The sequence below is a fragment of the Lithobates pipiens genome, unplaced genomic scaffold, assembly GCF_037356315.1.
Source record: "Lithobates pipiens isolate NorthernLeopardFrog02 unplaced genomic scaffold, aLitPip1_a1.2 Scaffold_8, whole genome shotgun sequence".
NCBI classification, from domain to species: Eukaryota; Metazoa; Chordata; class Amphibia; order Anura; family Ranidae; genus Lithobates; species Lithobates pipiens.
The window spans coordinates 448,348,513-448,492,691 of record NW_027507903.1 but is presented as its reverse complement, the minus strand read 5'-3'; the positions used below and the strand labels follow the sequence as shown (position 1 = coordinate 448,492,691).

The 144,179-nt window shown below is 46.9% G+C and overlaps 1 protein-coding gene and 1 long non-coding RNA gene across 5 annotated transcripts; one reads left to right on the top strand and one right to left on the bottom strand.

Moving 5' to 3' along the window:
* Positions 1-25,261: 25,261 nt before the first annotated feature.
* Positions 25,262-35,836, top strand: LOC143960083 (uncharacterized). 2 transcript variants are annotated; one of them, XM_077468359.1, is made up of 6 exons: positions 25,268-25,414; positions 26,795-26,925; positions 28,097-28,165; positions 28,423-28,544; positions 32,841-32,888; positions 35,665-35,836. In XM_077468359.1, the coding sequence occupies exons 2-6, from the start codon at positions 26,799-26,801 to the stop codon at positions 35,695-35,697; spliced, it is 399 nt and encodes a 132-aa protein (XP_077324485.1). In that variant the 5' UTR covers positions 25,268-25,414; positions 26,795-26,798; the 3' UTR covers positions 35,698-35,836. The 2 variants fall into 2 exon arrangements, 1 of the variants encoding a protein (XP_077324485.1); XR_013270260.1 differs by lacking the exon at positions 26,795-26,925 and having other exon boundaries at positions 25,262-25,414.
* Positions 35,837-60,189: 24,353 nt separating this feature from the next.
* Positions 60,190-124,285, bottom strand: LOC143960082 (uncharacterized). 3 transcript variants are annotated; one of them, XR_013270257.1, is made up of 6 exons: positions 124,244-124,285; positions 86,721-86,842; positions 79,348-79,609; positions 77,396-77,526; positions 72,259-72,389; positions 60,190-60,947 (listed from the first exon to the last, which is right to left on the bottom strand). It is a non-coding gene; the product is annotated as an uncharacterized LOC143960082 (long non-coding RNA). The 3 variants fall into 3 exon arrangements; XR_013270258.1 differs by having other exon boundaries at positions 79,348-79,527; XR_013270259.1 differs by having other exon boundaries at positions 79,348-79,478.
* Between the last annotated feature and the right edge of the window lie 19,894 nt (positions 124,286-144,179).

Genomic DNA, 144,179 nt, shown 5'->3' with positions numbered 1-144,179 from the left:
CCCATGGCATGCGTGAGCAATATATCATTTAGTGACAACTTTGTGAAAAAAATAAATAAAAAAAAAAAGTTTGTAATTTTCCCGCAACTTGTGGCAAAATATAAAATATTCCATGGACTCAACATGCCTCTCAGCAAATAGCTTGGGGTGTCTACTTTCTAAAATGGGGTCATTTGTGGGGGTTTTGTGCCATCTTGGCATTTTATGGCCTTCAAAACTGTAATAGGTAGTGAGGAGTGAAGTCAAATATTTACGCCCTTAGAAAACCTGAAGGCGGTTCTTGGCTTTCGGGGCCCCGTACGTGGCTAGGCTCCCAAAAAATCCCACACATGTGGTATCCCCGTACTCAGGAGAAGCAGCAGAATTTATTTTGGGGTGTCATTTCACATATGCCCATGGCATGTGTGAGCAATATATCATTTAGTGACAACTTTGTGAAAAAAAAATAAAGAAAAATTAAAGTTTGTAATTTTCCCGCAACTTGTGGCAAAATATAAAATATTCCATGGACTCAACATGCCTCTCAGCAAATAGCTTGGGGTGTCTACTTTCTAAAATGGGGTCATTTGTGGGGGTTTTGTGCCATCTTGGCATTTTATGGCCTTCAAAACTGTAATAGGTAGTGAGAAGTGAAATCAAAAATTTACGCCCTTAGAAAGCCTGAAGGCGGTGCTTGGTTTTCGGGCGCCCCGTACGCGGCTAGGCTCCCAAAAAGTCCCACATATGTGGTATCCCCGTACTCAGGTGAAGCAGCAGAATTTATTTTGGGGTGTCATTTCACATATGCCCATAGCATGTGTGAGCAATATATCATTTAGTGACAACTTTGTGTAAAAAAAAAAAAAATTATTTTTTTTGTCATTATTCAATCGCTTGAGGCAAAAAAATAAAATATTCAATGGGCTCAACATGCCACTTATCAATTTCCTTAGGGGGTCTACTTTCCAAAATGGGGTCATTTGGGGGGGGGGTTTTGTGCTGCCCTGCCATTTTAGCACCTCAAGAAATGAGATAGGCAGTCGTAAACTAAAAGCTGCGTAAATTCCAGAAAACGTACCTTAGTTTGTAGATGTGACAACTTTTGCGCAAACCAATAAATATACAGTTATTGACTTTTTTTTTACCAAAGACATGTGGCTGAATACAGTTTGGTCTAAATGTATGACTAAAATTGAGTTTATTGGATTTTTCTAATAACAAAAAGTAGAAAATATCATTTTTTTTCAAAATTTGCGGTCTTTTTACGTTTATATCGCAAAAAATAAAAATCGCAGAGGCAATCAAATACCATCAAAAGAAAGCTCTATTTGTGGGAAGAAAAGGACGCAAATTTTGTTTGGGTACAACATTGCATGACCGCGCAATTACCAGTTAAAGCAGTGCAGTGCCAAATTGTAAAAAGACCTCTGGTCATTGACCAGCAAAATGGTCCGGTCTGAAAGTGGTTAAGGGGAACCCTGTACCCATATTAAAAAAAGGAAATGCGTGTGGCCCCCAGGCCCTATATACTCAGAACAGCAGTATACAGGCGGTGAAAACAAGACAGGGACTGTGTAGGTTTGTTGTGTTAAGTTGAATCTGTTTGTAATTTTCAACTGGTACATTTTTAAAGTGTAGCTCCAGTCAAAAAAAAAAATGTTAAGCTTTTTGGAAAACATAGGGAAGGGTTATCACCCCTGTATAATTTGTTTTGTCGTCCATATTTTTTCATCTCACTTGCTGTTGTCTCCTTCCGTTTGCAAGTAGGAGATGTCTGTAAATTGGATGTTTGAAAGTAGGGGCCTGCCCTATATGCTCTGCAGAAATGGCGGAACAAGGTGTTGGTTTTGCCACAACATTGTAAGCCCTCAAAGTGACTCTTGGTGGGCGCTGGAGCGCCCTGCTGTGAACGATTATATCAAGAATTGTAATTACATGCCATTGTTGAACAGTGGTAGAAAAATTGACCTTTGGTGGTTGTGGTGCTGGTGCCACAACACTATAAGTCCTCACCGTTACTCTGGGTGGGCACAGGAAGGGGCCCTCCTGTGAAATATTATATCAAGAATTGTAATTACATGTCCCTGTTAAACAGGGGCAGAAAAATTTGGCCTTAGGCACTGGTGCTGGTGCCACCACACTGCAACCTCTGCCATATACTCTAGTTTTATTGCAGGAATTAGCCCTGCTGCAAAGCATTGCATCAAAAATTGTACTTAAACGCCCCTGTTAAACAGGGGCAGAAAAATTGGGCCTTAGGCACTGGTGCTGGTGCCACCACACTGCAACCTCTGCCATATACTCTAGTTTTATTGCAGGAATTAGCCCTGCTGCAAAGCATTGCATCAAAAATTGTAATTAAACGCCCCTGTTAAACAGGGGCAGAAAAATTGGGCCTTAGGCGATTTTTTCGCACCCTGTGATCGGTAACAAAGCCACCAGCAGCACTGAAGGTGCGTTCCGAAAGAACGCTGGATGCAGGACAGGCCAGTAGCTCAATTACATACTGTGCAAGCTCTGGCCAGTGATCCATCCTCAAGACCCAGTAAGCCAGAGGATTTTAGGTGGGAAAGGTGTCCAAGTCTGACCTTGCCCCTAGGTATTCCTGCACCATGTAAATCAGGCGCTGGCGATGGGTGCTGGAACCGATCATACCTTGGGGCTGCGGACTAAAAAATTGTCTGAAAGCATCAGTCAGACGGCCACCTTCTCCACCGCTCCTTCTGACCGATGCCTCAGAAACACGTTGTCCAGGACCAGGAGTTTGTAACCTCCCAGTCTCTGGGAACGCGTTGCACAGACCTTTCTGCAAGGCCTCCCGGAGATGTCTCATCCTCTGCTCCCTCTGCAATGGCAAGATAAGGTCGGCAACCTCACCCTTGTACCGTGGATCAAGGAGAGTGGCCAGCCAGTAATGGTCCCTCTCCTTGATCCGAAGAATACGAGGATCCTTCCGCAGGCTTTGCAGGATCAGGGAGGCCATGCAGCGTAGGTTAGCTGATGCATTCGGTCCGGAGTCCTCTGGGTCACTAAGGACAACATGATCCGCAGCTACCTCCTCCCAGCCACGTACAAGTCCACGTGTTTCTTGGGACTGTAAATCATCCCTACAAGACTGCTGCTGCTGCTGCTGATGCTGAGTGCCAGCCTCCACCTCCATGCTGACACAATCATCCTCCTCCTCCTCCTCCTCTTCCTCCTCCTCATCCTCTTCCTGTGTGATGGGTGGCACAGCAGGAACACTGTCTGGATAAAGGGGGCCTTGAGAGGCAAGGAAGTCCTCCTCTTCCTGCCTCTGTTCTGCCTCAAGTGCCCTGTCCATTATTCCATGCAGCGTATGCTCCAAGAGGTGGACAAGAGGTACAGTGTCACTGATGCATGCACTGTCACTGCTCACCATCCTTGTGGCCTCCTCAAACGGTGACAGGACAGTGCATGCATCCCTGATCATGCCCCACTGGCGTGGTGAGAAAAAACCGAGCTCCCCTGACCCTGTCCTGGTGCCGTAGTCGCACAGGTACTCATTGATGGCCCTCTGCTGCGTGTGCAGCCGCTGCAGCATGGCCAACGTTGAGTTCCATCTGGTGGGCATGTCACATATAAGGCGGTTCTTGGGCAGGTTCAACTCCTTTTGGAGCTCAGCCAGCCGAGCACAGGCATTAACTGATCGGCGGAAATGCACACAGACTTTCCTGGCCTGCTTCAGGACATCCTGTAAGCCGGGGTACCTGCCCAAGAACCGCTGCACCACCAGGTTAAGGACGTGAGCTACACAGGGCACATGGGTCAGTTGTCCCTGTCGGAGGGCGGAGAGGAGGTTGGTGCCATTGTAACAAACCACCATTCCTGGCTTAAGCTGGCGTGGCGTCTACCACCTCTCGGCCTGCCCCTGCAGAGCTGACAAAACATCCGCCCCAGTGTCGCTCCTGTCCCCCAAACAAACCAGGGCAAGAACGGCATGGCATCGTTTTGCCTGCGTACTTGCGTAGCCCCTGGAACGCCTACGAAGCACCGCTGGTTCTGAGGACAGAGCACTGGAAGAGGCCATGGAGGAAGAAGAAGAGGAGGGGGTGGAGGAGAGAGGTGTGTCACAACCAATAGTAGCATTTTGGAGGCGTGGTGGCGGAACAACCTCCAACACTACTGCACCTTGTCCTGCATCCTTCCCAGCTGCCAGAAGAGTGACCCAATGGGCCGTGAAAGACAGGTAACATCCCTGTCCATGCCTGCTGGACCATGAGTTAGCGGTAATATGCACCTTACCACTGACCGCCCTGTCCAGCGAGGCAAGGACATTGCCTTCCACATGCCGGTAGAGAGCCGGAATCGCCTTTCGTGAGAAAAAGTGGCGTTTGGGGACCTGCCACTGAGGAACCGCACATTGTACAAACTCACGGAAGGGGGCCGAGTCTACCAACTGAAAAGGCAGCAGTTGAAGTGCTAGCAATTTAGCCAAGCTAGCATTCAACCGCTGGGCATGTGGATGGCTGGGAGTGAACTTCTTTCGCCGGTCCAGCAGCTGGGGCAGGGACATTTGCCTGCTATAATCGGACGTGGGTGTACCGCTAGCAGAGTTCCCGGAAGCACTTGGCTGTGACACACCTAATTCTACACCTTCATTCCTCTCAGAGCAGGTTTCAGAGAGGACTGAAGGTCTAGTGGGGTTGGAGATGCCAGCTGATGAGGAGCAAGGAGAGGTCCGCTTTGTTCTTTGGTGTGGGTCTTTGAGGTACGCTTGCCAACGAGCTGCATGGCAGGTCAACATATGTCTGGTCAAGCATGTGGTGCCCAAGCGGCTGATGTTTTGGCCACGCGAGATACGCTTGAGACATATGTTGCAAATAGCAGCGGTGCGATCTGATGCACTCGTCTCAAAAAAGAACTTTTAGAATAACGCGCAGAGGCAGCGCCCTGCACAGGCGGAGCTCTGCGGTGTGATTCAGTCGGTGTGCTGCCCCTAAGCTGGCCCCCGGAGGACATCCTGCCTCGTTGGACATGTGCCTTCTCCTCCTCCTCCTCCTCCTCCTCTCTCCTTCCAGGCACCCACGTGGAGTCAGTGCCCTCATCATCCCCTCCCTCTTCATCGCTGTAGCAAACCTGGCAGTATGCTGCAGCTTGTGGAACATGACTGCCAGATTGCTGTCCTTCTTGAGCATCCCCTCTCTCTGCGCTCACGCTACTGCCTTCCTCTAGCTGAGTGTCATCATCAGAGCCTACAAAACACTGGGCATCCTCCTGGAGCATGTACCCAACACTGTGCTCAAAGAGTTCAGGAGACTCCTCAGGAGGACGTGGTGGGTCTAGGGAAGGAGTCACTGATGATGACATTGAGAGGAGGGAAGACGATGCGTTGGCAGCTGCTTTGCTAGTACCCTGAGCCTGGGTGAGAGAGGATGAGGAGGATGAAGAGGGCTTGGTCATCCACTCTACCAAGTCGTTGGCATGTTGCGGCTCAACATCTCCAGCTGCCGAAATAAGGACAAGCGTGTCCCATGGCCACGTGCTGATGACAATGCACCGCGTCCACGACCAGCACTGTTGTCTCTAGACACAGAGCCTGCTTGCCCTCTTTTATCGGCTCGCGCCTGTCTGCCTCTCCTTGCTGGCCTTCCAGACATGGTAATGGCCTGAAGGGAGTTGGGTAAAAAAGCAGTTGGGTAGTGTATATTGTGCTAGAGGCACACAACACCCACTAACTCCTGCAGATGCCTTTATTATAGAACACCAGAGATAAAGGGATATATACAGATGTATACTGTGCTGTGCTGGAGGCACACACAACTTCCAATAACTCCTGCAGATGGCAAGTGGTCTCAAATAGAGAAGAGCTATGTAGGTGGATATAGCGGTATGTACTGGGTACAGAGAACGCAGACAGCACGCACTAGCTCCTAACACTACTGACTGCAAGCTCTATTATAAAAGATAGATCACTAGCTATATAGGTGAGGTGAATATAGCGGTGTATACTGCGGTCAGGGCACGCAGACAACAACCACTACACAACAGCAAGATCGAAAATCGTCCGAAAACAATCGGTGTGTACTGTGTTGAAGGTACACAGAACACCCACTAACTCCTGCAGATGCCTTTATTATAGAACACCAGAGATAAAGGGGTATATACAGATGTATACTGTGCTGTGCTGGAGGCACACACAACTTCCAATAACTCCTGCAGATGGCAAGTGGTCTCAAATAGAGAAGAGCTATGTAGGTGGATATAGCGGTATGTACTGGGTACAGAGCACGCAGACAGCACGCACTAGCTCCTAACACTACTGACTGCAAGCTCTATTATAAAAGATAGATCACTAGCTATATAGGTGAGGTGAATATAGCGGTGTATACTGCGGTCAGGGCACGCAGACAATAACCACTACACAACAGCAAGATCGAAAATCGGCTGAAAACGATCGGTGTGTACTGTGTTGAAGGTACACAGAACACCCACTGCTTCAGACGCCAACACACTACACAAGGCCGCCGTGCTGGCGGCCTTATATAGTGTGGGGCGTGCACTACACAGCCTGAGCTATGATTGGCCACAGGCATCCTGCCTGTGGCCAATCATGGCTCTCCTCGCTGCTGGCGCTGCGATTGGCCAAGCATGCGGGGTCACAGTGCATGCTTGGCCAATCATGAGCCAGCAATGTACTGCGCCATCGCAGTGCATTGTGGGCCGTGAGCGCCACACGAATTTGGCGCGAACGGACCAAAATGTTCGGACTTCGCCGAACGGACAAACAGCCGATGTTCGAGTCGAACGTATGTTCGACTCGAACACGAAGCTCATCCCTAGTGAGGGGTAGTATGAGAAGAGAAGACACAGGATGGTCAGTGTGAGGGGTAGTATGAGAAGAGAAGGCACAGGATGGTCAGTGTGAGGGGTAGTATGAGAAGATAAGGGACAGGATGGTCAGTGTGAGGAGTAGTATGAGAAGAGAAGGCACAGGATGGTCAGTGTGAGGGGAGGTATGAGAAAAGAAGGCACAGGATGGTCAGTGTGGGGGGTAGTATGAGAAGAGAAGGCACAGGATGGTCAGTGTGAGGGGTAGTATGAGAAGAGAAGGCACAGGATGGTCAGTGTGAGGGGTAGTATGAGAAGAGAAGGCACAGGATGGTCAGTGTGAGGGGTAGTATGAGAAGAGAAAGCACAGGATGGTCAGTGTGAGGGGTAGTATGAGAAGAGAAGGCACAGGATGGTCAGTGTGAGGGGTAGTATGAGAAGAGAAGGCACAGGATGGTCAGTGTGAGGGGTAGTATGAGAAGAGAAGGCACAGGATGGTCAGTGTGAGGGGTAGTATGAGAAGAGAAGGCACAGGATGGTCAGTGTGAGGGGTAGTATGAGAAGAGAAGGCACAGGATGGTCAGTGTGAGGGGTAGTATGAGAAGAGAAGGCACAGGATGGTCAGTGTGAGGGGTAGTATGAGAAGAGAAGGCACAGGATGGTCAGTGTGAGGGGTAGTATGAGAAGAGAAGGCACAGGATGGTCAGTGTGAGTGGTAGTATGAAAAGAGAAAGCACAGGATGGTCAGTGTGAGGGGTAGTATGAAATGAGAAGGTAAAGGATGGTCAGTGTGTGAACATTTTTGAGACAAAAAGCTAATGGATGGTGACTATGAATAAAGAGATATAAGAAGAAAGGACACAGGATAGGAAGTATGAAGGGAGATATGAGAAGAGAAGCCAAAGGATGTAAGGGATCCCAAGTGCAGGTATCCAGAGGTAGCAGGGATCGCCAGTTTAGTGTAGCTGTACTTAGCAAACTGGAATCAGACTGAACGCCAATTCAACAGCAACAAACTACAAGCAAATCAAAAGTAAAAAATAAACATGACAGTGATGCAAAACCAAACAACCTAACCATAATATACTACTTACCGTAGAAATGGAGGGAAGCAGACACATATTATTGACCATGACCAGGACTGGAAATGGGAATAAGGGAAGCAGAGATGTGGTAACAGGTTACAGTGTACTAGATACAAAGTACAGGATAAGACGGTGATCAGGATAATCAGCAAATAGGTATATGGTTAAAAGGCAAAACACTGAAGCACTGATGAAAATCAAGGGAAGGGTTATATACCTTTCTCAACATCCCTAATTGCCGTGATCTGCTGGCTGCTGTGAGACACCCGCTGGTGGCCACTGGAACTGCGCTCTTCAGCTCTGGGGAACCACAGTGCCACCAACAGGTGATCCAGGTCCTGACACAGGATGGTAAGGTTGAGGGGATATTTGAGATAAAAAGGTACGGGATGGTAAGTGTGGTTGGCAATATTAAAAGAGATGGCACAGGATGATAAGTGCAGTGAAGATATGAGGGGAAAAGGCAAAGATGATCAGTATAGGTGGAGAAATGAGAAGAGAAAGCACAGGCAGGTCAGACTGAGGTGAGTGAGCAGGTGGACCTCAACCATGGGTTGAAGGAAAGAAAATTGAACAATCCCGGATCGCTAATGTGTTCTGCCGGCAGAGAGTGCGGGGAACCTTCCCCAGCAGCAGAATACAATGATCATTGCCGTTGGCTATAGCCGCTGATGATAACCAGCTTGTGTTTACATCCTGATTTGCTGTGATTGGACACAGCTGATCACGTTGTAAAAGAACTCTGTGATTGGCCCTTTACCTTGAACTGTGATCAGCTGTGTCCTAGTGACACAGCGATCTCAGAGTGAGCCGGCCACACACCTCAATGGGCGCATGGTGGGCTTAATCATATGACACCCTCAAAGAACTGGCCGGTTGCGCTGTAGCCACCATTCAGCTATAGCACGGTCAGGCAAGTGCTTAAAACGCAGTTCCACCCATAAATGGAACTTCCGCTTTAAGAGAGGTGACCCCCTGACATGCCACATTTGCCATGTAATTTTTTTGGGGGGGAGCCAGGACCCTCTTCTCAGAGGGTCCAGCTCCCACTTCCTCCCAATGCACAGCGGCACCAGAAGGGAGACCACCTCTCCCCCCCCTCTCAGCAATCATCTGGGACACGTCACAGGTCCCAGATGATTGCCCGGCCAGTCACGGTGCGTGGTGCGGCTCGCACATGTGCAGTGGGTGTCCGGCTGTGAAGCCACAGCCAGCGCCCACACTTACAATGCCGGCGCCACAGAGAGGAGGGGGAGACGAGCGGGGCTTCGTTCCCCCGCATCGCTGGACCCCGGGACGGGTGAGTGTCAGACTATTAAAAGTCAGCAGCTGCAGTATTTGTAGCTGTTGACTTTTAATTTTTTATTGTTTTAACAGAACTCCACTTTAACAAGCAGAAAGATATTGTCTGCTAACAAGACACTTTTTCAATAGCAATGTAATATGAGCTTCCCGAATGCTCGAGCAGCACTTCCCTTGGAGGAGGTATCCAGATTACTAGGTTGCTTTCAGATCCCCAAAGTCTTTGCAGCTTATCTTGTTAATGGTGGGAGACAGTTCCAAGAAGCTGGCAGAAGAGATACCTTGTAAGGGGAAACCTACTCTTTCCTCCTCAACAGGTACCTCTCCCTAACACTGTAAGTGGGGCTTTATCCTTGACCTAATCCATACTGTGGGCACACCGACTGATGCAGAAACTGCTATTTAAAGCGGAAATATACTCACCTTCAGTCCAGTGATGAGGCATCCTGGAGCTCCCCGCCAGCCACTGATATCTTCAGACAGCCAGGTTCTGGGAATTGATTGCCGCTCGGTTTCCTTGGCATGGGAGTTCAGTCAGCTCTGCACTGTCAAATTTGTACAATGAGTTGTGCGTACACAGCTCACTATACAGTGGTGGACAATCAGGAGTGCTTTATTGGACTTTCAGTACATAACAAAATCCATACAACAAGGTACACAGTTGACATTGTACAATGATCATTTCTTTTTTTTTTTTTCTTTTTTTTTTGGGTTTTATACAGAAGAGGTTACAAAACACAACTGTAAAGTAAATATGCTTACAGATACAAATACCTGTGCAAGGAAAAAGAAATGTTAAACGGCATAAAAGCTACAGGTTTGGGGAGAAATGGACCCAAGAAGGTCCCAGTAGCCTATACGATCTGATTAGACCAGAGAGATGATTAATGCTAATAACCCTAGGGTGAATGACCTCGAGAGTGAGGGAAGGACGGGGTATCTTAAAGTCCTGGTGAAAAGTGCACAGCGTATGAGCTGAAATGTCAAGATGGCCTAAAGGCCGAAGGGTCGCCATGTGAAAGCAGTTTGAGTCTACCCAGAGAGCCAGCAAGGTTGCTTTGGAGACACCAGGCCGTGAAACGAAACGGTTGCATGGCTGCTTGGATGTCAGAGTGAGTCAACGTGGCCTCCATATAGTTGCGCCATCACGTAAAAAAACGGTGGGTAGGTCGAGGGTTTCTTGTGATGGTATTCAGCCTTTCCATGTAGAAGAGCGATTCGATAGCCTTTTGTACTACTGGTAATTCAGGCGGATTCTTGGAGATCCAAGATTGCATAATCGTTCTACGAGCAACAAGAAGGGCTAGCTGTGCCCATTGGGAAACAGAGGTCCGTTTTCCATCGCCTGTTGGGGGCGTTCGAGGTACATATCCAAATACACAGAGCATAACATCCTTCGGGATCTGTTGTATAGATATAGAGCCAACATCTTAAATTGTGTTTCACGCCACGTTTCGGAAAGTGTGAGTTTACGTACTTGTCTGTATCCATCCATAATTTTATCAGGGAGAGTTTCATCCCCAAAGAGGGTCGCCCATTTCTGAAAGGGCGTGAGGTGGTATTTGTCCGATTGGTGCTGGATGAGGTAAGAATATGGGTTGGTAATTGAGTAGTCCCCTGAGTGCAGCACTGTGTCGATAAAGGACTTCTGGAAGGGGTCTGTCTGGGGACCGCATTGCGAGCTTAGGTAATCGGTCAGCTGGTTATAGTAGAAAACGTGGGTTGGCGGTAAGGTAAATTCCTGAGACAAAGCCTCAAAAGACTTAAACTTGCGATGGTCGGCTTGATAAAAGGCTTTTGTAGACGTGAGACCTTTTAGTTTCCATTGTAGGTATATGTCATGCAAGGTGGACGGGAGGAACATAGGGTTCCCTTGGATGGGTAGGTAGCTAGAGATGGTAGTCGGTAGCCCCAGTAATTTGCGTACTTCTCTCCATGCAATGTTCGTGTCTCTAATGAGTAGATTCGATTTCAGATGGGGTGGCAGGGCATTCAGATTGTAGTGAAGGATTGCTGCCAACGTGTACGGGAAGCCATAGCCCCTTCCAGGTGCACGTTACAGTATCTAGAGTTGCCCGAAAGCCAGTCCAGACCCTGTCTTAGTAAACATGCAAGGTAATTAAAACGAATATTGGGTACACCTGCACCACCCTTGGTCTTCGGGAAGGATAATTTAGGCAAAGCAATGCGCGCTCTCTTACATGACCACAAAAAGGTAGACAGTGCCTTGTATAGCTTCTGGATATCTGCGTGTTTCAGCAGGAGGGGTATGGTCTGCATTGGGTATAATAATCTGGCAAAGGATATCATTTTAAATAAATGGCATCTCCCGAAGAGCAAAATAGGCAGAGTTGCCTACATCTCTAATTCCTGCACAATCTTAGACAAAAGTGGGGGGTAGTTAAGCCCATACAATGAGGCTGGTTCACGTCCTATGTGTACCCCTAGGTATGTAATGTTACGTTGGGCTATTTCCCATTTTTGAGCCAGTCTGGGGTTTAAAGGTAAAATCTCACTTTTATCAAAATTTATTCGGAAACCCGAACAGCTTTGAAAGGTTCCAAAAATTTCCCTTAATTTACCAAAGTCGAGATGGGGTCAGTGGTAAACAGCAATATGTCGTCCGCAAACAGTGCAGAGCGCAAGACCTGTGGTCCTATGGGTAAACCACTGATCCCACCCCGTGATATAAGCAGCCTAGAGAGGGGTTCAATCGCCAGGTTAAACAATAGGGGTGATAGTGGGCACCCCGGCCTTGTACCTTTAGTTAGGGGTATCGATTCTGACATAAAATCAGGAGTGACCAAGCGAGCTGTGGGAGACATATACATCTGTTGGAGGAATTGTAGAAAGGGGCCTTGAAAACCAAATTGTGCCAATACTCTAAATAGCCAAGGCAAACTCACATTGTCGAAGGCTTTTTCTGCGTCTAAAGATATTATTGCTATATCTTGGTTGGGGTGTGTTTTGGCATAGTTAAGGGCCAGAAGAACTTTGCGTATATTTAGTGTAGCCGAGCGGCCAGTGACAAAGCCTGACTGGGCGGGGTGAAGTAAGGAGGGGAGTATCATGGCCAATCTGGAAGCAATTATTTTAGATTTTAGAGTCTACATTTAACAAGGAGATGGGGCGATAGGATCCCGGCATAGTAGGGTCCTTTCCTTTCTTTGAGATAAGTTTTATGAAGGCCTGTGTACCCGTGGGCATATACGGCCCTCCCTGCCACATGCCTGCATAAACAAGTTGAAGAGTGTCAGGTATATAATCTATGGTAGATTTATAGAATTTCACAGTATAGCCATCCGGCCCTGGTGCTTTGGCTGTGGATAATGTCGAAATGGTATGTTTAATGTCCTCTAGGGTAATGGGGGCGTTAAGCAGTGCGAGATGGTCTCCATGGAGTTTAGGTAAGCGCACCCTGGATAATAAAGTGTCCGCCTTAGTCTGGTCTGTGGGGTCAGCTTTGTACAAGGCTGTATAGAATTTGGTGAGAATAGCATTGATTCTGTCTTTGGCAGTGGTCACAGATCCATCCGAATCCCTCATGGCAGTAACATGAGTGGGTCGTCTAGGCCCAGCGCATAGTTTCGCTAGTAGTTTGCCCGCTTTGTTTCCGAATCTATGGAAGTATAGCTTAGTATAGGCTAGTTTAGCCGTTTCTTGTTGCTCCACCCAAAGGTCAAATGCCCTCTTGGCTTGTACCCAGCTTTGGATATTCTCCGGGGTACGGTTCACGAGCAGGCGCTCGTGAGCCATACGAAGCGTTTTGCTGGTTTCATTGTAGTGACTCCTATTGTGTTTTTTTAGTTGTGCAGTATAGGAAATAATCCTGCCTCTCAAAAAGGCTTTACCTGTTTCCCAAAATAAGTTAAGGTCAGACATATGTTCACTGTTGGTGGATGCGTAGTCAGTCCAAGCAGTCCGTAGCGTGTTTTGAAAGTCAGATTTGTCCACTAAGTAGGAAGGAAATCTCAACGTCCGCGGTAAGGACGGGGACGTTGGTCACGACAAATGTATTGCTATGGGGCTGTGGTCTGATATTCTGGCATCTAGTATATCCGAGTCTAATAGGGAAGGCACCAAGGAAGGGGAGGCAAAAAAGTAATCTATAAGCGAGAAAGATTGATGTGGGGGAGAGAAAAAAGTGTATTCTTGGTTGGTCGGGTGTTGCAATCGCCACACGTCAGTGAGATGTAAGTAGGACATGGCCTGAGCCAGTTGAGTGGGTTTGGGTGCTGAAGTGTCAGGATGAGTCGCGCAATGAGGACCTGTCTTCGAACGATCTGTTATGGTGGACATAACGGAGTTAAAATCTCCCCCGACCAGGTGACTAGCTTTAGGGGCAGCGAGTATCCATTGGATTACGTCTTGGAAGAAGGGTATACCCGGCGGATTGGGGGCGTATATATTAGTGATAGCCATGGGGTTGGAATCTATCACTACCTGTATAGTCACCTTACGACCCTCAGTGACAGCCCTAACAGCTGTTACTTCATGTTGCAGGTTTTTGTGCAGTAGTATGGCAACTCCAGCCTAGCGCCCAACTGCTGGAGAGCCATATACCGTGCCAACCCACAGTTTACGCAGTCGTTGCAGATCATCCACTGTCAGGTGTGTCTCCTGCAGCAATGCGACATCTGCTCGGAGACATTTTAAGTGTCTTAGGACAGCCATACGTTTACATGGTGATCTAAGCCCCTTGACATTCCAAGAGATAATATTTAAGTTATGCCCACTACCTGAGGAGGCCATGTTAGAATTAGACAAAAGATAATATTAGTGGGTTTTTCGGGAGCTATCCTGCTATGCATCAGGGTCCCTGTACATGAGTGTTTCCCCATAGAGGCCTGCTTCCCCGAGGGTGCTACGGCTAGACATATAGACATTAACTGGTATATGATCGTATAGGCTAAAAAACTCAGCAAAACTACAAAACGCATCGTATAAAACAACATAGCAACAAGTAGAGACTTCTCTTTTTTCCACATGAGGCACAACCTTCAATCACGGTTATCAGCCCTGTCCCGCTCCTCCCCTGATGGCTGATGGAGGGCCAGAGGGGGAGGTAAAGAAGTACATGGCAACGGGTAAAACCCAGTATCACATCCAGGGGATAATATTAGAGCCGGTGGAGGGATGGAGGGTTGTACCCCCTGGCTCAGTAAAGATCCTATGCACGCGTGTAATGCACATGGTGCTAGGAGAATATATAGGGTAGGGGAGCCGAAGTGAAGGCCTTAACCTACAGGGTAATATAACCAAAAACCATAAAGTAAACAAGCAGGGATAAAACCTTCTTAAATAACAGTAGCTACATAGCTTATCTAAATGACAGGCACACTAGCCCAGATCATAACATTAAGGGCTAACCCACCAGCGACCACCAGGGCCCACACTAGGCCAGCTGGCCCCGGAAGGTCTAGAGCAGGGGTGGCCAACCCGCGGCTCTCGAGCCGCATGCGGCTCTTTGATCGGTTTCCTGCGGCTCTTCGGGCTGGTTCGGGCTGTGTCGATCGGTTTCCTTCGGCTCTTCGGGCTGGTTCGGGCTGTGTCGATCGGTTTCCTTCGGCTCTTCGGGCTGGTTCGGGCTGTTTCATTGCGGTGACAGGCAGCCCGAGTCTCTGCACTCCTCCGCTCCTCCCACACATCAACAGCCAATCAGCGTGTAGTGTCCCCAGCCCGCCACATTTGAATACATAGGCGCTGGAGTGAGGCTGAAGGGGGGCAGAGGAAGGAGAAACACGCTGTATCTGAAGCCGATGAGATACAAAAAGGTATGGCCACAAGTGTGCAGGTTACTGATCTGTCCTCCCTTCTCCCTCTGTCTTGCTCTGTACTTTTTTATTTTTTTTAATAACGTTTCACCTGAACACTGATAAGATCTGCTCAGCACATTCTAGGTCTGTTGATAGTGTGACACACTGCTGGCTGTTAACCATTTCAGCTTCTTTTCACTTATTTATCCAGAGCTCTGTGTGTGCTGCATGCTTTCTGTGATGTTTTTTGGAAGAATTTACTGCTAGTTCAGGCTAGAAGACCCATTAACTGTTTGTTATCCTGACCAGTTCACTGTTTGTAAGACAATTTGTATTTTGGAAATTAGATGAGCTGCTGTCTTCTGTCACATGGATGTACTTTCAAAGGAAGATTACTGACCTGTGGTCTTTGTAGTGTTAAAACAGTGTGTGACATTTACAATAAATCCAGCTGAGCAAAAGTATGTGTGTATGAGGAAGGGATGGGGTGATGTTCATGTGTGCCCATGCGTATGATGTGGCTCTTTGCGGTAACTCGGTAAAAAATGTGGCTCTTAGTCTTCGTCTGGTTGGCCACCCCTGGTCTAGAGGGAGAAAGAGGGAGAACAAAAAGAAAACCTCAACACCCAACTCCCTGGTAAACTGCAAAAAGGGTGGTGCACAACAGAGTGTCAGCGGTGTCCTGAGCGGTCATCTTTTGGAGTGACTCTGATGCGCTTATATAGAGGGTTTGTGGGGCTGCGTTGATGTTTAGGAGGCGCAGCATTTTTGTTCACGGACTGCGAAGGTGAGGTGTCCGCAGTGGCAGAGTGGTCCATGTCGGTGCCCATGGAGTTGACATACCTTTCCGCTTCCTCTGGCGTGGTGAAAGTAAGTTGGTCTCCGTCATACGTTTGGAGTGCCGCGTACACACGGTCGGAGAATCCGTCAGGAATGCGTCTTATCGGACTGTGTCGTCAGATAATCCGACTGTGTGTGGTATGCATCGGACTGATTCCATCCGAATCTCCGTTGGACCCAATTTTCCAACATGTTGGAAATATTTCCTGACCAACTGGGCCGGTCGGACGTAATCCGATCATGTGTAGAGAATTTTGATCGGACCAAGTGCCACGCATGCTCAGATCAAATTCCTACATCAAAGCTATTGGCTACTAGCCTGAATCTAGTCCCATCGTAACGAAATTACATCATCACGTTCTGAAAGATCGGATTTTTCGTCAACTTAGTCCGACCGTGTGTATGCAACAGTTTCGGATACAATCCGTCAGACTAAATCTGACGGACAAAATCTGACGGATTTGGTTGTGGAAATCTCCGACCGTGTGTACAGGGGCTTAGCGTGGCCGGATAGGTCAAAGAGAATTTGATTTAATTATTGTGGAGAGCTGTACACACTGGAGAGAAGGCCTTGCGTCTGTTCATCACATCCACGGAGTAATCCGCAAACAGCAGCAGCTTAGCCCCATCTATCATTAGAGAGCGGGACCATGGCGAGGCTTGGCACGTGACTCGGATGGTTGTCCGATACGATGAGCCCGTTCAATCGTGCACGGTATGCGGAGGCCTAGTTGCTCTGGGATCAATTTGGCGCATGTTGTGGGGAGCTGGGCAGAGGTGACCGATTCAGGGAGAGCGATGATGCGCAAATTGTTCCTTCTCGAACGATTTTCCAAATCGTCGAGTTTCTCCCATATCTCCTTGTGTGTGGCAAGCACTCTAGCAATCATTACGGATGAGCCGGCAGCTTCATCCTCTAGCGCGGAGATGCGCTCTTCTGTGTGTTGCAGTCTCTGTGCCTGGGCCTGCACTTCTAGATGAAGCTGCTCCAATCTCCTGTGAACTGCGGCATCCACAGTAGCAGCCAGCGTGGGTCCTAACAGGAGGACCACAGCTTGTGCTATCCCCTCAGGGGATGCAGGGTCAGCCGGAGTAAGCGCTGGTTGAGCCGGAGAACCCTGCTCCTGTGAGAGCGGCGCGGCCGCCATGTTGGCCGCATGTGTCTCTCCCGTGGGAGGGATGCCCGCCGATGTCGCTTTAGCGTACGATCGCTTAACAAAGCGATCCATGGTGCCTCACCCGTCCGCTGGAGTGGCAGGGGATCTCCCCGAGGCCTGAGCCGGTGTTTGTGGCAGGTTTTGCGAGGAGTAGAGCAGGAGCTGATGGCGATCACCTCCTCCTCATGTGGCGCCGGAACCGAAAGTCCATCATTTCAACATCCACAACTGAGCATAATCATGGTCAAGCCTAAAGATTTCCACTTACAGTGATTCATCCCACCAGGGGAAAAGGGGGAGAGAGGAGGAAGGAGAGTGGGGGGGACATAGAGGGAGGGAAAGGGAGGGGGGCAAGAGAAGGGAAAAAGAGGGGGGGAGAAAGGAGCGAGTAAAGCGGAAGGGGGAGGGGGGAGAAAGGAGGACGGGGAGGAGGGAGAAAGGAGCAGCATATCCCTCCCAAAACCACTACCCAGGGGCTAGCATTCCGGACCCCTGCACCCAGTCCAGGGGGACCACGCCTTGTCAAACTTCCAGGGGCATCCCCTGCTTATGTATGTCAATTTGTATAGTGGTAACACAGCATTCACTCTACCTTCCCAAGCAGACACCCTAGGAGGGACCAGGGATGTCCACCTCAGCAGGATCTCCCGCCTAGCGTAGAAAAGAAGTAAAGAAAGTAGTAATTTGCTGTGGCGCGGCCTCTGGGTATCCTCCTGTATTCCCAATAAAGCAATCTCTGGTGACCTAGGGACCGACAAGTCCATGCAAACATTCAGATGATCAAAGATCCCCTCCCAATAAGTCGACAGTGCTGGGCATTCCCAGAACATATGCAGGAATGTACCCAGATGTGTCCGACAACGAGGGCAGTGTGGATCTCTATTGGGGTACATTCTCGACATTCTTATTGGAGTAAAATATACCCTGTGAAGAAACTTGATTTGGATCAGTTTGTCGCCTGCCGCCACTACCGCCCTGGGACCCTGTTCTAAACAATCCTCCCAGTCCTCCCTATTGAGTGTCGGAATGTCCCTTCGCCACTCCTCCCACAGCCTAACCATTCTGTGGAGGTTTCTGGGTAACAAGATGCCGTATAGAGCTGAGAGGGGATTCCGCAAGTCCCTGCATGACAAGAGATATTCCACCGTGTCTAGCTGAAGGAGCGGGGGAACCGGAAACTGGGCTCTAGTCGCATGGCGCAGTTGTATGTAGCGAAAATACATCCACCCTGGGAGGCCATGCTCCCTTGCTAGATGTGCAAATGACAACAATGTACCTGCAGGCATTATATCTCTAAGTGTTTTTATCCCATATCTTGCCCACACCTGGGGATCTGGGACCGTGCGAAAGTGAGGCAGGGCGGGATTACCCCAAAGTGGCTGAACAGTCGACCACCGTTCAGCGTGTGTGAACCTACGCCTAGCCACAACCCACACCCTCAGTGTTGCCCTCGTTGGTATCGGAAGGTCCATGTAGGCCCTCACCCCCTTGTACACCAGATTTTGAAGTGCCTGCATCGAACCCACCCGAGCCGCCTCCACACATGCCGCAGCATTCGTGCGGTTCCTCTCAAACCACCAGTAGGCCATAACCAACATTGCTGCCCAATAGTAAACCCGCATATCAGGAAGAGCAAGCCCCCCTAGATGTGCAGGGAGGCGCATCGTAGATTTTGCCAATCGGGGGGTCGAGCCATTCCACAAAAATGAAATGATGCAACTGTCCACTTCACAAAAAAAAGATGCCGGAACTCACACCGGACTATTCCTAAAGACATAGTTGAATTTGGGAAGCACCATCATCTTAAAGATGCTGATACGACCCAAAAGATTCAACGGCAGTACAGACCAAGTCCGGAACCAGTCCTTAGCCAAACGGAGCAAGGGGAGTATGTTGAGTCGGTAATATTGGGCAGGGTCCCTGGACACCAGTACCCCCAGATATTTAAAGGAAGACACCCATTCCAAAGGGCCAGAGTCGGTCCCGCTGGGGTCCCTGTCATCCAGGGGAAATAAGACAGATTTAGACTAGTTAATGCGGATACCAGAGTGGAATCCAAATTGATCAAATAGCCTCAAGGCAGCCGCCAGTGAGGGCCCAGCGTCACTCAGATAGAGCAGAGCGTCGTCGGCATATAACGAGATCTTTTCCTCCAGTCTGCCCACCGATAGCCCCTGAACCCCCGAAGACTCTCTTACCAGGTTTGCCAGGGGCTCTATAGCCAAGGCAAACAAACTAGGGGACAAGGGACATCCCTGGCGGGTGCCTCTGTGGAGTGGGAATGAGTCCGAAAGCAAGAAGCTCCAAGTGTTGCACATAAAATTCTGTGGGCAGCCCATCCATTCCAGGGGTTTTCCCCACCTGAAGAGCCCCAATCGCAGCCTGCACCTCCTCCAGAGTGATCTCCCCATCCAGCATGTCCCTATCTGCCTCCGACAGCATAGGGAAGGGAATCTGCCCCAAGTAGTCCCGCAAGTCCCCAGGAGTGGACCTAGTTCTAGAGGCATAGACCTCCCAGAAGAAGTTAAAAAACCTAGAGTTAATGTCCTCGGGGGAGGATAATAGTTCCCCACGAGCATCACGGAACTGAGCTATATGTGTGAACCCAGCCTGCCCGTTCGCCAACCAAGCAAGCAACCTCCCATTCCTATTACCATATTCAAATATTCTTTGCCTAGAGTGCAGCATAGATTTTTGTGTCTGCTCCACATTAAACAAAGAAAGCTCCCGCAGTGCTCTCTGCCAAGCCAGGTAGTTGGAGTCACTGGGGTCTAAAATGTAGGCCATCTCACGCCCCCCAGCCTCCCCCTCCTGCTCCCTCAGCAATTGCACAGCTTCCCTCTGGATATTAGAGATATGAGAGATGTATACCCCCCTCATCCAAGCCTTGAAGGCATCCCAGGCAAATGGCATCATGACCAGGTCCCCACTGTTCATTCAATATTGACAGAGGGCTTCAGTCATTGGCTCCTGCAATCTAGCGTCCGTCGCCCAGAAGCCCGACAGGCGCCACAGTCACAGGATACTGTGAGGCTGAGCGGGGCGTGATCAGAAATACCCCTGAGTAAGTGCCTGACCTCCTTTGTCTACGTAAGCGCCCCTGAAGAGGCATATACCAAATCAATTCGGGAAGCCGAGTGGCAAGTGTATTCACGATCGTGTGGGTGATAGTGCCGCCAGACGTCAGTCAGTGCAAATGTGGTCGCCCAATTCTGCAGGTCCGAAGAGGACCTAGATCCCGGGTGCAGTCTATCAAGCTCTTCCGTGGGGGCTAGGTTAAAGTCACCAAACAGAAAAACCTCTTGAGTAGGGTACCCCATCACTATCTGCATTATGTCATAGAGAATCGTTGAGTCAGCCGGGGGGGGGGGGGGGAGATATAAGCCCACTAGAACAAGGTGTCTGTCACAGATTGTCATATGTAGGATCACATAACGCCCCCCCCGGGTCAGTATGGACATCCAGGACCTGGGACGGGAGGGACCTACGGATCAGTATACTGACCCCCCTGGCATAACTCGAGTAGGTAGAATGGTAATGCATACCAACCCATGCCCTCCGAGGACCAAGAATCCTTTGGCACATCAAGTGTGTTTCTTGCAGTATGCAGACGTGGGGGGCGGACCTCTGCAGATATTTAAAAACGAACGATCTTTTAACCGCAGAGTTCAGCCCCCTCATGTTCCACGAGACAATGGAAACACTAGCCATTCTGCATAGAACTAAACCACCAGGACCCGACCCGCCGCCTCCAGCACCTATCCACGGGACCCCAGAGGCCGCACCACATTTCACCATGATGAAGCATCATGTCACTGCCCAGGCACAGATTCGTACCTTTAGGGGGTGGCACTCCCCCCAAAACAATAAAGCAACTCCAAACCAAAACAACAAAAAACAATACCCCATTGTCTGCTTCTGCAGAAACCAAACCCCCCCACCCCGCACCCCCATAAAGTTGGCGATGCATTGGATCCCATACCCAGTTATATGAAATTCAACACTGAATATTTAACTTAAAACTGGAAACTAGAAGATTAAAAAGGGGACGTCAGCTGACAGCAGGAGATACCACTGCACAAGACAGCAGAGATGCTGGTTAGCTGCCGTAGCGAAGATCTCCTGAGCATGCTCAGGGGCACTCATCTTAGTTACAAACATGTTAAACAATGGTCCCCCCCCCCCATGAAGAAAAAAGATTCCCTTGTACATCCATATATCGTGCACACCTCCAATACCTCTTATCAATGATAGTTATAGAGCCGCGTGCCCCCCACGCTGGAGCAAAAGGCACCCAGCAATGGGGGCAGCGCAGCCCCACGGCACATACAGCATTAGAGTAAGGCCCACTTCCACATTCTCAGGACGCTAACCAGTGCCCCACATGGTCCCCCTCCCCCAGGAGTTGACCGGGCAGTGTTCCAAATAATTGAGGTAGCTCCATAAGCAGCGAACTCCAGTTCCTCCAGAAGAGACAAGGGCCCGTGCAAGGACATGTCCACATATCTGATGCGGGAACACCCCCAATCCTCCGGGGGCCCCGCATAGTCCGCCAGGCAGCTGTCCCTATGAGCACATCCCCCACACCCACCACCGATGAGCCAAAAAAGAATCCGTCAGTCGGGCGGAACAATAAACTCAGTCACAGTACCTGTCCCAGCGCTGGTCAATAAACAGCACTGTCCTCCAGGTTGGGCCAGCAGCAGCAAATAAGCAGTACCTTCGCATCCTACACAGGGGGGGGGGGGGGGGGAACACAGATCGTCAACAGGGAAAGTCCAAAAGTCAAAAAAAAAAAAGGCCCCATCACACCCGAGGGGGCAAGGTCTCCAGCCAGGCGGCAGCATCACGAGGCGTAGTAAAGAACTGCACTGTCTCGCCATCCTGGACCCTCAGCTTGGTGGGAAACAGAACGCTGTATTTAATATTTCTCGCCCGCAGACCATCCAGCAAGTAGCTTTAATGCAGAAGAAACATAGCATGTAAATTGTAAATATTGCCATACATTTCCAATTTAAGCACTTTAAGGCAAGTTGGCTGTCCAAATCTCATGGAATTTCAGCATCTATTAGGAGATGCCTGTCTTTCCAAGATGGCTACCTGGACCCTACATTAGGGGGCAAATTCGTTCCCAGCTGATTCCTACCAGCCTGAAGATGTGTCGCAGTTTCACCTTTAGGACAGCAGACAAAATGAGCCCAATTCCTGCCTACACTTCCTTCTTCTTAAAGTGTTTGTTACCCCAGCATTTAATATTCCTGTGACTGCTGTACCATGTCTTTGTATGAGAAAGTATCCTGTTCTCTTTGTATACTTCCTTTCTATGAAAGTCCTGGTGTTCCTGCCAGTCCTTCTGCTTTCCTATTAGAAACGAAACACACTGTGGTTAGTTCTCTATCTGTGCTGGGAACTCAGCCTGCTCTCTTCCAATGATCAGACTTGTTCTGACATGCACAACAGCCTTTCCCTGAAAAGTTCAGTGTGCTAGTGCTTCTCCTTCCCCCAGCTCTTATGCAGCTGAGAACAGAGGGAATGAGATCACTTAGAACAGATGGAAAAAAGGTATTCATAATGTTTTCTTTTCATATCTATACACAAATGTTTTGCCTTTCATTTCAATTTTAAACTGAATGGGTTGTTTTACAAGGTGATCGTTCACTTTAAGGGATGCAGTCCTCCACATAACAAACAACCACACAGAGAAACAGTAATTAAAACCAGTATACATATTAACAACGTTTCACAAAACATAGAATATGTGGCAGGTAACAATACCCTAGTGGTCCTTGCAGGGAAGCAGTACCATCAACCATCTCTGTTCAAAGGTGAAGCATCCACGGCTGCTGAAGTGTGGGAAAGCTGCACATTCTGACCCCCTTTTCAGAAACTGAATCTCAAATGGTGGCAAATACCACTCCAGTGGAGACTCCAGGACTTTTATTCCTGAACCAACAAGGGTCATGGAGGGAGATGGAGCAAATGAGGAGTGAGAAGCCTGGGAGAGATCTGCTCTCATGCACATTGCTGGATTGAGATGGAGCTCAGGTACTTATAAAGTGGGGGGGAGCTGCACCCAGAAGTTTTTTTACCTTAATGCATAGAATGCATTAAAGTAAAAAACCTTCTGCCTTTTGAACCACTTTAACTGAGGAGTTGGTCATAGGATTGAAATGTCTTGGCTTGGGTGTGCCTCTCATGTTGGTAAGATCCAAGCAGTCAATGGCTCCAACCTTCCCCCCTACTTCCCTGCCCCCTCCCCTTTTTTTTCTCTTTAATTTCTACAGCTTTTTACTTACCTGATAGCAGAGCTCAAGTCCTGCTGGAACGCATGGGAACAAGTTCCTGTACTTTTTCCACAACAGGAACTCAGTTCCCGTTAGCAGGTGTGACCTGCAAGACTTTGAAGTATGTGAGCTGTGTGGCAGGTGCTACACCAGCAGCTGCCGACACAGCTCGCAATAGTAAGTGCCGCACACCTGACCATTCAGGCATTGCCAGTAGGGGGCCCCATGACAGCTTCCGCTTCGATCTACTTGTCAATCACCGCTAGCTGACGGGTAGATCAGGTCCCTGCTGCTAAGAGATTGTATTTAGTCAGACCTCTCATGATGCGCTCCTCCCCGTCGGACCCTCCTGATTTTCTGTCTCCTCATCTTCCCTCCCCCAGTCTCCTGCATGCTTGCTCTGTGTGTGCCACTGAATCCTCCCTCCTCTATCTTCAGTGCCATATGATGAGAGAACCCAGAGGAGGAGCACAGCTATTCTGCTCACAGGACATGCAGGGAGAGAGGTGAGCTGAGGGAGGAACATCAGTTTGGGGTGGTAAGCTGAGCACAATACCTGCCAAAGTTTAATGCCAGGAGGGAAGTTTATGTGGAAATATGTGAAGGGTTGAAGGGTTGGAATAGCAGCGAGTGTGTGTTGGAATGTGAAAAATTGACCCTCGCGCCACTAAGTGCTAAACGTGAAATAAATCTAAGTACATAAAAAATAAAAAATAGAAAATGTATCAATATATAATGAAACAACCAGTGGGGTGAAGAAAGTGCAAGTGCTGCTAAATAATACAAAAATGCAGCGGGACAAAAATAGTAAACACAAACTATCGCATCAAATGGATAAAATAAAGAGTCCTGCGCAAATCGTGCCACTGAAAAAATGGATGATAATAATAAATTATATGAAAAACAAGAGTCAATAAAAAATCATATAAGTGGACACACCGATGAGTGAAGGTATATGGTGAAAAACAAGAGAAAGAACGGGACCCAATGTTCCAAAATATATAAATCCAGGCTCTCAGAACTCTCACCTCAAGTGGGTGGTAAGGGGTCTACAATGTATGTTATTACCATGTGATCAACAAGCTCACTATAATAACCTATCACAACGTCTACATAACATAAGTAGATATGCATCTGCAGTGAAGTGTGCAAAAAGCTTTATCCAAGTCTTTATAATTCATATAAATGACCTGAAGAGAAATGTTTATCTTTACTCATACATAACTGGATTGCCACTTTAAATCAATAAGCTAGAAGCTATAATTTGCTGACATCTGAGTAGTGATGCTGTAGGTGTATGCCAAGTTTAATATTTTGTCATCTCAACCCTGAGCCACTCCTTGATCAACCACAAGTTCTGCAGCTCCACAACTTAGGGATTTAACACACATGGGAGTGCATTGACAGATAAGAGCAAATACTTATTTTATAACTTATGTATTTTTTAAATGGTTGGAAGCCTAGCTGTGGAAGAAATATGTAAGCAGAAATCAGCATTTCCAATATGATTCGAGGGTGCCTTCTGGGATCTTCACATATGCTTTAGCTAAATGCCTACAAAAAGACACAAATTGCCCCAAAATTGTCAACAAGCCAGAGAGTGGATCAAGCCTGCCTTTTTGTTATACAAAGCCACAGGTTTTTATTGTGCAACATTACAAACTTGGGCACATTGTGGGTCAGCCACTGGCATCCTTACAGCCAATGATGTCATTGGTTGATAAGGAGGACATCAGGCACCTGCACAGGATCCTTGTTTGCCCCTCTCCTGCCCCTCTCTATCAGCACTGAGGTCACGTTAGCAGAGAGAGGGAGATAAACTAAGGGAGAAGAGAAAACCTAGAATACTAGTCAGTACCAGTGTGCAAAGGTGGAGGACTAAATAACCTCTAATGTTGGGTGGACCACATGTATGGATGATGCTGTGATATGTGAAATTATTTGTTTCTTTTTATTTTTTTTACATTTTATAATGGAGTGCCTCGATGTGCATAACTTTAAAGAGTGCCTTGACTGAATAAAAGCAAAAAAACAAAACACTGATTTAGAAGGACGATTCGTAGATTTAAAAGGGAGCTATTTGTCATTCTAGTATTACTGGTTATGATGGGTGTTGGCTGTTGTACAGCATCAACCCATCCCAGCTTTTATTCTGTACTGCTGAAGTTTTCTGTGAACTAGCTACAAAGAAGACAGACCATCTACAGCCATCACTTTGACAGGTAACTATTACATTTTCCTCCTTATTGTACTGCATGTGATACAGTGTATATTGCTAGAGAGGGACTGTTTTTCTAGTAAGTTTTAAAGTGCATTTAAATGTAAAACTTTTTTCATTTTCATTTTGAATGGATCAGGGAAGGGTTAGACTTTCTGTTTTATTTGCTGATTGTGTTCTGGCAGGGAAAAGTTAAGCAGAAGTCCAGCCTAAAATAACAAGGCAAAATGAAAAGCCTATACATGTTCAAATAAATCAACTTTTGCTGCAATATTCTGTTTCAATTGAGGGATTTCCCCACTGACATTGTCAGTCTGATGGCCAGCACTGTTGAACCCACTTACTCTAAATCCAGGTCATCCTGGACTCACCCCAGCCTGTGACTGAACAGTGAAAGGAGAAGCAGCACAGTGTTGAGCTCAACTCTATATCACTCTATCACAGTGATGAGCTCAGCTCCTTCTATCAGCATGCTTCCTGTCAGCAGATGAACTGATTGGCACCTTCTGAAGATACTTTCAAGCACATTCCAGTTCTGCTTAAGGCTCCATGCACACTGGCTTAAAAAACACTGCTTCTACAGAAGTTTTGTGTCCTGCCTCTAGAAGCAGCTCAATGTTACCCTATGTGTCCAGGTATATTTTGAGCTCAACGTTTAGAGGCAGGAAAAAAAAAAACCTTCTGGTTTATGTTTCTGATTGGAGCTTTCTGGCAGAAAAAACGCTAACTCTCCTAAACTCACCTAAACTGTGTACAAAAACTCTCTACTGTATATGTTTTTTCTGCCAAGGGAACTAGAGTTTTTCTAAGTCCAGTGTGCATGGAGCCTTACAGAGATGGCAAGAGGTTGTCAAATGCAGATAATTATACTGCTTGTATTAAAATAAATAAATATTCAAGATTACAGGCATACCCCACTTTTAAGTACACAATGGGACCAGAGCATGTATGTAAAACGAAAATGTACTTAAAGTGAAGCAATACCTTTTTCCACTTCTAAGTGCATGTACTGCATTGCAGTAGTCATTTACAGGCATAACTGATTACCTATGCAAGCTGGCCGACTCCAAAATTGGATATGTTGTAGTCCTGGGTCCCCTCTCAGTGCTCCCCAAGGTCCTTGTGGAGCACTGGTCCCTTTTCCCCAGGGCAAGTGGGGTGGTCCTGTTCCAAGGGGAGGTGGGGTGGTCTCACTCACCGTGGCCATGGTGCAGGATCAGGTTGATGTAGATTCCGGCCAGCATGAATGAATGAATGAATGAAAATACTTATATAGCGCACAATGCGAACTGAATCGCCTCTAGGCGCTGTGGCGAGCTTTGATCATCTGCTAAAAGAGGAAGGTCTTGAGTTTTTTCCTAAAAGCCAGGTGATTTTCTTCCAGGCGGATGTTGATTGGTAGAGCATTCCATAGCCGAGGCCCTTGGACAGCGAATCTCCGATCCCCCTTGGATTTATACCGGGCTTTGGGCACTAGGAGGAGGTTTTTGTTGGCTGATCGAAGACTGCGGTTTGGTGTGTAATGATTTATTTTCTCCATTAGGTATTGCGGAGCTTCTCTATGCACGCATTTGTGGGTGAGGCAAAGGGTCTTGAACGTGATCCGATTTTTTACGGTTAGCCAATGTAAGCTCCTCAGTGAAGGAGAAATGGATTCCCAGGGTTTTTTTCCTGTTATCAGCCTTGCCGCTGTGTTTTGGATCTGGCTATGGCACTTGTGTCCACCTAGCTGTTGTAGTTCATGAGAAAGCATAGACTGCTATGACCAGCTTCCCTCCCATCACTTGTTTATTGTTGCTTCAGCTTGGGAGGCTGCATCTCCATTCAATGGGCTCTCTGTGGGAGATTTCTATGAAGGGGCAGGGCTGGGGGACAAGCCTGTGGTGTTCTCCATCGTCTGTGAAGCTGGCTCTCATAGACTGCACCAGTGTGCTGGAAATTTGTCCAGCAGAAGTATGCACCAGAAGGCTCTGTGCAAAGGAGTGGGGGTGACTTGAGGGGTCCCAGAACTAGGGAAGAAACTGGACTGAGCAGCAATTTATGGGGCAGGACAGAGAGGCCAGCCCAGGACGTTGGTGGAGAATGTGAGACTGAATAGCGGCTGCCTAATGCTGGTGCCTGCCCTGAGCGGAGCAGTGCGCCTTGCTTGTTAGGACATGTGGGCCTGGTGTCATCCGGGTGTGGGCTGCACCCACATAGTGAAGATTGAGCCTTTCTATGGTGACTTGTCCAAGGGACTGAAAGGGAAGGAAAATCCAAATTTTTAGTTGTCACAAGAACAGAGAGAAAATCTTCCAAAGATCTCCTAGTGACAACTGAACAAGACAATAATCCACTTCTTTTAGTGTCTGCAAGACAGGAAGTAAAGGGAAATCTCCCAAAATGGGACACAAATGCCAAAATATTTGTTTTGAGTTGTCACCCGAAAAGGAATAGAGAGGAAATCTTACAAGGGGGGCAATTGTTTAGAGGACCTCACTTTGGAAATATTTTCTTTGACTTTCTGTTTCTGTTGGGCACAGCTGAAAAAAAAAAAAAAAAACTAGCAGGGGTTTTAACCCCACAATAACTGAAATAAAAAATTAGAAAAGTTTTTCTCTAGATATTGAGGATGGATGCTACCTAATGATCAGACTGACAGAAATACAGTCTGTTGCACTTAAACAATCTGTTTTATTTTTATTAGGAGTAAAACAAAGGATTCATAAATCTGCTGAACCTGTGCACTCCACAAAAATGTCTGGTATTATGAAATGTAAGTATAATTTTCAACATGTATTTGGATTATTCTAAAATTCACTGAAAGACCATATTTATCTTAGAAGCTCCTCATATGTGGTCATTTACAGTCTGTAATATAAAATCACTTACCCATTTTCAGTACCCAATCATGTAACATATGTTATTATATTGATGCTAACTCCACACTTACAATTATTTTTCCTCCTATATGTAATATGTAAAATGTGATCTGTAATGTGATTTTTGATCATCTTCTGTTTAATAATGTAGTTTTTGGGAAGGATGATGATGATAAGGACAAGCATAAGGAAAAAGACAAGGACAAGGAAAAGGACAAAGACGAAAAGCATCACAAAAAGGATAAAAAGGAGAAGAAAAAGAAAGAGAAAAAGGTGAGAATTTCAAACTGGGTTATTTATTGATGTGTTTCAATATGACTTTCATTGTATGATATTTGGTAGATGAAATTAAAATATTATATAATTATCCGTTTTATTTAGTTGCCTAGATTACAGATAAAATGTAGACCAATGTGGATAAGTTATCACAATAAAGAGCACTTCACCCCAGGGTTTTAGAAACAAGTAGAGCAAAAAGGATGGGACTATAACGGTGCAAGAATCAAACTGAGAAATAATATTATGATAAAATCTTCAAAATGTATTAACAAAATGATCTTAAAAAAATAATAAAAAAAAAACGTATAAGCTTAAACCCATGAATGCGGTCCGTGAACTTTTTAGAGCAGCATAGAGCTAAATCCTGACATATTTTGCCCTATGTATTGGGCTTATTCAGGGGATGCTATCCGCTTGGGGTCTCAGCCTTCTAATAAGTCTTCATGGGTTTAAGCTTATATGTTTTTTTAACATGACTTTTTAAGATAATTTTTAAAATACATTTTGAAGATTTTAACATATTATTTCTCGGTTTGATTCTTGCACTGTTATAGTTCCATCCTTTTTGCTCTACTTATTTCTAGATTACAGATAATACATAATGTACATTATAGCTCAACACTGAATATTTGTTTAACTAACAAAAAAAGTCCCTGGATGCTTAAAACAATTATCTGGTTGCAATATACCCTTCGCTGCTGCCCCCCGCAATCCCTCATCAGGATGGAGCCCTCGGCAGTGTGGGCAGGCAGCAACAATTCCTAGAGCTGGTCCAAAAATCCTGGATGGACAGAGGTAGAGCCAGCGTCAGGGGCGTCAGTAGCGATGGGCAAGGCACGCATTCAGAGCATGCTCCTTTTTCAGGCTGTGGGGGAGCCATGTTTGAAGATGGAATTTTAATGCAGCTGAATCCCAAAGCCTGGCTGCTATATCAGTAAGGTGCACTCGGTGGCACTCTGCATAAACACAGAGAAAAACACACCCACTAACTAATATCAATGGATGAGCGTTGGAACATGAATAAATACAAAATTGCTGGCATACTTCCAAACAGACAAATGTTTTCAAATAAGATTAAAAAAAAAGACCTTGTGGGTCCTGTATAAATTAATAAATAACTAATTTATTAGTGACAAGGTAAGTCTGGATTAAAAACAAAAATGTTTTTAAAAATAAAATATAATAATAATAATAATAAATTTAAAAATAATGGGATATATAGCATAAGAGCAAGCACAATGCATCTAAAGCAAGATCAAATCAGAGTTTCAGAACATCACTTAGATTTTTAGAAAGAAATTATTATTACCCTAGAAAGAAACCTTTTGCTGTGTGTGCTCGGGAACAAAGTCATGGATGTGACAGAGAAAAAATTAATAGAGTTAGGCTGGCAGTATGTGAATATGTGTGAAAGCTTCTTTGGCTTGGCATCTCCTATGGATCACAGGAGTGCAAATCGCATTCACACATTTTGCACTACTGTGACCCGTTTTCAGCAGAGAGTGGGCTAAAATCTGCTCTCTGTTGACTAACACCCATCTCAGTGGGCCCACTGAGAGCCTGAGACAGCCGCTCCCCACCCCTCCACAGCCCAGTGCTTCAGTTAATGAGGAGGGAGCAGAGCAGTGAGCTGTGACTGACAGTCTACAGCTCTCTGCTCATGGAGCTCTGAAAACCAAGATCGACGGTGTTTGACTGCTCGGTTTTCAGTGCAGAGGTGCTGGGGGGACAGATGGAGCATGGGACCGATGCTGCATCCACTTAGGTAAGTAAGAATGGGGGAAAAAAAAGAAATCAATACTTCTCTTTTAATATGGGTTATGTGGAGGACCAAAATAGGTATAAAGAATATCAGTACATAGGCTTTGAACTAAATAGGTGAATAGGGATCACAGAACACTATGGATCTCTAAATCTTCATTCATGCCTCCTGGTGACAAAGTGTCTCATGTGTATATACAGTAAGTCTCTTTAGCGCATAAACGCTTGACTCTTTCGGGCTGTGGGCAGACTATGGAGGATAGTTTCCACGACCCATACTGTAAGACCCTTTGTGGATTTGTTGTGAAACTTGGAAAAGTGTCTGGTACGCTGAATTTGTCAATTCCCTCCACGGACCTTCCTTGCTCCTCGAACCTTTTCCCTGAGGGTGCAGATGGTCCGGCCGACATACAGTAAGTTGCATGGACATGACATAAAGTATATGAAATATTCGGAGGCTCATTGGTGAAAATCAGGAATATGGAAGGTTTTTCCTTTTGTTGAAAATGATTTTTTACCGTGTGGAACAAATTTACAGGTGAGGCATCAGGGTTTTCTGTATTGAAACATGCCTCTGATGTTAAAGAACTTCAGCTGAGAGCTGATTTTGCTGGAAGTAGACTTGTATTGGCTAGAAGCAATCCAATTTTTAATGTTCTGGGACTGTCTATATGAGACCTTGCGTTTGGTTGGTATGGAATTATGGAGGTGAGGATCTTCCATCAGTATGGACCAGTACTTCTGCATGGTGCGTTCCATATTTCTAAAATGAGAATGAAATCGAGTGGCGTATCTCAGGGGTTGCGTGGATGGTTCTGGTTGGGACTTGGTACTGTTATGGGGGATCCCAGAGAGGGAGAGCTTGTAAACAATTCAAAATTACTTGATAAAATAGGGAAAATATCAACACTGAAAGTTTAGATGGTTTGCGTTTTACCGACTCAACTTAGTAGGTTGGGGTTCCCAAAGCCAAATAGAATAAGCAAAGAAAAGAAAGCAGGTTTGTAAAGGGGCTTCAATATGGAACTCACAGCGGCATAGATACAAAGTTTATTAATAGAAAAGAGGCACAATTCCAATAATGTATGGCTATTAGCCACAATAATAGTAAAACCTTCACCAACATTAAAAAATCATGATAACGTTGTCACAATAAAAGTGAAAAACATAGTGGCCCGGGCTTACTTGCACACACAGACACTCAACACATTTGCGGAAGAGGGGTGGGTATTATGCCACGTACACACAATCAAATTATCCGGCGGACTTGGACAATCCACCCGTGTGTGGGCTCTGGCAGACTTTTTCTTCCCAAAAGTCCGGCAGACTTAGAAAGAAGTTTTGACTCAATATTGTCCGGTGGACAATCTGCCCGTCTGTGTGCTAGTCCGCCGGACTTTTGAAATGAACGGCCTTGCCCACACACGGAGAAAAGTCCATTCATTTTGAGCGTGGCTCTAGGTAGACGGAACTAGCAAAGGAAGTGAATGTCGTCGCCTCCATCGGCGAGATTGAAACCTCGCTAGCCCCGTCACCTGGTATGGATTTAAAGGGGAAGCCCTACCCCGAAAAAACGGCGCGGGGGTACCCCTAAAGTCCATTTCAGACCCTTATCTGAGCACGCAGCCCCGCCGGTCAGGAAAGGGGATGGGGATGAGCGAACGCACCCCCCTCCTGAGCCGTACCAGGCTGCGTGCCCTCAACATGGTGGGGTGCTTTGGGGAAGGGGGGCCCTGTGGCCCCTTACCCCAAAGCACCTTATCCCCATGTTGATGAGGACAAGGACTTCTTCCCGACAACCCTGGCCATTGGTTGCCGGGGTTTGCGGGTGGGGGGCTTATCAGAATCCGGGAGCCCCCTTTAATAAGGGGGCCCCCAGAATCTGGCCCTTTACCCTATGTGAATTGTACCCCTACCCATTCACCTGGTGAAAAAAGTGTACAGAAAAAAAACACAACACAGTTTTTTAAAATACTTTATTAGACGTCTCCGCTGGTCTTCTGTGAGATCATAAGGGGTGGGGGCACCATGTGCCATCACCTGGTGACCCCGCCCCTTGCCCCTAAAGAAGTCGCCGCACAACGTGTCCCCAGCATTGAGGCCGGAGAGAGCGTTGTGTCAACATCGGAAGAAGGAGAAGCAGAAGATGGCGGCGCCGGCGACAGATACTTGTATAGTGCCAACAGTTTACAAAGTGCTTTACATATTTATAATACATTCACAACAGTCCCTGCTCTAAGCCAACAATCTAAGGTCCCTAACTCACATATACCAGGCCCAATTTGGACAGCAGCCAGTAAACCTATAAGAAACTCGCACAGTCACAGGGGGAACATGCAAGCTCCAGAAAGGTTGTGCCGTGGTTGGGACCTGAACCGGTGACCCTAGTGCTGCTAGGTGGAAGGGCTAACCAATGGAGAGCAGCAAAGGGTAATGTGATAGAACAAGAGCAGTAATCTGAACCCATTTTTTTTCTTCAGTGTTTTTCAGTAATGATGTCGGACTTACGTGTCTTCTTTTTATCCCCAGGAAGGAGATAAATCAGGCAGCAGTTCCAGCTCTGACAGCGACTCTGATGTAAGATTTTACTGTAGATATTGATATGTAATTGATTTGCGCTGTCTGCTCAATGACTGACAGTTACAGTAGATGCATTATGTTCCTAAGGCTTATTTAATGTATACCTAAAATCTTCTCTATTTTAATACTGTAGTATGGGGTGAGTAGTGGGAGATCTTCCCCCTGACTACCCCCCCCCCCCCCCCAATTCTTTGCCTTTCTTGTACCCTGAGACCAAATACTGGGAACCTATGTGGATATTGGATCAATGACTCCATTTTAAGACCTATACTTGTTCACCTGGGTGATTCCTTACATTTTCCATTCTAGTGCCTGATACCTTACATTTGTAGTAAAACCCCATCGTTTACATGTGTTTTTACCACCCCGCCCTAACTGCACCCTCTTTAGCTGTAGTGGCCAGGGGTGTACACATGTCGCACCAAAAGTTATACGCCCTGTCATGATTGGTGGGTGTAGCACCTGCCAAGCATGACCCATATAAGTGAACAACGCCATTCTGCAAGTGCCCTGCAACCTTGTGCCATACAGCAAACAAGGAGTTAAAGCAGGCAGTGTTGTGTTGCTTTATCACCACCTGCTTTAACCCCTTGGCCCCTGCAAAAGCATGGAGCTGTGAGGTGCTTGCAGAGGGGCCCCATTTACTTGAATGGGTCATGTTTGACAGGCAGTAGCTCCCACTAAAAGCAACAGGGGGTAAGTGGAAGTGGAATACAATCACAAGTTCACATAAGCACAACTGGGAGTGCACACCAGGGTCAAATGCCAACAGCAAGAAAGGATTTCTGTCCTAGGATGTGGACAAAAACTGTAAATTACCAATATAAATAAGATAGGAAAGCTTTGCTCTATACACGTCTAGTCTTCCGTAAAGGGTCCAACCTCGTCTCCACGGTGGAATTGGCAAAGTGCCAGGGGAATATAACTGGACCGATGACCCTGAAGTGTAGTGCAACCAAACTGGCCAGGTCTTACCAAAGCCCTCCATTGCACCCCTACAATTTGCCATCACTCCTCTGCATCTATGATCTCATTTACCCTTTTGACCCAGTCTTCTCTACTAGGGGTCCAAGACTGTTTCTAGTAAATTGACACCAACCTCTGGGCTGCATTGGATAGGTGGAGCAACATACATCATTTGTAGTGGTTAATAGGCATGGTAGGAACATGTAGGAGTAAATGGCGTGGTGTGAGAGATATATCGACATCTAGTATGAGTTTAATTTGGTCCTTTAATATACAGCCAAAAAGTGTGAATCTTGGGGCATCCCCACCAAATATGGCAGTATTAGATACCTTTTATTTTTGACTGTACAAAGATAAAGGTTTGAGAGATTTACAATTTTTTATACAAATTCAGTCTCCATGGATGGAGGTCCTCTTTTTGTTAGGTGAGGGTGCACATATTCTTTAAAGTGTAGGGGATGTGGTGCAATTGCCATTTATAGCCATGCATTACTTATTTCATTAGTACCGTAAACAAAAATAAAAGCCCTTATGTACTTGGTGCTGCTCCCAGTCCTTTCCCATAGAGTTAGTTAGCAAACTCTGGATGCAGTACATAATACTTAAAGAAGAGTTATGCTGCCACAGGTTCCCAGAGCTTGTGCCATAAAGTATGCACAGAATACATGCACATTATGAAAGACCCAATTCCCTCCCTCTATTGAAGTAAGGCTCGTGTTCTCCCTCATTGCTCCATTGCCCTTGCTGCCATCTTCTACGTCTGGAATCTTCATTCTTTAGCCAGTCTTCTCTATTGGCTAACTAGGAATAATGTAACTCCCGTGTGTGTACATGGGAGTTACATTTTCCTGGAACAGATGCTGTGGTTATACAATTATAGCAGGCAGGTAAAGAAGTTTTATGGTAGAAGAGACATAAAAGAGGCATAAAATCCTACCTGCTAGCATTTTTTTTAAACTAGAGCTTAGTTCTGCTTTAAAGAGCATGTTTTCCTGTTAGCTGAACTTAAATAAAGAAGATTTGCTGCCATTCTGATTGTGTGCTATTCTTTTTGGGAATTTGGAATTGCTATACTGGCAGAAAATAAGGCGAATTGGCACCTGAGAGATGCATGCAAAGGAGCTGTAGGTGCAGGCCAACATGGAGCAGAGCTGCTCTTATATATTGAATATGAGTATTATGGTAAGGGAGCCAAAAGTGTCCAAATAACCCTCTTTAAAATGCTAAAGTACAGTACTATCTTCTCTAAACAAGAGGTTTTCACTTATTTTCATAAAAAGAACAGCAATGGTAATCATGCCCTCCTGGCTTCATTGTATACACAACTGTTTTCATATAACTAACAGCCTAGTATTTTGGTAATTATAAAAAAAAACTCAAACATTTCAAAACTGTTCAAAAAAACATACAGTAGAAGGCAAAGCTTCTAGTATTTCAAAACATCTTGTGGTGAGGATCACATTTTATATATATATATATATATATATATACATATATATATATACAGTATATATATATATATTTATAAAATGTGATCCTCGCCACAAGATTTTTTGAAAACAAGAACCTAAATATCAAACCTTACTAATATATTATCGTCTATGAAAGAAATTTTAGAGATCTGAGAAATGTCTATAGCTATCAATAGGCATACGGATATACTTCTAATCCACCCCTATTTGCCAGATCTGGAGACAATCTAATGGTCATTTAACAGTCATATTGTTGACCAAAGGAACAAAGGAAATACAAGTATGATTTAATGTGTATCTGTTTTTTCTAAAACCAATTTTTTTTTTATCTATAGTGTGAAAAGAAGAAAAAGAAGGACAAAAAATAGTATCTTGGCACTGGCCCTTACCTCTTTTTGAAACATAACTCATTTTATTGCCTATGTATTTTACCTCTCTTTTATATTGTGCTCTGTATGCAGCTGTTATGAGGTTCTTAATAAAAAATAAATACTTTTATTCTGAGAAGTTTGTTGTCAGTATAATTTTTTGTTGAAGAATAATAATGTAGCTACATGGATAGCTGTAGTTAAATTGGTTCTAAAGTTAAATGTTTTTTTTTACTGATTTCTCTATCGAACTAGCACTGTATCCAGATGCAGCTTGTCTCTCACCTCTTCCTAATCTCACAGCAGACTCAGGCAGCAGTTGGCTCCTGCTGCTGTCAGTCAACTCCTGTGAGGAGGCAGTGGAGTGTGTGGCTGAGCCATGCTCCATGTGTCTATGGACACACAGCCCAGCTCGGGAGCACACCCGCACGCATTCCCTGATAGCACATGGGGTAAGGGACCGCTCTGTGCAATACTATTACACAGAGCAGGTAAATATAAACTTCTTTTTTATTTTAAAGTGATAGTAAACTGCTGGCAATTTTTATTTTTAAACCTGCAAGGCAAAGTTATAATGTGCTAGTATGCATTGCATTCCAGCACAATATGTGAAACTTACCTTAGAACGAGGCCATCCAGTAGCGAGCTGTCACTGCTGACATGGCTTCCATCGCATTAAATGAGAAAGCATCGGGAATAAGCACCATAATAACCCTCCTGGTTCACCTCTGCATGGTGGAATACAGCGTTATGCCTTGGATACCCTTCACCTCTACTGTATAGGCAATCTCTAAAGTATCATATAGTATAATACGGTAAGGGTGGTGCTTTACTATCATGGGGTTGGTGTCTGTTAAGATGGTTTGCTGAGCTTCTGTTTTTAGGGGGACTTATCACCCCATATTCCTTTTAATTACATTTGTAATAAATTCAATCTTTTAACAAATATGTTAAATTGGTATTGGAGCTGGGAGACTCTAATACTCCTTTAAATAGGACAAACAATAAATACCCAAAGAGAAAAATCAATCAAAATAAAAATTTTCAAAAAAGTATAGAAATTTTATTACATACAAGTTATACAACTTTATAAAACGATTGGTTAAAAATAGGTCATAACGGCCCAGTGGTCAAGGTACAAAATTGTCATTGCCTCTACATGTTTCACCACAAACATGGCTTCTTCTGGAGCTTTTGTAAAACCTTGTTATTTGATATTTGCCACCCTTCAAAAATAGGATTTTTGCACTCACCGTAAAATCCTTTTCTCTGAAGTTCATTGACGGACACAGCAGCTCTTCTTGACCTTAGGGTTATATCGCCCCTTTAGGAGAGGACTAGGCAGAAAGTGTTAAAAACAGCAACACTTGCACAGTCCCCCCCGGGGGGGGGGGGGGGCAACGGTGATGTTGAGGGGGTGGCAGCAGTGATACTTGAGGGGGGGTGGCAGCAGTGATTCCAGAGGGAGGGTGGCAGCAGTAGTACTTGAGGGGGAGTGGCAGTGGTGGTACTTGGGGAAGTGGCAGAGGTGGTGCTTGGGGGGGTGGCAGAGGTGGTACTTGAGGGGGGTGGCAGCAGTGGTACTTTGGAGGGTGGCAGGAGTGATACTTGAGGGGGGGTGGCAGAGGTGGTACTTGGGGAAGTGGCAGAGGTGGTGCTTGGGGGAATGGCAGCCGTGGTACTTGCGGAAGTGGCAGAGGTAGTGCTTGGGGGGTGGCAGTGGTGGTACTTGCGGGGGGAGGGGGGGGTGGCAACACACTTCTGCCACTTCCCCAAGTACCACCACTGCCACTCCCCCTCAAATTCCACTGCTGCCACCCTCCCTCAAGAATCACTGCTGCCACCCCCCCTCAAGTACCACCTCCTCTGCCACCCCCCAAGCATCACCTCTGCCACTTCCCCAAGTACCACCGCTGCCACTCCCCCTCTAGAATCACTGCTGCCACCCCCCCCTCAAGTATCACTGCTGCCACCCCCTCAACATCACCGTTGCCACCCCCCCTCAACATCACCGCTGCCACCCCCTCTTAACACCACCCCCCCCAAGTACCACCCTTCGTGATTTCTTGCACCGGGGGCCCTGAAGTTTCTAGTTACGCCTCTGTCAGCAGCTTTAGGGAAGGTTTGAGGCAGATTTTTTTTTCTAACATCTTAAAACATAGGTGAGTGCTTGGTCAGTTATAAGGGGAGGTGAAGACCTGAGATTTTTTTTCTTTTCAACATTTGTGTCACAACTTGTATCTGAAGAAATTAATGCCTGTTTATATTGTGAAAGTAACATTGTTATGTTGAGATCTGATGTGAACCTCTAACTATAGAATTGAAAAAAATAAAGAAATGAAAGCCTGTGTTATGAGACTTGTCATGTGGATGTTAAATAAAATATTCCTTTATGAAGTAGAACCTGCTTTCAGACTTTAAGGCCCCTTTCACACTAACGTCCCGTTCAGGCCCGCCTGTCAGTTTTTCAGGCGGACCTGAACGGGTGCTCCATAGAGCTCTATGGAGCGTCGGATGTCAGCGGTGACATGTCCGCTGACATCCGACCCGCTCCGATCCGAAAAAGTGTGACGGAGGAAAAAGCTATTTTTCCATCCGTCTGCGGATCGGATCGGGTGACGACGGGCACTGCGGTCCGTCGTCATCCGATCTCCCATAGGGGAGAGCGGCGCTGTGACAGGTCCGTCCCTGCGCAGTGTGCGGAGACAGACCTGTCATCTCCCTGCTCAGCGGGGATCGGCGGAGTGATCCCCGCTGAGCAAACGGACATCCACGGGGCGGATCAGAACTGATCCGCCCCGTGTGAAAGGACCCTACTTGGTTCTAGTAATATGTACCTTATTCTTCCACTAGGGTTTTTCTGAACTCTACAAAGCTGTGTTGTCTATTCTCACATTTTCTAAGAGGACTTAGATTGGCCATCCCAGAGCTTCAAGACCTGTCCATACTAAAATAGTTTTTATCATAAGCATTACAACAGCATAAGCCCCCCTTCTTCGTCTCTTCCTTATTTTTAGTGTGTGTTTCTGAGCTTCACTTTTGTGAATCTGAGAACAAGATTCCATGTTTTCTGATGACTTTCTGATGACTACTGCTATGTTTTGATGTAATATCTGCTTTTTGTATGCCACCTGACCTGATCTTACACTTTATTCTGCGGCATTGTTTTTCTACTATCTGCCCAGACCTTTGATGTGACCTCTTACCTCATAACTTGATGCTCTGCTTCAAGTTATGAAGAGGTGGCTTTGCATTCCTTGGACGTGGTCCGGGCTCTGCGGGTGTATCTGTCTGCTACGGCTCCTTTTCGGAGGTCGGACTCACTGTTTGTATCAGTGGCTGGTCCAAAGAAGGGACTGGCGATCTCATCACATTTGTGTCACAACTTGTATCTTAGGCATGTGCTTGGCTGACTATAAAGTGAGGAAGAGGTCAGCTTTTTTTAATATCTGGCATCATAAGTGTGTTTATAGTCAGCCAAGCACATGCCTAAGATACAAGTTGTGACACAAATGTTTAAATACCTGGTCTCTACCTACCCTTATAGCTGACCAAGCACTGACCTATGTTTTAAGATATTAAAAATAATAAAAAAGCCTCAAACCTCTCCTTATAGTTTCTGATGCACACACACCTATGATGCAAGATAATAAAAATCTGACCTCTACCTCAACTTATAGTAAGGCAAGCACACGCCAATGTTGCAAGATATAGAAACAATTGTTAAAAATTGCAAAGCCCCCATAACTGGCTAACGTTAAACCATTTATTATTTTGCTTCCACTTCACAATTATGAACCACTTTGTGTTGGTCTATCACATAAATCCTAATAAAAATACATTTACGTTTTTGGTTGTATCATGACAAAATTTGGAAAATTTCAAGGCACTGTATTGATCTATTTTCTTACTTACTATTCTAAATGCTCTATTTTCTTAACCTCATCTTAGCACTTACATTAACCCTTACACTGAAACCAAAACTTTAATAACACATTGTAATCAATACTATCTCTATCCTAAGGACTCTTTCACATGGCCGGACTTCGCCAGCAGATCCCCCTGCTAAGCAGGGAATCTGTCCGCTGATCCCCACTGATCAGCGGACGGATGAAAGGTCTATGTCAGCTCTGATTTCCTCTATTGGCGGTCAGATGCAAACATGTTGCCTGTCCATTTCTATCCGACCCGTTCTGCCAGGTGGATGGGGAATCGATCCCCATCCATCTGTTTTTAGCAGATAATAGGATTTTTGTACTCACTGTAAAATCCTTTTCTCTGATGTTGATTGACGGACGCAGCACTTTAATCTTGACCTTAGGGTTTTATCGCTACCTTTAGGAGAGGACTAGTCAGAACACATAAAAAAACCAGCACAGTACTGCCCAGGGGGCAGTCCTACTGGCTATAACCCCTCACTCTTCTTCCAGCACCTCAGTTCGTCAAAAAGCAGTACAAACATAAATAGGAGGGGTGGGTGCTGTGTCCGTCAATGAACATCGGAGAAAAGGATTTTACGGTGAGTACAAAAATCCTAGTGTACTGTGGGAACACAGAGAAAATAAACTCCACCCACCGCCAAAAGAACTCTCCATTAAAGGAGTCGCCACCGACGGCCGCCTGCAAAACCTTGCGGCCGAAGCATGCATCTGAAGATGCGTCCACATCGGCCTTGTAAAATTTGGTGAAAGCGTGTACGGACGACCAGGTAGACGCCTTACACCCAGAGAAACAGATGTTTGATGCCAGAAAGCCCAGGAAGAACCAATTGCCCTGGTAGAAAGCGCAGTGACAGAAAAGGGAGGCATCCGCCCCCTTATGGCAAAAGCCTGAACTACAATCTGTCTGAAACCACGAAACAGTGGCTGAAGAGACCGCCAGGCCCTTCCTCAGACCAGCCACCAAGACACACAGGGGGTTTGACCTCCGAAAAGGAGCCGCAGCAGACAGATACACCCGCAGGGCCTGGACCACATTCAAAGAATGTAAACCGACCTCCTCGGGATGCAATGGCCGGGGACATAAGGACAGAAGCACAATATCCTTGTTTAAATGGAAGGTCAAAACAACCTTTGGAAGAGAGAGAGCTGCGGATGCAGCACCGCCTTATCCTCATGTAGATAAAGAGACTTGCATGACACGGCTGCCAACTTGGAAACCCGCCCCGCAGATGTAATAGTCACTAGAAAGACTACTTTCTGAGTGAGCTTCCATAAAGAGATCTCCCTAATGTTTTCAAACGGTGGTTTCTGAAGCACCGAAAGCACCAGGTTCAGGTCCCACAGGGGCAGCGACAGGCGTACTGGAGGGACAACATGCCGAACCCCCTGAACAAACGTACGCATCAATGTGCGAATCGCCAATGGCTGCTGAAAAAAGACAGTCAAAGCTGATATCTACCCCTTAATGGTACTTAATGCAAGCCTCTGATCCATTCCTTGCTGCAGAAAACAGCAGGATCTTGGAAATCAAATAAGAACGCTGATGCCACTCTATCTGCCACCAGTCTGCAGAATCCCGAAGGCGAACCCCCACCCGAGAGCCGTGCGGGGGCGAACATTCATGTGGAAGCCGATTTGTTTGCAGGCTTGTTCAGCTTGCAATACCAGGGGCGCTTTTTTTCCTCAGCGGGCCCTTTGTTGGACTGTAAACGCTTACCTGGCGAATGAAAAAAACACTTCTGATTGGAAAAGTTGGAGCCCTTGCTATGTTGTAGCTCCTTACCTTTTCTGGGTTGTGGGAGCAAAGTACTCTTTCCCCCAGTAATATTTCTAATAATGTCATCCAACGAGGTGCCAAACAGCCTCCCACCTTGAAAGGGCAACTCCGCCAGCGCTTTCTTAGATGTCTGGTCCACAGACCAACACTTGAGCCAAACCAGGTGACGCAGCACTACTGCTGATACCGTGGCTCTAGAAAGCAAAGGGACCATATCCCGGGCCGCATCACAGATATACTTAAGGCCATGCACCAACTGGTCTGCCAGTTTCACACAAACTGGGGAAACCTTTTCCTTCCCCAACTCGTGGTGCAACAACTTATCCCATTCCGTAAGTGTTTGTGACACCAGATCTGTAGCTAATACCAGCCAAATCGCTGACCCCACAACCGTACACATGGCCCGGGCAACCGCCTCAGCCTTTCTGTCAGTAGGGTCTTTGAAAGATGGTAGCCCTTCCACCGGACTCGTGGTCACCTTATTTGACCTAGATACCGAGGCTAGGCATTTTTTCAGGAATCCCTCCTCACAGGAGTAACACACCGGCATTCCCCTCGCTTCCACCCTGGCAACAAATGATTCCAGGACTGCTGACAGAGCGTCCATGGGCACCGCAAGTGCCGGGGAACTGGTTGCTATCATAGGAGTGTCTGAGGAAGAAGTGACCTGAAAAGGCTCGCTGCAGGCGTTCCCACTCATTGTCAATAAACGTATCCAAATAAATTAGGTAGGGAAAAACCTTAGCGGTACGGATCGGCTTGTGGGACCCAAAAGGGACCAACACATCTGCAGATGCCCCAGCCTCTATCCCTCTAGCGCTTTCCTGCGCTAAAAATGGACACAGAGGCTTCCTCCTCACTGTCCCGCGGGTCATGGTCCTTGACTTGTGAAGTGTCAGAACAGGGGCCGCCTGCCACAGCGGGACCCGAGTCTGAATCAGAGCTTTCCCTGGCAGAGGGGGAGGGGGCATTTTTTCCCACCTTGCGCCTGGACGCCGCTTCCACCCTGGCAACAAATGATTCCAGGACCACCTTTAACAAAGCATCCATGGGTACCGTGGGTGTAGTGGAACCAGTTGCTATCATAGGGGTGTATGGGGAAGAAGCGCCAGCATCCGATGCCATGTCTGAACCACTCTCGCCTGTCATCCGGGACCTAAGGCAAGAGACAAAAAAGGCCTACTCTCCTAGCTGCCACATACTGAGGGGCCCCCCTGCAGGACTCACCACCCTGACCCAGGCGTTGCGCTGCTGTCTGTTCTCTCTTCTGCCTGTGTCCAAACCACAAGGTGTTCTGTCTCAGTTTTGCGCTGTTCCTGGCTTAAACAGCTGCCCAGCGCTAGAGAACTAACAGACACTGTCCCTCGTAACCACAAGAACATGGCTGTGGCTACAGGAAAATGGCCTCGGTTCCTGCGGCAAACATTCCCCCTGCACGCGGCAAACTAAGGCAAATGGCAGCGGTTCCCGCGCCGAACGTTCACCCGCATGGCAGCAGACGAAAGCAAAAAACGAAGGGATAAACAAGCGGACCAAACAACCTTAAAAACTAAGGCCTCATGCACACGAGACGCAGATGAAACCTCTGTTAAAAAAAAGCTGAAACGCGCGTTTTGCCGCGTTTATAAAGATAACATCATGTAGACCCTCCCCAAGCTCTCAAAGCATTTTTTTAACTATTTCTGCTATTTTGATCAGAGTGAGCAGCAGCAGCATAGAGAGCAGTTGTACACTTGCATTTGCCGTGTCACTTGCCACGTCACTTGCCACAAGTTGGGGATTGTCCACTTGCCACATCACCTGCCACAAATTGTGGATTGTCCACTTGCCACATCACCTGCCACGAGATGTGGATTGTCCACTTTCCACGTCATCTGCCATGCCACCTGCCACAAGCTGTGGATTGTCCACTTGCTACGTCACCAGCCACAAGTTGTGGATTGTCCACTTGCCATGTGACTTGCCACATCACCTGCCACGTTACTTGCCACATCACCTGCCACAAGTTGTGGATTGTCTACTTGCCGCGTCACTTGCCACATCACCTGCCACGTCACCTGCCACAAGTTGTGGATTGTTCACTTGCCACGTCACCTGCCACAAGTTGTGGATTGTCCACTTGCCACGTCACTTGCCACAAGCTGTGGATTGTCCACTTGCCACGTCACCTGCCACACGTTTTGGATTGTCCACTTGCCACGTCACTTGCCACATCACCTGCCACGTCACCTGCCACAAGTTGTGGATTGTCCACTTGCCACATCACCTGCCACGTCACTTGCCACGAGATGTGGATTGTCCACTTGCCATGTCACTTGCCACGTCACCTGCCACGTCACTTGCCACGTCAGCTGCCACGTCACTTGCCACAAGATGTGGATTGTCCACTTGTCACATCACCTGCCACATCACTTGCCACATCACCTGCCACGTCACCTGCCACAAGTTGTGGATTGTCCACTTGCCACGTCACTTGCCACATCACCTGCCACGTCACTTGCCACAAGATGTGGATTGTCCACTTTCTACGTCACCTGCCATGCCACCTGCCACAAGTTGTGGATTGTCCACTTACCACGTCACCAGCCACATCACCTGCCACAAGTTGTGGATTGTCCACTTGCCACACCACTTTCCACGTCACCTGCCACAAGATGTGGATTGTCCACTTGCCACGTCACCAGCCACAAGTTGTGGATTGTCCACTTGCCACGTCCCCTGCCACGTCACCTGCCACAAGTGGATTGTCCACTTGCCACATCACCTGCCACAAGTTGTGGATTGTCCACTTGCCACGTCACCTGACACAAGTTGTGGATTGTCCACTCGCCACATCCCCTGCCACAAGTGGATTGTCCACTTGCCACGTCCCCTGCCACAAGTGGATTGTCCACTTGCCACGTCACCTGCCACAAGTTATGGATTGTCCACTTGCCACGTCACATGCCAGTCACCTGCCACAAGTTGTTGATTTTCCACTTGCCACGTCACCTGCCAAGTCACCTGCCAGGTCACTTGCCACGTCACCTGCCACAAGTTGTGGATTGTCCACTTTCCACGTCACTTGCCACTTCACCTGCCACGTCACTTGCCACAAGTTGTGGATTGTCCACTTGCCACCTGCCATGTCACTTGCCACAAGTTGCGGATTGTCCACTTGCCACGTCACTTGCCACAAGTTGTGGATTGTCCACTTGCAATTGCAATTGTTTAAAATATTTTTCTAATGGTTTTTCATCATTTGCAATCATTTTTGAGATTTTTAATGTAAAAAAAAAGGTCACCTTTAAAAACGCATATAAACGCAAACGCGGCTAAACGCGGGTGCCGCGTTTAGCGTCTGAAACGTGGAAATTTTTGCTTCTGAACGCATTTTTTTGCTTCTGGAAAAACGAGATTAAACGCAACTGCATAAAAACGGAAAAAAACGAGACTGTGTGCATGGACACATAGGATAACATTGAATGAGTTCAGGGGCAGTTGAAAAAACTGTCCAACTGCATCTGAACGCGCGTTTAACTGCGTCTCGTGTGCATGAGGCCTTAGTGATAAAAATGATTGGAACCACCGAAGTTAAAACGAAGGGATGAACAAGCGGAACAAACTAACGCTCAGCACAACCCTTTGCCAGGACCCGTAGACCACCCGGCGGACCCCCGGGCCAAGTATGTGCTCCGCAACCCCTATGCCCAGCCACACAGTGCCCTCTTAGAGATGCAGGGAAAGAGGCAGGGAGAGTGAACAGCCTAAACAGGTGGAACCATACTTACCCCTCCTGCAGGGACTGCTGGACGCACTCCAAAGACAGACCCATCACCCGAGCAGTACGGGGTGGCTGTCGGCCACGGCACACTGTGACTCAGACAGCAGTAGCCTGGTCATATGTATGCCCCGGAGCATATAGCTGTGGCCTGGTCTGCATGTGCTCGACGGCCAGGCTGGGGAGACTACCAGGATCTATATTACGCAGCCTGTCATCTAGCCCGGCTGTTGATTGTAGATCACAGGAAGCAATAACAGCAAAAAAGAAAAAAATTCAAAGACCACTGGTCCCCACAGGGAGCCAAGTTCTTCTCCTAGACTAGTTTTTTATGTGTTCTGCCTAGTCCTCTCTTAAAGGTGGCGATATAACCCTAAGGTCAAGATTAAAGTGCTGTGTCCATCAATGAACAAAAGAGAAAGGATCGGATATCAGCAGGTGCAAATGGACAGATGTCCGCTTACATTTGCAGACCCATAGAGAGCCATGGATGGTCTGATTAGGTCCATCTACAAAACTGACAGTCAGACCTGATCACTCTCTGCCCATGTGAAAGGGGCCTATACCTCAAAGTTATTTTTCTAATTCCTTAGCCACCAAGAGACACACCAAAAATAAACTCGTAACATTTACCTGAATACTAAAACCTAAAGTTATCCCTCCTCCCAATGTGGAACCTTTCCTGAAACCTCAAACTTAACCTCCCAAACCGTAAATCCAACTGTAACTTAACCTGACCTTCAGTCTTTTTATAAAGTTCCTCCTATTAAAATTCTCATCCCTCATATACTACAATTTGATATTAAAGAGGAGCTGCACAAAAAAAAAAAATATTAAAAGCCAGCAGCTACTAATATTGCAGCTGCTGACTTTTAATAATATCACACTTACCTGTCCCAGGTTCCAGCGATGTCGGCGGCAGATGACGAGCGATCGCTCGTCTCGCTGCAGCCACCGCCGCCATCCTCTGTCAGGGAATCGGGAAGTGAAGCAAGAGGGCTTCACTGCCCGGTTCCCTACTGCGCATGCGCGAGTCGCGCTGGTACCCCGCTGTGTCTCTGGGAACTGTGTGTTTCCCAGAACACAACGGGAGGGGGGGGGGGCGGAGCCATGCGGCGGTGGGCGGAGCCATGCGGCGGTCTGGCCGGAAGTGGGTGCAGTTAGGTGCCGATTGTGGCACCGGAGGGGGGGGAGGGATAATACTAGCGGAACTTCCCCTTTAGGGTGAAGAACCGCTTTAAATGCACTTTTTTTTGTTATTGGTGAATTTCCATCCTTGAGAGGGTTGAGGACAGAGGCGGAGGGGGGCAGAGAGGCGTTTCTTGATGCTCTGCAATGTCATGGCTGTATTGTATTGTGTACAAGTTGAAAAGGGGGGGGGGGTGGTGTTGCGCTCCTATTTGAAATATTTAGTGCAATATTAGCAAAATAATGTAAATTGACTACCTAATATATATCGCAATAATAGGTAAAGTGCAAAACAAATTACATAAATAAATAAATATATAAAAAAACTATAATAGTTATGACACCTGTGCAAAAATAAATGGAGCAATTATTAAGTAATATAAAGAGTCACATTGAGGGTGCAACTATAGGTGATTATATCACTGTGCAAAATGACGCATACGTGAGTCATTCATATGGTGACTAATATAGAGAGATATAAAGCAAATAAAACTAAAAAGCAACAGAAAAAGATATAAAATAATAATTTAAATCATCTCGCTAGACAAAATAGCCAGTGCGGTTTTTGGACTTTAGAGATCCTTAGTCCAAATGTGCAAAAAGTGCAAACGTGCAGAGTGTTGCGCTGGAACACTGTGTATTGCTGTCTTTGACTTCAAAGTGACACTGTGCCTTTAAGTGCAAATACAACAGAGAAAATCTTCAGCGTCACTGACACCCGTGGAAAAAATGAATGGTTACCTTACTGCTGTAAGGTAAACAGCATATAGCAGATAAAGGAGGAGGGGAGCGTTCCCTTCAGCTTGATCCTTTCCTGGATGTCCGTTTCAACTTTTAAGTGCAGACAGGGGAGGTGGGGGAGGGGGGTAAGGGTAATCCTTATCTTCCTCTCTTTCCACTGAGTACTTCAGATGGTGTGGTTCTCAATAAACATTAAAGAGATAAAGGAGGTCCACCATAGTGTAGTATTTTTAAAATGGGAACAAAACCTTTTATTTACATCTATAAAAACACTCACATTTTTCAAGGGGTACAGGAGTTTTGTAAAAACGAGCTCCTGTACCCCTTGAAAAATGTGAGTGTTTTTATAGATGTAAATAAAAGGTTTTGTTCCCATTTTAAAAATACTACACTATGGTGGACCTCCTTTATCTCTTTAATGTTTATTGAGAATCACACCATCTGAAGTACTCAGTGGAAAGAGAGGAAGATAAGGATTACCCTTACCCCCCTCCCCCACCTCCCCTGTCTGCACTTAAAAGTTGAAACGGACATCCAGGAAAGGATCAAGCTGAAGGGAACGCTCCCCTCCTCCTTTTATCTGCTATATGCTGTTTACCTTACAGCAGTAAGGTAACCATTCATTTTTTCCACGGGTGTCAGTGACGCTGAAGATTTTCTCTGTTGTATTTGCACTTAAAGGCACAGTGTCACTTTGAAGTCAAAGACAGCAATACACAGTGTTCCAGCGCAACACTCTGCATGTTTGCACTTTTTGCACATTTGGACTAAGGATCTCTAAAGTCCAAAAACCGCACTGGCTATTTTGTCTAGCGAGATGATTTAAATTATTATTTTATATCTTTTTCTGTTGCTTTTTAGTTTTATTTGCTTTATATCTCTCTATATTAGTCACCATATGAATGACTCACGTATGCGTCATTTTGCACAGTGATATAATCACCTATAGTTGCACCCTCAATGTGACTCTTTATATCACTTAATAATTGCTCCATTTATTTTTGCACAGGTGTCATAACTATTATAGTTTTTTTATATATTTATTTATTTATGTAATTTGTTTTGCACTTTACCTATTATTGCGATATATATTAGGTAGTCAATTTACATTATTTTGCTAATATTGCACTAAATATTTCAAATAGGAGCGCAACACCACCCCCCCCTTTTTTCATTTTCACATTAATTTGGACGTGAGTTTGGTCCATACGGTGTATGCAGCAGTTGTTTCTTTGTTATTTTTATTCACAAATCCATTTTAGCGCAGGAGTACCCACTTTTATACATTGTGTACAAGTTGCTATAGGGGCAGCAGCAAAACTTCCCTGCCATTTCTACAGCAACTTGTAAATAAAGGGTCGATTGTGCTTTGTCTTTAGTGCACAGGCATGTGATTTAGCAGTGCGTCATCAGGTGTAAGCTGCTGCATCTCCCAGAACAGAATGGGCTCTGGCTTCAGGTGCTCTTAGTTAAAATGGGCATTATTAGATAACAGGTCAGTGCTTTACTACTCAGTCTTTGAAACACAGGCCATTTTTGCCACTTGCATGTGCTTTTTTTTTTTTTTGACTGAAGTTCCTCTTTAACCCTTAGCCTCCTTAAGCCCCATACACACTATCAGTTTTTCTGCTGAGTTTTTCCTTCAGATTTACCAAAACCATATAATATGAGGTCAAACCTTAGGAGTTTCAATGTGTATGCAATCAGACAGGCCCTTGCACTACACGGTTTTGGTAAAGCTGAAGGAAAAAACATAGCAGAAAAACTGATAGTGCGTATGGGGCTTTAGGCTAACTTAACCCCAATATTTATCCAATATCCTGATTATTGCTTCAAGACATAAAAGTAGCTCCCAGAGGTAATAGTGCCATTGGGAGAATACCTGTAGCAGAACTAGATTATATTCATCTTAACCACTCATATGACGGAGGGGCGATAAGGCTCTTGTTCTGGGCAGACGTCATATGACGTGAGCCCATTTAAACAGCGTATGCACGCAATCGTGTGCACGCAGCCCTGTACTGTCTGTGGCAGAGTGTCACCGAGACACCCCTAGTGACCGACAGGGGTGAACAGCCACTGGGCGTGGCTGTTTACCACGTGATTGGTCGTGATGAATCACAGGCAATCACATATGGTAACACCCCACTTAACACGGTGCACGTGCGCAATCGTGAGCACGCTTTGCGTGTTTGTCGGTGGCAGGATGTTCCTAGGAACACTGCTTGCCACCGACGATATTAAACAGCCATTGGCCAGGGCTGTGTACCATGTGATCGGCTGTGATCCATTCATAGCCGATCACTAAATGTAAACATAGAGCTGTAACTGTTACCAGCTCTTCTCTCCTCACACACTGTTTCCAGTGTGAGGAGAGAAGAGCCAGGAGCAGTGAGTTACAGATCTATGTTTAGTAGTGTCTGCACCAACACCACACCTGTCCCATCGCCCCCCCCCCCATTGTCATCTGTCACCCAACAGTCATCACAGTCACCTCATAAAAGTGCACCTGTCACATAAAAGACTGCCATCAGTGACCATCAGCGGTGCAACCGTCGCCCATCAGTGACCGTGCCCTGTCACCCATCAGTGACCATCAGCGGTGCACCTGTCACCCATCAGTGACCGTGGCCAGTCATCCATCACCTGCCACCCATCAGTGACTGCCAGTGGGGCACCCGTCGCCCATCAGTGACCGTCGCCTGTCACCCATTTGTGACCATCACCTGTCACCGTCCGTGGCCTGTCACCTGTCAGTGACCATCGCCCGTCAAACCATCATAGCCTCTCAGTGACCATCACCTGCCACCCATCTGTCACCACACAGCTATGTCCAAAAGAGTATATACCAGTGAGGAGGCGTTCCAGATCCTCTCTATGACTGATGAGAGCACTGGGGAGTTCTCATCAGATTCCAATTCCAAAAAGAGCACGACACTCTGGAGACGAGGCACCCGTCAGCAACCAGTATTATATTCCCAGGCCCAGTACCAGCGCTGCCGCCAGCAAAAGGCTCCAGGAACAAAGGCCCAATATCAGTGCTGCCGCCAGCGATAGGCCCCACGAACAAATGCCCAGGCCCAGTACTAGTGCTGCCACATCACGCCTGAGTACCAGCAGAGGAAATTCAACTCTCTCAACTACTGGAGTATCACGTCCCCCAAGAGCCAGGGCTGCTACATACATGTCAGATGGTGCTGCCAACCCAACATGGCTGCCTTCCGACTCGGGATCACCAATTATTCCCCCTTTCACAGCACAGCCAGGTGTGTAGGCCAACACCCAAAATTTCACAGAGATCGATTGCTTTCCTCTGTTTTTGCCCGACACTTCGCGGCAATTCATTGTGGACCAGACTAATTTATATGCCCAGCAGTATATTGCCAACAACCCCCAATCAATTAATGCCCGTCTGTTTGAGTGGAGAGATCTGAATTTGAAGGAGTTCAAATTGTTTTTGGGTCTCACCCTAAACATGGGGCTTACAAAAAAAAAATGAAGAACGTGCCTATTGGTCCACCAACCCCATCCACCATATTCCCATGTATTCGGTCGTAATGCCCAGGTCCCGATATGAAATGATTATGAGATTCCTTCATTTTAACAACAACACTCAGTGCCCTCCCCGCAATCATGCAAATTCCGATAAGCTATATAAAATTCGCCCACTGATCAATTTATTTTCCCAATGTCTTGCAGAACTCTATGTCCCCAAGAAGCATATATGTGTGGATGAGTCCCTGGTACCATTTTCAGGCCGGCTAGGAATAAAACAATATATTCCTAGCAAAAAGGCCAAATACGGAGTAAAATTTTACAAGCTCTGTGAGAGAGTCACAGGATATCTTTATGCGTTCTACATATATGAAGGAAGAGATTCACAGCTCCAGCCCCCTGAGTGCCCGGCCTACATGGGCACAACTGGAGAAATCCTATGGGACCTGGCTTACCCACTTCTGAAAAAAGGATATCATATATACCTTGGCAACTTCTATACTAGCCTGCCCCTTTTCAAACACCTATACATTGAAAAAACCCTGACCTGCAGAACCTCTAGAAAAAATAGGAAGGGCTTTCCACAATCCATAATAAACAAAACGCTGCGAAGGGGGGAAAGAGTAACACTGAGATGCAATGAAGTGCTGGCCTTGAAGTGGAAGGATAACAGGAACGTGCACATGATGTCCACCATTCACGATGACACTACAGTTGTAGTTCAGCGAAGATGAGGTCCCATTGAAAAGCCGACGTGTGTCCAAGATTAAGAAACTAGGCAAAATTGTAACACAATACATAGTATTGTCAGTACCGCCCAGGGGGGCAGACCCTGTGCTAACAACCCTCCCTGCTGCCCCAGCAGCTTCAGTATGTCAACAAGCAGTATAACATAGAGAAAAGGAGGAGTGGGTGCTGTGTCCGTTGGAGTACAAAAAATCCTGTTTTCTCTTATATTCACCGACCGACACAGCTCCTCTCTGTACAAAGAGGGATGTCCCCAAGCAGTGCCAAATGAGGGGTGGGAAAAACAGCATAAAAACTTCATCCACCATGGCAAGTGGGAACTAGTGAAACTAAACCCACAAAAAAACAGCAGTGTGTGAAAAAACACCACCACCACGTAACCGGGTATCCTCAACAGGAGTGATCCCCAAGACCGCAACCATTGCGGAAATAATGCAACATTGCATTAACACAACAGTACTGCGTTTTTATTGAAAAACCAAGAAAAGAAGTTTTGCAACTACACGGCCGCCTGCAAAACTTTGCGGCCAAAACAGGCATCAGCTGATGCACTGACGTCTACCCTGTAGAACTTGGTAAACGTATGGACAGACGACCAGGTCGCCGCCTTACACAACTGAGTGACCAACGCTTGGTGTCGGAAGGCCCAAGACGTTCCGATTGCACATGTAGAGTGGGCCGTGACCAGAAAGGGGGGCACCTGCCCCTTCAAGGCGTAGGCTTGTACTACAATCTGTCTAAACCACCTGGAAATGGTGGCCGACGAGACCGCCATACCCTTCTTTGGGCCAGCCACCGAAACAAACAGTGAGTCTGACTTCCGAAAGGGAGCCATGGCAGACAAATACACCTTCAAAGCCCTAACCACGTCGAGAGCGTGAAGGGCCACCTCTTTGGGGTGCTTCGGCTTAGGACACAACGATGGTAATACAATGTCCTCATTGATATGAAAGGCCGAGACCACCTTCGGTAGAAAGGACGGTTGCAGATGCAACACCACCTTATCCCTGTGGATGACCAGATAAGGCGACTTGCAAGACAAGGCTGCCAATTCCGAGACCCCCCTGTCCGATGTGATGGCCACTAGAAAGACCACTTTCTGTGAAAGAGTCAACAGGGGAATCTCCCTGATGTTTTCAAACGGCGTTTCAAATCTAAGAGCTCTCCCCAGAGAACAGGGCAGGGGCCTTTTTAGCGCACCTTTCCTTCCACGCACCACCTCTATCTTAGCAACAAATGAGTTAAGGACCGCCGTCAGGGTGTCCATGGGCACAGCGCCATCCGCAGGTGACCCAGTTGCAATAGCCTGGATTTCAGGGGAAGAAACACCAGTTTCTGAAGCCATGCTGACCCTACCCTGTCTGCCATCTGAAAAGGGACTTAGGACAGTGAAGGTCCCACCCTCCTGCTGCCGCTGGCTGGGGGGGCTCCTAGTGCCAGACTCACCACCCTGAGGCGTTCTGTGTTGGTTACTAGCCGTGCCTGTAGTCCCCAGGAGGTTACCCAAGTGCAGAGTGAAGAGGCTGTGTGGGCAGCAGCAGTAGAAAAGAGCGCTGAAACGATCTGCAGAGCTTGCACCAGCGCTCAGGGAATGGCCGCTCAGCATCCTGTATACACAGGAAACAGCGTGTGATAGCACATGGCATGCTGTCACTAGAGAGCTGCGGTGAAAAAAAGCAGTCAGGCCTCAACAAAATGGCCGCCAATGATCTGAATAGGAAAAACCCACAGAAAACGGCCACTGAAGCTCACAAGGGGAACCTGCTCTGCCCCCATCCAAAATGGCCGCCGGACAGCGCCATGCGGTGAAAGGTGAAAACCACAGCACAGAACAGTGCTGCCTCTAACACAGCCAAATACCTCCACAGGCACCTTTTTGGGACCCCCCACACCGGAACCAGGACCATTGCTAACCGCACAGACCCCATACAGGTGAGAGACCCAGCAATCCCCTGTACACACACCGTACAGCAGACACATGCAGCCACACCCCCGGGTGGGTGGGGGGGGGGGGAAGATAGGGACATGGGAGAGAAGAGAGGGAGGTGAGGTGGCCCCCAAATCGACCTCCCAGGGAATGCCCAGCTGCTCAACCCCACCGAAGCAGGGAGAGCCGTACTTACCAGTCCTGAAGAGCTGGGAGACATATTCCATCACAGACCCACTCCTGCGCAGTTACAGGGTGGCTGCTGGCCTCGGTATACTATGATCCAGACATCAGTAGCCCGGTCATATGTATACCCTGGAGCATTGAAGCTCACCGACCACCTCTGGAGCTGAGGTATGTTGTGGCCTGCCGAGCCATAGCTGCGACTTGCACACGCTCGATGGCCGGACTGGAGCCTGCCACCCAGCCGGCAGTTGATAGAAGATCACAGGATCATTCATCTTGCGCAAAAGCATAAGTCTTGCATAAAAAAAATGGACCGAAGGGCCCGCAGGGTTCCTAGGCCATTCTCCTTCACTAGGCAAATTAAAACTGAAGCTGCTGGGGCAGCAGGGAGGGTTGTTAGCACAGGGTCCGCTCCCCGGACGGTACTGACAATTCTGTGTATTGTGTTACAATTTTGCCTAGTTTCTCCTAGTGGCAGGCTAACAAACCCACTTTGTACAGGGAGGAGCTGTGTCGGTCAGTGAATATAAGATAAAATAACCGTTCAAAAGACTCATTATGCCTCATAGATTATACGTTGGGGTGTTTGCTTTCCAAAATAGGGTCATTTTGTGGGGAATTCCATTGTCCTGGTGCTCCAGGGCCTTCAAAAATGTAATAGGTGGTTGAGAAATGAGATGTGCAATTTATGCTCGTATATCGCCTGATGGTGCTACTTCAATTTTGGGCCTTTGTATGTGACCAGGCTGTGTAAAAGTCCCACACATGTGGTATCACCATACTCAGGAGGAGTAGCAGAATGTATTTTTGCTATGTGTTGGAAATATCTTAAAAATTGACAACTTTGTGTAAAAAAAAAAAAAATGCGTTTTCATTTTTTTCCCCACATTTTCCAAAAACTTCTGAAAATAAATAACCGTTCAAAAGACTCATTATGCCTCAGATTATACGTTGGGGGGTTTGCTTTCAAAAATGGGTAATTTTTTGGGCGATCCCATTTTCCTGGTGCTCCAGGGCCTTCAAAAGTGTAATAGGTGGTTGAGAAAATAGGATTTTTGTACTCACCGTAAAATCCTTTTCTCTGTAATTCACCGACCGACACAGCTCCTCTCTGTAACTAAATGGGTTGTATAGCCTGCCATTAGGAGAACTAGGCAAAATTGTTACACAATACACAGAACTTTTAATCCCGCCCCAGGGGGCGGACCCTGTGCTATCAACCCTCCTCACTGCTCCCAGCAGCTTCAGTACATCAACAAGCAGTATAACGTAGAAAAAAGGAGGGGTGGGTGCTGTGTCAGTCGGTGAATTACAGAGAAAAGGATTTTACGGTGAGTACAAAAATACTATTTTCTCTTATATTCACTGACCGACACAGCTCTTCTCTGTAACTAAATGGGACGTCCCCAAGCAGTGCCAAACGAGGGGTGGGAAAAAAAACAGCATAAAAACTTCATCCACCATGGCAAGTGGGAACTAGTGAAACTAAACCCACAAAAAAAAACAGCAGCGTGTGGAAAAATTCCAAGACTGCAACATTGTGGAGGTAATGCAACAGTGCATTAACAAAACAGTACTGCGTTTTTATCGAAAACCAGGAAAAAACTCAATTGCAACTACACAAAACTTTGCGGCCAAACCCAGCATCAGCCGATGCACTGACGTCTACCTTGTAGAACTTGGTAAACGTATGGACAGACGACCAGGTCATCGCCTTACACACCTGAGCGACAGACGCTTGGTGTCGGAAGGCCCAAGACGTTCCGATTGCTCTTGCAGAGTGGGCCGTGACTGGAAAGGGGGGCACCTGCCCCTTCAAGGCATAGGCTTGTACTAAAATCTGTCTGATCCACCTGGAAATGGTGGCCGACGAGACCGCCATACCTTTCTTAGGACCAGCCACCGAAACAAACAGTGAGTCTGACTTCCGAAATCGAGAGCGTGAAGGGCCACCTCCTTGGGGTGCTTCGGTTTAGGACACAACAATGGTAATACAATGTCCTCATTGATGTGAAAAGCCGAAACCACCTTCGGTAGAAAGGACGGTTGCGGACGCAACACCACCTTATCCCTGTGGATGACCAGATAAGGCGACTTGCATGACAAGGCAGCCAATTCTGAAACCCTCTTGGTCGATGTGATGGCCACTAGAAAGACCAATTTCTGTGAAAGGGTCAACAAGGGAATCTCCCGGATATTCTCAAACGGCAGCTTCTGAAGCGCTGACAACACCAGGTTCAAATCCCATGGAGGTAACGGAGGACGCATCGGAGGGACTACATGTCCCACCCCCTGAACAAAGGTACTCACTAATGAGTGAGACGCCAGGGGTCGCCGGAAAAAGACAGCCAGAGCTGAAATTTGCCCCTTGATGGTGCTCAACGCCAACTTCTGGTCTACACCCTGCTGAAGAAACAGCAGGATCCTGGATATAGAGAAAGAGCGCGGATGCCACCCTTTATCCTCACACATGGAGATATAGGCCTTCCAAGTACGATGGTATATCTTCATGGAAGAAGATTCCCACTCCCTAAACATAGTTGGAATCACCGAGTCTGACAGACCCCGGTTCCTCAACATCTGGCTTTCAACAGCCATGCCATTAAAGCCAGTGATGGTAAAGCAGGGTGAAAGATTGGACCTTGAGATAGGAGGTCCTCTCGCAATGGCAGTCGCCGGGGAGCGTCTGCCACCAGACGCACCAGGTCTGCGTACCAGGGCCGCTGAGGCCAATCTAGGGCAACCAGGATTACTGGGATCCCCTCGGCTTCCACTCTATGCAGCAGGCGTGGCAACAGTTTTAGTGGAGGAAAGGCGTAGATTAGCCGGTACTGATCCCACTGAGCCACCAGCGCGTCTGCCCACGGTTCTCTGGTCCTGGACACAAATCTTGGTACCTTCCGATTGAGACGGGAAGCCAATAGATCCACATCTGGTGTGCCCCACCTCAGGCACAGCAGCCTGAATATCTCCGGATGCAATGCCCATTCTCCTGGGCCCAGCATCTGTCGACTCAGATAGTCCGCCTGCCAATTTTCCACCCCTGGGATGTAAATGGCTGACAGGGCCGGTACGCTCTGCCCACTGAAGTATGTGAGCAACCTCCCGAGCAGCGGCTGAGCTTCTTGTACCCCCTTGGTGATTTATATACGCCACAGCCTTGGTGTTGTCTGACTGTATCCTGATCGGACGCCCTTGAAGACTCATCGACCATGTGTGGAGGCGATTGATCGGCAACTTGGATTCCTCCGCCGACCAGAGGCCCTGAGCCGACTGAATCCCCATCACTCCACCCCAGCCCGACAGACTGGCGTCCGTAGTGATCACCGTCCATGTCAGAGGAAGGATTTGTCCCACTTCATCAAAATCTCCTTCTGCAGGACTCTGGTGTGGAACTGGGCATAAGGTACCGCCTCGAAGGAGGCTACCATGAGCCCCAGCACTTGCATTCAAAAGCGGAGAGACGACCACTTGCGGCTCATCAGTAGATTGTCCGCCAATCTGAGAGTCATCATTTTGTCTGAGGGGAGAAAAACCCTTGCTTCCCTGGAGTCCAATAGTAACCCCAGGTACTCCAGACACTGAGTCAGTACAACCACCGACTTCTTTAGGTTCAACAGCCACCCAAATACTTGCAGGGTCTCCAAGGTGATCTCCACATCCTCCTCTAATTATGAGGCAACAAATTGGTAGTGGGCTTCCCCAACTGCCAAATGCAGACATTTTTGATGTCGAAGGCATATGGGTATGTGCAGGTACGCATCCTGGATGTCAAAGGACGCCAGGGAGTCCCCTTGATGGAGTGCAGCGACTACTGAGCAAACTGATTCCATTCGAAACCTCTGCACTTTTACAAAGTGATTGAGGGCTTTTAAGTCCAAGATCGGACGTACCCCTTCCTTCTTGGGGACCACAAACAGATTTGAGTAGAACCCCTGGAAGCGTTCCGATTCCGGAACTGGTACAATAACCCCCTGATTCAGCAGGTCCCTTACCGCCCCTAACAGGGCCTCCCGGCGAACCGGGGACACGGGTATGCTGAAGGCGAAGAATCTGTTTGGCGGCCAAGAGAGGAACTCTATCTTGTAGCCTGCGGAAATCAGGTCGTAGACCCATTTGTCGGATAACCGGGAGGTCCACCGGGCTGCAAACTCCCGAAGGCGACCCCCCACCCGAGTTGTGGGTGGGGGCAAACCTTCATGCGGTAGCACTTTTGTTCGCAGGCTTGCGGTTCCAGGGATGCTTCTGACTGTCCGTGGACGTCCTGTCGAGCTGGGAACGTTTTGTCGAAGCACCGGGCAGACGAAAAAGCCGCTTGTGAGCGGAAAAAGAGGGCCCTTGCCTGCGGCGTGACTCCTTAGCCTTCCTGGCCTGTGGGAGTAGTTTACTCTTACCACCCGTGGCATTCTTAATAATGTCACCCAACAAAGCTCCAAAGAGTCGGTCGCCAAGGAAGGGAAGATCCGTCAGGGCTTTCTTGGATGCCTGGTCAGCAGACCAGCATTTCAACCAAATCAGGCGCCTCAGCAACCCCAGATGACACTGAAGCCCTGGATAACAGAGAGGGAGTATCCAGGGCCACGTCACAAATGTACTTAAGGCCTTGCACTAGTTGGTGTGCTAGTTCCACGCAGACAGGGAAGGCCTGTTGCCCTCCCAATTCGCGGTGCAAAAGTTTTGTCCAGTCAGTCAGTGTCTGCGACACCAGTGCGGATGCCAGTACAGGTCGCATGGCTGACCCCACAACCGTAAACAAGGAACAAGCCACCGCCTCAGCCTTCCTGTCCATGGGATCCTTGAATGCAGGAGTCCCCTCAACCAGGATCATGGTTACGCTATTTAACCTGGAGCCGACCACTTTTTGAGAAGGCTTTCCTCAAAGGGGTAACACACCGCCATGTTTTTGGGGGCCGAAAAGGTCCTTTGCGGCTGACCCCATTCCCTGTAGATGAACCTGTCAAAACAAGTAAAATACGGGAACACCTTAGGTGAACGTGCTGGCTTGCGGGACCCAAAAGGAACCGGTACATCAGGGATCCGCTGGCTCCTGGATCTTCAGGGTATCACGCACAGCTGTGATAAGTGCTCCAACAAGTGGTTTGTCACACCTGGACCTGGACGGGGAATCATCCTCGCCGTCCGAATGGTCCTGGTCAGAGCAGGGGTCACCAGCCGCAGCAGGGCCCGAGTCTGCATCAGAGCTCTCCCCAGAGGACGGGGGGCAGGGGCCTTATACGTGCACCTTTCCTTTCACGCACCGCCTTTATTTTCGCAACAAAAGAGTTGAAGACCGCCTTCAGGGTGTCCATGGGCACTGCGCTATCCGCAGGTGAGCCGGTTGCAATAGCCTGGATTTCGGGTGAAGAAACACCAGTTTCTGAAGGCATGCTGACCCTACCCTGCCTGGCACCTGAACTTAGGGAACTTAGGACAGTGAAAGTCCCACCCTCCTGCTGCTGCCACCTGGGGGGGGGGGGGGGGGGGGTTCCTAGCGCCGGACTCACCACCCTGGGGCGTTCTGTGATGGTTACTAGCCATGCCTGTAGTCCCCAGGAGGTTACCCAGTTGCAGAGTGAAGAAACTGTGTCGGCAGCAGCTGCAGAAAAGAGCAGTGAAACTATCTGCAGAGCTTGCACCAGTGTTCAGGGAATGGCCATCCAGCATTCTGTATACACAGTGGACACAGGAAACAGCATGTGATAGCACATGGCATGCTATCACAAGAGAACTGTGGTGAAAAGAGCGCTCGGGCTTCAAAAAAACGGCCGCCGATGCAACTAATAGGAAAATCCCATAGAAAATGGACACTGAGGCTCACAAGGGGAATCTGCTCTGCCCTCAGCCAAAATGGCCACCGGACAGCACCATACGGTGACAGGAAAAATCCTAAAACAGCGATGCCTTCAACCAGCAAAAGTACCTCCACAGACATCTTTTGGGACCCCCCACACTGGGACCAGGACCATCGCTAGCCGCACAGACCCCATACAGGTGAGAGACCCAGCGATCCCCATACACACACCGTCTACATCACATGCAGCGCCCCCCCCGGGGGGGGGGGGCAAGGAGGGAAGATAGGGACGTGGGAGAGAAGAGAAGGAGGTGAGGTGGCCTCCGAATCGACCTCCCAGGGAATGCCCAGCTGCTCAACCCCCAGAGGAAGGGAGAGCCGTACTTACCAGTCCTGAAGAGCTGGGAGACATTCCATCACAGACCCACTCCTGTGCAGTTACAGGGTGGCTGCTGATCCGGTATACTGTGATCCAGATATCAGTAGCCCAGTCATATGTATATACCGGAGCATTGAAGCTCACGACCACCTCTGGAGCTGGGGTATGTCGTGGCCTGCCGAGCCTTAGCTGCGACCTGCACACGCTTGATGGCCGGATTGGGGAGACTACAAGGATAACTTAACCAGCCTGTCACCCAGCCGGCAGTTGATAGAAGATCCCAGGATCTTTCATCTTGAGCCAAAGTATAAATCCTGCATCAAAAATATGGACTAAAGGGCCCGCAGGGTTCCTAGGTCATTCTCCTTCACTAGGCAAAATAAAACTGAGTCTGCTGGGGCAGCAGGGAGGGTTGTTAGCACAGGGTCCACCCCTTGGGAGGTACTGAAAGTTCTGTGTATTGTGTTACAATTTTGCCTAGTTCTCCTAGTGGCAAGCTAACAAACCCATTTAGTTACAGAGAGGAGCTGTGTCAGTCGGTGAATATAAGAGAAAGGCAATTTTTCACAACATTTATGGTCTTTTTTTTATTTATAGCACAAAAAATTAAATACCCATTAGTGATTAAATACCACCAAAAGAAAACTCTATTTGTGTGGAAAAAAGCACTCAAATTTCATTTGGGTACAGTGTTGAAAGACTAATTGTCATTAAAGAGTCATTGTCATTCAAAGTGTGAGAGCACTGAAAGCTGAAAATTGTTCTGGGAAGGAAGGGGGTTAAATGCCCTATATTGAGTTGGATAAAGACATTTATAAAGACATTTATTGTATGAAGCCTCAGGGTGAATCAGAAATCAAGAATCAACTCATAGCTAAAGTTGATTATGGGTACAGAGAAACATTAACAACATATATATATGTACACATACATACATACACACACATATATATTTTTCACTTAAATACATTTTTTAAAAACTCTTGGAAGGACAGGGGGTGAATATTAGTCTGTCAGTGTGGAATGTACATTTGTGAACATGACAGCTTTAGGCGCTCCAACATATGAAATCTACTTTGTGGCTTTCTAGAAGTCGAGTCTGTCCTTGTAGGATTCGTGTGGTGTGGATTTTGTGTTGAATTAAACTTCCAAGAGTGAATGAAATACAAGATCTTCCGAATGATGGTCCAAGCCAAAAACTGACAAAGCTGAGGTCTGGCAGCAGATGGACAATTCTAAGGTTGCAATAGGAAACAGCACAATACAGAAGGAATACCAGTCCACAAATGCACTGTACAGATAGCTTCCCTATGAAGATCTGCCAAGAAAAGAGAGATAAGATTTGTGACCTGTATCATGATACACAGAATATCATAGCAGACAGCAACTACAATACAGGAAGTATTATACAAGTACAACATAGCTGTCAGATATCTCTGATTTTGAAGTAGAATAATGACGCATCGAACCAGGCAGGACACCAGTGATGCAGGTTTATTAACAACAGCTGGGAACATACAGGTTTATGTTCAAAGTATTACAAGATGCAGGTCTAAAGTATACAGTTTCTTACAATGCAAGCATATTAGGTACAACATGATTGGTTGCTAAGATCTACGTTAATGTAACTAACCATAAATCTGACACCTGCCATACAATCAGACACACTTACTCATTCCCAGAATTCATATATGTTTATTAAAATTATTTATAACTGGTTTTGTCTATGGTTTTACCCATTAAAATACTTGGCACCCAGTCATATTAAATCAAACCCTCCTTGTCCTGATACGACTTCACCAACACAAGGATAACAGATTTATTACTTTGGGAAAATGAACTTGCAACAACCCTACCTTTATGTGTTATATGTCTTTAGTTTTTCACTATACAATCCTATATGTAAGTATTCATATATTGGTTTCACAAAAAGGTACTGTATTATTTACAATATTATATATATATATACACACACAAAGCTAATTGCTTTATTCAATATTGTCTTATTAGTATATATTGTCAGAACATTTGAGGTTATATATATATATATATATATATATATATATATATATATATATATATATATATATATCTTGTATCTCTTTTTAAAGTTGAAATTAAGTTCATAGCTAAACAAATAGGCATTGTTGCAAAAGTTGTTTTATGTCTTACAAAGAGTCTGTAAGTCTGGTTGTGCCATCTCCCAGGTTATAATTCAAAGGTTTGACCACTTAGTAAAATAAACCAGACAAGGGGAGATTCCATAGATGTGTATAGTTTAGGGAAACGTATTTCAAATGAGTTTACAAACCTAAATAGTATTTTCAGAATAAGCAACAGAAACCAGAGGGCTTATTCACAATTCCTATTGTATTACGTATTCTAAATGATGTTTTCTTTTATAATATGTTTACAGTGTATCTGTATTAACCACTTTCAGACCGGACCATTTTGCTGGTAAATGACCAGAGGTCTTTTTACACTTTGGCACTGCTCTGCTTTAACTGGTAATTGCGCGGTCATGCAATGTTGTACCCAAACAAAATTTGCGTCCTTTTCTTCCCACAAATAGAGCTTTCTTTTGATGGTATTTGATTGCCTCTGCGATTTTTATTTTTTGCGATATAAACGTAAAAAGACCGCAAATTTTGAAAAAAAATGATATTTTCTACTTTTTGTTATTAGAAAAATCCAATAAACTCAATTTTAGTCATACATTTAGGCCAAAATGTATTCAGCCACATGTCTTTGGTAAAAAAAAAGTCAATAATTGTATATTTATTGGTTTGCGCAAAAGTTGTCACATCTACAAACTAAGGTACGTTTTCTGGAATTTACGCAGCTTTTAGTTTACGACTGCCTATCTCATTTCTTGAGGTGCTAAAATGGCAGGGCAGTACAAAACCCCCCCAAATGACCCCATTTTGGAAAGTAGACCCCCTAAGGAAATTGATAAGAGGCATGTTGAGCCCATTGAATATTTTATTTTTTTGCCTCAAGCGATTGAATAATGACAAAAAAAAAAATTTTTTTTTTTTTTTACACAAAGTTGTCACTAAATGATATATTGCTCACACATGCTATAGGCGTATGTGAAATGACACCCCAAAATAAATTCTGCTGCTTCTCCTGAGTACGGGGATACCACATATGTGGGACTTTTTGGGAGCCTAGCCGCGTACGGGGCCCCGAAAACCAAGCACCGCCTTCAGGCTTTCTAAGGGCGTAAATTTTTGAGTTCACTTCTCACTACCTATTACAGTTTTGAAGGCCATAAAATGCCAAGATGGCACAAAACCCCCACAAATGACCCCATTTTAGAAAGTAGACACCCCAAGCTATTTGCTGAGAGGCATGTTGAGTTCATGGAATATTTTATATTTTGCCACAAGTTGCGGGAAAATTACAAACTTTTTTTTTTTTTTTTCACAAAGTTGTCACTAAATGATATATTGCTCACGCATGCCATGGGCATATGTGAAATGACACCCCAAAATAAATTCTGCTGCTTCTCCTGAGTACGGGGATACCACATATGTGGGACTTTTTGGGAGCCTAGCCACGTACGGGGCCCCGAAAACCAAGCACCGCCTTCAGGCTTTCTAAGGGCGTTACAGTTTTGAAGGCCATAAAATGCCAAGATGGCACAAACCCCCCCCAAATGACCCCATTTTGGAAAGTAGACACCCCTAAATTTAGGGGTACACTAGTGAGACTAGGTAATAAATGGCGGGTGCCCTGAAACTATAAAAAAATAACTAACCAACCAGCGTCACCTGTAACAGTTATATGGTGATCACTGGTGAAAGGGTTAACTAGGGGGCAATCGGGGGGCTTTATGCGGTAGTATATGGGGGTCCCTGGCGCTATAAAAAGCTGCAGCGAACCTAAATACCTACCTGCCTAACTAGCGTCACCTGTGACACTAATACAGCGATCAGAAAAACGATCGCTTATTAGGCTGGGTTCACACTGGAGCGATGCGGGAACGCCACGAATGCGCGGCGGGTTCCCGCATCGCATGCCTCCCGGCGGCAGTTCACACTGCCCTATGCGAACTGCTGGGAGTGTCAGTGAAATGTTACTGACACCCCCAGATCAGTTCGCATATCGCAGTGCGATCTGCAAACTCGGATCGCATGGTGTGAACACCCATGCGATCCGATTCTGCTGCGGGCCAAAAAAAGGGTCCCGTGCGAATTTGCGGCGGGTGCGGCGAATGGCTGAACTCGAATCGCACAGAGATCGGATGTGATTTGCACTGCAGTGCGGTGCGAATCACATCCGTTCTCATAAACCGCTGCAATGTGAACCCAGCCTTAGTGACACTGGCGACGGGGGGTGATCACGGGGTTAAACCTTTATTGGGGGGGTTAGGGGGGTACCTTAGAACTAAAGGGGGCTAACCCTAACTGCCCTAACAGTTATTAGTCACAAATGACACCCGCCGGGTGATCAGGGGGTTAAACCTTTATTAGGTAATAAATGGCGGGTGCCCTGAAACTATAAAAAAATAACTAACCAACCAGCGTCACCTGTAACAGTTATATGGTGATCACTGGTGAAAGGGTTAACTAGGGGGCAATCAGGGGGCTTTATGCGGTAGTATATGGGGGTCCCTGGCGCTATAAAAAGCTGCGGCGAACCTAAATACCTACCTGCCTAACTAGCATCACCTGTGACACTAATACGGCGATCAGAAAAATGATCGCTTATTAGGCTGGGTTCACACTGGAGCGATGCGGAAACGCCGCGAATCCGCGGCGGGTTCCCGCATCGCATGCCTCCCGGCGGCAGTTCACACTGCCCTATGCGAACTGCTGGGAGTGTCAGTGAAATGTTACTGACACCCCCAGATCAGTTCGCATATCGCAGTGCGATCTGCAAACTCGGATCGCATGGTGTGAACACCCATGCGATCCGATTCTGCTGCGGGCCAAAAAAAGGGTCCCGTGCGAATTTGCGGCGGGTGCGGCGAATGGCTGAACTCGAATCGCACAGAGATCGGATGTGATTTGCACTGCAGTGCGGTGCGAATCACATTCGTTCTCATAAACCGCTGCAATGTGAACCCAGCCTTAGTGACACTGGCGACGGGGGGTGATCACGGGGTTAAACCTTTATTGGGGGGGTTAGGGGGGTACATTAGAACTAAAGGGGGCTAACTCTAACTGCCCTAACGGTTATTACAGTCACAAATGACACCAATGCAAAAAAAAAAAAAAAAATGACATTGGTGTCACTGTGACTGGGGGGCAGGGGTAATTGGGGGGGTGATCGGGGGGTAAAGGGGGGGTGTGAGTGTGCCTGGCATGTTCTACTTTGTGTGTAGAGTGTTGGTGCAACTCACCGATCCGCTCTCCTCCGTGTCGGAACGAAAAATACCGACACGGAGGAGAGAATACATCACTTCCTCTCCTGTGTTTACATTACAGGAGAGGAAGTGATGTCACGGGGGATTTCTATTCGTCGGGAGCGATCGCGAGGGGGTGGCCATGAATGAATGGCCGCCCCCTCTTCCCGGATCGCTCCCGGACGAAAACCGACCGCCGCAGGCACCGGGCGGGGGCCCGATCGGGCCCCCGACCCGCGGGAGGCAAGGGACGTACATGTAAGCCCTTATGCCTGCCCGTGCCATTCTGCCGACGTACATCGGCGTGCGGCGGTCGGCAACTGGTTAAACACATATAAACCCATTTAATACACACACACATATATATATATATAATTATGTTAATAGTTACAAATGTGAGATCCTAATTGTATTGGCATGAAAGTATTAGAAGCTGTACTTGTGAGGTTGTAATTCAAAGTATGACTTCATTTTCATATTTACAACTCAACTAATGATGTGGGGTAACTTTCTCAACCCATATATTTAAGCTAACGCCAGGGTGTCTGGGAATATTGACACTTGATTGTCAAGCATTAGACAATTAATGGTGTTTTGCGTCAACTTCAGAAGGTTATGTCAATCACATTAAAAGTAATTTCTGATCCAACACTGCCCCTAAGAGGCTGAAATTGGTAATTATTCAAAATGGCGTTGGTCGGGGTTGTCAAGGTAACATATCAACTACATCGTCATATGACATCATTCATTACATAATAATGAGACATACATCCACTTTTGGGGTGGGATAAAAAGGTGTTACTCATAGCAGAGAGGGGTCTGAGGTCTGATGGGGAAGAAGAAGAAAGGCTGGGAGAATGTGATCGGGCGGAGATCTGAAAATGAGAAGGAAGAGATAACGGAGAAATGTGGATGTTGGGAGAAGTCCTTTGGGACTCATCATCATCACCTCACAAAATCTTTTCAAACAGACAGAACTCTTAAATCCTGGTAAAGTATTAACCTTTCCATATTATACCTTTTTGATAACTGAATTGTTTAGAATATACATTACTAAGACCATTTAAATATATGGCAAAGCAAATTGGAGTTGTATTATTTTTAACTGCAGTATGAAATAATTATATTCCGAATAATAATTTTGGTTGTCTTTAACTGCTTGCCGACCGCCAGCTGTCAAATCATGGGCAGGCGGTGCGGCTCTTGTGGCGGGATGCCGTCATATGACGGCCTCCCATTTAAACAGGGAATGTGCGCGATCGTGCGCGCACATCCCTGTTCCTTCGGTGGCAGCTGTTTACTACGTGATCGGCCGTGATGAAGTCACAGCCGATCACAGATGGTTACACCCCCACTGTGAACGGCGCATGCACGCGATCGCGCTGCACGTGCACGACGTTTGCGGCGTGTTCCCGGGAACACTGCTTGTCACCGACGCTGGTAAACAGCCATTGGCTGGCTGTTTACCCACGTGATCGGCTATGATCGTTTCACAGCCGATCACTAAATGTAAACAAACCGCAGTAATGAGATGTTACCGGGTTATCCTCCTCCCACACAGATTGCGGTAACATCTTGTTACTGCTTACCGTGTACACACAAATCACATTGATTGCCCCTCCCCCCCCCCAATAAAGAGGACCTGTCACCACCCATCATAGTTCCTGTCACTCACAGTCCATCAGAGTACCTGTCACAGCCCATCAGAGTACCCAAGTACCTATCACAGCAAATCAGAGTACCCGAGTACCTGTCACAGCCCATCAGAGTACCCGTCACAGCCCATCCGAGTATCTGTCACAGTCCATCTGAGTACCCAAGAACACAGCATGTCAGAGTACCCGAGTACCTGTCATAGCCCATCAGAGTACCCGAGTACCTGTCACAGCCCATCAGAGTACCCGAGTACCTGTCACAGCCCATCAGAGTACCCGAGTACCTGTCACAGCCCATCAGAGTACCCGAGTACCTGTCACAGCCCATCAGAGTACCCGAGTACCTGTCACAGCCCATCAGAGTACCTGTCACAGCTCATCAGAGTACCCATCACATTCCATCAGAGTACCCGAGTACCTGTCACAGCCCATCAGAGTACCTGAGTACCTGTCCCAGTCCATCTGAGTACCTGTCAAAGTCCATATAAGTACCTGAATACCTGTCCCAGTCTGAGTACCTGAGCACCTGCAGGCCATCTGAGTACCTGTCACAATCTATATGAGTACCTGTCAGAGTTCATCTGAGTACCCGAGTACCTGTCACAGTCCATATGAGTACCTATCACCACCCTTCAAAGTACCCGAATACCAGTCACTAGGCCATCAGAGAACCTGTCACCAGGCAATCAGAGTACCCGAGTACCTGTCACCAGGCCATCAGAGTACCAGAGTACCTGCCACCAGGCCATCAGAGTACCAGAGTACCTGCCACCAGGCCATCAGAGTACCCGAGTACCTGTCAACAGGCCATCAGAGTACCCGAGTACCTGTCAACAGGCCATCAGAGTACCCGAGTACCTGTCAACAGGCCATCAGAGTACCCGAGTACCTGTCAACAGGCCATCAGAGTACCCGAGTACCTGTCAACAGGCCATCAGAGTACCCGAGTACCTGTCACCAGGCCATCAGAGTACTCAAGTACCTGTTACCAGCCCATCAGAGTACCCGTGTACCTATCTGCAGCCCATCAGAGTACCCGAGCACCTATTTGCAGCCCATGCCTCATAGAATATACGTTGGGGTGTTTGCTTTCCAAAATTGGGTCATTTTGTGGGTAATTCCATTGTCCTGGTGCTCCTGCACCTTCAAAAGTGTGATGGGTAGGAATGAAATGAGATGTGTCATTTATGCTCCTAGAACGCCTGAAGGTACTACTTCAATGTTTGGCCTCTCTATGTGACCAGGCTGTGTAAAAGTCCTACACATGTGGTATAGCCATACTCGGAAGGAGTAGCAGAATGTGTTTGGGGTGTAATTTTTGCTATATATATGCTATGTGTTAGAAATATCTTATAAATTGACAACTTTGTGTAAAAAAAAAAAAAAGCGTTTTCATTTTATTCCACATTTTCCAAAAACTTCTGGAAAAAAATGAACCATTCAAAAGACTCATTATGCCTCATAGATTATACATTGGGGTGTTAGCTTTCCAAAATTGGGTCATTTTGTGGGCAATTTCATTGTCCTGATGCTCCAGGGCCTTCAAAAGTATAATAGGTGGTTGTGAATGAGATGTGTCATTTTTGCTTTCAGAACGCCTGAAGGTGCCACTTCAATGTTGGTGCTCTGTATGTGGCCAGGCTGTGTAAAAGTCTCACACATGTGGTATCACCATACTCGGGAAGAGTAGCAGAATGTATTTTGGGGTGTAATTTGTTGTATGCATATGCTGTGTGTGAGAAATAACCCGATAATATGACAATTTTGTAAAGAAAAATAAAATATAAAAAAAATCTTCATTTTGCAAAGAATTTGGGTAAAAAAATACAACTTAAAAAAACTCACCATGCTACCTACTTAATACCTTGGGAATGTCTACTTTCTAAAAAGGGGTAATTTGGGGGGTATTTGTACTTTCCTGACTTGTTAGTGTCTCAAGAAATGACATAGGCCTTCAGTACTGAAGGCCTGATCAGATGTGATCAATTTTCAGTGATTGGCACCATAGTCTGTAGACTCTATAACTTTCACAAAGACCAAATAATATACACTAATTTAGGTTATTTTTACCAAAGATATGTAGCAGTATAAAATTTGGCCAAAATGTATGAAGAAAAATTACTAATTAGCAAAATTTTATGACAGAAACAAAGGGCATTTTTTTCACAAAATTTACGTATATTTATTTATTTATAACACAAAAAATTAAAAAAAGAAAGCTCTATTTGTGTGGAAAAAAAGGACACAAGTTTCATATGGGTACAGTGTTGCATGACTGAGTAATTGTCATTCAAACTGTGAGAGCGCTGAAAGCTGAAAATTGGTCTGGTCAGGAAGGGGGTGTAAGTGCACTGTATTGAGGTGGTTAAAAAGCTAAAGCCAATATTGGTACAATGGTTTTATTATCAAGATATGTGTAAAATAAATTCACTGTAAATTTAACAATAAGTCTTGATTAAATTACCAAGCTGTGCACAATATAACAATTTTTGTTTGTGCACATTTAAGAGTGTAAGTTAGGAGATCTGTTTGTTTTGAGAAGAGATAACTTCATGTTGAGGTAAACAAAATTATTTACACTAGCCCGTGAAGACACGTGAAGCTATTCACAAAGAGTTACCAAGTCTTAATGTATACAAGTATCATTTAAGTATTGAAATGTGATATTTTGTATTAAGAAATGTGAATATTATTTGAAACATCATTTACTGTATCTCTGATATGTAGAAGCACTGTGTATCCATGTATTTGTTTTATCACAAAATATACCTGATATTATTTCGCACTGTATTTTTAGTTAATAAATATATATTTTTAAGCAATATCATTTGTATTTCTTGTCTTTGTCAGGGCTGGCTTAGCCCTTTCTTCTCTGGGCTGGCTGCTCAGCTCTCATCTCTCTCCACAGTTACCAGCTGTTCCTTATCCAGCTCGTCTGACCTGCCTACTTAAAGCTGTCCAGCTCACTTCATATCTGCCTTCGCCTTGGTCATATCACAAAAAAACATCTCCTGCGGTTCTGTTTAAAGACTGGATTGCTGACATCCCTTCTGGCTCCTTATCCTGCTTGCTGTTCCTCCACTCGGATCCCTGACTTCTGGCCTGACTGATTACCCGATCTGGTTTTTGAACTCTGGACTGGCTGACTACTTGATCCGGTTAATGGACTCTGGCTATGCTTTGACTACGCTTCCTCTATTTACCTTTTTATTTTTATTAATAAACAAGTGTGATTTAATTATAATTCTGTCTCGGTTTGGTTCATGGTTTCTGACAGTAGGCCAAAGCCATGAATTCAGACGATACAGTCAATCCACTTGTTGGTAATATTTTTTCCAGATTGGATGAGCAAGATCACTGCATGGATCAGTTTGCCTTGGCGTTACAAACACTCCAGAGTCGCACGGCTCACCTGGAATCCCCCACTGTGGCTGCTCCGGTACAACCTGAGTCGCAGGCCATCCCTGTGGCGGTGTGAGTCTCCGTGCAGGCACCTGCCTCGAGTATTAGCTCTATAAGACGTATGTCTGGTTCCGCTCCACTTCCGCAGCGATTTGGGGGCAATCCAGCTCAATGCAGAGGGTTTCTCAATCAGGTTGAGATATACTTCGAGATGCTGCCCCAGGCGTTTCCCACGGACAGAAGCAAAGTAGGTTTCGTGATATCTTTGCCTTCTGAGAGAGCCTTGGCCTGGGCTAACCTTCTATGGGAGACGCAAAAACCTGTTGTCTTGAGTTACCCTGAGTTTGTGGCCTCCTTTAAAAGGGCATTTGACGTTCCCGCACGCTCCGCTTCTGCTGCCAAGTGCCTCATGTCAATCCAACGGAGTACGAGAACTGTTGCCGACTACGCCATTGAATTCCGTACTCTGGCAGCAGAGGTTGCTTGGAACTATGAGGCCCTCGTGGCTGCTTTTTCTCATGGTCTCTCGGATTCAATCAAGGATGAGATAGCAGCCCGAGATATACCCACTGAGCTGAGAGCTTGATCTCATTTGCCCTCCTCATTGACTCCAGACTCAGAGAAAGACTTTCTCTTAAGGAGCGCTTGCGGAAGCCTACTGTATGTTTGCCTCCAAGCTTTGTAGTCCCACCCATGCCTCCCTTACCTCCCATGCCTCCTGGTACCGAGTCGGTCAGGGAAGGTGAACCCATGCACCTGGGCTTCACGCGTCTCTCTGCGGATGAGAGCCTTTAGGAGGAGGGAGAGATTGTGCCTTTATTGTTGCCAGGCAGGTCACTTTTTGAAGTCTTGTCCTACCTGTCCAGGGAACGCCTGAACCTTGAGGTCCTGTCATGGACAGACCTTAGGTGGCGTTGTTTTGTCCCCAGTTATCCAGAAGGATAAACTCCTGGATTCGGTCACCCTTTCTTGGGCTGAGTCGTCCATCGAGATACAGGCTCTAATCGACTCTGGGGCTGCAGGCCTGTTCATTGATGCTGCATTTGTTTCGCAGCACTCTATTCCGCTGCAGCTGCGTGACACTCCATTTGCCATTGAGGCTCTTGACAGGAGACCTTTACAGGCTGCCCATGTGACTCATGAGACGGTTCCGTTGTCCATGGTCGTAGGAGCCCTTCACCATCAGATAATCCAATTCCAAGTTATTTCCTCACCCAGGTTTCTGCTGGTTATTGGTTATCCTTGGTTACAGAGGCACAACCCCTCTTTTGATTGGGCCCGTACTGAGGTTCTCTCCTGGTCACCGCAATGCAGTGAGACATGCTTCCTGAAGGTATCCAAGGTACTGTGCACCTCTTCACTCCCCTCCCCGCTGGAGGAGTACAGTGATTTTAGCGATGTCTTTGATAAAGGTCAAGCCGGTAGTTTGCCTCCACACCGGTCTTATGATTGCACAATTGACCTTCAACCTGGTGCCATACCTCCTCGTGGCCGGGTTTACCCTTTGTCGGTCTTTGAGGATAAGGCCATGGAGGAGTATGATGCTGACCGCAGACGCCTGCCTGCGCCTTCCTACCAGGTTGGGGACAGGGTCTGGCTGTCATCTCGCAAACCTCCAGCTTTGTGTTCCCTCACTGAAGTTTGCACCTCAGTTTATTGGGCCTTTCCATATCCTTTGCAGGATTAATGCAGTGGCTTAAGCGTTGGACCTTCCTCCTAGTATGTGCATCTCAAATGTGTTTCATGTCTCCTTACTGAAACCATTGGTCTGTAACCGATTTACCACCTCGGTGCCACATCCTCATCCTATTCAGGTTGAGAACCATGAGGAGTATGAGGTACAATCCATTGTTGACTCCTGTAGGTTCCGTGGGCGCATACAGTACCTGGTGCATTGGAAGGGGTACGGTCCGGAGGAACGCTCCTGGGTTTCCTTCTTGGACGTACATGCCCCTGTCCTCCTCCGCAAATTCCCTAGATGTTTTCCCCTCAAGCCTGGTGGCCCTCCGAGGGAGAGGGGTCATTGAGGAGGGGTTACTGTCAGGGCTGGCTTAGCCCTTCCTTCTTTGGGCTGGCTGCTCCTCCTCTCTGTAACTGTAACAGAATACGTACGTGAGCTGGTCGGGAACCGGTTAAAGGAGCTCTCTGGTAACAGATAAACTCCTACTCATACATATACAAACAGCGCTGACATAGGTAGCAGGACTAACATGACCTACCTTTGGGGCAGCATAAGCGAGGGTCCCTGCAATGTCCTCTTAAAGCTTGTTGTCCATTGCTTGCCCAAAATCAGCATTTCTATTGTGGCCATCTTTGCAGAATTGTTAGATTGCTGTAGATAGTTGGAACACTGTAAAATCGACATAAAACAGAATGCAATGATTTGCAAATCTCATAAACCCATATTTTATTCACAATAGAAAACAAATCAAATGTTTAAACTGAGAAAATGTACAATTTTTAAGAAAAGTAAAAGGTCATCCCTAGTTATTGATACAGAAGATTTGTTGTCTTGGAACTTTAGATGTGTTAAATCTATTACAAAGCCCACTTTTTCTAAATGTCACAGTTAGAAAAAGTTCTTTAACCACCTCAATACCGGGCACTTACACCCCCCCCCCCCCTTCCTGCTAAGGCCATTTTTCAGTTTTTACCGCTGTCACACTTTGAATGACAATTGCGCAGTCATGCTACACGGTGACCATATGAAATCTTTATCATTTTCTTCACACAAATAGAGATTTCTTTTGGTGGTATTTAATCACTTGTGGGTTTTTTTCATTTCTTCCTTCTTAAAAAAAAAAAAAAAAAAAAAAAAAAAAAGGGCAGAAAATTTGGAAAAAGAAAAGCATTTTTCTTATTTACAAAATTTACTGACAGAAACTACCGTAAGTAATTTTTATACTTCACTGGTGGGCGCTGATGCGGCGTGAATATGCTGCACTTATGGCCACTGATAGGTGGCACAAATAGGCTTCACTGGTGGGCAGTCATGGGCAGAACTTATAGCCAGTACTGACTGGCATCACTAATGGCCACCGATTGCTGGCATCACTAATGACAACTGATTGCTGGCACTTGTAGGCACTCATTGCTGGCACTGGTGGGGCTTTATTGTAACCAGTGCCCTGATTACACACCTAGATGTCCTCGGCGAGGAGATGCCGTTGATCGGCTCTCCTCTCCTCACACTCTGTCAGTGTGAGGCGAGGATCGCTGATTACTGGCATCTCCGTGTTTACATGTGACCGGCTGTGATTGGACACAGCCGATCACATGGTCAAAGAGCAGCAGATCGGGGTCGAGTCATGTCCTAGCATCACGGTGCGGCCGTAATCGCAGCACCTCCCACGAGAGCAGTCGTTCTGGGAAGCCGTCATATAACGTCCACCCAGAACGCAAGCCACACCGCCCAGCAGTCATTTTTTGTTAAAAATTTAAATTTAACCAGCTTTAGATTAAAAAAAAGAAAAAAAAAGAAAATATTGATTTTATTGCTTGGCAGTAGGAAGCCAGAAAAACTGAAAATTGCAGCTTTCTTACTAGAGCATCTGAGCTACCAGCGTGCTGGTCCACATGATTAACCACTTTCAGACCGGACCATTTTGCTGGTAAATGACCAGAGGTCTTTTTACACTTTGGCACTGCGCTGCTTTAACTGGTAATTGCGCGGTCATGCAATGTTGTACCCAAACAAAATTTGCGTCCTTTTCTTCCCACAAATAGAGCTTTCTTTTGATGGTATTTGATTGCCTCTGCGATTTTTATTTTTTGCGATATAAACGTAAAAAGACCGCAAATTTTGAAAAAAAATGATATTTTCTACTTTTTGTTATTAGAAAAATCCAATAAACTCAATTTTAGTCATACATTTAGGCCAAAATGTATTCAGCCACATGTCTTTGGTAAAAAAAAAGTCAATAATTGTATATTTATTGGTTTGCGCAAAAGTTGTCACATCTACAAACTAAGGTACGTTTTCTGGAATTTACGCAGCTTTTAGTTTACGACTGCCTATCTCATTTCTTGAGGTGCTAAAATGGCAGGGCAGTACAAAACCCCCCCAAATGACCCCATTTTGGAAAGTAGACCCCCTAAGGAAATTGATAAGAGGCATGTTGAGCCCATTGAATATTTTATTTTTTTGCCTCAAGCGATTGAATAATGACAAAAAAAAAATTTTTTTTTTTTTTTTACACAAAGTTGTCACTAAATGATATATTGCTCACACATGCTATGGGCGTATGTGAAATGACACCCCAAAATAAATTCTGCTGCTTCTCCTGAGTACGGGGATACCACATATGTGGGACTTTTTGGGAGCCTAGCCGCGTACGGGGCCCCGAAAACCAAGCACCGCCTTCAGGCTTTCTAAGGGCGTAAATTTTTGAGTTCACTTCTCACTACCTATTACAGTTTTGAAGGCCATAAAATGCCAAGATGGCACAAAACCCCCACAAATGACCCCATTTTAGAAAGTAGACACCCCAAGCTATTTGCTGAGAGGCATGTTGAGTTCATGGAATATTTTATATTTTGCCACAAGTTGCGGGAAAATTACAAACTTTTTTTTTTTTTTTTTTTTTTTCACAAAGTTGTCACTAAATGATATATTGCTCACACATGCCATGGGCATATGTGAAATGACACCCCAAAATAAATTCTGCTGCTTCTCCTGAGTACGGGGATACCACATATGTGGGACTTTTTGGGAGCCTAGCCGCGTACGGGGCCCCGAAAACCAAGCACCGCCTTCAGGCTTTCTAAGGGCGTAAATATTTGACTTCACTCCTCACTACCTATTACAGTTTTGAAGGCCAATAAAATGCCAAGATGGCACAAAACCCCCACAAATGACCCCATTTTAGAAAGTAGACACCCCAAGCTATTTGCTGAGAGGCATGTTGAGTCCATGGAATATTTTATATTTTGCCACAAGTTGCGGGAAAATTACAAACTTTTTTTTTTTTTTTTTTTTTTTCACAAAGTTGTCACTAAATGATATATTGCTCACGCATGCCATGGGCATATGTGAAATGACACCCCAAAATAAATTCTGCTGCTTCTCCTGAGTACGGGGATACCACATATGTGGGACTTTTTGGGAGCCTAGCCGCGTACGGGGCCCCGAAAACCAAGCACCGCCTTCAGGCTTTCTAAGGGCGTTACAGTTTTGAAGGCCATAAAATGCCAAGATGGCACAAACCCCCCCCAAATGACCCCATTTTGGAAAGTAGACACCCCTAAATTTAGGGGTACACTAGTGAGACTAGGTAATAAATGGCGGGTGCCCTGAAACTATAAAAAAATAACTAACCAACCAGCGTCACCTGTAACAGTTATATGGTGATCACTGGTGAAAGGGTTAACTAGGGGGCAATCAGGGGGCTTTATGCGGTAGTATATGGGGGTCCCTGGCGCTATAAAAAGCTGCGGCGAACCTAAATACCTACTTGCCTAACTAGCGTCACCTGTGACACTAATACAGCGATCAGAAAAACGATCGCTTATTAGGCTGGGTTCACACTGGAGCGATGCGGGAACGCCACGAATGCGCGGCGGGTTCCCGCATCGCATGCCTCCCGGCGGCAGTTCACACTGCCCTATGCGAACTGCTGGGAGTGTCAGTGAAATGTTACTGACACCCCCAGATCAGTTCGCATATCGCAGTGCGATCTGCAAACTCGGATCGCATGGTGTGAACACCCATGCGATCCGATTCTGCTGCGGGCCAAAAAAAGGGTCCCGTGCGAATTTGCGGCGGGTGCGGCGGGTGTGGCGGGTGCGGCGAATGGCTGAACTCGAATCGCACAGAGATCGGATGTGATTTGCACTGCAGTGCGAATCACATCCGTTCTCAAACCGCTGCAATCTGAACCCAGCCTTAGTGACACTGGCGACGGGGGGTGATCACGGGGTTAAACCTTTATTGGGGGGGTTAGGGGGGTACCTTAGAACTAAAGGGGGCTAACCCTAACTGCCCTAACAGTTATTAGTCACAAATGACACCCGCCGGGTGATCAGGGGGTTAAACCTTTATTAGGTAATAAATGGCGGGTGCCCTGAAACTATAAAAAAATAACTAACCAACCAGCGTCACCTGTAACAGTTATATGGTGATCACTGGTGAAAGGGTTAACTAGGGGGCAATCAGGGGGCTTTATGCGGTAGTATATGGGGGTCCCTGGCGCTATAAAAAGCTGCGGCGAACCTAAATACCTACCTGCCTAACTAGCGTCACCTGGGACACTAATACGGCGATCAGAAAAATGATCGCTTATTAGGCTGGGTTCACACTGGAGCGATGCGGAAACGCCGCGAATCCGCGGCGGGTTCCCGCATCGCATGCCTCCCGGCGGCAGTTCACACTGCCCTATGCGAACTGCTGGGAGTGTCAGTGAAATGTTACTGACACCCCCAGATCAGTTCGCATATCGCAGTGCGATCTGCAAACTCGGATCGCATGGTGTGAACACCCATGCGATCCGATTCTGCTGCGGGCCAAAAAAAGGGTCCCGTGCGAATTTGCGGCGGGTGCGGCGGGTGTGGCGGGTGCGGCGGGTGCGGCGAATGGCTGAACTCGAATCGCACAGAGATCGGATGTGATTTGCACTGCAGTGCGGTGCGAATCACATTCGTTCTCATAAACCGCTGCAATGTGAACCCAGCCTTAGTGACACTGGCGACGGGGGGTGATCACGGGGTTAAACCTTTATTGGGGGGGTTAGGGGGGTACATTAGAACTAAAGGGGGCTAACTCTAACTGCCCTAACAGTTATTACAGTCACAAATGACACCAATGCAAAAAAAAAAAAAAAAAAAAAAAAAAATGACATTGGTGTCACTGTGACTGGGGGGCAGGGGTAATTGGGGGGGTGATCGGGGGGTAAAGGGGGGGTGTGAGTGTGCCTGGCATGTTCTACTGTGTGTGGGATGTGTTGGTGCAACTCACTGATCCGCTCTCCTCCGTGTCGGAACGAAAAATACCGACACGGAGGAGAGAATACATCACTTCCTCTCCTGTGTTTACATTACAGGAGAGGAAGTGATGTCACCGGGGATTTCTATTCGTCGGGAGCGATCGCGAGGGGGTGGCCATGAATGAATGGCCGTCCCCTCGTCCGGGATCGCTCCCGAACGAAAACCGACCGCCGCAGGCACCGGGCGGGGGCCCGATCGGGCCCCCGACCCGCGGGAGGCAAATCACGTACATGTACGTGCTTATGCCTGCCCGTGCCATTCTGCCGACGTACATCGGCGTTAGGCGGTCGGCAAGTGGTTAAAGGAGCTCTCTGGTAACAGATGATGCACTTCTACTCATACATATACAAACAGCGCAAGATTAACATGACTTACCTCTGAGGCAACATAACCGAGGGTCCCTGCAATGTCCTTTCAAAGCTTGTTGTCCATTGCTTGCCCAAAGTCAGCAATTCTATTGTGACCATCTTTGCAGAATCTTGTAGATAGTTGGGACACTGTAAAATCTACATGAAACAGAATGCAATGATTTGCAAATCTCATAAACCCATATTTTATTCACAATAGAAAATAGAAAGCAAATCAAATGTTTAAACTGAGAAAATATAAAATTTTTAGGAAAAAAGTAACGTAATCTTGAAACGGATGGCAGCAACATGTCTCAAAAAAGTTGGGACAGAGCACCAAAAGGAAGAGCTGGAAGAACATTTTGCAACCAATTAGGTTCATTGGCAAGAGGTCAGTAACATGATTGGCTATAAAACGAGTATCTTAGGCCGCGTACACACGGGCAGATTGTCTGCCCAACTAAGTTCGTCAGACAATCCGACAGACAGTCCGTTCAAAATTTGAATGAACGGACTTGACCACACACGATGAGCAGACAGTCTGCTGAAAGCGTGCGTGATGACGTGTACAGCACGTACGACAGGACTAGAAAAACGACGTCCTATACACTGCAATGCAACCTTCGGCCGTGTAAATCCTTTCTGAGCATGCGCCATACTTAGTCCGTCCAACTTGCCTACACACGAGCGGACTGTCCGCTGAAACCAAGTTTGGACGGACAAAACCAAGTTTGAACGGACAAAATTACGGAAATTCCGTAAGACTTTGTTCGTCAGACAGTCCGCTGAAAAAGTCCGCTGAAGCCCACACACGAGTGTGAAGGGATACAGAAGATTTGTTGTCTTGGAACTTTAGATGTGTTAAATCTATTACAAAGCCCACTTTTTCTAAATGTCACAGTTAGAAAAAGTTATTTAACCACCTCAATACCGGGCACTTACACCCCCCCCCCCCCTCCTGCCAAGGCCATTTTTCAGTTTTTAGCGCTGTCACACTTTGAATGACAATTGCGCGGTCATGCTACACGGTGACCATATGAAATCTTTATCATTTTCTTCACACAAATAGAGCTTTCTTTTGGTGGTATTTAATCACTTCTGTTTTTTAAATTTTTTCCTTCTTAAAAAAAAAAGGGCAGAAAATTTTGAAAAAGAAAAACATTTTTCCTATTTACAAAATTTACTGACAGAAACTACCGTAAGTAATTTTTATCCTTCACTGGTTGGCGCTGATGAGGCGGCACTGATAGGCTGTGTGAATATGCTGCACTTATGGCCACTGATAGGTGACACAGATAGGCGGCACTGGTGGGCAGTGATGGGAGGAACTTATAGCCAGTACTGACTGGCATCACTAATGGCCACTGATTGCTGGCACTTTTAGGCACTCATTGCTGGCACTGGTGGGGCTTTATTGTAATCAGTGCCCTGATTACACACCTAGATGTCCTCGGTGAGGAGATGCCGATGATCGGCTCTCCTCTCCTCACACTCTGTCAGTGTGAGGCGAGGAGCACTGATTACCGGCATCTCCGTGTTTACATGTGCGTGGCTGTGATTGGACACAGCCGATCACATGGTCAAAGAGCAGCAGATCGGGGTCGCATCATGTCCTAGCAACACGGCGTGGCCGTTATCGCAGCACCTAGCGCGAGAGCAGCCGTTCTGGGAAGCCGTCATATAACATCCACCCAGAACGAAAGCCACACTGTCCAGCAGTAATTTTTTGTTAAAAATGTAAATTGAACAAGCTTTAGAATAAAAAAAAAAAAAAAAAAAAAAAAAAAAGAAAAAATAGATTTTATTGCTTGGCAGTAAGAAGCCAGAAAAACAGAAAATTGCAGCTTTCTTACAAGAGCATCTGAGCTACCAGCGTGCTGGTCCACATGATTAAAGGAGCTCTCTGGTAACAGATGATGCACTTCTACTCATACATATATAAACAGCGCTGACGTAGGTAGCAAGACTAACATGACTTACCTCTGAGACAGCATAACCGAGGGTCCCTAAAATGTCCTTTCAAAGCTTGTTGTCCATTGCTTGCCCAAAGTCAGCAATTCTATTGTGGCCATCTTTGCAGAATCTTGTAGATAGTTGGGACACTGTTGAAACTGATGGCAGCAACATGTCTCAAAAAACTTGGGACAGGGCATCAAAAAGCTGGCAAAGCAAGTGGTATTAACAAGGAAGAGCTGGAAGAACATTTTGCAATGAATTGGCCAGAGATCAGTAACGTGACTGGCTATAAAAAAAGAGCATCTTAGAGAGTCAGAGCGTCTTGGAAATAAAGACAGACAGAGGTTCAACAATCTGTGAAATGCTGTGTCTAAAAAATGTTAAACACATTCAGAATATTGTTCCTCAATGGAAATTGCAAAGACTTTAAATATAACATCATCTACTTTACATATTATTATCAAAAAATTACAAGAATCTAGAGAAATCTCTGTGTGCAAGAGAATCGTTTTGGAATTGGGGTTGTATTGGAGCACATTCACTCCAAAGCAGTCCTATTTTATTTTTTTAACAAAAGCAGTATTTTTGAGTCTCATTTTACCACAATGTATGGAAGAGCATTCCCCCTCATTGTGATGCAATGCAATGCATTCGTATAGGAGGAGCACTGCCTTGAAAAATTGACTGGTAATGCACTAATGTGTGTATGTTGCTTTGCAATGAATTTCATGATCAATACACAGACCTCCATTCATAGATGATCAAAGAATTTCTTGCCCTGCAGCTGCATTTAAAAAAAATAGGATTTTGTACTCCTGTAAATCCTTTTCTCTGAAGTTCATTGACGGACGCAGTTCCATTAATCTTGACCGTAGGGTTATTACGCCACCTTCAGGAGAGGACTAGGCAGAACATGTAATACATATGAAAAAACAACAGAACTGTACAGTTCCGGCCCAGGGGGCAGTCCCTCTGGTAATAACCCCTCAGCATGCTTCCTACAGCTCAGTACGTCAACAAGCAGTATAACGCAAACCAATAGGAGGGGAGGGTGCTGTGTCCGTTAATGAACTTCAGAGAAAAGGAAAAGGTGAGTATAAAAATCTTATTTTCTCTTTTGTTCATTGATGGACACAGCTCCATTAATCTTGACCGTAGGGATGTCCCCAAGCAGTGTCATAACGAGGGCTGGGAACAGCAACATAACTACACCCACAACCAGAGGTGCTTTGCAACGGAAGAATCACCACCTGAACCAACTGCATCAGAACTTGCGGTCAACATATGCATCAGAATGCATTGACAGTTAAATGTAACTTTCTGTAACAAGAAGAAAGAGTGTAAATTGCAACATTACACGGCCGCCTGCAAAACTTTGCGGCCAAAGCAAGCATCAGAAGATGCTCTTACATCAACTTTGTAGAACTTTGTGAAAGTGTAAACGGAAGACCAAGTCGCCGCCTTACAGACCTGAGAGACTGACGCTTCATGTCAGAAGGTCCAAGAGGTCCCAATTGCCCTGGTAGAATGGGCCGTGATAGGAAAGGGGGCACATGTCCCTTCAAGGCATAAGCCTGGACCACAATCTGTCTGATCCACCTGGAAATTGTGGTCAACGAGATCCCCAGCCCTTTTTTCAGATCAGCCACCGAAACGAACAGAGAATCCGAATTCTGGAAGGGAGCCGTGGCAGACAGATATACCCTTAGAGCCCAGACCACATCCAGGGAATGGAGGGCCACCTTCTTAGGATGTGTCAGCTTAGGACACAGAGATGGTAACACAATGTCTTCATTGAAATGGAAGGCCGAAACCACCTTCGGCAGAAAATAATGTTGCGGATGCGAACACCACCTTATCCTAGTTTATAACCAGATAGGGTGACTTGCAAGACAAGGCCGCCAGTTCAGAAACCCTCCTGGCAGATGTAATAGCCACTAGAAAGACCACTTTCTGAGAAAGAGTCAACAAGGGAATTTCCTTGATGTTCTCAAACGGCGGTTTCTGAAGCGCCAATAGCACCAGGTTCAGATGCCACGGAGGTAGGGGTGGACGCATCGGAGGGACTACATGCCTGACCCCTTGCACAAAGGTGCTCACCAATGAGTGAGACGCCAGGGGTCATTGGAAAAAAATAGCCAAGGCTGATATCTATCCTTTGATGGTGCTCAAGGCCAACTTCAGGTCCCCTCCATGCTGTAAGAACAGCAGAATCCTGGACACCGAATAGGTGCATGGATGTCTCCTCCCACATGGAGATATAAGCTTTCCACGTACGATGGTATATCTTCTGAGAAGAAGATTTGCATGCCCTTGGCATAGTGGAAATTACCGAGTCCGAAAGACCTTGGTTCCTTAGCACCTGGCTTTCAACAGCCATACCGTTAAAACGAGCGATGGTAAAGCAGGATGGAGTATCGGACCTTGTGACAGCAGGTCTCCTCGCATCGGCATCCACCAAGGAGCATCCGCCACCAGGCGTACCAAGGACGCCAAGGTCAATCTGGGGCAACCAGTGTTACTGGAATCCCCTCGGCCTTCACTCTGCGGAGCAGACGTGGTAACAGTTTGACCACTAACGCGTCTGACGCGGCCGCCCAAGCATCTCTTGTCCTGGACACGAACCTCCTCACCTTTCGATTGAGCCAAAAGGCCAGAAGATCACATCTGGTGTGCCCCACTGCAGGCAAAGAAGCCTGAACACCTGCTGATGCAGTGACCATTCTCCTGGGTCCAGCATCTGGTGACTTAGATAATCTGCCTGCCAGTTTTCTACTCCGGGGATGTAAATGGCCGACAGGGCCAGTACGTGTCGCTCTGCTCACCGAAGGATGTGAGCAACCTCCCATGCTGCAGCCGAGCTTCTTGTTCCTCCTTGATGGTTGACATATGCCACTGCCGTGGCATTATCTGACTGGATTCTGATCGGACAACCGCGTAGTCTCATCGATAATGTGGAGAGGCATAGCCTGATCGCTCGAAGCTCAAGCACATTGATCGGCAGCTGGGATTCTTCCCTCGACCAGAGACCCTGGGTCGATTGTACTCCCAGTAGTCCACCCCAGCCGGTCAGGCTGGCGTTTGTTGTGATCACCGTCCAATGAAGAGGCAGGAACGATTTCCCGGACCGAAGGGCCGGAGATCTCAGCCACCAGAGAAGAGAGTCCCTGACTAACTGGCTCACCCGAATCTGCCAATCCAGGGATAACGGAGGTTTGTCCCATTTTGACAATATCTCCTTCTGCAAGACTGGTGTGAAATTGGGCATACGGTACCGCCTCGAAGGAGGCAACTATGAGGCCCAGAACTCGCATTCAGAAACACGACGACCACCTGCGGTACATCAACCGCTTCACCGCGGCTCTGAGAGTCTGCATCTTGTCTGAAGGGAGAAAAACTCTCGCTTCCACGGAGTCCAGCAGTAGGCCTAGGTACTCCAGACGCTGGGTCGGCACGAATACCGACTCTTTGAAGTTCAACACCCACCCAAATTCCTGTAGGGTTTGCATGGTGATCGCCACATCCTCCCTTAATTCTGAGGCAGAAGGAGATCGTCAAGGTAATCCACGATTGCGATCCTATGTTGCCGCAACAACGCCAAAATTGGAGCCAATACCTTGGTAAAGACTCGGGGTGCTGAAGCCAGGCCACAGGGGAGAGACACAAACTGGTAGTGGTCTTCCCCCTACTGCAGATCTCAGAAACCTCTGATGCCTAAGGAATATAGGTATGTGCAAGTACGCGTCCTGGATGTGCAAAGACGCCAGGGAGTCCCCCTGATGGAGTGCAGCGACTACGGAGCAAACTAATTCCATTCTGAACCTCTGTACTTTCACAAAGCAATTGAGGGCATTCAGGTCCAAGATTGGACGTACCCCTTCATTTTTGGTGACAACAGATTGGAATAGAACCCCTGAAACCTTTCCATTTCTGGAACAGGCTCTAACACCCCGCGGCTTAGCAGGTCCCTTACTGCCAACAACAGGACCTCCCGCCAAGCCGGGAGTAAGGGTTTGCTGGAGGGAAAAATCAGTTTGGTGGCCAAGAGAGGAACTCTATCTTGTAGCCCCATGAAATCAGTTTGCAGACCCATTGGTTGGACAGCCGAGAGACCCACCGGGCTGCAAACTCCCAAAGGCAACCCCCCACCCGAGTGACGAGCGGGGGCAAGCCTTCATGCGGTAGCACCTTTGTCGCAGGCTTGCGAGTCCAGGGACACTTCTGTCCCTTAGTAGTCACCCTGTTGGACTGGGAGCGTTTTGCTGAAGTCCTGGGTGGGCAAAAAAGCCTCTTTTGAGCGGAAAATGAGGGCTCTTGCCTGCTCCTTACTCTTCCTGGACTGTGCTCTTCCCACCTGTGACATTCTTAATAATGTCATCCAGTGAGGCTCCAAATAGCCACTCACCAAGGAAGGGTAAATCCGTCAAGGCTTTTTTAGATGCCTGGTCCGCAGACCAGCATTTCAGCCAAATCAGGCGCCCCAGCACCACTGATGAAACTGACGCTCTGGAGAGCAAGGGCCGCGTCACAGACTTACTTAAGGCTGTGCACTAACTGGTCTGCTAGTTCCACGCAGACAGGAGAGGCCAGCTGCTTCTTCAATTCACAGTGCAATAGTTTTGCCCACTCAGTACGTGTCTGCAACACTACTGCTGTGGCCAGTACTGGTCGTATTGCTGACCCCGCCCCCATAAACAGGGAACGGGCCACTGCCTCTGCCTTACTGTCGGTAGGGTCCTTAAATGCAGGAGTCCCTTTTACCAGGATTGTGGTTACTTTGTTTAACCTGGATACCGGGGGTTCCACGACTGGGGAAGCCGACCATTTCTTAAGAAGTCTCCCCTCAAAGGGGTAACACACCGCCATTCTTTTTGGGACCAAAAAGGTCTGATACGGGCTTCCCCATTCCTTGTATATGAACTTATCGAAATAAGTCAGATACGGAAACACCTTAGGTGTACGGGCTGGCTTACAGGACCCAAAAGGGACCGCTACTTCAGCAGACGATCCTGCTGTAATAAGTGCTCCAACTAGCGCTTTGTCTTGCGTGGACCTGGACAGGGAATCATCCTCACTGTCCAATCAGTCCTAGTCAGCGTCCTCTGACACATCAGAGCAGGGGCCGCCAGTCACTGCAGGGCTAGAGTCTGAGTCAGAACCCTCCCCGGAGGATGGGGGGGCAGGGGCCGTTTTTTACCACCTTTGCGCCCGCACACTGCCTCCACCCTGGCAACGAACGTTTTAAGGACCGCCGACAAAGCGTCCAAAGGCACTGCACTGTTTGTAGACGAGCCGGTTGCAATTGCAGGGAGATCTGGGGAAGAAACACCAGTTTTTGATGCTATGTTGACCCACCCTGTCTGCCACCCTTGGGGACTTAGGACAAGGTGCTCAATCCCACCTTTCTAGCTGCTGCAGACTGAGATCCCCCACCACAGGACTCACCACCCCGACAAGTGCTGCGCTGTGCTGTTACAGGTGCCTGCGTCCAGTGTCAACTCCCAGGTGTCCAGAGCAAAAAAACAGCGCTGTTCTGAGGTACAGGAAACAGTGCTGAGGAGAAAAATCACGGGGGCACAGCCAGCACAGCCCCCAATCCAGGATCAAAGCCCCCCGGAGGACCCCTGGCTCAGGTACACACACCGCTCAGCAGCCCAGTTTTGTAGCATCCCCCACAGAGGGGGGTGGTAAAGTAGGGACAGGGAGAGAAGAGAGGGAGGAGAGGGACCACCTAATCAACCTCCCAGGGAATGCCCAGCTGCTCAATCCCACCGAGGCAGGAAGAGCTGTACTTACTATCCGGACGAGCTGGGGACATCCCATCACAGACCCACACCATGGCACACTGTGACAAAGACATCGGTAGTCCGGTCATGTATGCCCCCGGAGGATTGCGCTCACCGGCCACCCCTGGAGCCTGAGGGGCATGTCGTGGCCGACCCAGGGCGTAGCTAGGGTCTGCACACGCTTGATGGCCAGGCTGGGGAGACTATAAGGATCTATATTATCCAGCCGGCTGTTGATAGCAAATCACAGGATCTTAAAAAGGCAAAAATCCCCAGGACCGATGGTCCTGGCAGGAAGCCTAGGTCCTTCTTCACTAGGCAGAAAAAAACTGAGCTGCAGGAAGCAGGCTAAAGGGTTATTACCAGAGCGACCGCTCCCTGGGCGGAACTGTAAAGTTCTGTTGTTTTTACAAGTATTAGATGTTCGGCCTAGTCCTCTCCTGAAGGTGGCGTAATAACCCCTGCGGTCAAGATTACTGCAACTGTGTCCGTCAATGAACGAAAGAGAAATAGGGGATATATTTATGGCCTTTTTATTTACTTGTAATGTCGATGATCAGTGATTTTTAGCTGGACTGCAACATTGCGGTGGACAGATCGGACACCTAACACTTTTTTGGGGAACCAGTGATATTACAGTGATCAGTGCTAAAAATATGCACAGACACTGTATAAATGACACTGGCAAGGAGGGGGTTAACATCAGGGGCAATCAAAGGCTTAAGCCTATTCCCTATTCGTACTTTCTTACTGTGGGCGGGATGGGCTCACTGCATTAAGATCCTTTCACACTTTTCAGGAGCTGCAGCGCTAAAAATAGTGCCTGCAAAGCGCCCTGAAAGAGCTGCATCTGTGTCTCCCGAGGGCTTTCACACTGGAGAAGTGCGCTGGCAGGACGCTAAAAAAAGTCCCGCTAGCAGCATCTTTGGAGCAGTGAAGAAGCGGTGGAGGGGGGGGGAGTAAAAGCACCCCGCTAGCGGCTGAATAGCGACAACGCACCCATCGCCCCAGTGTGAAAGAGGCCTTACACTGTGATCCGTGTTCCTGATTAGCAGAAACACTAGATCGACGGTCTGCTTGTTTACATCAATACATTCTGTCTCTGTGGGGTGCAATCGTGGGTGGCTGGCGAACATCGTGTCCACCGGATCTGCTGATTGGCTTCCCCTGTAGCCAATTAGTACGTGATTGCGCCTCTGGCGGCGCACGCACGCACGCCCCTCAGTGGCTATTGACAGTGCAATAGAGCCGCCTTGCCGCAGTATATGTACGGCAGGCAGTCGGGAACTGGTTAAAGAAGCTCTCTGGTAACAGATGATGAACCCCTACTCATACATATACATACAGCGCTGACATGGGGGTATTTACGAAGGCAAATCCACTTTGCACTGCAAGTGCACTTGGAAGTGCAGTCGCTCTAAATCTAAGGGGTAGACCTGAAATGAGTGGAAGCGTTGCTGATTTTATAATCCAATCATGTGCAAGCTAAAATGCTGCTTTTTATTTTCCTTGCATGTCCCCCTACAGCGACTCCACTTCCAAGTGCACTTGCAGTGCAAAGTGGAGTTTCCTTTAGTAAATAACCCTCATAATTAGCAAAACGTGACTTACCAGCATAACCGAGGGTCCCTGCAATGTCCTTTCAAAGCTTGTTGTCCATTGCTTGCCCAAAGTCGGCAATTCTATTGTGGCCATCTTGCAGAATCTTGTAGATAGTTGGGACACTGTATAATCTACATGAAACAGAATTTAATGATTTTCAAATTTCAAAAACCCATATTTTATTCACAAAAGAAAATAGAAAACATATCAAATGTTTAAACTAAGAAAATGTACCATTTTAAGGAAAAAAAGTCATCTCGAAACTGATGGCAGCAACAGTTCCCTGCATCAGAGGGGGCGGGGTTCACTGGGTGGCCCCGCCCTCCGTTATATAAGACCCGTCAGAAGAAGAGAGGCGTCAAACAGTGGGAGCCTCCCATTGCGCGGTGCAGCCCGAGAACAAAGAAGAGACGCTGTGGAGGAAGATACCGACAAAAACACCGAAGCAAGAAGAAGAGGATCAGAGGAAGGAGAAGATGGAGGAAGAAACCGAAGGATGAAGAAACCGAAGGATGAAGAGAAGAAGAGCAGAAGAAAAGATGAAAGAAGACTTTAATAAAGGAATTGTCAAAAACTGCCTCTTGTCATTTTTAACACTTTTGTCACTTTTTTGGTGAAATGGTAGGGGTAAAGTACCCCCTTACCATTTCACACAGGGAGGGAAGCTGGGATCTGGGGGTCCCCTTGTTAAAGGGGGCTTCCAGATTCCGATAAGCCCCCGCAGACCCCCACAACCACCGGCCAGGGTTGTGGGGATGAGGCCCTTGTCCTCATCAACATGGGGACAAGGTACTAGGTACTTTGGGGGGGGGACCCCAAAGCATCCTCCCTATGTTGAGGGCATGTAGCCTGGTACGGTTCAGGAGGGAGGGGGCGCGCTCTCGCCCCCCCTTTTTTCCTGAGGCCTGCCAGGTTGCGTGCTCAGATTAGGGTCTGGTATGGATTTTGAGGGGGACCCCTACGCCATTTTTTTGGGGGAGCGGGGTTCCCCTTAATATCCATACCAGACTTGAAGGGCCTGGTATGGAATTTTGGGGGACCCCCACACATTTTTTTTAATGCTAACATGACCTGTGTGCAAATAGCCTTAAAAAAAACATAGAAGTAAACCAGCGCAAAAAAAAAAAAAGTCAAGTTGAGAGGTGCGCCTGTTCAATTTATGCAAATGAATCTACGTGGCTTGACATTTACTAAGATTTTGCCGGCGCAGTGAACCAGAGCACTTGAATGGGCGCAAATGCCGCTTGGGCATGCGCAGTGCATAAATTGACCTAGCGCAGTTCCAAGTGTATTTGCAGGAGCAGCAAGCTTGCTCAGAGAAAGTTACTTTTCCGTTCTATTTTGGGCATAATTGTTAGTTGGACAGTCATATCTATACTTCCTCACATCACCCCCATAATATTGGCACTTCCAGCTTCTTTTAATTCTGAGTTGAAGCTGCCGTGCGCCAGGTCTATAGCGGCGCACAGATCGCAGCCGCCCGTGCACCGGCATGCTATTAGTAAATGTGTTACAGGCGCAAATGTTTTGTGAATACGAAAACGCCTGTTGCGCATCATGGTGCAAACCTTTTGTAAATCAGCCCCAGAGTGTCTCAGAAATAAAAATGGGCAGAGGTTCACCAATCTGTGAAAATCTGTCTAAAAATTGTCAAAAATGCCAGATTATTAGTGAATGAAAAAAACAAAAACGTCCAGTGCAAATAAGCAAATCCAAAAGATTGTGATTTTGCAGCTTTGCTTATTTGCACTAGACATTTTTTCACTATTGCAACTTAAAGAGGAAGTAAACCCTGATGAGTTTACTTCCTCTTTTTTTCCCTGCAAAGGTAAAGCATAATGGACTACTATGCATCGCATAGTAGCCCATTATGTGTCACTTACCTGACACAGGAGCCAGCGAAGTCGCCGCTGTCCCCTGTAGTCCGCCGCATCCATCTTGCTGGTGGCGTCTCGCAGCTCCGCCGCTGTCATTCGGCGAAGCCGCGATGACGTCACTCCCGCACGGGAGTCGACAAATGCGGCAGCTCCATTCTTGGAACTGCCGCGCTCAGTGCGCCTGCGCGCCGCTGTCTACGGCGCATGCGCCGTAGACAGCGGTGCCCATTTTCGGGCAAATATCTCCTAAACCATATAGGTTTAGGAGATATTGCTTGGACCTACAGGTAAGCCTTAATCTAGGCTTACTTGTAGGTCAAAGTGGTTTGTAAGGGTTTACAACCACTTTAAGGAGGTTTATGCAGTAGACTTTGGAGTTTTACTGCCATCTTGTGTTCATTTTTGAGTACTTCACTGTTGCACTTTAGAAATGACATAAGGTTTATATTAGAGTTGGATTTTAATTTTGGGTTTCATTTCAACTTACGTTACTACATTCTTTGTATTACTTTAACAGCGCAGCACCATTCACTAATATTGTTTATGCTTGGTTCTGGAGTCACCCAACGGTGCTTGCAGCAGTTAAAGTTTTAATTTACTCATCTATATTTTATTATATATATATATATATATTTATGGCCCAGAGCCCTCTGACCGATACGGATAAGGATGACAAACAAGGTTAACACAAACTCGCTTACTTGAACCGGACCTGAAAGTGTGCCCTGGCCTAACGTAGGGTATACCAAAATAAGGGGGCATACCCTTGATAGAGAAATGAGTAATAAATGAAATGAAAATGAAATGAAGTGAAATGAGTACTCGCTCGAGGAGTAAAATGCTTGAGAAATGCCCTTGACAGGGGATGGGTGGGTGGGTATCGCGCACCGGAACCGACGAGGGAGCCAGGCGAACGGGCTGGTTATATACACCACCGGGCTCCACCCATAATTCCAGGCCACCATACTGGCCTTTCCATTTATGGCCCAGAGCCCTCTGACCGATACGGATAAGGATGACAAACAAGGTTAACACAAACTCGCTTACTTGAACCGGACCTGAAAGTGTGCCCTGGCCTAATGTAGGGTATACCAAAATAAGGGGGCAAAAACACACAGGTAGGGAAATGCCTTTATTGATTCAAGTTTGTTACTGGGTGAGCTTGACAAAGGCCTGGGCCATCTCTACTTGCGGATTGGGTATGTAACGGGCGAAACAGGTGGACTTCCACCTACCCAACTTTTTGATAACGTGGACCGGGACCCCTTGGCGGGAGGCAGTTGAAGCCGCTCCGATCCGAAATGAATGTCCGGAGTAGTGAGCCGGATTGAGGTGAAGGATGCCCAGGAGTATCCTGACATGCTCCATGAACTGGGCTGCGTTCAGTGGCTTACCGTGGAATGGCAGAAGCGGGCCAGTTCCTGGTTGATCGGCCAGAAGGGTCAACAAGCGGGTGAGCATGGCGACCGGGCACCAGCGGTTGTTAGTTTTATAAAAATGTATGTCCGTCCCTGGGCCGAGCTGCTGCGTCTTGGATACTGCTATATGTAGGATGAAATGGTCTCCGTGCCTGACCAGGTGGTGCTTGCATAGCGTGCGAGCTGAGGGGCTGCTGGAGGTAAACTCGCCTGGCCGCAAGAAGCCGTAGAAGGCCAGGTGTATGGCTGCTTGTATAATGGTACTGGTGTGGAGTCCGAAAGGTGCAGTGGCCAGAATATCGGACATGTTTCTGAAAACGTCTCCTGTGATAGGCAGGCGTTTGAGGGAAGCCGCAGGCTGGCGTTTCTGGATGCCACGCATGACGGCCCGAATGGCGTGAAAAGTGAACAAGGAGGGTTCAGCAGGGTCCCGGAGGGACGTAAAATGTTGTACCCCGGCCAGATATAGTCGGATCGTGTTGAAGGATAACGCCAAGTCCGAGTGGCAATGGGCAATGAAGGCCAGAACTTGCTTGACCCGGGAGGTCTCTGTGGAGCGAGACGTTAAGAAACGGTTAAAGGCCCTCCAGGCTGTTTGGTAGGCCTTGCGGGTATTGTCTGCGAGGGAGTGATTGATGAGTTGCGTCGCGGCTACTAGGTGAGGGGTTAATCCAGGGTCAGTTGAGACCAGTCCGGGATAACTGCTGACGTTGGTCCGGCTCCGGGCACCTGATCGAAAAAGGAAACTAAGTTAAAGCGGGAGAGGGCGTCCGCTGCCCGATTACATTTACCGGGGATAAAGGCACAATGAACATTAAATTGAAACAATAACGAGAGCTGGACCAGCCGCCGCAGGAAGGACATAATCTCCAGAGACTTGGACCTGCCTTTGTTAATGATTTCCGCAGTGGCGAGATTGTCCGTTGAAAAGGTCACTGTTTGACCGGACCAACTGCGGCCCCACGTATGGGCAGCGGCTACGATGGGGTACAACTCGAATAGGGAGGACGTCTCGGTGAAGCCCGGAATAGCCAGTATCTGAGGAGGCCAAGGGGCTGCGAGCCAGAGGTGGCCAAAAATTGCCGCAAAACCTGTAGAGGCCGCTGCGTCGGTCACGACCTGCGGTGACGAGGAGGACACGGAGGGAATGAATAGGGACACACCATTCCAGGACGTCAGGAATTCCTCCCACATGGCAAGATCAGCTATAGCTGCGGGGTCCAGGCTGAGGATATGCTCCGGGTCTTGTGAATGAGACAGTAGGACTAACAGGCGTGATATAAAAGCGCGACCTTGAGGGATGATGCGCATGGCAAAATTAAGCATACCGAGAAGGGACTGTAACTGCCTCTTGGTACAAGTTCTGGTGTGGGTGAAGTCCCTCATGACCGACCTGATGCGGCTTAGTTTATCCGGGGGGAGGCTGGCCTGCATAGTGCTGGTATTTAAGCTGACCCCGAGGAAGGTGATTGCCTGCGCAGGGCCCTCCACCTTGTGCTCAGCAATCGGGACGTCAAGGTTATTGAAGACCACCCTTAGTTTATCCAAATCCCCTGGAAGGGAGCCAGGTGACTCGACCAGCAGGAAGTCATCCAAATAGTGTATGACTCCCTGGCACTGGGCTACGTGCAGCAAGATCCATTCGAGAGCCTGCGCAAACGAGTCGAAGAGCCAGGGGCTACTCTTGGACCCGAAGGTTAGCTTAGTGGCAAAATAGTAGAGCTCCCTCCATTTGATGCCATGCCAGCACCAGAGAGATGGGTGGATAGGAAGGAGCTTGAAGGCGTCCGAGATGTCGGCCTTGGAGAGCCATGTTCCTGTGCCTGACTTGAGAATGGCCTGGATGGCCATGTCTACGGACGCGTACTTAAGGGAGAACTCCTCAGAGGGGATAAGAGAGTTGAGACTGGGGACAGAGGAAGAATAAGGCGCTGACAAATCGTAGACCAACCTAAGTTTATTGGAGAACTTGCCCTTGACAAGCCCAATAGGGCTGACTCGCCAGGTGTTAAATGGGGGCTTCGTGAAAGGGCCTATGATGAAATCCCGGTCTAGCTCTGCCTGTAATAGCTGGTCGATGGCTTGCACGTCCGTGGCTGCTGACCGCAGGTTCTGGCACTCGTGTGTAAGGTGAGGGAGGGAAATAAGTCCTGTATGAAAGCCCTGAGTAAAGCCCTGGACTAGGTAGGTGGCAAGTGAGGGGGTGGGATGATTGGCGAGGTAGACGCTGAGCCACGACACGTTGACCCGGCTTAGTCAAGATTTTCTAGCCTGCTTGACCTCGCACATGAGCCTGGGATGCGCTCTATTACATCGTGAGCATACGTGGAGCAGCCTGCACTGGCTGAAATTGCACGACCCACTGTTGTAGTTGTTGCAGATGGCTGCGCCCCCCAAGGTCTTGACCGGGCGCCCCAGTTTATCCGTCTGCGGCAGGCGTACCAGCGCCGGTAGGGCCTGGGCAGTGCCTGAGGTCGATGGACCGTCTACGGTTGGGGTTGCCACTGAGCTGGCACACCAAGTCGCGGTGTGAGTAGCCGACTGGCAAATGGCACAAAGAGGAGACCGCAGCCCTGCGAAGTGTCGACAGAACAACTCGGTGTCCAAGACACTCCAATCCGTAGGTGTCTGAAATTGGGAGAGCCTGGCGGCCGCCTTAGCGGAGAAGGAGCGGTGATAGTCATAAAATGCAAAACCGCCGTATTTGTACCCCAGGTCAACTACTACGTGGAGGTAACGATCCAGTTCCTCCCTCCTGCCGGGGGAGGCCGAGCAGATGACATCCCTCAGCATGCCGAAGGCCAAGGTGAACTCGGTGACTGAAAGCTTCCTGTCCAGCCTGGGGTCTTTGGCTTTGAGGACCACCGACACGTCCCCCCAAGTGTAAGCTTTATTTTCTGCCAGCTCATGAATGGATATCAGGAGTGAAGCCAGATTGACGTCCTTTCCCTCTAGGATGTCCTTCCTGATGTTGGCTGATATTAAATGAGAAGGGTACACTACTGGTGTACACCCGGGGGTACCTGCGCTGGTGTTCTCCACTGCTTGTAAAGCTGGTGTAGGAGGAGAAACAACTGGGCGGGTCTCGAGGAGGGCCACCCGACTCTGAACCTCTGACATTGAGGTCGTCAGGGATGACACCAGCGTGTGAAGCTGCGTGATGGAAGCAGCGATAGAGCCCAGGGAGGCCTGCTGGACGCTATATCCTCGACCGCGGCTGGGGGAGGAAAAAGGAGCCTGAAGAGCTCGGCCTTTCTGGCTGTAGCTGGGAAGGGTACACCCCTACGCCTCAACTCGGCTGTCAGCCTTGGAATGGTCCATGATCTGAAGGACCTTTGGCTGCCGCTCTCTGAGACGAGAGACGGGGACAACGGAGCCGTGAAGTCCTCGCTGCCAGCCTGGGACATGGTGGCAAAATCCAGGCTTGGTGAGCCTATTAATCCTAGGGTCCGGGTTTTTCTCCTATACGGAACCTAAGGAGGCACCGTCCGACCCGGTGCAGGTTGGACCTACTGAAAACTCGACTGATCTGAGGAGATGAAGGTGAGTTTGTATGAGACTCCTATACCTGCAGAGAGATGTCTAGCTAAATAGTGGAGGTAAGACTTGAAATGTGATGGAAGACATAACTGAAACAAGCTACATAAAAACGAGCAGACAACTGAATTTAGAATAACGTGCATATGGCGACAGAGACGTGACTTGGTTGCGCCGCAGATGCAAAATTTCCTTTCCTTCCCTTTCCCCATTTTTTATTCCTTTTTGTTTCTAACGCAACTTGCACATAGAACGTGGGGCTCAAGCGAAGGTGGACCCTGCCACGTGGAGCTCAGGCAGGGGGGTGAACCCCGCCACGTGGAGCTCAGGCAGGGGGGGGGGGGGGCCTGCCGCGTGGAGCTCAGGCGGAGGTGGAGCCCGCCACGTGGAGCTCAGGCAGAGAGGGGGGGGGCCTGCCGCGTGGAGCTCAGGCGGAGGAGGAGCCCGCCACGTGGAGCTCAGGCAGAGGGGGGGGCCTGCCGCGTGGAGCTCAGGCGGAGGTGGAGCCCGCCACGTGGAGCTCAGGCAGGGGGGGGGGGTCTGCCGCGTGGAGCTCAGGCGGGGGGTGGCCCCGTCACGTGGAGCTCAGGCAGGGGGGGGGGGGAACCCCGCCACGTGGAGCTCAGGCGGGGGTGAACCCCGCCGCGTGGAGCTCAGGCAGGGGGGGGGGGGGAAGGGGACCTCGCCGCGTGGAGCTCAGGCAGGGGGGGAGCCTGCCACGTGGAGCTCAGGCAAGGGGGGGGGTACTGGAATGAGGTGTAGCAGCTGGGCGCACCAGAACGAATCGATGCATAAGGAATGCGGTGGGATTCGAGTTGGAGCGTAATAAGTGACAGAAATGATATGCCATGACAAAGACTAGAATCAAGGACCATGCTTGAACCTGCGAGTGACTCAGTCTCTGGAGCATGTACAGAAATGAGGGCGAACCTTGGGGCACTTCGAAGCGAATCGGTGCGTTGGAGATGCGACGGGATTCGAATCGGAGTGTGGTAAGTGACAGAAATGATAACATGGTTAGAAGTGGCAGAAAATGAAATGATTCGACATAACCGACTGGCAAGATTGAAATGACTGCAATGATTGACATGGAAAGAAATGACCTGACGGACATAGTACAAACGGTATGAAAAATGATTTTTTTTTTTTTTTTTTTTTTTTTGAACAACCTGAGATTGACATTGCCCGGACTGCTCAATTTAGCGTGACAAGCAGACAGCTGTGCTTTCGAAACGGTTCGATCGATTCGAACACGACGAAATGAGTCGTTCGGTTTAGCAATGACGTGCTACGAAACGAAGTGCCTGTCGGCACGAACGACAAGTACCGAAAAGGTGACAACGACTTCTTCGAAGAAGGGGTAGTGACATGAGGTATCGAATATAAGTTAAGACGTTCGTGTAACCTAAGTGAGTGGTTCGTGAGTTCAAGAATCTAGTTTACGTGACTAAATAACACATGAACGAAAAGGGTGCCGAAGCCCTACCTGCGACAGCCGGCCCAGACGTGTTGTACGACAACGGAAAATTCGATTTAGAGTATAGCGACTCAGACGGCAACCAGGCGGACGCTGACGAACGACAAGGCTTTGTCGACACGAGGCGGACGAAAACGTGGAACTCACGAACCCGGCTCACTGTAAAGTCTTGTGGATAGTCGGCCCTTGATTTCTGACGTATCAGAGATCGCGCACCGGAACCGACGAGGGAGCCAGGCGAACGGGCTGGTTATATACACCACCGGGCTCCACCCATAATTCCAGGCCACCATACTGGCCTTTCCATATATATATATATATATATATATATATATATATATATATATATATATTACACTTTCACCTGTAGTGATAGCACAGGAGTAATTTTTATCATTTTCTTCCCACAAATAGAGATAACATCTCTCCCCGCCCACCCCCGCATCACCTTCTCTTGCGCCCGCATAGCGCGGGCCTCTTCAATGACTGAGGTGCGGCGGGCAGAGAGACGTCATTTCTCACCGCCCACACCGCATCACCCCTCTCCTGCCCTCACTTAGAACCAACCATTGTACAGAGGCCTGCCTCTGTGGTGAATGGACCATTGCTGCTATCAATGCGGTGGCACATCTGGTGGCACTGGCAGGCAACGTTGCAAGTGACATCCTCATCTGCTGACAGGCAGCATGGCAAGTGACATCCTCATCTGGTAGCAAGCAGCATGGCAAGTGACAAACTGCATCTAGTGGCAGGTAGCGTGGCAAGCGTCATCCTCATCTGGTGGCAGGCAGCATGGCAAGTGACATCCTCATCTGGTGGCAGGCAGCATGGCAAGTGACAAACTGCATCTTGTGGCAGGCAGCGTGGCAAGTGTCATCCTCATCTGGTGGCAGGCGACGTGGCAAGTGACAATCTGCATCTGGTGGCAGGCAGCATGGCAAGTGACACGTTCAGGGCTCCCACTGATTCTGCATTATGGTAAACTATTTCATTTTATATTACAATGTAATAATAGAAATAATGTGCTTCAATCATCCTGACACCATAACAACCATGGTGTCAGAATGATTGAAGCGCCAGCACCAACCACTGTCTCGACAAATTACCTCTGAAAAATCGCTTAACCCCCCCGGGCCTTGCCACACTTTTCTTCCACGCAGCCGGTCCCCGGTGCCAAAAAAGGTTGCAATAAAGCATAAGCTACGATCCACCGAGATATTTCTTATTTGAATTCTGTAAGCTAGTGTGTAAGTGAAAAAACTTCCAACATGATTTTCCCTTTTGGGCACACCCTCACCTTTTAAGAATAGAATGACCCGCACAACAAAGGTCACAGGAGCGCTTTTTAATCAAATCCAGGATCCTCGGATCACTCTCAGAAATCTCTCCTCTACAATAAAAACCAAGCGTGTGTGGAATGAATAGATCTCTTTCAAAATTACACTGCCATAGTGCTTACTTACTGTGTCACATTTTATTATAACAATAATAAGAGATACACTCACATATGTAAATAGGATATCACATTAAAACCACATACACAATGCTTGCCGGTGCGAGTGGCTGTCTCCAATATCACTATAAACAGCTCAGCCAGCCTGCTGTCAGCTCTCTCTCCAGGAAAACTGTCCCCCGTAGAAGCCAGACCCTGCACATTTTATTGTGCTGACGTATTCGGGGGCTCACAGCTTGGCAGTGCAGAGAGAGCTCTTTATACTAAAGCATCCCGAGGAATGTGCCTCCTCTCACATTTGGATGTGCTAGCTGGGATTACAGGTAAACAGATTGCAAAGTAAATCACAGGGGGACAAAGAGCCACAGCATCCATGTGGATGTGCAAAGTTACAGAAGAGGTCTAACACTAGAATTATTGTTCTTGCTCTAACGTTCGTGGCAATACCTCACATGTGTAGTGCGCTGCACACTGTTTACATATGCGTGCATGACTTCTGTATGCGTTTTCTTCTGCATGCGAGCACGGAGGGATGGAGGCGCTTTCAATTTTTTTTTATCATTTTATTTTTACACTGTCCCTTTCATTTTTCTTTTTGATCACATTTATTCATATTACAAGGAATGAAAGCATCCCTTGTAATAGAAATAGTGGATGACAGGTTCTGTTTTTGGAGATATCTGGGGTCAATAAGACCCCAAATCTCTCCTCTACATTTAAAGATAAAAAAAGTGATCTTTTGTTTTTTTAAAAAAATGGTTTACTTCCACCCTGGACTGGAAGTGATGTCATGAGGCAATCAGAGATGGTCTGATCACGGGTAACCTTTACCAGCAATGAGTTGGATCGCTTCTCAGGCGCAACCCCTCCTCCTAATTTGCCACTCTGACCACTTTCATGAGAAAGCCAGTCACTGGTTAAAAATAAAAATACTGGGTTAATGGCCAATAGCTTCAGCTATAACCCCAGTAAAGTCCAGAGTCTGGATACTGGGGCGAACGTAACCCCAACCATGGCAACTGGAGGTGTGCCATGGGCGCCGCTGAGAGTATGCTTCAAAGAGGGCATACCCCGACTGTAAATAAATAAAATGGGGGACTGGGTGGACGGGAACCCAGAAATACGCGCCGACGAGAGCGCAGGGAAAAAGGGGGGGGGAATATAAGGCCCCACACTCCTACAAATACAGGTGAGCCAATGGCCAGCCTTCTAACTTGTAGTCAGAGTCTGGATGCTGGAGCGAACATAACCCCAACCATGGCGACCTGAGGTGTGCCATGGCCGCCCATGAGAGTATGCTTAAAAGAGGGCAAAGAGACCCCAACTAGGTACAGAAAGTGAATTTGAAAGAAAACAACACAATAAATAATCCAACAAATTGGCAAAAGCACATTTGAACTCCACGTGGGGATCCGGAATGTACCGACTGTAACAAGATGATTGCCAGCTTCCCATGTACTTGATGACATGAGAAGGTACCCCAATGCTTGGAAACCGTGGATGCTGCCCCAATCCTGAAAGAGTGACCCGAGAACTGTTTCGGGTTAAACCCCAATCAAAATCCTGACGTGAAATGAACTGACCGGGCGAGAGGCCCTGCGTAGGCCTGGGAGAGGCTGTCGTAGGTGGATGAATGAACATGGAAATCCCATTCCACTCACTCAAGAACTGATCCCACATCAGTAGATCAGCCCTGGCGTTGGCCTGCAACTGCAACACCGATTCAGCATCTTGGGAGAGCGAAAGGGGAGCCAGGAGCCTGGGCACAAATGACCTGGCCTGAGGCATGATCCTCATGGCAAAGTTAACATGCCTAAGAGAAACTATAACTCTTTCTTAGAGCACACTGGGGACCTGACCAAACTGTAAATGATCGCGCGGATCCTGACCAGCTTGTCCTGCGGAAAAATACAGATCATGCAGACAGTGTCCAAGGTTATCCCTAGAAAGGTGATCACGGTGGAAGGCCCATCGATCTTGTGGGTAGCCAAGGGGTCATTCAGATCCCTAAACAACTCAATGAGAGTAGCGAGATCTTTGGGAGGCTGTGCCGGGCTTTCAAGTAGCAAGAAGTCATCCAAGTAGTGAATGACCTTGCCCACCCCAACTGTGAAGACAAAACCCAACTGCACCCAGTGCAGACACAAACGTATAGAAAAGCCAAGGGCTGCTCTTGGATCTGAAGGTCAATTTGGTGGCAAAGTAAAACTGCTCCCGCCATTTGAAACCATGGCACTGCCAGAGAGATGGTATGATGGGGAGGAGTTTGAAGGCATCCTAGATGTCAGCCTTTGACAACCAGGTGCCCCAGCCTTATTGTAAGATATGCTGGATGGCTGAGTCAACTGATGAGTATTGCAAGGAGAACACCTCAGATGGTATAACAGAAATTAAACTAGGAACGGGTGATGAATGAGGAGCCGACAGATCGTAAATTAACCAATATTTATTAGAAAATTTACCTTTGACGACACCAATGGGGTTCACCCTCCACATGCTAAATGGCAGATGCAAAAAAGGCCCAATGACAAACACCTTAGTCAACTCATCTACTAACCCAGCATTGGAGGCAGCAGACAACAAATTGGCACATTCATATGATTGTAAAGGAAGGGTGATCAGGCTAGGGCTGGGGAAAAAAATCTATTTAAATCTTGAATCGAACTGAGAGGTCAAATTGATTCAAAATTTAAGCAAATCAATTTTTTTAGATTTTTTTTTCACCACCACGCCGGTCCTGAGGTGCTGCGGGCAGGAGTTTTTAGGCGAGGCCACGGTTACAGCCTAGTCGCTTAAAAACTCCTGCCTGCAGCTCTCCAGGTCCAGCGCCAACACCGCGCCAGTCCTGAGGAGCTGTGAGCAGGAGATTTTAGGCAAGGCTTCGGCCTAGTCTGCCGTGGACTAGGCCGAAGCTGTGGCCTCGCCTAAAAACTCCTCGGGACCAGCACATTGTTCATAAAAAAATAAAAAAAATAAAAATCGCAGATTTGTTTTTGAAAATTGCCCAGCTCTAGACCAGGCCCATATGGAATCCCTCAGAAAACCCATCGACCAGGAACCGCCTAAGAGCCGGGGACAGGTGGTGACCCACCCAGAACTCCAACCTGGGGACATTGATCCGGCTCAGTCAGGAGGAACTGGATGCCTTGATAGGACAGGCAGTTTTGGGATGAGCCCTGAAACGACTGGCACAAACATGAAGCAGCCTGCACTGGTAGTAATTGCAGACGGTGTAGTTGAAGTTGTTGCAAAGCTGAGCCTTACCCTAGCAAATAAATGGGTCTGCCGAGTTTCTCAAACTGTCCGGAAGGCCCTGAGGAAGATCCGCTGTACCCTGTCCTGTTGGACCCTGAAGCCCCCAGGTGATCTAGGTTGGGACACCAGTTGGTGGTGTGGGAAGCCGACCAACAGTTGGCACATGTTGGAGATTTTTGACTGGCAAAATGTCTGCAAAATAACTCTGTGTCAATGTTGCTCCAACTGGTGACCAACTGGAACTGGGCCCACATGGCAGCAACTTTTATTGCGAAAGACCTGTGAAAGTCGTAAAAGGCGGAACTATCATACTTGTGGGCCAGATCTACCACCTTGTGAAGATAGTTATCCAGCTCCTCCCTCCTGCCAGGACTGACTGCACAAATTACATTCCTGTAGATACTAGGATCAAAAAACTCACGGATCGGATCGTTCCTTGGATCAGAGTCACGGATCGGATCATTTTTCGGATCAGCAAATAATAATTGAATTTGCAAAAACCTGTGAAAATTCCACCACCATATAGTCCCCACTGTAATATCCACAATCTCCCCCACTGTAATATTGGCTGAGCATGGCTGAGTATCGCAGAGTATTACAGAGTATGGCTGGGTATCGCAGAGTATTGCTGGGTATCGCAGAGTATGGCTGGGTATCGCAGAGTATGGCTGGGTATCGCAGAGTATGGCTGGGTATCGCAGAGTATGGCTGGGTATCGCAGAGTATGGCTGGGTATCGCAGAGTATGGCTGGGTATCGCAGAGTATGGTTGGGTATCGCAGAGTATGGTTGGGTATCACAGAGTATGGCTGGGTATCGCACAGTATTACAGAGTATGGCTGGGTATCGCAGAATATTACAGAATATGGCTGGGTATGGCTGGGTATCCCAGAGTATGGCTGGGTATGGCAGAGTATGGCTGGGTATGGCAGAGTATGGCTGGGTATGGCAGAGTATGGCTGGGTATGGCAGAGTATGGCTGGGTATGGCTGGTTATGGCAGAATATTGGTGGGTTATGGCAGAGTATTGGCGGGGTTTGGCTGGGTACTGCAGAGTATTGGCTGGGTACTGCAGAGTATTGGCAGGGTATTGCAGAGTATTGGCAGGGTATGGCAGAGTATTGGCAGTGTATAGGTAGGGTATTGGCAGAGTACTGCAGAGTATTAGCAGGGTATTGGCAGGGTACTGCAGAGTATTGGCAGGGTATCGAGGAATGGCTGTGACTGTTGTCACAAAGCAGCGCTGTGGGCACTACAGATGCAGCCCACAGCGCTGCTTCCATCCGATCTCTCCCCTCCACTGTATAGATCTGTACACGGAGGGGAGAGAGGAACCGGCGTCGTCATGTCTACAAGTGATCGCTCTGTCATTTGACGGAGCGATCACATTGGGTGTAGAAAGATGGCCGCTGCTTCGGATTTAGGCCGAAGCCGCGGCCTTTCCTAAGGCCGAGACCACGGAGCACTGTGTGGAGCGCGGCATGTGCCGATACAAGTGGGGTGACCCGTTCAGATCACGGGTCAGTGATGATCCGTTGCACCCCTAGTAGATACCAAAGGCATGGACAAATTCGGCAATGCTCAGCTTGCGGTTAAGTCTGGGAACACGGGTTCTGAGGACCACCAAGACTCCCCCGCAAGCCTTGTTCTCAACTATGTCCTGAGACGTAATGAGCAGGGATGCCAGATTCACGTCCTTCCCCTCCAAAATGTCCTTCTTGAGATTGGCCGGAATGAAATGGGCAGGGGAGACAGATGGTAACGTGGTTAAAGGAGAAGGAATCGCCAAAGGTAAAGGCACACTGGGGTTACCTGTGGAGGATCCGGATGACCCAGGACTTGGGCTGGCTGTACAGGCCTCCATCACATCCATTCTGTCCTGCAACAGCTGAACAGAAGTGGAGAGGGTGTTCAACACTGTGTGGAACTGCATCAGTGAGGTGATCAGAGATGCATGCTCTTACACTCTGGTGGAAGGTTGTGGCTGGGATGGGACTGAGAAGAAGAGTCTGAACAACTCCGCGGTCCTGGCTGTAGCCGGGAATGGAATGCCCCTGCAACAGAGCTCGGCAACGAGCTTAGGTATCGTCCAGCTCCTCAAGAATGGAGTGCTGCCATGCTCCGAGCCCCTAGCTGGAGTAGGAGGGATGAAAGCAAACTTGTCACTTTCGGACGCGTGAGACGATGATCCAATCTGTGGAAACAAACCAACCGATAAGTAAACTCCACCCCCAACCCGAACAACCCTACCTTCACTATACGAAATGGTGAGTGGTGCTGTAAAGAAATAAACATAGCGCATGAGATACTAATGACCCTTGCTTGAGTGTGGCACGATCCGAGCAACCTGTGGCGCGGGGACAGGTAATTAAAAAGAACACTCAGGGCTTGGTACCTACAGACTGTTGTAGGCAGAAATAGGAATGTATGTGAGGCGCAACGTATGACGTATGAAGTATGGGCGAGAAGACTGCAGATAATCATTAAAAATGAAAACTCAGCCCATACAGATTTGAAGACGTGACAGATCCTGGTATGTACAGCAACTAACTACGCTCCTGAACGAAAGACACACAGACCCACCTTGCCAATCCTGAACGTAACACGTGGAATCCACCTGAAACAATACCATGATGAATGCCCTGAATGAGTGATGGAACGTACCAACTGACACTATGAAACCTAAAAACCGATGCAACGATCGAACAAACCACCTGACTAGAGTGAAATGTGAGCTCTGTGGTGGGAGAGTGAACCAAGATAACCCTGGGGTGGAAAATAACAACGTAGGGACTGTGCCCCCAGCACCTGCACCCACGGGAAGGCGGTGAGATGAACCAGGCTGAGTGTGCCCCGCCCATCCTGTGCCCTGGGAACCAAGAAACCTGAGATGATGTGCAGCAGACCCTGAAAAAGAAAATGCCAGACCCCTACACGGAACAGTGACCCCCTGAACCGTGATCCTCTGGTGTGGGATGAGTGGCAGCCCGGGTGAAGGGCTGGACGTGACCACCCAGCTGAGGAACCACCAAACTCAGCAAGACACATAGTGGCACCAGTGAACCTGATGCTGTGCTAGAGAGAACTGAGCCCTGGAAGCCATGTACTGGCTCAGTGATGCTGCGTGCGTGAAGACAGTGACCTGGTGACCCCCCCAGTGAAAATGCAGCAGCCTGGATAAAGCACCTGCAGTGCCTTGTGGACCACAGAGCCCGTGACCCCCAGATGGTATGCAACCATATGACCCTTTTTTTTTGAGTTGCTGGAGTCCAATGATGACTTCATCAGCGTAAAATCTATTGAGAGAAATTGTTTTGTAGTCTTCCAATTTAGGCCTCATGCATACGGAGCTTAAAAAAAGAAAAGCCACTTTTACAGGCACTGAGTTTTTTTTTCAGTCTATAAATACCCATCTATAGACATAAGTCTATGTGTCCATGTACACAGACATCTAAAGGCATATTAGAAGAGGAGCGTTTACAGACGGAAGAAAAACACCAAATTTTTGAGAGGAATTGAGGAGCAGCAAAAATGCATTAGTGCATTCCAATGGTCAGAATAGATAATATCCTGGCCAGAATAATGCATTTATGCTCAAATGCTCAGCAAAAGAGGTAAAAGGCAAAATCTGCTGCCAAGACAACCCATGGATCTAAAATGATTCTGGGGGAAGTACAGCGTTTCTTGCCGAATCTCAGAGGATCGGCACCATGATGCCACACAGTCCCTCTCGAGAAACCACTTGCTTCTAGAAAGTTTAACAATCAGCAGACAAAGATATTCCAAACACCTGGTGTTAGCACTTCAATCATCCCGACACCATGGTTGCACATTATTTCTATTATAACATTGTAATATAAAATGAAATCATTCAACTCACCATAATGCAGAATAAGTGGGAGCCCTGAACGTGTCACTAGCCACGTCGCCTGCCACCAGATGCCATCAGGTGTCCCCAGCAGAGTCCCTCCTTACATGCAGCCTGTGTCACCACCAAATTGCAGCAGCATGTGTCACCATCAATTGCAGCAGCATGTGTCCCACCAAATTGCAGCAGCATGTCACACCAATTGCAGCAGCATGCGTCACCATCAAATTGCAGCAGCATGCGTCACCCCCAAATTGCAGCAGCATGCGTCACCGCCAAATTGCAGCAGCATGTGTCCCACCAAATTGCAGAAGCATGTGTCCAAAAGTTAAATATAGTTGATAAGCGCGGGGGGGGGGGGACGGGACTTCCTTTGAGTGACGTCGGAACTAGAACAGAAAGCGTGCCCATGTCCTAGGTAAAAGTGAAACCCACCCGGTCAGTTCCTCGCGCTGGAAGCTGTGGCGCGAACGACTGTGCCACAGAGCGAGTTTTTGCCAGCAAATGAAGCACCTCAATCATGAGATTGCAGACGTGGTGCTTCCCATATTGCACTGCGCCCGGCGCCAGGACACAGTGTACACAAGGACCTTTATTTATTTATTTTTTTCTTAAAGGGACATGTTTAAATAATTTTTTTTAACATTATGTTTTTGACTGCCGCGGGGGGAGGGGTGGCGCTTCGCTGATCCAAAGCATACCTCCTCATCAGTGAAGCATGGTGGTGGTAGTATCATAGCGTGGGCATGTATGGCTGCCAATGGAACTGGTTCTCTTGTATTTATTGATTATGTGACTGCTGACAAAAGCAGCAGTATAAATTCTGAAGCTTTTCGGGCAATATTATCTGCTCATATTCAGCAAAATGCTTCAGAACTAATTGGACGGTGCTTCACAGTGCAGATGGACAATGACCCGAAGCATACTGTGAAAGCAACCAAAGGGTCCTTTCACACGGGGCGGATCAGTGCTGATCCGCCCCGTGGATATCCGTTTGCTCAGCGGGGATCACTCAGTCGATCCCCGCCGAGCAGGGAGATGACAGGTCCGTCTCTGCACACTGTGGGAGATCGGATGACGACGGGCTGCAGTGTCCGTCGTCACCCGATCCGATCCGCAGACGGATGGAAAGATAGCTTTTTCCTCCGTCACACTTTTTCGGATCGGAGCGGGTCGGATGTCAGCGGACATGTCACCGCTGACATCCGACGCTCCATAGAGGTCTATGGAGCATCCTTTAAGGTCCGCCTGAAAAACTGACAGGCGGGCCTGAACGGATCGTCAGTGTGAAAGGGGCCAAAGAGTTTTTTAATGGAAAGAAGTGGAAAATGCCCCAAGAACAAGCAGGAACTGATGACAGTTGCAGTAGAGGCCTGGCAGAGCATCACCAGGGAAGAAACCCAGCGTCTGGTGATGTCTATGCGTTCCAGACTTCAGGCTGTAATTGACTGCAAATGATTTGCAACCAAATATTAAAAAGAGAAAGTTTGATGGATGATTGTTAATTTGTCCCATTACTTTTGGTCCCTTAAAAAGTGGGAGGCACATATACAAACTGTTGTAATTCCTACACCGTTCACCTGATTTGGATGTAAATACCCTCAAATTAAAGCCGACAGTCTGTAGTTAAAGTATATCTTGTTTGTTTCATTTCAAATCTATTGTGGTGGTATATAGAGCCAAAATGACTACAATTGTGTTGATGTCCCAATATTTATGGACCTGACTGTAAATTCTTTTTGATTTAAATAGATTTTTTTGAGTTTTATCAAATTTATTTTAATAAAATGCTTTTGGAGTAAAAATCGATCTAAAGATAGTTTTCTATTTAACCACTTCCCACCTGGCTTATAGCAAAATGATGTCCAGCAGGAGAAGCCGCAATCACACGCCCATGGGGGCATGCAGCACGCGATTGGTCTGACACACCGCATCACCGGCGGCTCTCCCGACGGGGGGTGGGGAGGTGTCTGTGCTGATTGTTTATCAGTGCAGCCCCCCTGTGGATGTCTGCCCAGGACCACCAAGGATGCCCATAAAGGAACACCATCAGGTATGCCACCCTAGACCAACAGTGATATGCTAATCAGTGCGCAGGCGGCTGGCAATCAGTGCCCATTAATAATGGCTACCAGTGCCATCAGTGATGCCCATCAGTGTCAGCCATCGGTTCCCAGCAGTGCCGCCTATCAGTGCCCAGCAGTGCTGCCTATCAGTGTCCAGCAGTCCCGCCTATCAATGCCCCCAATAAGTACCCAGTGTCACCTATCAGTGCCCACCAGTACCACCTATGAGTGCCGTCTATAAATGCCCATCAGTGCTGCATATCAGTGCCACCTCATCGATGCCCGTCAGTGCAGCTTATCAGAGCCCATCAGTGCAGGAGAATAAAGAAAAACGTTTTTTTCCTCAAAATTTTTGGTCTTTTTTTATTTGTTTAGCCAAAGAAAAAAAAACGCAGAGGTAGAACCAAAAGAAAGCTCTATTTGTGGGAACAAAATTAAAAAATTTTTGTTTGGATACAGTGTATCATGACTAGAGGTCGACCGATATATCGGCCGATATTTGGCATTTTTTAATTAATCGGCATCAGCCGATTGTGCTGATAAAAAAGCAGTGTGACTTGCAAAAGACTTCTGTAATAGAAGTCAATGTAAGTTGCCTGAAGACTTCAGTGAAGGACTTTCCTCCTCTCTGGGCAGGCTGCCAAGAAAAGATCAAAGAGATTCAATGTTTCTTCTTCAATGGACTGAACTCCCTGTGTAGAAGTTTTCTGACACTTGTTGCTTACAAGTAAAAATCCTGTATTTTCTGCTAGAAAATCACTCAGAACCCCCCAAAATTATATATATTTTTTTAGCAGAGACCCTAGGGAATAAAATAGCGGTTGTTGCAATATTTTATGTGACGCGGTATTTGCGTAGAGGTCTTTCAAACACAATTATTTTGGAAAAAATACAGATTAAAAAAAATAAAAATAAAACAGTAAAGTTAGCCCTTTTCTTTTTTTTTCTTCCAAAAGTTTTGAGTACCTGTTTTTGTGTATTTAATATATCGTTTTTTTTTTTTATCTAAATTATACATACAAGTGAACTGATTGGAGGTTTGTTTTGTTTAATAGATGTGTAAGAAATTTTCTGCATCACTTATTAACCACTTACCGACCAGCGCACGAGCGTATTTTTGAAGAGGGATATCTCGGTAACGGCAGCAGCTGCTGCCACAACCCGAGATGTCCATCTCTTCAGGCACCAGTCGGCTGTACAATAACGGTGGTCTCCGCGGCGGATTCGCCGCGAGATCACCGCTATCGGTGGCGGGAGAGGTGCCACCCCCCTCCCGCACCTTCCGCCGCTTACCGGAGCCGTCGGTAGCGGCGGAGGCGATCGGGTCCTTTCACTAGCTGGGTATGGAGACGAGTGAGGCTAAGATGGCCCCCACTCATCTCTATACCATAGAAGGGCGGAAGCGACGTCAAAACGTCACTTCCGCTCATACCTCTTAAAGGTATATTTTTTTTAAATGTCATTTTTTCTTTTTTGTTGCATTTTAGTCCAAATATGAGATCTGAGGACTTTTTGACCCCAGATCTCATATTTAAGAGGACCTGTCATGCTTTTTTCTATTACAAGGGATGTTTACATTCCTTGTAATAGGAATAAAAGTGATCCATTTTTTTTTTTAAAACGGTGTAAAAATAAATAAAATCAATTAAAATAAATAATAAAAAAAAAAGGTTTTTAAAAATACCCCGTCACGACGAGCTTGCGCACAGAAGCGAGCGCATAAGTGAGTAGCGCCTGCATATGAAAAAACGGTGGTCAAACCACACATGTGAGGTATCGCTGCGATCGGTAGAGCGAGAGCAATAATTCTAGCCCTAGACCTTCTCTGTAACGCAAAAAATGCAACCTGTAGAATTTTTTAAATGTCGCTTATGGAGATTTTTGAGGCTAAAAGTTTGACGCCATTCCACGAGCGGGCGCAATTTTGAAGCGTGACATGTTGGGTATCAATTTACTTGGCGTACCATTATCTTTCACAATATAAAAAAAATTGGGCTAATTTTACTGTTGTCTTATTTTTTTATTCAAAAAAGTGAATTTTTTCCAAAAAAAGGGCGCTTGTAAAACCGCTGCGCAAATACGGTGTGAAAAAAAGTATTTCAATGACCGCCATTTTATTCTCTAGGGTGTTAGAAAAAAAAACAATATAAAATGTTTGGGGGTTCTAAGTAATTTTCTAGCAAAAAAAAACAGTTTTAAACATGTAAACACCAAATCTGAAAAAGAGGCCTGGTCCTTAAGTGGTTAAGTGCCCAGCCGTGGGTCGGGAGCGCACCGCCACCGGCGCGCTCCCGACCCGGTCCTGAGCTCCATGGCCACGGGACCAGTGGACCCGATCGCCACTGGTGTCCCGCGATTGTGTCACAGAGCTGAAGAACGAGGAGAGTTCTGTGTAAACAAATCTCTTCCCGTACTTCCTACTGTGGCTCTCACCGATCGTCTGTTCCCTTTTATAGGGAAGGACGATCAGTGACACCACATGCCAGGCTACGCCCCCCTACAATAAAAAAAAAAAACACATAACGTCATACATAACCCCTACACTGCCCCCTAGTGGTCTCGCGGCGATACCTCACATGTGTGGTTTTACCACCGTTTTTATATGCGGGCGGTACTCACGTATGCGCTCGCTTCTGTGCGCAAGCTCGTCGTGACGGGGTGTTTTTAAATTTTTTTTTTTCTTATTTATTTTAATTGATTTTATTTATTTTTACACTGTTTTAAAATAAAAATGGATCACTTTTATTCCTATTACAAGGAATGTAAACATCCCTTGTAATAGAAAAAAGCATGACAGGTCCTCTTAAATATGAGATCTGGGGTCAAAAAGTCCTCAGATCTCATATTTGGGCTAAAATGCAAAAAAAAAAAAAAAAAAAAAAAAAATCTGACATTTAAAAAAAATATACCTTTAAGAGGTATGGGCGGAAGTGACGTTTTGACGTCGCTTCCGCCCTCCTATGGTATAGAGACGAGTGGGGGCCATCTTAGCCTCACTTGTCTCTATGCCCAGCAGATGAAAGGACCCAATCGACTCCGCCGCTACCGACGGCTCCGGTAAGTGGCGGAAAGGTGCGGGAGGGGGGTGGCACCTCTCCCGCCGCCGATAGCGGTGATCTTGCGGCGAATCCGCCACAAAGACCACCGTTATCGTACACCCGACCGCCGCCTGGAGATGGATATCTCGGTTGTGGCAGCAGCTGCTGCCGTTACCGAGATATCCCTCTTCAAAAATAGGACATACATCGTCGTGCGGCGGTCAGCAAGTGGTTAAAGAGCCACCTACAGGTACGTGATTGTGCCCAGCCATGCCATTCTGCCATCAGTGTGAGGCTTTAAGTGGTTAAAGAGGGCTTATAATAGGGTTACAAAGAAAAGAAAGAAGTTCACTTATTTTTTTTCTACTAGACAACAAAAGGAGTCTGAAACTGTCAGAATAATTACACGATACTCCTCCGAACACCATGAAATTAGAAGAATTTTTGATAAATTTTGGCCACTGCTGTCATCTGATCTCATCATAAAAAAAATATGTTAGGGACTATCCTGAAATTATGTATAAATGAGCACTATACCTTAAAGATCGTCCTGTCCACAGTCATTTTGAGACTTATAACCCTGTTGAATCCGCTAGTCTGGGTACCTTTGCATGTGGGCATTGTGATATTTGTCCTTTTCTTATTAACAGTACCAATTTTGTTCTTCCTGATGGATGCATCCATTCTCTGAAATATAGGATTACTTGGCAAAATCCTGGAGTGGTTTATCTAGTTAGTTGCCTCTATGGAGGCTTTTATATAGGGAAAACCAAGCGTCCTTTTTTCAAACATGTTCGTGATCAAATTAAACCTATACTCAAATGCAGTATGGAGACAGCTGTTAGTCAACATGTACTTTTCACAATTTTAAACCCAACATGATTAAGTTCATGGCCTTGGAACACATACCCATATATGTGAGAGGGGGCAGTGTTGATAAAACATTATTACAACTTGAGGCCCATCGCATTTATAATTTGAAAGCCATCGAATACCCAGGTTTTAATGAAACGCTAATTTTCAAACCATTTCTATAGTTCCAACATATTCTCATACCCTCCCTCTTTACCTGCCCTCGGGTGGTTTCTTTTTTTAAAGTTCCAAATATTCTGTACAGCTCTAACCTGTGTAATTATTTTTTTTGTTATTTCCTGTTCTCTTGTCTATCTGCCCTCAATATCAACATAAAATGTGTATTTTTTTGTATATATTTTGTTTTTCTCTTTATATTTTAGTGTATTTACATGTGTATTTTTGTATATTATAAGCCTTTTTGCCTTATTCACATAATCTGCGGGTTATTGCTTTGTGGTTACTGTTCCTGCAGTGCTTCGCAGATTGACTCCACTCGTGGCCCTCACACATGGGGGGTCCCACTCTGTGGGCTGCCTTGGTTCTGTGGGTGCAATCCTTGAGGCCATATGGACGCCCGTGGTGCTGAGGGGACATCCACCCCAGTCAGTGCGCGCCCTCGCATTGCTTCTGTCCCCTCCCATTGGATGGTTTCATCATGTGGTGTCCATCAGGACTTCTATACACAGGCCTTGCCTGTGTTGTTGGTTCTTTCTTTACTTCTTGAGTGAGGTTCCGCTGTGAGTAACGTGAGGGATAGGTGGCGATCCAGAGTGATGATTGGTGCGATTCATCTTTCCTGCTCACTCCGTTGATCTTGCTCCCCTTTCTTTGCATCTGCCGCTCGGCCTTCTGGTCAATGTAGTTTTGTAAGCGGTCCTGGGTTCGGGCGAATGCACAGTGGCGAAATCACATCCGCATTTGGCCGGTGACGTCAGACGCAGCCGAATGGTGAGCACACTTAAACTGGCTTCTCTGGCATTACAGCAGCCAGAGATTGGGGGCAACCTGTTAGTTATACTTTTCTGTTTCTGAAGTGTTGTCTTCTGTTCGCTCTCTTGTCATGGATGTATGTACTGGGTAGTGATTTTTTGGTGGGCCTAAAAATGCATTTGCTTTTTAATTTTTTTTCTACATACATCTTTCGTACACTGCTTAGTGGGTAGGTCTGAGATCTATATCCTAAATCTCCACTTTCTATTTGAATCGCTGTCTTGTTTGGTTTTTCTTTATACCCGTTTTTTTGTTTTATTTTTCATTTGCTCTATTAGCTTATTATGGTGTAATGAGACCCTGGTCTGATGTGCCCATTGGCACAGAGTTATTATTTTGAATTAATTGGTAAATACATTAATAACATCTATTTTCACCATCAAAGGTGGTGAGGTGGTGAGTTTTATTCTGTCAATTGGTGAACTTTGGCAAAATTGCTTTTGTTTTTTCTTAAATATCTTATTTCTGTTTTTTTGTCTTTGTATAGCTTCATCGCCAATCTATGGTTGATGTGTATATCGCCTGATGAAGCCGTGAGGTGAAACATGTTGGGATAACATAGCGCCATTCAATCTATGTTTAACCACCATGATTGAGACACTATGAAATCCAATGACTACCGTAATTGTATTATTTTGTATATATTTGATTGGTTTCCATTATTATTTGTATAAGCACTGCTATAGCCCCCTCCCAAATCCTCTCTTTTTTTTGCATGAGATAAAACAAAGCTTAGTAATATGCCTTTATCCCATTGTTTTGCAAATCTATGTACACTGCAAACTGCATGATTGAATCGGTTCAAATATCGCTGTTTTAATAACCTGACAACTTATTCTAAATAGAAAATCTTAATTTTGTTTGTAAATATTAAAGATTCTGACTACCAGCAAGAATAAGTCCTTACATTTAAAGGGCATCTGTCATTTCGGATCCACCATGGCAGCACTTGTTAGCGGTCATCCACTCACCTGCAGCCGCCACGTCCCTCACCTTGTTGTCACTGCTGCATCATCAGCCGTCTCATTAAAGTGAATGAGACTATCGGGGAGTCAAGAGTTGAGCCACTGCGGGACAGAGATGGCAGTTGCCCTTTAAAAATTATGATTTAAATCAAGTTGATTTAACCCCCGAGGGCTTTCACACTGGAGCGGTGTGCTGGCAGGATGCTAAAAAGGTCCTGCAAGCAGCAACTTTGAGGTGCTTTAGGAGCGGTGTATACATCGCTCCTAAAGCGCCCCTGCCCATTGAAATCAATAGGCAGCCCCACCAAAGCGCTGCTGCAGCGGCACTTTGTGGGAGCTTTTAACCTTTTTTCGGTCGCTAGTGGGGGTTAAAAGCGCTGGCTCCTGACAAGCACAGCCAGCGAGCCAATTAGGAGAGAGTGGGGCCACACTGTGTGAATGCTCCCATAGCAAGAGGCTTGCTATTGGGGAAACACGGCAGGGGGGCGGTCTGCCAGCACAGGAAATTCCAATGCAAGTCTACGGGTGACGTCACTCCCCATTTATTTCACAGTATTTGCCAGCTGTGTCCTCTGCAAAGCTTCCAGCGCTGGAGACTGGATCCACTTCAAAAAAAGGTATGTATACGGATTTCTTCTTTATAGAGCTAGATAGGTTGGGCTTATATTGTTAATGTCTGTAGCGATTTTAGTGTTAGAGTGGACTTCCCTTTTAACACCTGTAGTGTGGGTCCACTGCAAAGGAGAATTTTTAGGTGTCTTGGAGATGGGCTTTAACCACTTCAGTACTCGACTTTTTTACCCCCTTCCTGTCTAGGCCAATTTTCAGCTTTAAGGCCTGGTTCACCCTCATATGCAGGTTGCAGTTTGCATATTACAGGTCCATTTTTTAATACATGCTTTTCATCCATGGAAGTCTATGGAACCAAAAACCAGAAAAACGTCCTTAGACCTTTCCATAAAATGCACAGATGTGAACTAAATCTGTAGGAAACCATGTTAAATGGACTGTAGTGTGTTTCTGAAAACGCACTGAAATTGCATAGATGAGAACCAGGCCTCAGCGCGGTCACAATTTGAATAATTGCACGGCCATGCAACACTGTACCCATATGCAATTGTTAGATTTTTCTTTCTTCAGGTGGTATTTAACCACTGGGCACTTAAAGCGGGGGTTTCACCCTAAAGTGGAACTTCCGCTGATCGGAACCCTCCCCCCCTCCGGTGTCACAATTGGCACCTTACAGGGGGGAGGGGGGTGGAGATACCTGTCAAAGACAGGTATTTACATCCACTTCCGGGCATAGACTCCCGTGGGAGTCTATGTCATTTCCTGTCCTGCCGCGCTGTCTGCTGGGACACACACGGGTCCCAGTGACAGCGCGGACAATTCCTATTGCGCTGCGCGACACGCGCAGTAGGAAACCGGGAAGTGAAGCCGATTCGCTTCACTTCCTGATTCCCTCACCTAGAATGGTGACGGCAGCAGCCGAGAGCCGAGCGATTGATCGGCCTCGGCATCGCTGTAACCCGGGACAGGTGAGTGTCCATTTAGTAAAAGTCAGCAGCTGTAGTATTTATAGCTGCTGGCTTTTAATATTTTTTTTTTTTTTGTTTTTAGGTGAAATTTAACCACTTTCAGACCGGACCATTTTGCTGGTAAATGACCAGAGGTCTTTTTACACTTTGGCACTGCGCTGCTTTAACTGGTAATTGCGCGGTCATGCAATGTTGTACCCAAACAAAATTTGCGTCCTTTTCTTCCCACAAATAGAGCTTTCTTTTGATGGTATTTGATTGCCTCTGCGATTTTTATTTTTTGCGATATAAACGTAAAAAGACCGCAAATTTTGAAAAAAAATGATATTTTCTACTTTTTGTTATTAGAAAAATCCAATAAACTCAATTTTAGTCATACATTTAGGCCAAAATGTATTCAGCCACATGTCTTTGGTAAAAAAAAAGTCAATAATTGTATATTTATTGGTTTGCGCAAAAGTTGTCACATCTACAAACTAAGGTACGTTTTCTGGAATTTACGCAGCTTTTAGTTTACGACTGTCTATCTCATTTCTTGAGGTGCTAAAATGACAGGGCAGTACAAAACCCCCCCAAATGACCCCATTTTGGAAAGTAGACCCCCTAAGGAAATTGATAAGAGGCATGTTGAGCCCATTGAATATTTTATTTTTTTGCCTCAAGCGATTGAATAATGACAAAAAAAAAATTTTTTTTTTTTTTTTACACAAAGTTGTCACTAAATGATATATTGCTCACACATGCTATGGGCGTATGTGAAATGACACCCCAAAATAAATTCTGCTGCTTCTCCTGAGTACGGGGATACCACATATGTGGGACTTTTTGGGAGCCTAGCCGCGTACAGGGCCCCGAAAACCAAGCACCGCCTTCAGGCTTTCTAAGGGCGTAAATTTTTGATTTCACGCCTCACTACCTATTACAGTTTTGAAGGCCATAAAATGCCAAGATGGCACAAAACCCCCACAAATGACCCCATTTTAGAAAGTAGACACCCCAAGCTATTTGCTGAGAGGCATGTTGAGTCCATGGAATATTTTATATTTTGCCACAAGTTGCGGGAAAATTACAAACTTTTTTTTTTTTTTTTTTTTTTTCACAAAGTTGTCACTAAATGATATATTGCTCATGCATGCCATGGGCATATGTGAAATGACACCCCAAAATAAATTCTGCTGCTTCTCCTGAGTACGGGGATACCACATATGTGGGACTTTTTGGGAGCCTAGCCGCGTACGGGGCCCCGAAAACCAAGCACCGCCTTCAGGCTTTCTAAGGGCGTAATTTTTTGAGTTCACTTCTCACTACCTATTACAGTTTTGAAGGCCATAAAATGCCAAGATGGCACAAACCCCCCCCCCAAATGACCCCATTTTAGAAAGTAGACACCCCTAAATTTAGGGGTACACTAGTGAGACTAGGTAATAAATGGCGGGTGCCCTGAAACTATAAAAAAATAACTAACCAACCAGCGTCACCTGTAACAGTTATATGGTGATCACTGGTGAAAGGGTTAACTAGGGGGCAATCAGGGGGCTTTATGCGGTAGTATATGGGGGTCCCTGGCGCTATAAAAAGCTGCGGCGAACCTAAATACCTACCTGCCTAACTAGCGTCACCTGTGACACTAATACAGCGATCAGAAAAACGATCGCTTATTAGGCTGGGTTCACACTGGAGCGATGCGGGAACGCCACGAATGCGCGGCGGGTTCCCGCATCGCATGCCTCCCGGCGGCAGTTCACACTGCCCTATGCGAACTGCTGGGAGTGTCAGTGAAATGTTAATGACACCCCCAGATCAGTTCGCATATCGCAGTGCGATCTGCAAACTTGGATCGCATGGTGTGAACACCCATGCGATCCGATTCTGCTGCGGACCAAAAAAAGGGTCCCGTGCGAGTTTGCGGCGGGTGCGGCGGGTGCGACACGAATTCAGCCATACTATCTGTATAGCTGAACTCGAATCGCACAGAGATCGGATGTGATTTGCACTGCAGTGCGGTGCGAATCACATCCGTTCTCATAAACCGCTGCAATGTGAACCCAGCCTTAGTGACACTGGCGACGGGGGGTGATCACGGGGTTAAACCTTTATTGGGGGGGTTAGGGGGGTACCTTAGAACTAAAGGGGGCTAACCCTAACTGCCCTAACAGTTATTAGTCACAAATGACACCTGCCGGGTGATCAGGGGGTTAAACCTTTATTAGGTAATAAATGGCGGGTGCCCTGAAACTATAAAAAAATAACTAACCAACCAGCGTCACCTGTAACAGTTATATGGTGATCACTGGTGAAAGGGTTAACTAGGGGGCAATCAGGGGGCTTTATGCGGTAGTATATGGGGGTCCCTAGCGCTATAAAAAGCTGCGGCGAACCTAAATACCTACCTGCCTAACTAGCGTCACCTGTGACACTAATACGGCGATCAGAAAAATGATCGCTTATTAGGCTGGGTTCACACTGGAGCGATGCGGAAACGCCGCGAATCCGCGGCGGGTTCCCGCATCGCATGCCTCCCGGCGGCAGTTCACACTGCCCTATGCGAACTGCTGGGAGTGTCAGTGAAATGTTACTGACACCCCCAGATCAGTTCGCATATCGCAGTGCGATCTGCAAACTCGGATCGCATGGTGTGAACACCCATGCGATCCGATTCTGCTGCGGGCCAAAAAAAGGGTCCCGTGCGAATTTGCGGCGGGTGCGGCGGGTGTGGCGGGTGCGGCGGGTGCGGCGAATGGCTGAACTCGAATCGCACAGAGATCGGATGTGATTTGCACTGCAGTGCGGTGCGAATCACATTCGTTCTCATAAACCGCTGCAATGTGAACCCAGCCTTAGTGACACTGGCGACGGGGGGTGATCACGGGGTTAAACCTTTATTGGGGGGGTTAGGGGGGTACATTAGAACTAAAGGGGGCTAACCCTAACTGCCCTAACAGTTATTACAGTCACAAATGACACCAATGCAAAAAAAAAAAAAAAAAAAAAAAAATGACATTGGTGTCACTGTGACTGGGGGGCAGGGGTAATTGGGGGGGTGATCGGGGGGTAAAGGGGGGGTGTGAGTGTGCCTGGCATGTTCTACTGTGTGTGGGATGTGTTGGTGCAACTCACTGATCCGCTCTCCTCCGTGTCGGAACGAAAAATACCGACACGGAGGAGAGAATACATCACTTCCTCTCCTGTGTTTACATTACAGGAGAGGAAGTGATGTCACCGGGGATTTCCATTCGTCGGGAGCGATCGCGAGGGGGTGGCCATGAATGAATGGCCGTCCCCTCGTCCGGGATCGCTCCCGAACGAAAACCGACCGCCGCAGGCACCGGGCGGGGGCCCGATCGGGCCCCCGACCCGCGGGAGGCAAAGCACGTACATGTACGTGCTTATGCCTGCCCGTGCCATTCTGCCGACGTACATCGGCGTGAGGCGGTCGGCAAGTGGTTAAACACCCTTAATAACCAGACCAATTTTCAGCTTTCGGTGCTCTCACATTTTGAATGACAATTACTCAGTCATGCAACACTGGACCTATATGAAATTTTTGTCCTTTTTTTCACACAAATGGAGATTTCTTTTGGTGGTATTTAATCACCGCTCGGTTTTTTATTTTTTGTTATATAAAAGAAAAATTACAGATAATTCTGTAAAAAAATGAATTTTTCTTTGTTTCTGTTATAAAATTTAGCAGATTAGTAATTTTTTCTTCATAAATTTTGGCCAAAATTTATACCACTACATATCTTTGGTAAAAATCAGTACAAATTGGTGGATATTATTTGGTCTTTGTGAAAGTTATAGAGTCCACAAGCTATGGTGCCAATATCTGAAAATTGATCACACCTGAAGCACTGACGGTCTATTTCAATTCTTGAGACCCTAACATGCCAGAAAAGTACAAATACCCCCCAAATGACCCCTTTTTTGAAAGAAGACATTCCAAGGTATTTAGTAAGAGGCATGATGAGTTTTTTGAAGTTGTCATTTTTTCCCACAATTCTTTGCAAAATCAAGATTATTTTTACTTTTTTTATTTTTTCACAAAATTGTCATATTATCAGTTTATTTCTCACACACAGCATATGCATACCACAAATTACACCCCAAAACACATTCTGCTATTACTCCCGAGTACGGCGATACCACATGTGTGAGACTTTTACACAGTGTGGCCACATACAGAAGCCCAACATGCATGGAGAGCCATCAGGCGTTCTGGAGCACCCAGGACAATTCTGACATTTCTCTCCTACATGTAAAAATCATCATTTATTTGCTAGAAAATTACATAGAATCCCAAAACATTATATATATTTTTTTAGCAAAAACCCTGGAGAATACAATGGTGGTCGTTGCAACTTTTTATCTCGCACGGTATTTGCGCAGCAATACTTCGAATGCTTTTTTTGGGAAAAAAAAAGTTTTGTGCTTAAAAAAAAAAAACACAGTAAAGTTAGCCCAATTTTTGCATAATGTGAAAGATGAAGTTATGCTGAGTAAATAGATACCTAACATGTCACTCTTCAAAATTGCACACGCTCGTGGAATGGCGCCAAACGTCGCTACTTAAAAATCCCCATAGGCGACGATTTAATTTTTTTTTACTGGTTATATGTTTTGAGTTACAGAGGAGGTCTAGGGCTAGAATTATTGCTCTCACTCTAACGTTCGCAGCGATACCTCACATGTGTGGTTTGGACACCGTTTTCATATGTGTGCGGGACTTACGTATGCGTTCGCTTCTGCATGCGAGCACATGGGGACAGGGGCGCTTTAAAAAAAAAAAAAAAATGTTATTGTTCATTTTACTTTATTTATTTTACTTTGACTTTTTTTTCCCCCAAAAATAAATTTTTTGATCACTTTTATTCCTAGTACAAGGAATGTAAACATCCCTTGTAATAGGAATATGGCATGACAGGTCCTCTTTACAGTGAGATATGGGGTCAATAAGACCCCACATCTCACCTCTAAGCTGGGAAGCCTGAAAAAACAAAAACATTCTGGCTTTGATCGTATTGGCGAGTCGGTAGAAGCACCGGAGGGCGGCGGGAGGGGGGGGGGGTGTCTATGGCTGGGTATTGCAGGGTATCACCGACTATGGCTGGGTATCTCAGAGTATGGTGTTGCAGAGTATTGTGTTGCAGAGCATTGCAGGATATTGGCAGGTGTTGCAGAGCATTGCAGAGTGTTGCAGGGTATTGGCGGGTGTTGCAGAGCATTGCAGGGTATTGTTGGGTGTTGCAGAGCATTGCACAGTGTTGCAGGGTATTGGCGAGTGTTGCAGAGCTTGGCAGAGTGTTGCAGGGTATTGGCGAGTGTTGCAGAGCATTGCAGAATGTTGCAGGGTATTGCAGAGTGTTGCAGGGTATTGCAGAGTAATGCAGAGTATTGCACAGTAATGCAGAGTATTGGCAGGGAATTGAGGGGTTAATTTTCGGTGAGCAGCGATGTGGGCACTGCAGATGCAGCCCACATCACTGCTGACACTGATCTCTTCCCCCTCCGCTGTTCCGATCGGTACAGAGAGGGGGAGGGAGGAACCGGCGTCATAACATGACGCCGGTTTGTTTACAAGTGATCACTCCGTCATTTGACGGAGCGATCATGTGGTAAACGACCGCGATGAGCGGCTGTTTACCGTGATGCGCCGGGTCCTGTGGACCCGGCGGTCACGGATGCTCTCGAGTGCGCGCCCCAGGGGGCGCGCGAGAGCGGAATTCTGGGAGGCCGTCATATGACGGCCTCCCAGAGTTAACCACTTGCCGACCGCCGCACGCCGATGTACGTCGGCAGAATGGCACGGGCAGGCATAAGGGCTTACATGTACGTCCTTGCCTGCCCGCCGGTCGTGGGCCCGATCGGGCCCCCGCCCGGTGCCTGCGGCGGTCGGTATTCGTTCGGGAGCGATCCCGGACGAGGGGACGGCCATTCATTCATGGCCACCCCCTCGCGATCGCTCCCGGCGAATGAAAATGTCCGGTGACATCACTTCCTCTCCTGTAATGTAAACACAGGAGAGGAAGTGATGTATTCTCTCCTCCGTGTCGGTAGTTTTCGTTCCGGCACCGAGGAGAGAGGTTCGGTGAGTTGCACCAACACACCCCACATACAGTAGAACATGCCAGGCACACTCACACCCCCCCTTTACCCCCCGATCACCCCCCAATTACCCCTGCCCCCCCAGTCACAGTGACACCAATTGCTTTTTTTTTTTTTTGCATTGGTGTCATTTGTGACTGTAGTAACTGTTAGGGCAGTTAGGGTTAGCCCCCTTTAGTTCTAATGTGCCCCCCTAACCCCCCCAATAAAGGTTTAACCCCGTGATCACCCCCCGTCGCCAGTGTCACTAAGGCTGGGTTCACATTGCAGCGGTTTATGAGAACGGATGTGATTCGCACCGCACTGCAGTGCAAATCACATCCGATCTCTGTGCGATTCGAGTTCAGCCATACAGATAGTATGGCTGAATTCGTGTCGCACCCGCCGCAAACTCGCATGGGACCCTTTTTTTGGTCCGCAGCAGAATCGGATCGCATGGGTGTTCACACCATGCGATCCGAGTTTGCAGATCGCACTGCGATATGCGAACTGATCTGGGGGTGTCATTAACATTTCACTGACACTCCCAGCAGTTCGCATAGGGCAGTGTGAACTGCCGCCGGGAGGCATGCGATGCGGGAACCCGCCGCGAATTCGTGGCGTTCCCGCATCGCTCCAGTGTGAACCCAGCCTAATAAGCGATCGTTTTTCTGATCACTGTATTAGTGTCACAGGTGACGCTAGTTAGGCAGGTAGGTATTTAGGTTCGCCGCAGATTTTTATAGCGCCAGGGACCCCCATATACTACCGCATAAAGCCCCCTGATTGCCCCCTAGTTAACCCTTTCACCAGTGATCACCATATAACTGTTACAGGTGACGCTGGTTGGTTAGTTATTTTTTTTATAGTTTCAGGGCACCCGCCATTTATTACCTAGTCTCACTAGTGTACCCCTAAATTTAGGGGTGTCTACTTTCCAAAATGGGGTCATTTGGGGGGGGTTTGTGCCATCTTGGCATTTTATGGCCTTCAAAACTGTAACGCCCTTAGAAAGCCTGAAGGCGGTGCTTGGTTTTCGGGGCCCCGTACGCGGCTAGGCTCCCAAAAAGTCCCACATATGTGGTATCCTCGTACTCAGGAGAAGCAGCAGAATTTATTTTGGGGTGTCATTTCACATATGCCCATGGCATGCGTGAGCAATATATCATTTAGTGACAACTTTGTGAAAAAAAAATAAAAAAAAATTAAAGTTTGTAATTTTCCCGCAACTTGTGGCAAAATATAAAATATTCCATGGACTCAAAATGCCTCTCAGCAAATAGCTTGGGGTGTCTACTTTCTAAAATGGGGTCATTTGTGGGGGTTTTGTGCCATCTTGGCATTTTATGGCCTTCAAAACTGTAATAGGTAGTGAGAAGTGAAATCAAAAATTTACGCCCTTAGAAAGCCTGAAGGCGGTGCTTGGTTTTCGGGGCCCCGTACACGGCTAGGCTCCCAAAAAGTCCCACATATGTGGTATCCCCGTACTCAGGAGAAGCAGCAGAATTTATTTTGGGATGTCATTTCACATATGCCCATAGCATGTGTGAGCAATATATCATTTAGTGACAACTTTGTGTAAAAAAAAAAAAAAAAAAATTTTTTTTGTCATTATTCAATCGCTTGAGGCAAAAAAATAAAATATTCAATGGGCTCAACATGCCACTTATCAATTTCCTTAGGGTGTCTACTTTCCAAAATGGGGTCATTTGGGGGGGTTTTGTACTGCCCTGCCATTTTAGCACCTCAAGAAATGAGATAGGCAGTCGTAAACTAAAAGCTGCGTAAATTCCAGAAAACGTACCTTAGTTTGTAGATGTGACAACTTTTGCGCAAACCAATAAATATACAGTTATTGACTTTTTTTTACCAAAGACATGTGGCTGAATACATTTTGGCCTAAATGTATGACTAAAATTGAGTTTATTGGATTTTTCTAATAACAAAAAGTAGAAAATATCATTTTTTTTCAAAATTTGCGGTCTTTTTACGTTTATATCGCAAAAAATAAAAATCGCACAGGCAATCAAATACCATCAAAAGAAAGCTCTATTTGTGGGAAGAAAAGGACGCAAATTTTGTTTGGGTACAACATTGCATGACCGCGCAATTACCAGTTAAAGCAGCGCAGTGCCAAATTGTAAAAAGACCTCTGGTCATTTACCAGCAAAATGGTCCGGTCTGAAGGTGGTTAAACAACCGCCCTGTAGCTGTCATTCGGCTATGGGCCGGTTGTTAAATGGTTAATAATCACAGGTTTTTTCTTTAAAAAGACAGACAATTTTGAAAAAAAATTGTTTTTCTTTGGTTCTGTGATAACATTTTGCAAATAATATTTTTACTTTAGGCCAAAATTTATTCTGCGGTATTTCTTTGGTGAAAATAACCCAAATTCAGTGTATATAGTTTATTCTGTAGGAGACTTACTGAGTTCACAAACTATGGTATTTATATTTGAAAATTGATCAGTCCTCATTTCTTGAGGCCCTTAACCACTTCAGCCCCGGAAGAATTTACCCCTTTACTGAGCACTTTTTGCACTTTGTTGCGTTAACTGACAATTGTGCGGTCGTGCGACGTTGTACCCAAACAAAATTGACGTCCTTTTTTCCCCACAAATAGAGCTTTCTTTTGGTGGTATTTGATCACTTCTGCGTTTTTTCATTTTTTTTTCATTTTTGCGTTATAAACAAAAAAAAGCGACAATTTTTAAACAAATTATTTTTTACTTTATGCTATAATAAATATCCCCCAAAAATATATAAAAAAATAGTTTTTCCTCAGTTGAGGCCAATATGTATTTCTCTAAATATTTTTGGTAAACAAAAAAAAAAATCGTAATAAGCGTTTATTGATTGGTTTACGCAAAATTTATAGTGTCTACAAAATAGGGGATAGATACATTTTTGGAACCATTGGCATTAATACAGTGATCAGTAGGTAGAGAAACACTGCATTCTCGTATGAACATGACACATAGAAAACAGTTTTCTGTTTGTCATTGCAGTTTCCATAAGGAAAAATGCAGGTAGCTGCACATAGTGCGATTGGGCCTTCATTGCTCCATGAATGCAGAGAGAATCGTACGTGCGCTGGTGATGTAGTCAGTTGCAGCCAATGACCATATCTATTAAACGGCGCAAGTTCCAGCCATTTCGCAGGCACTTATGGGTAAGACTTTTTATAAGTTTACCTACCTGGAGGGCAATGTGAAACGTTTGACACTGTAACCACATGCCAAATGCATAACTTAGTTACCTAAGTCCGGCACTTTTAAACATAGCACAAGCCGATCAGCAGGTGCTGGCCAATGGATGTCCACCACCACCACCTGATGATCGGCGAGGAGAGACAAAGAGTAGAGCGCTGCCTATGTAAACTCAGCCAAATCCAGTTGTCCTGAGACCTCTGGCATTTGTCTCATGCCAGGATCTCCCCGAAGGGAGCTTGTATGGAACTGCGCAAATGGAATCATTTTAAAAAGGTAGAAACTCTCAGACCCAACACCCACACGCTGGTCCGCAGAGCCTGCCAGACAGAAATATAAAAAACGCAGCATGCAACTTCTGGAGTTTGTCCAAGAGAAGAAAACAAGCTGGCCAGAGCTAAAGCTTTTTTTTTGGGGGGGGGGGGGGGGGGACACAAAATGCACTCTAGACCCTCCCAGTCTTCAAGGACATTATTCTCAAAATAAGAGGGAAACTGCTTATGAGGTATCAGCTCTCCAACGCAGCCACCGCTGCATCCTCTGCATCTTGAAAGGTTCCTGCACAGGTGTAATAAGTGCGATAACCAGTGCTTTTTCGTGCCCTACTGCAGTCATCCTCACTCCCTGACAAGATGGGCCCCGTCCTCAGAGCCACATAGGAAACAGAGGTGGGGATGGGAGGGCATGGGTGCTATATACTAGGGCTATACGCCTAAGTGCTACCCCAAAAAACAGGGGGAGGGGCCAACTGGAACCCCCCGCCTGAGGTCCACAAATGGGATGTCGACCGAGGCCCCGAGCGTGCGGCCCACGGCGGGACCCGACCAGACAGCTGGTCAGTAGGCCTAAATTTTCGGGCATCGGCCATGAGTGCGGTGGCCCGCAAAGCCGCGGCCTAAGTTTTCGGCCGTGAGATTGGCCCCCAAGCTGGTAGGCCGCAAAGCCGCAGACTAAATAGCGGCAACTACTCACCTCCCAGGCCCAACTCTAGATGACCCCCCCCCCCCAGTAACCACCTGAAAGTGGAAAAGGAGAACCCTGCCTCAAAGCCCCTAGGCCGGGAGACTCATCCGGGATGGGGGGGGAAGGTTGTGGAGGAGAACTCAGAATACCTAGAGCAGGGAGGGGGTTATATACTGACAGAGGACAGTCCATGGGCGTAGCCAGGGGTTGTTTTTTTGTTCTGCCTAGTCCTACTCCTGCAGAGATGATATAACCCTACCGTTCTGAATAAAGAAGGCTGTGTCTGTCAATGAAACAAATGAGAAAAAGGCCTGGTCATGAAGGGGGGTAAATCTTCCAGAAGTCAAGTGGTTAATAAATGGTAGCTACAATGAAATCGAAGGCATCACTATGAGGCTACTTTCACACCGGGGCGGGGAGGGCATTAGCGGCTTTTAATTCCCGCTAGCAGCTGAGGTAAGGGTTGAAATTGCAGCTGCCGAAGCACTTTACAGGCACTTTGGCAGCACTGCCCATTGATTTCAATGGCAGGAGCTCCAGCACCGCCCCAAAGATGCTGCTTGCTGGACTTTTTTTTCCCGCAAGTGTAAAAGCACTTTTACACTGCAGAGGCATGAGAGGCGCTTTTCACGCATTATTATTAGCCCTAAACCGCCTGAAAAGTGTGAAAGGGGTTTAAGGGAACAGGGGTGTAACTGACAAAACAATCATACAGTATATAGGATGTAGATATAACCTATGCAGGTATACTACAATATCATTCTGACTCACATTCCAGTGACAAAATGCAACTATCCCATGTGCTCTGTCTGCTGGGAACATCTTACTGTAAGCTAACATTGAAAATCATACAGCTTGTTCTCTGATCACACTGGGATTGTTTTACTTGTCAAAGGAACATAGACTAGGTCATTTTATTCTACCTACAGAATAATATCTCCTACCTGCAATGAAACAGAAGCCATGTGTTCATCTGAGGGAATAAGTGTGCAACTGGCAGGAAGTTCCCACCAGAAACAGGGAACTAGGTTCCCCTTTCCACTTACTGTGCACCAAGAAATGTGCCCTCTCCATAAAAACAGAGCTTTAGTTGCAGGGTGTTATTACTAAAAATATAATAGGGTTTTATCTTTTTTTTTTGGGGGGGTGTAAATTTTTTACATACTTTGCACTCTCCCCCACAAAATGTAATGCCATCCTCCTCATAAATGGATATAGTATGGTACAACATAATTTGCTTTCCTTGTTTTGAAAAAGAGACATAGGGCTTCCAGCTGAAGGGAGCTGAGACTCGGACCGCCCCTCCGCCCGAGCACAGCCGAGCCGAGGGGAGCTGAGACTGCCCCCCGCCCGAGCCGAGCCGAGGGGAGCTGAGACTGCTCTCTGCCCGAGCCGAGCCAAGGGGAGCTGAGACTGCCTCCCAACCCAAGCACAGCCGAGCCGAGGGGAGCTGAGACTGCCCCCCGCCCGAGCCGAGGGGAGCTGAGACTGCCCCCCGCCTGAGCACAGCCGAGGAGAGCTGAGACTGCCCCCCGCCTGAGCACAGCCGAGGAGAGCTGAGACTGCCCCCCCCCACCTGAGATGAAGTCACGTGGTTGACGTAACGCGTAGGGAGTGGCCGGAAGTGGCCGGAAGTGGATGTAGATCGTAATACCGGAAGTGACGTAAGATTGGCGGAAAAATGCAAGAGTGTAAGAGTCCATTTTGCCTTCTATTAATACATTATATTAGTGGTTTAAATATACTACACTATTGGGGGCATCCTTTTCCTCTTTTTTCTTCTTTGTGAATTTCACATATTGAAAGTGGTTGTAAACCCTTACAAACCACTTTGATCCAAGTCCAAGAAATATCTCCTAAACCTACACGGTTTAGGAGATATTTACTAAACGACAGTCACCACTGTCTATGGCACATGCGCCGTAGACAGCGGCGTGCAGGCACACTATCGCCGTTAGCAGCATGCCGCTGCTAACGGCGATATGTCGTTAGTGGCGGCTCCCATGCGCATGCGCGGGAGTGACGTCATCGCTGCTCTGGCGCTGTGAGTGGCCAGAGCAGCGATACCAGGAAGAAGATGGACGCTCCGGACTACAGGGGACAGTGGTGACATCGCTGGCTCCTGTGTCAGGTAAGTGACACATAATGGGCTACTATGCTATGCATGGTAGCCCATTATGCTTTACCTTTGCAGGGAGACAAAGAAGAAGTAAACCCATTAGGGTTTACTTCCTCTTGAAGGGTGTAGATGTGGATGCGGAGGCTTTGTGCAGGTTAATCCAGCTACAGGTACGGAGGGCCCCCTGGTGGCAGATATCGGAATAGGCGAAGAGGCTATCCATTACAACTCTATGCTGACATAACAAGGAGTGGAGGTGAGAGTTCTTTGCTGATTGCTGAATCAGACTTCTATATTCGCCCATTTAATTAACATCTGCGGGATATATATATATGGGAGCAACTTATAAAAGAACACCACTCTAGAGACTTTTTAAAGACGTTTTATTATCACCTTATGGACATACTTATTCTTTTCACTCACGGATATATTAAGTGTCCTTTAAACAATTTCCTATCTTATTTTTACTTTCACTCATTTTTAAATATTTTTTATAATTATCTTAACACATTATTTTAAGTTTATGCTCTATACACCGTTGCGCAGGATCACTTTTTATTTATTCACAGTTTGGAAATGTGGTCACCCTACTAGTCAAAGCTCCTGTCACTAAATAAAATGGTTAGCTTACAGTTCTGTTTACACCTTGCTTTGGCTTTGCTTCAAAAATTATACCCCATGCAGCTTCAGTGGTGCTTCAAAGTGTCTTCAAAGCCTCCATATAAGTCTATTACAAAGCTCGCTTGTAACCGCACTGAAGCCTCACCGAAGCCCCACTGAAGCCTCATCGAATCTCCACCAAAGCCTCATCGAAGCACCAAGCAAAAGCAAGGTGTAAACAGGACTGTAAGCTAACCATTTTATTTAGTGACAGGAGCTTTGACTGGCATTCAGAGAGCTTTACCAAAGCGTGTCCAAAGCCATGTTTTGAAGCAAGTGTAAACTAGCCCTTGCAGATGCGTTTTTGCACGCACGTTTTTGAGGCGTTCTGATGCCTTTTCCCCCCTCTTTTTTCTTTATCTCAGTTCAGGACTTATGCATTCCGATGTGTTTTTGATTGTAAGCTCTAACGAGCAGGGCCTTCTGATTCCCCCTGTCTTGAATTGTATTGTATTGTAATGTCTACCCTAATGTTGTAAAGCGCTGCGTAAGCTGTCGGCGCTATATAAATCCTGTATAATAATAGTAATAACGTTATACCTTTGTTGACTGCACTGAAACGCATTGCACTGGTGTATACAGGGCTATTGGAATACACGGAAAACACTGCGCATCATCACAGTTTGGCAGATCACACCATTTTCCATTTTTGTTTCAACAAACTTTATTGAGGTTATATAGTTCAATTGCCAGCCATGCAGTGCAAGGCAGTGGATTGCCTCACACTGAGCTGTGCTGAAAAACAGTACTGCATGCCTGTACACAATGTAGTGGTGTGAACCAGGCACATAGGAAATAGGGCATTTTTCTTTGTCCATGTGGTGTGACTGTGCTGGAATAGCCACCCAGAGCAGCCCCACTGCATCTGGTGTGAACCAGCCCTCACAGAGGTTTTTCAATCAGATTGTAATGTGTTCGGCCAGAGTCAGTGACAGCCTCCATATTTTGGTAATGGTTTCCTTTAATACAGTCCCTATTTATAGTATGTATTTGGGAAGGAATTATTAAGCCCCGTACACGCTAACTAGTTTTTTTTTGTTCAACCCGCTGAGCTCAGGTCAGAGCTGCTGTACCAGACATCCCAACCTGCAAAAACTAATTTCAGGGAGCTTTCAAACTAATTTCAGGGAGATGAAGGTTTTGTGCCGGCATTCTCCCCCCCCCCCCCCCCCCCCCAATTAAATGCAGCCTTTCCAGTGCCAATTAAATGCAGCCTGATCACACAGCTTCTGGGGTTGTGCTGCTGGTCCTGGGGTCTGGCTGCTGTTGCAGGGCTGCTGGTCCTGGAGTCTTGCTGCTGGAGCTAGGCTGCTGGGGCTTGGGGTCTGGCTGCTGGGGCCAAGGGTCAGACTGCTGGTCCTGCGGTCTGGCTGCTGGGGCCAGGGGTCCGGCTGCTGGTCCTGGGGCCAAGGGTCTGGCTGCTGGAGCTAAGCTGCTGGTCCTAGAGCCTGGGGTCTGGCTGCAATGGGGCTGGTGAGCCATCCCAGTCAGTTAATTCCCCAGAAGGAAGGGGGGTGGGCAGAGGCAGAGAGAAGACTGGGCGCTCATGATCTGCAGGCTTTAGCAATTAGAAAAAAAAAAAAAACCTTTCCCCAGTAAGCGGACTCTTTCTCCACTTTCGGGTGCCACTGTGCAGTGACCTCCTGTGTGACAAGCACATGACAATCCTGGTCTGCCTAGCGGATTGATATAGAAGAGACCAGGCCTGTCATGTACTTGTCGCACAGGGGGTCACTGCGCAGCGGCACCCGAAAGTGGAGAAAGAGTCCGATTGACTGGGGAAAGTTTTTCTTTTAATTGCTACTGGCTGCAGATCACGGGCGGTGGACAGTCTTCTCTATGCCTCCACCCCACCCTTCCCTTCTCTTCCCAATTGGCCGGACCGACCCGACCTTAAAAAAAAAAAAAAAATTACCCATGCAGCAGCCAAAGCAGGCTGGGGACAGCAGTATGGGCTGTCCCCCCTCTGACCCAGCTTGCAGCACCTTACATCCGCCTGTCACTCAGCCACAGACAGTGTGGCTGTACTACATTCGGCCACTCGGGCTGCTCTGTCCATCTCAAGCTGAGTAACAGACCCAGCTGGGACGCCGCAGCCAAATGCGGAAGACTCCTGCGGCTTAAGGGAGACTTGGGATGTCTGCTGTACTAACAATCCAATGTTAGTACAGCAATCTACCCTGCTGTGCTTTTATGTTGTGACGGGGGACAGCCCCAGCCAGAACACTCCGGTCAGCACTCTTAATGGCTGGTCGGGAATTGGTCGACAGACCCTTTTCAATCACGAGCCTTCGACAGAAGGCCGGCTTCTGCTACACCAGTAGCCATACACATGGGCCTAATGTTGGCCAGTTTCTATTGAACCGGCTGATGCTGGTCGACATTCGCCCTATGTGTACTAGGCTTAAGGGCTCATTGAGATGGATGATTAATCCTGCCTCCATGCAGAGCCGCTGGCAGATATGTGTATGTCCAGCTTGTGTGTGCAGGCAGCCTATAGAAGTGAATACACACAGTGGCCGCGCAGACAAAATCGCATGTCAAAATTTGACACGCAGGCAGGAGCAGGTGTATGGATCTGAAAGCAGACATTTTGCCCCAGCTTTCCCCCTTATATCAATGTTCCCCCTTACCTCAGAGTCCCCACTCCCCATTACATCAGTATTCCCCCTTAAATCAGTGTCCCCACTCCTTCCCTTATTGAAAATTTAAAACCATGTGCTGCGCTAATCACTGAAGAGCTGGGTCATGCCTGAATCGCACAGGAATGCAGTCTATGTTCTTGTGCGACTCCTGCGTGAATCATTTAAATTGGTTAAATCGCACTGGATCGCACCAAAAGCATTGCATGCACTACTTTCACAAAAAAGCACTGCGATCCGGTGCAGACAAGCGCACTGCATTTGCAATCTGCATTTGGGGTGTCGTTAGGAATATTTTGAAACCCTATAGCAGGTTTTACACCCAGTGAGTTTGAATACAGTGTGGGAAACGTTCATGGAACGTGGATTTCCCGAACTGCGTTCTGGTGTGAATGAGCCCTAAAGGAGTGTTATTTTACAAACACAACTAGAAACAATAAGTGCTTACAAAACCATTACCAAGTCCAAAAAAAAAATAAACACAATTAATTTGAAAAAAAAAAAATCAGGAACAAGGGCACACACAGTATAAACTGTGAAATGACCCTGTGTGGTGAAAAGCATGTTCCTTGTTGGATACTCCAGATACACCGATTTCTTGCACTAGTAATGTTACACTGAACTGGTTTTAGTGCATTTATCATCACATTTGAAAAATTGATAGTGCATGGGCAATTGTTCAGGTTTAGGGTAATTATTTACGTTTTTTGCATATTGGATTTTTGCACGTTGAATGTAACACTATATTGTAAATTGTTCTTTATTGTCACATACTGTATGATCATTTCACTGTTTATCCGCTTTACCTCCCTTCATGACCAGGTCATTTTTTGCTATACGGCACATTATTACTTTAAATGACAATTGTGTGGTCATACAATGCTGTACATAAATTAAATTTGTTTCCTTTTTCCCCACAAATAGAGCTTTCTTTTGGTGGTATTTGATCACCACAGGAGCTTTTCCTTTTTGAGCTGTAAACAAAAAAATCTGACAATTTTGAAAAAATAAAACAATATTTCTGCTATTATAAAACATACCCAATAATCATAAAACATACCCAATATAGCATCTACAAACTATGGGATATATACTGGAATTTTTATTTTTATACTAGTAATGACGGCGATCAGCAACTTATAGCAGGACTGCGATATGGTGGGGAACAATCTGACACTAACTTACACTTTTGACACTGTGGGAATCAGTGACACTAATACAGTGATCAATGCTAAAAATATGCAGTGTCACTGTGCTAATGACACTGGCTGGGAAGGGGTTAAACATCTAGGGTGATTAAAGAGTAAAATGTGTGCCTAACCAGTGTTTAGGTGTACATTGTGTACTGCTTTCACAAAGCGATGTGATGGATTTTCTTTCCCTGCTTAGTAGGAAAAGAAAATCTATCACATCCCCTCTGTCAGGAGGGAGCTCTACGTTGTTTACATAGGCAGAGCTCCGACCAGCCTCTCTCCTCGACGATCGGCGGGTCCAGTGGACATCCATGGGCCAGCACTGACTGATCGGCTTCTGCTGTGACTTATAACAGCAGAAGTGGCATGCCAGCTGAAGCAGCGCGCCGGCAGTGCTCCCTCTACCCAGAAGTGCAGGAGAACCAATCTGAGTTATGCGGTCGGCAAGTGCTTATAGTGTGGGTAAACATTCACGATTTATACAATTTTCATGCAATTTTTCATGTTACTATTTGCATTCTTGCAGTGTGAGTGTTACACAGTATTGACAATAGTTTACTTTTTATAGCTTTAGGTCATTTCACTGTTTATAGTGTGTATGCCATCGTTCATGATTTATGCAAATTTTTACGATTTATGCAATTATTTATCGCTTTTTGCATTCGCACCCCCCTACATAAGTGTCCCCAATTATATCAGGGTTCCTACACCCCACTTACATCAGTATCCCCAGTCCTCCTTATATCAGTGTCCAGGCTTACATTGGTGTTAACTCCTTACATCAGTGCCCCCACTCTCCCCTTACATAAGTTTCCCCACTTACATCAGAGCCCCCCTAACATCAGAGTCTGCAAAATTCTCCATTAAATCAGAGTTCCCACCTTACATAATTATTACCCGTTATATCAGTATACCCAAGCCCACCTTAGTTGGCTCCCTTTACAGTGTCTCCCCCTAACAATAGTGTCCCCACTCCCCCTACAACACAGCCCCACTCACATTGACGTCCCCTGTAAAATCAGAGCCCCTCTTCCATTAGAGTTCCCTTTAAAGGGTTTTTTCACCTTTAATGACTTTTTCCACAAACCTCCTTATGCATTACAGTACCCTCAATACAATAATATGCTGTGCTCTGTTTTGTAAAAAAAAAAAAAAGAAAAGAAAAAATGCTTACTTTTTCACATATTCATTCAATTGCCCTTCCCTCTCAGTCCTGCAGATGGCACTATGTCTATTGCTTGCTGCAAATAAACAGGGCACTCAGAAGTTCAGGCTTCAATTTATGTATGTTTTTTCATAGCAGGGACCCAAAACTAAGCATAATAACAAATAAATACACGCATACATACACGCACACATGCATTGGGAGCACCTGTGTACGAAACAGCAATTGTATTACACATTTTACGTAATGTCACACAGGACAGAGTAAGAGCTGTACTTCCATGGCCATCATTCATGGTTAATTCTAAATTGATGACTTGTAAAGGCTTTTAAAGTGTCACCTATAGACAATTTTGGGTACTGAAATTTGTTGCCGTTTCAGGGGTGTGCGCACTTTTAAGGCTTGACGTGTTTGGTATCTATTTACTCAATGCAAACTCATTATATACTATTATATTTTACTAAAAAAGGGTAAATTATTCTGCTTGTGTGCACCAAAATTAACTTTTCTGTATTTAAAAAAAAAAAATGCATTTGATAAACTTGTGCGTTAATATAATGTAAAAAATTGCAACTGCCGCCATTATCAGGGCCCCTGCTTTCAGAAAATATATAATGTGTGGGGGAGTTCGTCGTTTTTCAGGCTTAGCATTTTACTGTGTATAAAAAAAAGTAAAAATGGCTCTGGCAGCCAAAAGAGTTAAGCTAGTTAAACTAAACAGTGACTGTTTCTTACTGTGATGCAGTCTGGATTCTTTAATATTAAAGGTTGTGTCAGTCTTTTTTAATTTTGTTAGATTACTAGTGTGCTGCAGTCCCTGCTAAAATTCCCTCTGCCTTCAACCAGTATCGGGGCAAGGTCACCCAGATCCAGGGTGAAGATGGTAAACTTTACAACTTCTACCTCCTAACCTGCAGGGGTGTTTGAGATGAAAGGTAGGTTCTGTGACCTTGATGGGGGGATGCATTGCACGGAGGCAGTGTAATGAAATAGGGTGGGGTATGAGAAAAGATCTAAAGGGGGTAATAGGTGAGAAGAATGGAAGTGGTATGAGGAGGAGGGGTGTGAGTTCGGAGGTTCTGTGATGTGGGAGGTAAGGTAGTTGGCAGAGAGACACAATGACCAGGAGTGAGGGTGGGCGGTGCTGTAACTGTATGGTGGGGGTGATTTAAAGTGTTATTGAGTCGCTGTGACTAGGAGAGGAGGTGGACCGTTGTAAGGGGGTGTTGTGACCAGGGGTCCTTGCCAATGTTGCCATTAACTTCAAGCACTCTGCTCACCAGACTCCTGGCAGCTTACAGAGAATGCCACTACTCTCTCCTGTAGTAATCAATGCCACTGGTCAGCCTGGAGAAGCTGTGGATATGCCTGTTGTCCTACCTACCATGCAACATGCTGAAAATGTAGGATAGCAGTTCAGGGTATTTGCAGCCATTTTGTTTCTGGAGCTGGTTAACCAGGGCTGCAAGGTACCTGAACTGAGGTGTACTGGTGTACTGACACAATTACAGAGGAGCATGCTAGCTGTACACTCCTGCTGCCAGCAGTAGGCAGCCTGCTGCAGGATGGGGTGGGCTCTGTTGTTTGTCTAGGCACTGACTAAAATTGTAAGAGGGTGGTGGACCTACTAGTATCCTTTGCAAGACACAGGATTAACAACATTGGTTCAGGAGCAGGAAGCATTGGTACCAACACCTGGTGTTGTTGATAAAATACAGTAATATAATAAGGGCACAGCTCCCCAAAGTGCCCCCCCCCCCCACATGGAAACATTGTGTGTGGGGCATGTGCACCTGTGACCATGCCTGATGAAGGGGTCCTGCATGGCTCTAAAATATGCTAGGATCATTCAATAAAGCGTGGACCCTTTTATGGAGTTCCCAGGTGTGCTGGCGACATATCCCTTTCTTTGTGTTGAGCGGTGGTCCATATCTCCAGCATGTTGTAGGCAGAGGAGATTATAGCAAACTCTTTCATGGCCTCACAAAAGTATGCCAATCAATTTTCTGCATCTAAATTGAGTGAGATTCTCTGTCAATATGTAGCACCCTCCTAGTCAGAGCCTATGCATACCTCCCAACCATCCCAGATATCACGGGACTGTCCCACGATTTGAAGTAGGTCCGGTGGTCCCGCAGATCTGGGCTAGAGTCACGGAACCCAGGGCTCCACTCAGTAGTGGGGTCCTCAATGGGTTAAATGTGTTCTATCACACACAGCACCAAGTGAGGATTCCTGGGAGAAGATCTGGCTGGGAATCTCTGCCCCCCCCCCCTCAATGCAGTCATCAGTTGTTAGGAGTGCTGGCATCCTAGCAACCGATTACATTATTTGCAAGCTACCTCTCAGCTCCACTCCTGCCTTCGGCTATAGATCCTGGCTCTCAGCGGCCTGTTCCTGCCTGTCAGCGGCACCGTTCCTGCCTGTCAATGGCCCCAATCCTCCTGTCAGCAGCTCTGTTCCTGCCTGTCAGCACCCTGATCTTCTTGTCAGCGTCTCCGTTCCTGTCTGTCAGCAGATTGTGTTTGCGCCAGGCACCCGGGGGGACATGACCCTCATTTTTCGGTGGGTGCCGTGGGTCCCAGGGCCAAAACTGCCGCCATTGCTGTTTAATTGGGGATGCTGGAGATGTATGTTTTCTCTACCTGCCAAGACTGTAGCATGAAGCCGGTGAAGTGCTGTGAAACTCCTCCTCAGCTCCATGCTACAGTCCTGACACTTGGAGCTGTCAGCAGCACAGTGCTTAAAAAAGCACGGTGATAAATATTTATCTGCATTTGTCAGAGAGCTGGAGGGAGGGGGCATTAGTAAGAGAGGAGGGGGAACTTGTAAAAAGAGCTGGGGGGCATTAGTAAGAGAGGAGGGGGGATTTTTGAGAGAGCTGGGGGCATTAGTAAGATAAGGGGGGATTGGTGAGAGACCTGGGGAGGGGACATTAGTAAGAGAGGGGGGCATCAGTAATAGAAGAGGGGGGATTGGTGAGAGAGTTGGGGGCATTAGTAATAGAGGAGGGGAGGATTGGTGAGAGAACTGGGAGGGGACAATAGTAAGAGAGGAGGGGGTATTGGTGAGAGAGCTGGAGGGCATTAGTAAGAGAGGAGAAGAGTATTGGTGAGAGAGCTGGGGTGGGGATTAGTAAGAGAGGAGGGGGGGCATGGGGTAGAGAGCTGGGGGGGCATTGGTGAGAGAAGTGGAGGAGGGCATTGCTCAGAGAGCTGGGGGGCATTGATGAGAAAGCTGGGGGGGTATTGGTGAGAGCTGGGGAGCATTGGGGAGAGAGCTGGGCGGGCATTGGCTAAAGAGCTGGGGGAGGCATTGTTGAGAGAGTTGGGAGGGGGGGCATTTGTGAGAGGTAAGAGAGCTGGGGGGCATTGGTGAGAGAGCTGAGTTTTGTTTAACAGCAACCCTTAAATCCGTCCCACCATTAAGACTTTGGCCACAGCCACATTTTGCTGCTACATGCGCTGCAGCTCACTTACTCCCTCAATTGTCTCTGATTCTGAAGTTCAAAAGTTGGGAGGTATGCCTATGGAGTGAGAATTCAGATAATCAGCCTTAATATTTAGGCCTGACCAATGCCTGGGGAGGTGTGCACAGACAGGGGCTGGGCTGCTGTTAAATAGTCTGGAGCCCTGAGAAGACTCCCCCCCCCCCCCCACTGTGAGGATGGATCTGTGAGCTGAGAAGGAACTGATATGCAAGCTCCAGTGGGTTGACTGCCCTTCAAGCAACTCTGGACTGCCTGCTGGACTACTCGCCTATGGACAGAGCCCATAGACTTGTTCTTTACCCCCAGAATCTGTGAGTAGAGTCTAATTCTTGTGCTGTAGTTTATCCATGGTCTCCAGATGTGGATGTTTGAACTGTTCCAGCCTGCCTATTTGTGCTGTAAACTGTCTTGTGGTCCCCAGCTGCAAGAATTTCGACTTTTCTAGTCTACAACTGTTCATGCTATACTTTCCTGCATAGTCTTCAGTAAGGATGAGCTCAGGCGTGTTCGCAACTAACACGTGCAGAGCCCGCCAGGAAGTCGGCGCTGCACAGTGCTAATCACAGGCAGTGAGACATTCATGGATCTCTGCAGCTGCGCATCGGGTAAATGTCTCACTGCCTGTGATTAGCTCTGTACAGTGCCGACTTCCTGGCGGGCTCTGCACATGCTAGTTGCGAACACGCCTAAGCTCACCCTTAGTCTTCAGCTGTGCACCTACAGACTGTACTAGTCAAACTGTCCTCGTGTTACTGCCAGTAACAGAGAAGTATCCTATGCAAGTACATGGTGTTTTGGAGTATCACCCCTCTACCCTTTCGTTTTAGAGGTTTCTTTAACAATAAAATTACACAAAGACATCCTTTAGCCAGAGTGAAATGCCGTGTGCCTGGCTGACTCTGCACTGTTTTGGAAAAAACCTGTTGAAATCAGCGGTTACCCTAGGCGGATAGCACTACAAATATTTTTGCTGTGGTTTGTGTCTCTACATTTGCTAGTTTTTAGGAAAATTTTGTTGGCTCCCCTGTAGGCAGAGGTACAGGGGTTAATTGTGTTGGGAGCTGTGCAGTGACTCACCGATTGCTGTCTGCTGGTTTCCTCTGTCTTCTGGACAGTGGGGGGGAAAAGCATAGTTGCCAACTGTCCCGGGCCATTCCCGGGATTAGGACATTTGTCCCGATTTAATTTTGTCCCGGGAAATTTGGTTTGTCCTCGTTTTTCGCCACCGGCAGCTAGAGGTCCGCGGCTGGCGGAGACAATGTCCACCGGCTGCCATTTTAAAGAAGACCAGAAGCTGGTCTTCAATAGAGATGCTGGGCGGTGCCGCAGTTCAAAGTCTTTCCGCGCGGCAACAACGGCGTGCCGCGTCTGGAGGGGACCAGTCTGTGGATGTCGGGGGCCAGTCTGTGGATGTCGGGGCCAGTCTGTGGATGTCGGGGCAAGCAGCCTGAATATTTATAAGTCTCCAGCCCATCCCTGCGGAGGTATGTCCAGAAGGTGGAGAAAAGCCCATAAATACTCTAAAGCCTGGCAGTCTGAGAGCAGAGTCCAAGGTCCAGCCCTCTGGAGGTGACCCCTGTGCTGGAAACTCTGCCCCTGGGGCAGAGAGGAGAAGAGGAAGGAGGAAGCCTCAGGAATCGAGTCCAGCTTTAATGTCTCAGCGAGTCTTAGCTGAGGACTCACCAGAGCAGGAGTCAGCCTGAGCTCACGTGGAGGAGAGAGACAGAAGAGTACATAATCCAGCCATCTGTACAAGAGGAATGACTGTGGAGTGCAATACATCACTAGTCAGGACCAGGTGCAGCCGAGAGTTATGCAAGTTGACCAGCGGCACACCACTTATCAGTGACTGAACTTAGTGGAGTCAGTACCATGCACAATTCCACAATTACAAATTCTAGAGATCAATTCAAGAGATGGCTGCACCAACATGATTTATTATAATACCTCTTGAAATTAAGTACTATACTGTATATAGAGTTTAATTTATGAATAGCTAAAATTGGACTAGGAGTAAACTCTTTGGCTACTTTCACACTGGGGCGTTGGGGGGCATTGGTGGTAAAGCGCCGCTATTTTTAGCAGTGTTTTACCACCTGCTCAGTTTATAGCATCAGGCTGGTCTCTGAGTGCGCAGACTCAGAGACCAACCTGACACACCACTGGCCAATGAAGAGGCCTGAAGGTCAGCACCCAGAAGAAGATGCTTGCGCAGAATCATTGCACAGGTAAGTTCTAAACCTTTGGCTCCGCTTTAAATAGAGAGTAGGGCCAACCCAAAGGAAATGACCTAACTAGGGAGTGTCCAAAAATGTAAGAGGTACACCAGATAATCTCCTGCCTATGAACTGTTTACTCTAAGGTCCCTGCAGAGGACATACAGTCACAAATTGAAGTTAGAAGAAAGGAGGTTTACCTTAACCACTTGGACTCCAGAAGGCTTTACCCCTTTATGACCAGGGCATTTTTTGCTATTCAGCATTGTGTTATTTTAACTGCCAATTGCTCACTCATACAACAGTGTATGCAAATTACATTTACCTTATATACTCGAGTATAAGCCGAGATTTTCAGCCTCTTTTTTGAGGCTGAAAGTGCCCCCCTCGGCTTATACTCGAGTCATCGCTGTCTGTCTGCCCGATCAGCGTGTCGAGCAGACAGACAGCGGCCATTCTAGGATTCAAAGGCCGCGCCTCCGTCTCCGCCTTCGCCTGTGATAGGCGGAACACTGAATTTCCCAGCAGTCTGTGTTCCGCCTATCACGGACGTCCTCTCATCCTCGTCCGTAGTATGAGGATGAGCGGACGTCCATGATAGGCGGACCACTGACTGCTGGGAAATTGAGTGTTCCGCCTATCACGGACATCCGATAGGCGGAACACTCAATTTCCCAGCAGTCAGTGGGAAATTGAGTGTTCCGCCTATCACCGACGGAGGCGCGGCTTTTGAATCCTAGAATGGCCACCGACGAAGAGCTGCGGGACGGGCCGGGACGCAGGCCGGGACGGGCCGGGACGCAGGCCGGGACGGGACGCAGGCCGGGACGCAGGCCGGGACGCAGGCCGGGACGGGACGCAGGCCGGGACGGGACGCAGGCCGGGACGGGACGCAGGCCGGGACGGACACAGGCTGGACGGACACAGGCTGGACGGACACAGGCTGGACGGACACAGGCAGGCTGGACACAGGTAGGCTGCACGGACACACACACACACACACACACACACACACACACACACACACACACGGATGCATGCACACACAGGGATGGATGGACACACACGGATGCATGGACACACACACACACACACACACACACACACACACGGATGCATGCACACACACAGGGATGGATGGACACACACACACACGGATGCATGGACATACACACACACACACGGATGCATGGACACACACACACACACACGGATGCATGGACACACACACACACGGATGCATGGACACACACAGGGATGGACGACACACAGGGATGGACAGGCATGTCTCACCCTCGGCTTATACACGAGTCAATAATTTTTTCCAGTTTTTTGGGGGTAAATTGGGGACCTCGGCTTATATTCGGGTCGGCCTATACTCGAGTATATACGGTATATCTTTTTTTATCACACAAATAGAGCTTTCTTCTGGTGGTATTTATTCCCCACTGACTTTTTTTTGCTATATAAACAAAAATATACCAAGCATAATAATAATAATATTTATTTTCTTAGTTTCTGTTATAGAATTTTGCAAAGAAATAATCTTTCTTCATAAATGTAGGCCAAAATATATTCTGCTACCTAGCTTTGGTAAAATTTAACCCAAATCTATGTATATTATTTAGTCTACGTGAAACTTACAGAGTCTGCAAACTACGGTATATACTGTATGTATTTGAAAATTGATCAATTTTGTTGTACTGATTGCTGATTCATTTCTTGAGGCGCTAAAACTCCAGAACAGTACATATACTCCTCAAATGACCCCTTTATGGAAAGTAGACAATCCACAGTATTAAGTAAGAGACACAGTGAGTTTTTTGAAGTTTTTTTGTCACAATTTTTTGTAAAATTAAGAAATTAAATAAAATGTGTTATTTTTTTCACACCAGTCACCAGTGCAGTACAGTGTCATATGAGTAATGTGGTGGTAATCAGAGATACTGATCGGTGACACACTATGTTAAAAATTTGTTCAATTTGTAAACATTTTTTTCTTTTTACAATTTTTTTAAACATACTTTCATCAGAGTGCAGGTTTACCACCAGAAATGAGGAATATAACTCAATGTAAAGGCTTTGCCCTTTTCAGTTGAGCCAATAATTTGCAGAGAATAATTTAAAAAAAGCCCTCAAAATATAAAAGAGTAGGCTCTCAGCAGCCATATTGTCAGTGTGTGCTAGAGCTGACAGTACTGTTTAGGAAGGATATTGCTGTATTTATTTGAATTTGTATTTTTCAAATACGTACATGTCCCTCATGGAGTGCCCAGTCTTTTGTCTGATAACAGCTTACCTATTAGCCCTACAATTGGTCAGAATTGAATAACAAATTCCCCCCCCATAATCTTCAACCAAGTTTGTAAATTTCAAGCAAGGTTTGAAAAACTGTTTGCGAACAGAGCCAAGGAAGATTTGCTCTCCCCTATTCAGGAAACCTGAAACCTTTTCTCTTGGTTTATGCTATGTAAAGTTAGGATGCAGCTCTGTCTATTCCAGCAATAGTTTTTACTAAATGTATGACAACATAAGGGGTTAGATACAGGGGTCGTAGGGGCTGCAATGGCGACCCCACCCCTGCTCCAGGGTGCCCACGTGGCCCCCTTGTCACATTATTCCTTTTCACCCGGGGGGGGGGGGGGGGAATGGGGTGGAGATTTACTAAAACAGGTGCACACAGAATTTCATGCAGCTGTGCATTGTACCCAATTCGATTCTAACTTCAACTTGTTCAATTATACTTTGAGAATACAACCTAGTTGCTCATTAGTTACTATGCACAGCTTCACCAGATTTCTGCTTTGTGTCGGTGTGAATTCATGGGATGTAGCATAGGGCCCCCAGCTGGCCCAGGCCCCCTGAGTTTACTTTTCCCAGTGACACAGTGTGATAGGGCAGTTTGACCGGATTGCACCACTGGAGTTCAGAAAGTGTGGAAACCCATGGACAGAGGTGTGGGCAGCAGAGAGTGAGACTTTTATATGTGAAATGGAGCTGAGGCTCTGCATAAGGCGAACTGCTCAAGGACTGCACACTGAATGCATGGTGGTCACATGTGCTGATATAAACTGACTTCAACACAGAGCAATGCAAGCCAGGGGCAGCTGTGTCACCACAAAGAACGAAGCAATGGTTTTTGGAACTGGAAGTATGCTGTCACTGATGCAGATATAAGATAAGAAGGTCCACAGTGTGTGAGAGCAATCAGTGGAGGAGACCCCAGAAGTCCTCAGAACTCTCCATTGTCATTAACCTGTCTATAGGACACCAATGGTGACAGATATGCCAGGGGTGGAGACACAAGAGACAGCCAAGACAGAGCCACTGAAGACCTGATGACCTCCTCACCAACCAGAGAGTATACCAGAGAACCGCAGACTAAACTCTGCTGGAGTTTGGCAAAGCTGTAAAGGGGCCCCTGAAGAGCTTCAAGAACTGTTGGTTTGTTTTTAACCCCCGCTGCTGCTACCTGTACTACTTCAAGAGCCAAATGACACCCAATTGTTGGATACATAAAGATCAGGGATGCATCATTCAGTTATGACTTGGAGACAGAAGAAGGCCAGATTGAGATACATAGCTCTGGACAGGTTTCCATCCTCTGAGTAAACTGTAAATGTTACGTAGAAAGATTTTTGTGTCAGGAGTGTGTAATGCTCATGTTCTTTGACTGCTTTGGATCTCATTCCAGCATCCTGTTTTTGGCTATGCTACATCCCTGTCTGTCTGTCCACCTGCAAGTTGATTAATGTGGCCAGTCTCTGGGTGGAGACCAAACTTGATTTAAGCCAGCCAAGCCCACAGTCTCATGCTTGTAATAGTGTGTGTAATACATGTTCTAGGCGACCTTGGATCTGATATCGGCTATTCTCTCAACTCTGCCTGCCTTTTGACTATGGATGGATCTTAACTATTCTGAACCTTGCCTGTCTTTTACCTGAACTCTCATTGAACCATTCTGCCTGTCTGCCAACAGCAGACGTGGTAACCAGGCACTATAGCATTGTGTATAAGTCCTGGGGGCAACCGACTATCGGTAGGCCTGCTTGCCTTATAGGAAAGGGGTTGCTATAGGTGAAGCACACAGAAGTTAGCTAAAGTGTCTGACCACCTGTGTTCTGGGTAACCATGACAATTTGGCTGTTGTTTGTTAACATACAGTTTTAACTGCTTGCCGACCGCAGCACGAAGATGTACATTGACAGAATGGCACGGCTGTGCAAATGGGTGTACCCGTACGTCCCTCCATCACTGCAGGTCGCGTGCATGTCACGTGGACACCGTGTCTGCCGGCGGCCCGCAATCATGACACGGAGAGGCAGAACGGGGAGATGCCTATGTAAACAAGGCATTTCCCTGTTCTGCCTAGTGACATGACAGGGATCTACTGCTCCCAGTGATCAGGAGCAGTGATCTCTGTCATGTTCTAGTGAGCCCATTCCCCCTACAGTTAGAACACACTGAGGGAACATACTTAACCTTTTGATTGCCCCCTAGTGTTTAACCCGTTCCCTGCCAGTGACATTTATACAGTAATCAGTGGCTATTTTTAGCTCTGATCGCTGTATAAATGTCAATGGTCCCAAAATAGTGTCAAAAGTATCCGATCTGTCCAGTGCAATGTCACAGTCATGATAAAAATTGCAGATCGCCAATACTACAAAAAAAAGTTAAATTTAAAGCAACAGTGCCGTATCGCAAAAAATGCTCTGGTCATTAAGGGGGAAAATTCTCCTGGGGCTGAAGTGGTTAAACTGTGACTCCAGTCAAAACTTTTGTTTTTAGAGTAGGAAGGACTAGCACCTCTGTTGGGTTTTTCTGCTGTCTGTGGCTCCATTAAAGTGTACAGTAATTTCGGGTTTAACCCTAACTAATCTTAAAACTGTTCCCACCCCCCTACTAACACTTATGTGTCCCGCTGACCTGAATGGCAGCAATCACCTCATGGCTCCGGGGCTTAAAAATCCTCTCAACCTTCTCTCTTCTTCTTTCCCGCTGAGAGGACAGGCTATGCAGGTTCTGATTGGTCCGCGATGCCCATGTGATGACGCCGACCAATTAGAATGCTCCTAAACATACCTCCTGACAGGGAACGTTTGTAAGCCCCGGAACTGTGAGGCGCTATACTGGGGCTTAGAAAAGACAATCGCCACTATTCAGGTCAGCGGGACGGGGGGCAGGAGGGGGTCCTGTGTAAGTTAACCTTACAGATTTTTCTGTAAAGGTGAACTTAACCTTTAAGTATTTTCTGCCCACTCTGGTCCCATCACATGGTTTTTGGATTTACCAAACAGAAAGTGATGGGACATCTGCAACAGGGACAGAATAAAAATGTTGAAAAAGGTTTTTTTTTCTTAGCTACTCAAAAAAAAAGAAAAAAATCCTCTCTTTGTGTTGCCATTGGAGTTTTCTCCCCACTTCCTACCTGGCGAAACTGTTCTTAGCAGGACAGTAATAAGGAGAGGAAATCTTTCAAAGGGAACTCCAAGAGTACTAAAACCTGTTCTTATCCTTTCCTAGTCTATTCAAAACTAAAAAAAAGTTTTACGCTTTAAACATTTAAAGTACACTTTTGATTTGTGACTTGAGGATGTAGCTTACGTTCCATTCATAGCATTTTTTTAATGATTTTATTTTTGTCTGATCTCATTACAAAAAAGTAATAAATTAAAAGACAGCAGCTACAAATCCCATACCACCCAACTTTTTGAGATGAAAACCACTTAGCAAAAGTATGTAGGCATAGATAGGACACACCCCTTTCCACGCCTCCTTAATGGAGAACTATACAAAAATGAATAGTTAAACCCACAAGTACTTTTTTTGTGCCACTACTATTCCTTTACACTGAGTTTTGAAAGTTGCAAATGCAGCAATTCAGAAATTGGATGAAAGGTTTAGTGCTGTGAAACAGTTTGAAAGATAAAAAGTGCATTTTATATATAACTATATCAATCGGACCAAAATGACCGACATATGAGAAGGAAAGAGGGACAGAGGGACTTTGTTCCAAATCAGGGACAGTCCCTTTGGAATCAGGGACAGTTGGGAGCTATGCAAAAAGCCAAGGAGCCCATAATAACATGCAAATCTTGTAGCTGCTGACTTTTAATAACACTTACTTGTCCAGGGATCCAGCGTCATCCTCACCCAGACTAATTCCTAACTAGCCTTCAGGGTTCCTGGTGTTGGCAACCTAAATATGAGCAGCTGGCTGTGTGGTTTTCAACTTCACAGCTGGCTGCCCACTGTGCATGGGAGTGCAGTGGTAAAACTAGGTCAAAACTAGAACCCGCTGCCCCCCCTTCCCCCAAAAAATGACATGCCAAATGTAGCAGGGGAGAACAGCTTAAGGCCGCTTTCACACTAGGGCGGGTGGGCATTAACGGTAAAATGCCGCTAGTTTTAGTAGAGCTCTACCGTCATTTTAGCAGCGCTATTCGACGAATAAAGGGTTAAATGCTGCCGAGGCATTTGCAGATGCTTTGCAGGCGCTTCAGCAGCGGTGCCCGTTCATTCCAATGGTCAGGAGCGGTGTGTGCACCGTTTCTTCAGCACTCCAAAGATGCTGCTTGCAGGACATTTTTTAACGTTGTGCCAGTGCATCGCCTCAGTGTGAAAGCACTCGGGCTTTCACACTGGGACTGCAGAGGTGTTTTTCAGGCACTTTACAGGCGCTATTTTTAGCCCAAAAGTGCCTGAAAAATGCCCCAGTGTGAAAGGGGTCTAAAGCAAAACTTCCCCTTTTGGGTGGAGTTCCACTTTAATGTAACCTTATTGCTTTATGATATTATTTACCTGTATGCTGGGATATGGCAACATTCTCTCCATATCCAAAATGTACAACCTGCACCCATATGCATTGAGCTGCTTTGGTCAGCTGCTTATCAAATAGTTTGAATTACCCCCTCAGTATGTAAATAACAACCTGAAATAACTCTTTAGCCACTTGGAGCAGTGGCAGCCCATCCATTAGGTAGGGGCGCACGGGTGCCGCCCCCCCCATCCATGTATCTGACCCCCTGATCTACATACAGGGCGCTGGGCCATAAATTCCATTGGGGGGGGGGGGTTTGAAGCACATGATTAGAGCCCAAGGCTGTAATAGGCTTCAAAAAAGGTTGGGCTCAGGGTTCAGAGCACTGGGTGGGGGGGTTGTTCCCGATGTTCCAAACGTTAATATCCGTCTCCCGCCGAGGGGGGGTGTGGCCTTGGTTTATCGAGCACCAGCCGCCACTGATTTATCTTGGTGTACAGTATAAGCTGCCAGTGGAAGTTGGGACCAGGTTAACTTTTGCATTGGGGCCCACAAACTTCAAGCTATGTCTCTGGAAAAATACTAGTCGGAACAGTAAACATCAGCAACAACGCTGCAAGCTACTGCGCGGCAAA

What these genes read in the sequence shown, in the direction of transcription:
- LOC143960083 (XM_077468359.1), top strand. Translation starts at nt 26,799, where the DNA reads ATGTTGATTGGTAGAGCATTCCATAGCCGAGGCCCTTGGACAGCGAAT. An exon ending in TGATCGAAGACTGCGGTTTG is followed by an intron (nt 26,926 to 28,096) that starts GTGTGTAATGAT and finishes TATTTTTATTAG; the next exon opens with GAGTAAAACAAAGGATTCAT. An exon ending in GCTCTGACAGCGACTCTGAT is followed by an intron (nt 32,889 to 35,664) that starts GTAAGATTTTAC and finishes TTTTATCTATAG; the next exon opens with TGTGAAAAGAAGAAAAAGAA.